The sequence below is a fragment of the Mobula birostris genome, chromosome 15 (assembly GCF_030028105.1).
Source record: "Mobula birostris isolate sMobBir1 chromosome 15, sMobBir1.hap1, whole genome shotgun sequence".
NCBI lineage: Eukaryota > Metazoa > Chordata > Chondrichthyes > Myliobatiformes > Myliobatidae > Mobula > Mobula birostris.
This window is the reverse complement of record NC_092384.1, coordinates 6419290-6560103: the sequence shown is the minus strand read 5'-3', so window position 1 is coordinate 6560103 and position 140814 is coordinate 6419290. Positions and strand designations below refer to the sequence as shown.

Sequence of the window (140814 nt, the reverse complement as noted above, 5' to 3'; positions counted from 1 at the left end):
GGAACACCCTGTCAGGTCCTGGGGATTTATCCACTTTAATTTTCCTCAAGACAGCAAGGACCTCCTCCTTTTCGATCTGTACAGTTTCCATGATCTCACTCCTCCTCAGTACACTTACCAATTTGGTTCACCCAATCTATATGTAGATTGAAGTCACCCATTATAACTGCTGTTCCTTTATTGCACACATTTCTAATTTCCTGTTTAATAGCATCCCCAACCTCACTACTACTGTTAGGTGGCCTGTACACAACTCCCACCAGCGTTTTCTGCCCCTTAGTGTTATGCAGCTCTACCCATATCAATTCCACATCCTCCCGGCTTATGTCTTTCCTTTCTATTGCGTTAATCTCCTCTTTAACCAGCAACGCCACCCCACCTCCCCTTCCTTCATGTCTATCCCTCCTGAATATTGAATATCCCTGAATGTTGAGCTCCCATCTTTGGTCAGCCTGGAGCCATGTCTCTGTGATCCCAACTATATCATAATCATTAATAACAATCTGCACTTTTAATTCATCCACCTTATTACGAATGCTCCTTGCATTGACACAGAAAGCCTTCAGGCGCTCTTTCACAACTCTCTTAGCCCTTATACAATTATGCTGAAAAGTGGCCCCTTTTTGATGCTTGCCCTGGATTTGTCGGCCTGCCACTTTTACTTTTCACCTTACTACTTTTTGTTTCTACCCTCACTTTACACTCCTCTGTCTCTCTGCACTGGTTCCCATCCCCCTGTTGTGAACTAACCTCCTCTCTCCTAGTCTCTTTAATTTGATTCCCACTCCCCAACCATTCTAGTTTAAAGTCATCTCAGTAGCCCTCGCTAGTCTCCCCGCCAGGATATGGGTCCCCCTAGGATTCAAGTGTAACCCGTCCTTTTTGTACAGGTCACACCTGCGCCAAAAGAGGTCCCAATGATCTAAAAACTTGAATCCCTGCCCCCTGCTCCAATCCCTCAGCCACGCATTTATCCTCCACCTCATCGCATTCCTACTCTCACTGTCGCGTGGCACAGGCAGTAATCCCCAGATTACTACCTTTGCAGTCCTTTTTCTCAACTCCCTTCCTAACTCCCTATATTCTCCTTTCAGGACCTCTTCCCTTTTCCTACCTATGTCATTGGTACCTATATGTACCACGACCTCTGGCTCCTCACCCGCCCACTTCAGGATATCTTGGACACGATCAGAAATATCCTGGACCCTGGCACCAGGGAGGCAAACTACCATCCGGGTCTCTGGACTGCGTCCACAGAATTACCTATCTGACCCCCTTACTATTGAGTCCCCTATTACAACTGCCATCCTCTTCCTTTCCCTACCCTTCGCCGCCACCTGTTCACCCCACCCCCCAGGATCAGACCCCCCACCACCCCCAGCTCTGTCCCGTCGCCCTTTCATCCCCCTGCTCTGTCCTGTCACCCCCACCTTCACTCTGCCATCTCCATGATGTTGGACTCCGTTCCATCCCGTCAACCCCAACTTTGCTCTGTCACCTCCACCCGTCATCTCCAACCCACCCCCCCATCTTCCCTGTCATCTCCATCACCCCCCACACGGTCACTGTCATCTCCATCACCCCCCACACCATCACTCTGTCATTTCCATCCCGTCACCCCCACCTTCACTCGCTCGTCACTCACTCCTGTAACCTGCTCTGCATTCACTCAGCCCAGCTGCATGTACAGATCCATATCCTTGGTCTGTGAACTGTGTACCTGCCTCTGATCCCTGGGCCTTCCTGAGTCAGGGGAGGTGGCTGCTCCCTAAATACGTCACGGTTTATGTTTTGCCATACTGAAGTGGCTAAATACACGTTGCTGTTCCAATTGAAAATGATGAATTGTGTGGAGCAGAGAAAATGCTGGAGCAGCGGGGCAGGCGGTATCTGTGGAGGGGAAAAGCAGCTGACGCGTTGGGCCAAGGCCCTTCATCAGGGCTGGAAAGGAAGAATAAAGGTGGGGGAGAGGAAGGAGTACAGGCTGGCAGGAGATAGGTGAGACCTGGTGGGGGGGTGGGGGGAGGGAAATAGGATATGAGAAGCTGCAAGAGGACAGGCCAAAGAGGTACAGGGCTGGAGACGGAATATGATAGAAAAGAAAAGTCAAGAGGGTATGTTGCAACGTTATAAAAGTCTGGTTAGGCCACAGATGGAGTATTGCATACAGGTGTGGGGCAGATGGAGGGATACGGACGTGGAGTAGGTAGGAGAGATTAGTGTTTCATGTTTTTTTGATTTGCTTTTTAGCTGGTTCAGCACAACATTGAGGGCTGAATGGCCTGTTCCTGTTCCTGGCCTGTGCTATACTGTTCTATGTTCTGAAAGAATGGACCACGGGACAAAGGGAAGAAAGGGCACGAGGGAAAGGTGATGGGCAGGCAAGAACAAAAGGGGTACGAGCGTTCGGCTGAAGGGCCTGCATCATGACCGTGAATCTGATCGAAGGGAGAGGAGAGTGGACGGTAAATCTGACCGATAGGAGAGGGGAGTGGACGGTGAATCTGATGGATAGCAGAGGAGAGTGGACGGTGAATCTGATCGACAGGAGAGGAGAGTGGACGGTGAATCTGATCGACAGGAGAGGGGAGTGGACGGTGAATCTGATCGACGGGAGAGTGGAGTGGATGGTGAATCTGATCGATCGGAGAGGATAGTGGACGGTGAATCTGATCGACGATAGAGCAGAGCGGACGGTGAATCTGATCGATGGGACAGGGCAGTGGACAGTGAATTTGATTGATAGGAGAGGAGAGTGGACGGTGAATCTGATCGAGAGGAGAGGAGACTGGAAGGTGAATCTGATCGATAGGAGAGGAGAGTGGACGGTGAATCTCATCCATGAGAGAGGAGAGCGGACGGTGAATCTGATCGACGGGAGAGGGGAGTGGACGGTGAATCTGATCGATGGAAGAGGAGAGTGGACGGTGAATCTGATCGATAGGAGAGGATAGTGGACGGTGAAACTTATCGATGGGAGAGGAGAGTGGACGGTGAAGCTGATCGATGGGAGAGGGCAGTGGACGGTGAATCTGATCGATGAGAGAGGAGAGCGGACGCTGAATCTGATTGATGAGAGAGGAGAGTGGACGGTAGCTCTGGTCGATAGGAGAGATCTGATCCATGGGAGAGCAGAGCGGACGGTAAATCTGATTGATGGGAGAGCACAGCGGACGATGAATCTGATCGAGAGGAGAGGAGAGTGGACGGTGAATCTGATCGATGGGAGTGGAGAGTGGATGGTAAATCTGATCGATGGGAGAGGGGAGTGGACGGTGAATCTGATCGATGAGAGAGATGAGTGGATGGTGAATCTGATCGATGGGACAGGGCAGTGGACGGTGAATCTGATTGATAGGAGAGGAGAGTGGACAGTGAATCTGATCGATGGGAGAGGAGATTGCACGGTAAATCTGATCGACAGGAGAGATCTGATCCATGGGAGAGGAGAGTGGACGGTGAATCTGATCGATGGGAGAGGAGATTGCACGGTAAATCTGATCGATAGGAGAGATCTGATCCATGAGAGAGGAGAGCGGACGGTGAATCTGATCGATGGGAGAGCAGAGCGGACGGTGAAGCTGATTGATAGGAGAGGAGAGTGGACGGTGAATCTGATCGAAGGGAGAGGAGAGTGGACGGTAAATCTGATCGACAGGAGAGGAGACTGGAAGGTGAATCTGATCGATAGCTGAGGAGAGTGGATGGTGAATCTGATCGATGGGAGAGCAGAGCGGACGGTGAAGCTGATCGATGCGAGAGGGGAGTGGACGGTGAATCTGATTGATAGGAGAGGAGAGTGGATGGTGAATCTGATCGAAGGGAGAGGGGAGTGGACGGTGAATCTGATCGACAGGAGAGGAGACTGGAAGGTGAATCTGATCGATAGCTGAGGAGAGTGGACGGTGAATCTGATCGATGTGAGAGGGGAGTGGACGGTGAATCTGATCGATAGGAGAGGAGAGTGGACGGTGAATCTGATCGATAGCAGAGGAGAGTGGACGGTGAATATGATCGATGGGAGAGGGGAGTGGACAGTAAATCTGATCAACGGGAGAGGGGAGCGGACGGTGAATCTGATTGATAGGAGAGGAGAGTGGACGGTGAATCTGATCAATAGGAGAGGAGAGTGGACGGTGAATCTGATCGATGGGAGAGGAGAGTGGACGGTGAATATGATCGATGGGAGAGGGGAGTGGACAGAAAATCTGATCAACGGGAGAGGGAAGTGGACGGTGAATCTGATCGACGGGAGAGGGGAGTAGACGGTGAATCTGATCGACGGGAGAGCTGAGCGGACGGTGAATCTAATCGATGGGAGAGCAGAGCGGATGGTGAATCTGATCGGTGGGAGAGCAGAGCGGATGGTGAATCTGATCGATGGGAGAGGAGAGTGGACGGTGAATCTGATCGATGGGAGAGGGGAGTGGACGGTGAATCTGTTCGATGGGAGAGGAGAGTGGACGGTAACTCTGATCGATAGGAGAGATCTGATCCATGAGAGAGGAGAGCGGACGGTGAATCTGATCGATGGGAGAGCAGAGCGGACGGTGAATCTGATTGATAGGACAGGAGAGTGGATGGTGAATCTGATCGATGAGAGAGGAGTGTGGACGGTGAATCTGATTGATGGGAGAGGGGAGTGGACGGTAAATCGGATCGATGGGAGAGGGGAGTGGACGGTGAATCGGATCGACAGGAGAGGAGACTGGAAGGTGAATCTGATCGATAGGAGAGGAGAGTGGACGGTGAATCTGATCGATAGGAGAGGAGAGTGGACGGTGAATCTGATTGAAGAGAGAGGGGAGTGGACGGTGAATCTGATCGTGAGAGAGAGGGGAGTGGACGGTGAATCTGATCGACAGGACAGGAGAGTGTACGGTGAATCTGATTGCTAGGAGAAGAGAGTGGACGGACAATCTGATCGATAGGAGAGGGGAGTGTACGGTGAACCTAATCGATGGGAGAGAAGAGTGAACAGTGAATCTGATCTATCAGAGAGGGGAGTAGACGGTAATCTGATCGATAGGCGAGGAGACTGGAAGGTGAATCTGTTCGATTGAAGAGGAGACTGGAAGGTGAATCTGATAGATACGAGAGGAGAGTGGATGGTCAATCTGATCGATGGGAGAGAGGAGTGGAATGTGAATCTGATCTATGAGAGAGGAGAGTGGACAGTGAATCTGATCGATAGGAGAGGAGAGTGGACGGTGAATCTGATCGACGGGAGAGGGGAGTGGACGGTGAATCTGATCGACGGGAGAGGGGAGTGGATGGTGAATCTGATCGATGAGAGAGGAGAGTGGACGGTGAATCTGATCGATGATAGAGATGAGTGGACGGTGAATCTGATCGATGATAGAGATGAGTGGACGGTGAATCTGATCGATGGGACAGGGCAGTGGACGGTGAATCTGATTGATAGGAGAGGAGAGTGGACGGTGAATCTGATCGATGGGAGAGGAGATTGCATGGTAAATCTGATCGATAGGAGAGATCTGATCCATGAGAGAGGAGAGCAGACGGTGAATCTGATCGATGGGAGAGCAGAGCGGACGGTGAAGCTGATCGAAGGGAGAGGAGAGTGGACGGTAAATCTGATTGATGGGACAGGGGAGTGGACGGTGAATCTGATCGACAGGAGAGGAGACTGGAAGGTGAATCTGATCGATAGGAGAGGGGAGTGGATGGTGAATCTGATCGATAGGAGAGGGGAGTGGACGGTGAATCTGATCGATAGGAGAGATCTGATCCATGAGAGAGGAGAGCGGACGGTGAATCAGATCGATGGGAGAGCAGAGCGGACGGTGAATCTGATTGATAGGACAGGAGAGTGGACGGTGAATCTGATTGATAGGACAGGAGAGTGGACGGTGAATCTGATCGATAGGAGAGGAGAGTGGACGGTGAATCTGATCGATAGGAGAGGAGAGTGGACGGTGAATCTGATCGATAGGAGAGGAGAGTGGACGGTGAATCTGATCGATGGGAGAGGGGAGTGGACGGTGAATCTGATCGACAGGAAAGGGGAGTGGATGGTGAATCTGATCGACGATTGAGCAGAGCGAACGGTGAATCTGATCGATGGGAGAGGGGAGTGGATGGTGAATCTGATCGATGAGAGAGGAGAGTGGACGGTGAATCTGATCGATGAGAGAGATGAGTGGACGGTGAATCTGATCGATGGGACAGGGCAGTGGACGGTGAATCTGATTGATAGGAGAGGAGAGTGGACGGTGAATCTGATCGATGGGAGAGGAGATTGCACGGTAAATCTGATCGCTAGGAGAGATCTGATCCATGAGAGAGGAGAGCAGACGGTGAATCTGATCGATGGGAGAGCAGAGCGGACGGTGAAGCTGATCGAAGGGAGAGGAGAGTGGACGGTAAATCTGATCGATGGGACAGGGGAGTGGACGGTGAATCTGATCGACAGGAGAGGAGACTGGAAGGTGAATCTAATCGATAGGTGAGGAGAGTGGATGGTGAATCTGATCGATGGGAGAGGGGAGTGGACGGTGAATCTGATCGATGGGAGAGGGGAGTGGACGGTGAATCTGATCGATGGGAGAGGGGAGTGGACAGTGAATCTGATCGATAGGAGAGGAGAGTGGAGTGGATGGTGAATGTGATCGATCGGAGAGGATAGTGGACGGTGAATCTGATCGACGATAGAGCAGAGCGGACGGTGAATCTGATCTATAGGAGAGGATAGTGGATGGTGAATCTGATCGATGAGAGAGGAGAGCGGACGGTGAATCTGATCCATGAGAGAGGGGAGCGGACGATGAATCTGATCGATAGGAGAGGGGAGTGGACGGTGAATCTGATCGATGGGAGAGGGCAGTGGACGGTGAATCTCATCGATGGGAGAGGGCAGTGGACGGTGAATCTTATCGATGAGAGAGGAGAGTGGACGGTAGATCTGATCGATAGGAGAGATCTGATCCATGGGAGAGCAGAGCGGACGGTGAATCGGATCGATGGGAGAGGGGAGTGGACGGTGAATCTGATCGACAGGAGAGGAGACTGGAAGGTGAATCTGATCGATAGGAGAGGAGAGTGGACGGTGAATCTGATCGATAGGAGAGGGGAGTGGACGGTGAATCTGATCGTGAGAGAGAGGGGAGTGGACGGTGAATCTGATCGATAGCAGAGGAGAGTGGACGGTGAATCTGATCGACGGGAGAGGGGAGTGGACGGTGAATCTGATCGACGGGAGAGTGGAGTGGATGGTGAATCTGATCGAACGGAGAGGATAGTGGACGGTGAATCTGATCGACGATAGAGCAGAGCGGACGGTGAATCTGATCGATAGGAGAGGATAGTGGATGGTGAATCTGATCGATGAGAGAGGAGAGCGGACGGTGAATCTGATCCATGAGAGAGGGGAGTGGACGGTGAATCTGATCGATGAGAGAGGAGAGCGGACGGTGAATCTGATCGATGGGAGAGGGCAGTGGACGGTGAATCTGATCGATAGGAGAGATCTGATCCATGGGAGAGCAGAGCGGACGGTGAATCTGATCGATGGGAGAGCAGAGCGGACGGTAAATCTGATCGATGGGAAAGCAGAGAGGACGGTGAATCTGATCGAGAGGAGAGGCAAGTGGACGGTAAATCTGATCGATAGGAGAGATCTGATCCATGAGAGAGGAGAGCGGACGGTGAATCAGATCGATGGGAGAGCAGAGCGGACGGTGAATCTGATTGATAGGACAGGAGAGTGGACGGTGAATCTGATCGATGAGAGAGGAGTGTGGACGGTGAATCTGATTGATGGGAGAGGGGAGTGGACGGTGAATCTTATCGATGGTAGAGGAGAGCGGACGATGAATCTGATCAATCGGAGAAGGGAGTGGACGGTGAATCTGATCGATGGGAGAGCAGAGCGGATGGTGAATCTGATCGATGGGAGAGGAGAGTGGACGGTGAATCTGATCGATAGGAGAGGGAGTGGACGGTGAATCTGATCGATGGGAGAGGGCAGTGGATGGTGAATCTGTTTGATGGGAGAGGAGAGTGGACGGTAAATCTGATCGATAGGAGAGATCTGATCCATGAGAGAGGAGAGCGGACGGTGAATCTGATCGATGAGAGAGGAGTGTGGACGGTGAATCTGATTGATGGGAGAGGGGAGTGGACGGTAAATCGGATCGATGGGAGAGGGGAGTGAACGGTGAATCTGATTGAAGAGAGAAGGGAGTGGACGGTGAATCTGATCGTGAGAGAGAGGGGAGTGGACGGTGAATCTGATCGATAGGACAGGAGAGTGGACGGTGAATCTGATCGCTAGGAGAAGAGAGTAGACGGACAATCTGATCTATAGGAGAGGGGAGTGTACGGTGAATCTAATCGATGGGAGAGAAGAGTGAACAGTGAATCTGATCTATCAGAGAGGGGAGTAGACGGTAATCTGATCGATAGGCGAGGAGACTGGAAGGTAAATCTGTTCGATAGAAGAGGAGACTGGAAGGTGAATCTGATAGATAGGAGAGGAGAGTGGATGGTCAATCTGATCGATGGGAGAGAGGAGTGGAAGGTGAATCTGATCTATGAGAGAGGAGAGTGGACAGTGAATCTGATCGATAGGAGAGGAGAGTGGACGGTGAATCTGATCGATGGGAGAGAGGGGTGGACGGTGAATCTGATCAATGAGAGAGGAGAGCGGACGGTGAATCAGATCGATGGGAGAGCAGAGCGGACGGTGAATCTGATTGATAGGACAGGAGAGTGGACGGTGAATCTGATCGACGGGAGAGGGGAGTGGACGGTGAATCTGTTCGACGGGAGAGGGGAGTGGATGGTGAATCTGTTCGACGGGAGAGGGGAGTGGATGGTGAATCTGATCAACGATAGAGCAGAGCGGACGGTGAATCTGATCGATGGGAGAGGGGAGTGGATGGTGAATCTGATCGATGAGAGAGGAGAGTGGACGGTGAATCTGATCGATGAGAGAGATGAGTGGACGGTGAATCTGATCGATGGGACAGGGCAGTGGACGGTGAATCTGATTGCTAGGAGAGGAGAGTGGACGGTGAATCTGATCGATGGGAGAGGAGATTGCACGGTAAATCTGATCGATAGGAGAGATCTGATCCATGAGAGAGGAGAGCGGACGGTGAATCTGATCGATGGGAGAGCAGAGCGGACGTTGAATCTGATTGATAGGACTGGAGAGTGGACGGTGAATCTGATCGACGATAGAGCAGAGCGGACGGTGAATCTGATCGATAGGAGAGGGGAGTGGACGGTGAATCTGATCGATGGGAGAGATCTGATCCATGAGAGAGGAGAGCGGACGGTGAATCAGATCGATGGGAGAGCAGAGCGGATGGTGAATCTGTTTGATAGGACAGGAGAGTGGACGGTGAATCTGATCGATGAGAGAGGAGTGTGGACGGTGAATCTGATTGATGGGAGAGGAGAGCGGACGATGAATCTGATCAATCGGAGAAGGGAGTGGACGGTGAATCTGATCGATGGAGAGCAGAGCAGATGGTGAATTTGATCGATGGGAGAGGAGAATGGACGGTGAATCTGATCGATAGGAGAGGGCAGTGGACGGTGAATCTGACCGATGGGGGAGGAGAGTGGACGGTGAATCTGACCGATGGGAGAGGAGAGTGGACGGTAAATCTGATCGATAGGAGAGATCTGATACATGAGAGAGGAGAGCGGACAGTGAATCAGATCGATGGGAGAGCAGAGCGGACGGTGAATCTGATTGATAGGACAGGAGAGTGGACGGTGAATCTGATCGACGGGAGAGGGGAGTGGACGGTGAATCTGTTCGACGGGAGAGGGGAGTGGATGGTGAAACTGATCGACGATAGAGCAGAGCGGACGATGAATCTGATTGATGGGAGAGGGGAGTGGATGGTGAATCTGATCGATGAGAGAGGAGAGTGGACGGTGAATCTGATCGATGAGAGAGATGAGTGGACGGTGAATCTGATCGATAGGAGAGGGCAGTGGACGGTGAATCTGATCGATGGGAGAGGGCAGTGGACGGTGAATCTGATCGATGGGAGAGGGCAGTGGACGGTGAATCTGATCGATGGGAGAGGGCAGTGGACGGTGAATCTGATCGATGGGAGAGCAGAGCGGATGGTGAATCTGATTGATAGGACAGGAGTGTGGACGGTGAATCTGATTGATGGGAGAGGGGAGTGGACGGTGAATCTGTTCGACGGGAGAGGGGAGTGGATGGTGAAACTGATCGACGATAGAGCAGAGCGGACGATGAATCTGATTGATGGGAGAGGGGAGTGGATGGTGAATCTGATCGATGAGAGAGGAGAGTGGACGGTGAATCTGATCGATGAGAGAGATGAGTGGACGGTGAATCTGATCGATGGGAGAGGGCAGTGAACGGTGAATCTGATCGATGGGAGAGGGCAGTGGACGGTGAATCTGATCGATGGGAGAGGGCAGTGGACGGTGAATCTGATCGATGGGAGAGCAGAGCGGATGGTGAATCTGATTGATAGGACAGGAGTGTGGACGGTGAATCTGATTGATGGGAGAGGGGAGTGGACGGTGAATCTGATCGACAGGAGAGGAGACTGGAAGGTGAATCTGATCGATAGGAGAGCAGAGTGGACGGTGAATCTGATCGATAGGAGAGGAGAGTGGACGGTGAATCTGATTGAAGAGAGAGGGGAGTGGACGGTGAATCTGATCGTGAGAGAGAGGGCAGTGGACGGTGAATCTGATCGATGGGAGAGGGCTGTGGACGGTGAATCTGATCGATGGGAGAGCAGAGCGGACGGTGAATCTGATCGATAGGAGAGGTGAGTGGACGGTGAATCTGATCGATGGGAGAGGGGAGTGGACGGTAAATCAGATCGATGGGAGAGGGGAGTGGACGGTGAATCGGATCGACAGGAGAGGAGACTGGAAGGTGAATCTGATCGACAGGAGAGGAGAGTGGACGGTGAATCTGATCGATAGGAGAGGAGAGTGGACGGTGAATCTGATTGAAGAGAGAGGGGAGTGGACGGTGAATCTGATTGAAGAGAGAGGGGAGTGGACGGTGAATCTGATCGTGAGAGAGAGGGGAGTGGACAGTGAATCTGATCGATAGGACAGGAGAGTGGACGGTGAATCTGATCGCTAGGAGAAGAGAGTGGACGGACAATCTGATCGATAGGAGAGGGGAGTGTACAGTGAATCTAATCGATGGGAGAGAAGAGTGAACAGTGAATCTGATCTATCAGAGAGGGGAGTAGACGGTAATCTGATCGATAGGCGAGGAGACTGGAAGGTGAATCTGTTCGATAGAAGAGGAGACTGGAAGGTGAATCTGATAGATAGGAGAGGAGAGTGGACGGTGAATATGATCGACGGGAGAGGGGAGTGGACGGTGAATCTGATCGACGGGAGAGGGGAGTGGACGGTGAATCTGATCGATGATAGAGGAGAGTGGACGGTAGATCTGATCGATAGGAGAGATCTGATCCATGGGAGAGCAGAGCGGACGGTGAATCTGATCGATAGGAGAGGATAGTGGATGGTGAATCTGATCGATGAGAGAGGAGAGCGGACAGTGAATCTGATCCATGAGAGAGAGGAGTGGACGGTGAATCTGATCGATGAGAGAGGAGAGCAGACGCTGAATCTGATCGATGAGAGAGGAGAGCGGACGCTGAATCTGATCGATGAGAGAGGAGAGTGGACGGTAGATCTGATCGATAGGAGAGATCTGATCCATGGGAGAGCAGAGCGGACGGTGAATCTGATCGATGGGAGAGCAGAGCGGACGGTAAATCTGATCGATGGGAGAGATCTGATCCATGGGAGAGCAGAGCGGACGGTGAATCTGATCGATGGGAGAGCAGAGCGGACGGTGAATCTGATCGAGAGGAGAGGAGAGTGGACGGTAAATCTGATCGATAGGAGAGATCTGATCCATGAGAGAGGAGAGCGGACGGTGAATCAGATCGATGGGAGAGCAGAGCGGACGGTGAATCTGTTTGATAGGACAGGAGAGTGGACGGTGAATCTGATCGATGAGAGAGGAGTGTGGACGGTGAATCTGATTGATGGGAGAGGGGAGTGGACGGTGAATCTTATCGATGGCAGAGGAGAGCAGACGATGAATCTGATCAATCGGAGAAGGGAGTGGATGGTGAATCTGTTCGATGGGAGAAGGCAGTGGACGGTGAATCTGTTCGATGGGAGAGGAGAGTGGACGGTAAATCTGATCGATAGGAGAGATCTGATCCATGAGAGAGGAGAGCAGACGGTGAATCTGATCGATGGGAGAGCAGAGCGGACGGTGAAGCTGATCGAAGGGAGAGGAGAGTGGACGGTAAATCTGATCAATGGGACAGGGGAGTGGACGGTGAATCTGATCGACAGGAGAGGAGAGTGGATGGTGAATCTGATCGATGGGACAGGGGAGTGGACGGTAAATCTGATCGACGGGAGAGGGGAGTGGACGGTGAATCTGATCGACGGGAGAGGGGAGTGGACGGTGAATCTGATCGACGGGAGAGGGGAGTGGACGGTGAATCTGATCGACGGGAGAGGGGAGTGGACGGTGAATCTGATCGACGGGAGAGGGGAGTGGACGGTGAATCTGATCGATAGGAGAGGATAGAGGACGGTGAATCTGATCGATGGGAGCGCAGAGCGGATGGTGAATCTGATCGATGGGAGAGGGGAGTGGATGGTGAATCTGATCGATGAGAGAGGAGTGTGGACGGTGAATCTGATCGATAGGAGAGGAGAGTGGACGGTGAATCTGATTGAAAAGAGAGGGGAGTGGACGGTGAATCTGATCATGAGAGAGAGGGGAGTGGACGGTGAATCTGATCGATAGGACAGGAGAGTGGACGGTGAATCTGATCGCTAGAAGAGAGTGGACGGACAATCTGATCGATAGGAGAGGGGAGTGTACGGTGAATCTAATCCATGGGAGAGAAGAGTGAACAGTGAATCTGATCTATCAGAGAGGGGAGTAGACGGTAATCTGATCGATAGCCGAGGAGACTAGAAGGTGAATCTGTTCGATAGAAGAGGAGACTGGAAGGTGAATCTGATAGATAGGAGAGGAGAGTGGATGGTCAATCTGATCGATGGGAGAGAGGAGTGGAAGGTGAATCTGATCGATCGGAGAGGATAGTGGATGGTCAATCTGATCGATGAGAGAGGAGAGCGGACGGTGAATCTGATCCATGAGAGAGGGGAGTGGACGGTGAATCTGTTCGATGGAGAGCAGAGCGGATGGTGAATCTGATCGATGGGAGAGCAGAGCGGATGGTGAATCTGATCGATGGGAGAGCAGAGCGGATGGTGAATCTGATCGATGGGAGAGCAGAGTGGACGGTGAATCTGATCGATGGGAGAGGAGAGTGGACGGTGAATCTGATCGATGGGAGAGCAGAGTGGACGGTGAATCTGATCGATGGGAGAGGAGAGTGGACGGTGAATCTGATCGATAGGAGAGGGGAGTGGACGGTGAATCTGATCGATGGGAGAGGGCAGTGGACGGTGAATCTGTTCGATGGGAGAGGAGAGTGGACGGTAAATCTGATCGATGGGAGAGCAGGGCGGACGGTGAATCTGATTGATAGGACAGGAGAGTGGACGGTAAATCGGATCGATGGGAGAGGGGAGTGGACGGTGAATCGGATCGACAGGAGAGGAGACTGGAAGGTGAATCTGATCGATAGGAGAGGAGAGTGGACGGTGAATCTGATCGATAGGAGAGGGGAGTGGACGGTGAATCTGATCGTGAGAGAGAGGGGAGTGGACGGTGAATCTGATCGATAGCAGAGGAGAGTGGACGGTGAATCTGATCGACGGGAGAGGGGAGTGGACGGTGAATCTGATCGACGGGAGAGTGGAGTGGATGGTGAATCTGATCGAACGGAGAGGATAGTGGACGGTGAATCTGATCGACGATAGAGCAGAGCGGACGGTGAATCTGATCGATAGGAGAGGATAGTGGATGGTGAATCTGATCGATGAGAGAGGAGAGCGGACGGTGAATCTGATCCATGAGAGAGGGGAGTGGACGGTGAATCTGATCGATGAGAGAGGAGAGCGGACGGTGAATCTGATCGATGGGAGAGGGCAGTGGACGGTGAATCTGATCGATAGGAGAGATCTGATCCATGGGAGAGCAGAGCGGACGGTGAATCTGATCGATGGGAGAGCAGAGCGGACGGTAAATCTGATCGATGGGAAAGCAGAGAGGACGGTGAATCTGATCGAGAGGAGAGGCGAGTGGACGGTAAATCTGATCGATAGGAGAGATCTGATCCATGAGAGAGGAGAGCGGACGGTGAATCAGATCGATGGGAGAGCAGAGCGGACGGTGAATCTGATTGATAGGACAGGAGAGTGGACGGTGAATCTGATCGATGAGAGAGGAGTGTGGACGGTGAATCTGATTGATGGGAGAGGGGAGTGGACGGTGAATCTGATCGATAGGAGAGGGAGTGGACGGTGAATCTGATCGATGGGAGAGGGCAGTGGATGGTGAATCTGTTTGATGGGAGAGGAGAGTGGACGGTAAATCTGATCGATAGGAGAGATCTGATCCATGAGAGAGGAGAACGGACGGTGAATCTGATCGATGAGAGAGGAGTGTGGACGGTGAATCTGATTGATGGGAGAGGGGAGTGGACGGTAAATCGGATCGATGGGAGAGGGGAGTGAACGGTGAATCTGATTGAAGAGAGAAGGGAGTGGACGGTGAATCTGATCGTGAGAGAGAGGGGAGTGGACGGTGAATCTGATCGATAGGACAGGAGAGTGGACGGTGAATCTGATCGCTAGGAGAAGAGAGTAGACGGACAATCTGATCGATAGGAGAGGGGAGTGTACGGTGAATCTAATCGATGGGAGAGAAGAGTGAACAGTGAATCTGATCTATCAGAGAGGGGAGTAGACGGTAATCTGATCGATAGGCGAGGAGACTGGAAGGTAAATCTGTTCGATAGAAGAGGAGACTGGAAGGTGAATCTGATAGATAGGAGAGGAGAGTGGATGGTCAATCTGATCGATGGGAGAGAGGAGTGGAAGGTGAATCTGATCTATGAGAGAGGAGAGTGGACAGTGAATCTGATCGATAGGAGAGGAGAGTGGACGGTGAATCTGATCGATGGGAGAGAGGGGTGGACGGTGAATCTGATCAATGAGAGAGGAGAGCGGACGGTGAATCAGATCGATGGGAGAGCAGAGCGGACGGTGAATCTGATTGATAGGACAGGAGAGTGGACGGTGAATCTGATCGACGGGAGAGGGGAGTGGACGGTGAATCTGTTCGACGGGAGAGGGGAGTGGATGGTGAATCTGTTCGACGGGAGAGGGGAGTGGATGGTGAATCTGATCAACGATAGAGCAGAGCGGACGGTGAATCTGATCGATGGGAGAGGGGAGTGGATGGTGAATCTGATCGATGAGAGAGGAGAGTGGACGGTGAATCTGATCGATGAGAGAGATGAGTGGACGGTGAATCTGATCGATGGGACAGGGCAGTGGACGGTGAATCTGATTGCTAGGAGAGGAGAGTGGACGGTGAATCTGATCGATGGGAGAGGAGATTGCACGGTAAATCTGATCGATAGGAGAGATCTGATCCATGAGAGAGGAGAGCGGACGGTGAATCTGATCGATGGGAGAGCAGAGCGGACGTTGAATCTGATTGATAGGACTGGAGAGTGGACGGTGAATCTGATCAACGATAGAGCAGAGCGGACGGTGAATCTGATCGATAGGAGAGGGGAGTGGACGGTGAATCTGATCGATGGGAGAGATCTGATCCATGAGAGAGGAGAGCGGACGGTGAATCAGATCGATGGGAGAGCAGAGCGGATGGTGAATCTGTTTGATAGGACAGGAGAGTGGACGGTGAATCTGATCGATGAGAGAGGAGTGTGGACGGTGAATCTGATTGATGGGAGAGGAGAGCGGACGATGAATCTGATCAATCGGAGAAGGGAGTGGACGGTGAATCTGATCGATGGAGAGCAGAGCAGATGGTGAATTTGATCGATGGGAGAGGAGAATGGACGGTGAATCTGATCGATAGGAGAGGGCAGTGGACGGTGAATCTAATCGATGGGAGAGGGCAGTGGACGGTGAATCTGACCGATGGGGGAGGAGAGTGGACGGTGAATCTGACCGATGGGAGAGGAGAGTGGACGGTAAATCTGATCGATAGGAGAGATCTGATACATGAGAGAGGAGAGCGGACGGTGAATCAGATCGATGGGAGAGCAGAGCGGACGGTGAATCTGATTGATAGGACAGGAGAGTGGACGGTGAATCTGATCGACGGGAGAGGGGAGTGGACGGTGAATCTGTTCGACGGGAGAGGGGAGTGGATGGTGAAACTGATCGACGATAGAGCAGAGCGGACGATGAATCTGATTGATGGGAGAGGGGAGTGGATGGTGAATCTGATCGATGAGAGAGGAGAGTGGACGGTGAATCTGATCGATGAGAGAGATGAGTGGACGGTGAATCTGATCGATAGGAGAGGGCAGTGGACGGTGAATCTGATCGATGGGAGAGGGCAGTGGACGGTGAATCTGATCGATGGGAGAGGGCAGTGGACGGTGAATCTGATCGATGGGAGAGGGCAGTGGACGGTGAATCTGATCGATGGGAGAGCAGAGCGGATGGTGAATCTGATTGATAGGACAGGAGTGTGGACGGTGAATCTGATTGATGGGAGAGGGGAGTGGACGGTGAATCTGTTCGACGGGAGAGGGGAGTGGATGGTGAAACTGATCGACGATAGAGCAGAGCGGACGATGAATCTGATTGATGGGAGAGGGGAGTGGATGGTGAATCTGATCGATGAGAGAGGAGAGTGGACGGTGAATCTGATCGATAGGAGAGGTGAGTGGACGGTGAATCTGATCGATGGGAGAGGGGAGTGGACGGTAAATCAGATCGATGGGAGAGGGGAGTGGACGGTGAATCGGATCGACAGGAGAGGAGACTGGAAGGTGAATCTGATCAACAGGAGAGGAGAGTGGACGGTGAATCTGATCGATAGGAGAGGAGAGTGGACGGTGAATCTGATTGAAGAGAGAGGGGAGTGGACGGTGAATCTGATTGAAGAGAGAGGGGAGTGGACGGTGAATCTGATCGTGAGAGAGAGGGGAGTGGACAGTGAATCTGATCGATAGGACAGGAGAGTGGACGGTGAATCTGATCGCTAGGAGAAGAGAGTGGACGGACAATCTGATCGATAGGAGAGGGGAGCGTACAGTGAATCTAATCGATGGGAGAGAAGAGTGAACAGTGAATCTGATCTATCAGAGAGGGGAGTAGACGGTAATCTGATCGATAGGCGAGGAGACTGGAAGGTGAATCTGTTCGATAGAAGAGGAGACTGGAAGGTGAATCTGATAGATAGGAGAGGAGAGTGGACGGTGAATATGATCGACGGGAGAGGGGAGTGGACGGTGAATCTGATCGACGGGAGAGGGGAGTGGACGGTGAATCTGATCGATGATAGAGGAGAGTGGACGGTAGATCTGATCGATAGGAGAGATCTGATCCATGGGAGAGCAGAGCGGACGGTGAATCTGATCGATAGGAGAGGATAGTGGATGGTGAATCTGATCGATGAGAGAGGAGAGCGGACAGTGAATCTGATCCATGAGAGAGGGGAGTGGACGGTGAATCTGATCGATGAGAGAGGAGAGCGGACGCTGAATCTGATCGATGAGAGAGGAGAGCGGACGCTGAATCTGATCGATGAGAGAGGAGAGTGGACGGTAGATCTGATCGATAGGAAAGATCTGATCCATGGGAGAGCAGAGCGGACGGTGAATCTGATCGATGGGAGAGCAGAGCGGACGGTAAATCTGATCGATGGGAGAGATCTGATCCATGGGAGAGCAGAGCGGACGGTGAATCTGATCGATGGGAGAGCAGAGCGGACGGTGAATCTGATCGATGAGAGAGGAGAGTGGACGGTAGATCTGATCGATAGGAGAGATCTGATCCATGAGAGAGGAGAGCAGACGGTGAATCAGATCGATGGGAGAGCAGAGCGGACGGTGAATCTGTTTGATAGGACAGGAGAGTGGACGGTGAATCTGATCGATGAGATGAGTGTGGACGGTGAATCTGATTGATGGGAGAGGGGAGTGGACGGTGAATCTTATCGATGGCAGAGGAGAGCAGACGATGAATCTGATCAATCGGAGAAGGGAGTGGATGGTGAATCTGTTCGATGGGAGAAGGCAGTGGACGGTGAATCTGTTCGATGGGAGAGGAGAGTGGACGGTAAATCTGATCGATAGGAGAGATCTGATCCATGAGAGAGGAGAGCAGACGGTGAATCTGATCGATGGGAGAGCAGAGCGGACGGTGAAGCTGATCGAAGGGAGAGGAGAGTGGACGGTAAATCTGATCAATGGGACAGGGGAGTGGACGGTGAATCTGATCGACAGGAGAGGAGAGTGGATGGTGAATCTGATCGATGGGACAGGGGAGTGGACGGTAAATCTGATCGACGGGAGAGGGGAGTGGACGGTGAATCTGATCGACGGGAGAGGGGAGTGGACGGTGAATCTGATCGACGGGAGAGGGGAGTGGACGGTGAATCTGATCGACGGGAGAGGGGAGTGGACGGTGAATCTGATCGACGGGAGAGGGGAGTGGACGGTGAATCTGATCGATAGGAGAGGATAGCGGACGGTGAATCTGATCGATAGGACAGGAGAGTGGACGGTGAATCTGATCGCTAGAAGAGAGTGGACGGACAATCTGATCGATAGGAGAGGGGAGTGTACGGTGAATCTAATCCATGGGAGAGAAGAGTGAACAGTGAATCTGATCTATCAGAGAGGGGAGTAGACGGTAATCTGATCGATAGCCGAGGAGACTAGAAGGTGAATCTGTTCGATAGAAGAGGAGACTGGAAGGTGAATCTGATAGATAGGAGAGGAGAGTGGATGGTCAATCTGATCGATGGGAGAGAGGAGTGGAAGGTGAATCTGATCGATCGGAGAGGATAGTGGATGGTCAATCTGATCGATGAGAGAGGAGAGCGGACGGTGAATCTGATCCATGAGAGAGGGGAGTGGACGGTGAATCTGTTCGATGGAGAGCAGAGCGGATGGTGAATCTGATCGATGGGAGAGCAGAGCGGATGGTGAATCTGATCGATGGGAGAGCAGAGCGGATGGTGAATCTGATCGATGGGAGAGCAGAGTGGACGGTGAATCTGATCGATGGGAGAGGAGAGTGGACGGTGAATCTGATCGATGGGAGAGCAGAGTGGACGGTGAATCTGATCGATGGGAGAGGAGAGTGGACGGTGAATCTGATCGATAGGAGAGGGGAGTGGACGGTGAATCTGATCGATGGGAGAGGGCAGTGGACGGTGAATCTGTTCGATGGGAGAGGAGAGTGGACGGTAAATCTGATCGATAGGAGAGATCTGATAATTGAGAGAGGAGAGCGGACGGTGAATCTGATCGATGGGAGAGCAGGGCGGACGGTGAATCTGATTGATAGGACAGGAGAGTGGACGGTAAATCGGATCGATGGGAGAGGGGAGTGGACGGTGAATCGGATCGACAGGAGAGGAGACTGGAAGGTGAATCTGATCGATAGGAGAGGAGAGTGGACGGTGAATCTGATCGATGAGAGAGGAGTGTGGACGGTGAATCTGATTGAAGAGAGAGGGGAGTGGACGGTGAATCTGATTGAAGAGAGAGGGGAGTGGACGGTGAATCTGATCGTGAGAGAGAGGGGAGTGGACAGTGAATCTGATCGATAGGACAGGAGAGTGGACGGTGAATCTGATCGCTAGGAGAAGAGAGTGGACGGACAATCTGATCGATAGGAGAGGGGAGTGTACAGTGAATCTAATCGATGGGAGAGAAGAGTGAACAGTGAATCTGATCTATCAGAGAGGGGAGTAGACGGTAATCTGATCGATAGGCGAGGAGACTGGAAGGTGAATCTGTTCGATAGAAGAGGAGACTGGAAGGTGAATCTGATAGATAGGAGAGGAGAGTGGACGGTGAATATGATCGACGGGAGAGGGGAGTGGACGGTGAATCTGATCGACGGGAGAGGGGAGTGGACGGTGAATCTGATCGATGATAGAGGAGAGTGGACGGTAGATCTGATCGATAGGAGAGATCTGATCCATGGGAGAGCAGAGCGGACGGTGAATCTGATCGATAGGAGAGGATAGTGGATGGTGAATCTGATCGATGAGAGAGGAGAGCGGACAGTGAATCTGATCCATGAGAGAGGGGAGTGGACGGTGAATCTGATCGATGAGAGAGGAGAGCGGACGCTGAATCTGATCGATGAGAGAGGAGAGCGGACGCTGAATCTGATCGATGAGAGAGGAGAGCGGACGGTGAATCTGATCGATGAGAGAGATGAGTGGACGGTGAATCTGATCGATGGGACAGGGCAGTGGACGGTGAATCTGATTGATAGGAGAGGAGAGTGGACTGTGAATCTGATCGACGATAGAGCAGAGCGGACGCTGAATCTGATCGATGAGAGAGGAGAGTGGACGGTAGATCTGATCGATAGGAGAGATCTGATCCATGGGAGAGCAGAGCGGACGGTGAATCTGATCGATGGGAGAGCAGAGCGGACGGTAAATCTGATCGATGGGAGAGCAGAGCGGACGGTGAATCTGATCAAGAGGAGAAGAGAGTGGACGGTGAATCTGATCGATGGGACAGGGCAGTGGACGGTGAATCTGATTGATAGGAGAGGAGAGTGGACTGTGAATCTGATCGACGATAGAGCAGAGCGGACGCTGAATCTGATCGATGAGAGAGGAGAGTGGACGGTAGATCTGATCGATAGGAGAGATCTGATCCATGGGAGAGCAGAGCGGACGGTGAATCTGATCGATGGGAGAGCAGAGCGGACGGTAAATCTGATCGATGGGAGAGATCTGATCCATGGGAGAGCAGAGCGGACGGTGAATCTGATCGATGGGAGAGCAGAGCGGACGGTGAATCTGATCGAGAGGAGAGGAGAGTGGACGGTAAATCTGATCGATAGGAGAGATCTGATCCATGAGAGAGGAGAGCGGACGGTGAATCAGATCGATGGGAGAGCAGAGCGGACGGTGAATCTGTTTGATAGGACAGGAGAGTGGACGGTGAATCTGATCGATGAGAGAGGAGTGTGGACGGTGAATCTGATTGATGGGAGAGGGGAGTGGACGGTGAATCTTATCGATGGCAGAGGAGAGCAGACGATGAATCTGATCAATCGGAGAAGGGAGTGGACGGTGAATCTGATCGATGGGAGAGGGCAGTGGACGGTGAATCTGATCGATGGGAGAAGGCAGTGGATGGTGAATCTGTTCGATGGGAGAAGGCAGTGGACGGTGAATCTGTTCGATGGGAGAGGAGAGTGGACGGTAAATCTGATCGATAGGAGAGATCTGATCCATGAGAGAGGAGAGCAGACGGTGAAGCTGATCGAAGGGAGAGGAGAGTGGACGGTAAATCTGATCAATGGGACAGGGGAGTGGACGGTGAATCTGATCGACAGGAGAGGAGAGTGGATGGTGAATCTGATCGATGGGACAGGGGAGTGGACGGTAAATCTGATCGACGGGAGAGGGGAGTGGACGGTGAATCTGATCGACGGGAGAGGGGAGTGGACGGTGAATCTGATCGACGGGAGAGGGGAGTGGACGGTGAATCTGATCGACGGGAGAGGGGAGTGGACGGTGAATCTGATCGATAGGAGAGGATAGCGGACGGTGAATCTGATCGATGGGAGCGCAGAGCGGATGGTGAATCTGATCGATGGGAGAGGGGAGTGGATGGTGAATCTGATCGATGAGAGAGGAGTGTGGACGGTGAATCTGATCGATAGGAGAGGAGAGTGGACGGTGAATCTGATTGAAAAGAGAGGGGAGTGGACGGTGAATCTGATCATGAGAGAGAGGGGAGTGGACGGTGAATCTGATCGATAGGACAGGAGAGTGGACGGTGAATCTGATCGCTAGAAGAGAGTGGACGGACAATCTGATCGATAGGAGAGGGGAGTGTACGGTGAATCTAATCCATGGGAGAGAAGAGTGAACAGTGAATCTGATCTATCAGAGAGGGGAGTAGACGGTAATCTGATCGATAGCCGAGGAGACTAGAAGGTGAATCTGTTCGATAGAAGAGGAGACTGGAAGGTGAATCTGATAGATAGGAGAGGAGAGTGGATGGTCAATCTGATCGATGGGAGAGAGGAGTGGACGGTGAATCTGATCGATCGGAGAGGATAGTGGATGGTCAATCTGATCGATGAGAGAGGAGAGCGGACGGTGAATCTGATCCATGAGAGAGGGGAGTGGACGGTGAATCTGTTCGATGGAGAGCAGAGCGGATGGTGAATCTGATCGATGGGAGAGCAGAGCGGATGGTGAATCTGATCGATGGGAGAGCAGAGTGGACAGTGAATCTGATCGATGGGAGAGGAGAGTGGACAGTTAATCTGATCGATGGGAGAGCAGAGTGGATGGTGAATCTGATCGATGGGAGAGCAGAGTGGACGGTGAATCTGATCGATGGGAGAGGAGAGTGGACGGTGAATCTGATCGATAGGAGAGGGGAGTGGACGGTGAATCTGATCGATGGGAGAGGGCAGTGGACGGTGAATCTGTTCGATGGGAGAGGAGAGTGGACGGTAAATCCGATCGATAGGAGAGATCTGATAATTGAGAGAGGAGAGCGGACGGTGAATCTGATCGATGGGAGAGCAGGGCGGACGGTGAATCTGATTGATAGGACAGGAGAGTGGACGGTAAATCGGATCGATGGGAGAGGGGAGTGGACGGTGAATCGGATCGACAGGAGAGGAGACTGGAAGGTGAATCTGATCGATAGGAGAGGAGAGTGGACGGTGAATCTGATCGATAGGAGAGGGGAGTGGACGGTGAATCTGATCGTGAGAGAGAGGGGAGTGGACGGTGAATCTGATCGATAGCAGAGGAGAGTGGACGGTGAATCTGATCGACGGGAGAGGGGAGTGGACGGTGAATCTGATCGACGGGAGAGTGGAGTGGATGGTGAATCTGATCGAACGGAGAGGATAGTGGACGGTGAATCTGATCGACGATAGAGCAGAGCGGACGGTGAATCTGATCGATAGGAGAGGATAGTGGATGGTGAATCTGATCGATGAGGGAGGAGAGCGGACGGTGAATCTGATCCATGAGAGAGGGGAGTGGACGGTGAATCTGATCGATGAGAGAGGAGAGCGGACGGTGAATCTGATCGATGGGAGAGGGCAGTGGACGGTGAATCTGATCGATAGGAGAGATCTGATCCATGGGAGAGCAGAGCGGACGGTGAATCTGATCGATGGGAGAGCAGAGCGGACGGTAAATCTGATCGATGGGAAAGCAGAGAGGACGGTGAATCTGATCGAGAGGAGAGGCGAGTGGACGGTAAATCTGATCGATAGGAGAGATCTGATCCATGAGAGAGGAGAGCGGACGGTGAATCAGATCGATGGGAGAGCAGAGCGGACGGTGAATCTGATCGATAGGAGAGGAGAGTGGACGGTGAATCTGATCGATGAGAGAGGAGAGCGGACGGTGAATCTGATCCATGAGAGAGGGGAGTGGACGGTGAATCTGATCGATGAGAGAGGAGAGCGGACGGTGAATCTGATCGATGGGAGAGGGCAGTGGACGGTGAATCTGATCGATAGGAGAGATCTGATCCATGGGAGAGCAGAGCGGACAGTGAATCTGATCGATGGGAGAGCAGAGCGGACGGTAAATCTGATCGATGGGAAAGCAGAGAGGACGGTGAATCTGATCGAGAGGAGAGGCGAGTGGACGGTAAATCTGATCGATAGGAGAGATCTGATCCATGAGAGAGGAGAGCGGACGGTGAATCAGATCGATGGGAGAGCAGAGCGGACGGTGAATCTGATTGATAGGACAGGAGAGTGGACGGTGAATCTGATCGATGAGAGAGGAGTGTGGACGGTGAATCTGATTGATGGGAGAGGGGAGTGGACGGTGAATCTTATCGATGGTAGAGGAGAGCAGACGATGAATCTGATCAATCGGAGAAGGGAGTGGACGGTGAATCTGATCGATGGGAGAGCAGAGCGGATGGTGAATCTGATCGATGGGAGAGGAGAGTGGACGGTGAATCTGATCGATAGGAGAGGGAGTGGACGGTGAATCTGATCGATGGGAGAGGGCAGTGGATGGTGAATCTGTTTGATGGGAGAGGAGAGTGGACGGTAAATCTGATCGATAGGAGAGATCTGATCCATGAGAGAGGAGAGCGGACGGTGAATCTGATCGATGAGAGAGGAGTGTGGACGGTGAATCTGATTGATGGGAGAGGGGAGTGGACGGTAAATCGGATCGATGGGAGAGGGGAGTGAACGGTGAATCTGATTGAAGAGAGAAGGGAGTGGACGGTGAATCTGATCGTGAGAGAGAGGGGAGTGGACGGTGAATCTGATCGATGAGAGAGATGAGTGGACGGTGAATCTGATCGATGGGACAGGGCAGTGGACGGTGAATCTGATTGATAGGAGAGGAGAGTGGACTGTGAATCTGATCGACGATAGAGCAGAGCGGACGCTGAATCTGATCGATGAGAGAGGAGAGTGGACGGTAGATCTGATCGATAGGAGAGCTCTGATCCATGGGAGAGCAGAGCGGACGGTGAATCTGATCGATGGGAGAGCAGAGCGGACGGTAAATCTGATCGATGGGAGAGCAGAGCGGACGGTGAATCTGATCGAGAGGAGAAGAGAGTGGACGGTGAATCTGATCGATGGGACAGGGCAGTGGACGGTGAATCTGATTGATAGGAGAGGAGAGTGGACTGTGAATCTGATCGACGATAGAGCAGAGCGGACGCTGAATCTGATCGATGAGAGAGGAGAGTGGACGGCAGATCTGATCGATAGGAGAGATCTGATCCATGGGAGAGCAGAGCGGACGGTGAATCTGATCGATGGGAGAGCAGAGCGGACGGTAAATCTGATCGATGGGAGAGATCTGATCCATGGGAGAGCAGAGCGGACGGTGAATCTGAACGATGGGAGAGCAGAGCGGACGGTGAATCTGATCGAGAGGAGAGGAGAGTGGACGGTAAATCTGATCGATAGGAGAGATCTGATCCATGAGAGAGGAGAGCGGATGGTGAATCAGATCGATGGGAGAGCAGAGCGGACGGTGAATCTGTTTGATAGGACAGGAGAGTGGACGGTGAATCTGATCGATGAGAGAGGAGTGTGGACGGTGAATCTGATTGATGGGAGAGGGGAGTGGACGGTGAATCTTATCGATGGCAGAGGAGAGCAGACGATGAATCTGATCAATCGGAGAAGGGAGTGGACGGTGAATCTGATCGATGGAGAGCAGAGCGGATGGTGAATCTGATCGATGGGAGAGCAGAGCGGATGGTGAATCTGATCGATGGGAGAGGAGAGTGGACGGTGAATCTGATCGATAGGAGAGGGGAGTGGACGGTGAATCTGATCGATAGGAGAGATCTGATCCATGGGAGAGCAGAGCGGACGGTGAATCTGATCGATGGGAGAGCAGAGCGGACGGTAAATCTGATCGATGGGAAAGCAGAGAGGACGGTGAATCTGATCGAGAGGAGAGGCGAGTGGACGGTAAATCTGATCGATAGGAGAGATCTGATCCATGAGAGAGGAGAGCGGACGGTGAATCAGATCGATGGGAGAGCAGAGCGGACGGTGAATCTGATCGATAGGAGAGGAGAGTGGACGGTGAATCTGATCGATGAGAGAGGAGAGCGGACGGTGAATCTGATCCATGAGAGAGGGGAGTGGACGGTGAATCTGATCGATGAGAGAGGAGAGCGGACGGTGAATCTGATCGATGGGAGAGGGCAGTGGACGGTGAATCTGATCGATAGGAGAGATCTGATCCATGGGAGAGCAGAGCGGACGGTGAATCTGATCGATGGGAGAGCAGAGCGGACGGTAAATCTGATCGATGGGAAAGCAGAGAGGACGGTGAATCTGATCGAGAGGAGAGGCGAGTGGACGGTAAATCTGATCGATAGGAGAGATCTGATCCATGAGAGAGGAGAGCGGACGGTGAATCAGATCGATGGGAGAGCAGAGCGGACGGTGAATCTGATTGATAGGACAGGAGAGTGGACGGTGAATCTGATCGATGAGAGAGGAGTGTGGACGGTGAATCTGATTGATGGGAGAGGGGAGTGGACGGTGAATCTTATCGATGGTAGAGGAGAGCAGACGATGAATCTGATCAATCGGAGAAGGGAGTGGACGGTGAATCTGATCGATGGGAGAGCAGAGCGGATGGTGAATCTGATCGATGGGAGAGGAGAGTGGACGGTGAATCTGATCGATAGGAGAGGGAGTGGACGGTGAATCTGATCGATGGGAGAGGGCAGTGGATGGTGAATCTGTTTGATGGGAGAGGAGAGTGGACGGTAAATCTGATCGATAGGAGAGATCTGATCCATGAGAGAGGAGAGCGGACGGTGAATCTGATCGATGAGAGAGGAGTGTGGACGGTGAATCTGATTGATGGGAGAGGGGAGTGGACGGTAAATCGGATCGATGGGAGAGGGGAGTGAACGGTGAATCTGATTGAAGAGAGAAGGGAGTGGACGGTGAATCTGATCGTGAGAGAGAGGGGAGTGGACGGTGAATCTGATCGATGAGAGAGATGAGTGGACGGTGAATCTGATCGATGGGACAGGGCAGTGGACGGTGAATCTGATTGATAGGAGAGGAGAGTGGACTGTGAATCTGATCGACGATAGAGCAGAGCGGACGCTGAATCTGATCGATGAGAGAGGAGAGTGGACGGTAGATCTGATCGATAGGAGAGCTCTGATCCATGGGAGAGCAGAGCGGACGGTGAATCTGATCGATGGGAGAGCAGAGCGGACGGTAAATCTGATCGATGGGAGAGCAGAGCGGACGGTGAATCTGATCGAGAGGAGAAGAGAGTGGACGGTGAATCTGATCGATGGGACAGGGCAGTGGACGGTGAATCTGATTGATAGGAGAGGAGAGTGGACTGTGAATCTGATCGACGATAGAGCAGAGCGGACGCTGAATCTGATCGATGAGAGAGGAGAGTGGACGGCAGATCTGATCGATAGGAGAGATCTGATCCATGGGAGAGCAGAGCGGACGGTGAATCTGATCGATGGGAGAGCAGAGCGGACGGTAAATCTGATCGATGGGAGAGATCTGATCCATGGGAGAGCAGAGCGGACGGTGAATCTGAACGATGGGAGAGCAGAGCGGACGGTGAATCTGATCGAGAGGAGAGGAGAGTGGACGGTAAATCTGATCGATAGGAGAGATCTGATCCATGAGAGAGGAGAGCGGATGGTGAATCAGATCGATGGGAGAGCAGAGCGGACGGTGAATCTGTTTGATAGGACAGGAGAGTGGACGGTGAATCTGATCGATGAGAGAGGAGTGTGGACGGTGAATCTGATTGATGGGAGAGGGGAGTGGACGGTGAATCTTATCGATGGCAGAGGAGAGCAGACGATGAATCTGATCAATCGGAGAAGGGAGTGGACGGTGAATCTGATCGATGGAGAGCAGAGCGGATGGTGAATCTGATCGATGGGAGAGCAGAGCGGATGGTGAATCTGATCGATGGGAGAGGAGAGTGGACGGTGAATCTGATCGATAGGAGAGGGGAGTGGACGGTGAATCTGATCGATGGGAGAGGGCAGTGGACGGTGAATCTGATCGATGGGAGAAGGCAGTGGATGGTGAATCTGTTCGATGGGAGAAGGCAGTGGACGGTGAATCTGTTCGATGGGAGAGGAGAGTGGACGGTAAATCTGATCGATAGGAGAGATCTGATCCATGAGAGAGGAGAGCAGACGGTGAATCTGATCGATGGGAGAGCAGAGCGGACGGTGAAGCTGATCGAAGGGAGAGGAGAGTGGACGGTAAATCTGATCAATGGGACAGGGGAGTGGACGGTGAATCTGATCGACAGGAGAGGAGAGTGGATGGTGAATCTGATCGATGGGACAGGGGAGTGGACGGTAAATCTGATCGACGGGAGAGGGGAGTGGACGGTGAATCTGATCGACGGGAGAGGGGAGTGGACGGTGAATCTGATTGACGGGAGAGGGGAGTGGACGGTGAATCTGATCGATGGGAGCGCAGAGCGGATGGTGAATCTGATCGATGGGAGAGGGGAGTGGATGGTGAATCTGATCGATGAGAGAGGAGTGTGGACGGTGAATCTGATCGATAGGAGAGGAGAGTGGACGGTGAATCTGATTGAAAAGAGAGGGGAGTGGACGGTGAATCTGATCATGAGAGAGAGGGGAGTGGACGGTGAATCTGATCGATAGGACAGGAGAGTGGACGGTGAATCTGATCGCTAGAAGAGAGTGGACGGACAATCTGATCGATAGGAGAGGGGAGTGTACGGTGAATCTAATCCATGGGAGAGAAGAGTGAACAGTGAATCTGATCTATCAGAGAGGGGAGTAGACGGTAATCTGATCGATAGCCGAGGAGACTAGAAGGTGAATCTGTTCGATAGAAGAGGAGACTGGAAGGTGAATCTGATAGATAGGAGAGGAGAGTGGATGGTCAATCTGATCGATGGGAGAGAGGAGTGGAAGGTGAATCTGATCGATCGGAGAGGATAGTGGATGGTCAATCTGATCGATGAGAGAGGAGAGCGGACGGTGAATCTGATCCATGAGAGAGGGGAGTGGACGGTGAATCTGTTCGATGGAGAGCAGAGCGGATGGTGAATCTGATCGATGGAAGAGCAGAGCGGATGGTGAATCTGATCGATGGGAGAGCAGAGTGGACGGTGAATCTGATCGATGGGAGAGGAGAGTGGACAGTTAATCTGATCGATGGGAGAGCAGAGTGGATGGTGAATCTGATCGATGGGAGAGCAGAGTGGACGGTGAATCTGATCGATGGGAGAGGAGAGTGGACGGTGAATCTGATCGATAGGAGAGGGGAGTGGACGGTGAATCTGATCGATGGGAGAGGGCAGTGGACGGTGAATCTGTTCGATGGGAGAGGAGAGTGGACGGTAAATCTGATCGATAGGAGAGATCTGATAATTGAGAGAGGAGAGTGGACGGTGAATCTGATCGATAGGAGAGGGGAGTGGACGGTGAATCTGATCGTGAGAGAGAGGGGAGTGGACGGTGAATCTGATCGATAGCAGAGGAGAGTGGACGGTGAATCTGATCGATGGGAGAGGGGAGTGGACGGTGAATCTGATCGACGGGAGAGTGGAGTGGATGGTGAATCTGATCGAACGGAGAGGATAGTGGACGGTGAATCTGATCGACGATAGAGCAGAGCGGACGGTGAATCTGATCGATAGGAGAGGATAGTGGATGGTGAATCTGATCGATGAGGGAGGAGAGCGGACGGTGAATCTGATCCATGAGAGAGGGGAGTGGACGGTGAATCTGATCGATGAGAGAGGAGAGCGGACGGTGAATCTGATCGATGGGAGAGGGCAGTGGACGGTGAATCTGATCGATAGGAGAGATCTGATCCATGGGAGAGCAGAGCGGACGGTGAATCTGATCGATGGGAGAGCAGAGCGGACGGTAAATCTGATCCATGGGACAGCAGAGAGGACGGTGAATCTGATCGAGAGGAGAGGCGAGTGGACGGTAAATCTGATCGATAGGAGAGATCTGATCCATGAGAGAGGAGAGCGGACGGTGAATCAGATCGATGGGAGAGCAGAGCGGACGGTGAATCTGATCGATAGGAGAGGAGAGTGGACGGTGAATCTGATCGATGAGAGAGGAGAGCGGACGGAGAATCTGATCCATGAGAGAGGGGAGTGGACGGTGAATCTGATCGATGAGAGAGGAGAGCGGACGGTGAATCTGATCGATGGGAGAGGGCAGTGGACGGTGAATCTGATCGATAGGAGAGATCTGATCCATGGGAGAGCAGAGCGGACGGTGAATCTGATCGATGGGAGAGCAGAGCGGACGGTAAATCTGATCGATGGGAAAGCAGAGAGGACGGTGAATCTGATCGAGAGGAGAGGCGAGTGGACGGTAAATCTGATCGATAGGAGAGATCTGATCCATGAGAGAGGAGAGCGGACGGTGAATCAGATCGATGGGAGAGCAGAGCGGACGGTGAATCTGATCGATGAGAGAGGAGTGTGGACGGTGAATCTGATTGATGGGAGAGGGGAGTGGACGGTGAATCTTATCGATGGTAGAGGAGAGCGGACGATGAATCTGATCAATCGGAGAAGGGAGTGGACGGTGAATCTGATCGATGGGAGAGCAGAGCGGATGGTGAATCTGATCGATGGGAGAGGAGAGTGGACGGTGAATCTGATCGATAGGAGAGGGAGTGGACGGTGAATCTGATCGATGGGAGAGGGCAGTGGATGGTGAATCTGTTTGATGGGTGAGGAGAGTGGACGGTAAATCTGATCGATAGGAGAGATCTGATCCATGAGAGAGGAGAGCGGACGGTGAATCTGATCGATGAGAGAGGAGTGTGGACGGTGAATCTGATTGATGGGAGAGGGGAGTGGACGGTAAATCGGATCGAAGAGAGAAGGGAGTGGACGGTGAATCTGATCGTGAGAGAGAGGGGAGTGGACGGTGAATCTGATCGATAGGACAGGAGAGTGGACGGTGAATCTGATCGCTAGGAGAAGAGAGTAGACGGACAATCTGATCGATAGGAGAGGGGAGTGTACGGTGAATCTAATCGATGGGAGAGAAGAGTGAACAGTGAATCTGATCTATCAGAGAGGGGAGTAGACGGTAATCTGATCGATAGGCGAGGAGACTGGAAGGTAAATCTGTTCGATAGAAGAGGAGACTGGAAGGTGAATCTGATCGATAGGAGAGGAGAGTGGATGGTCAATCTGATCGATGGGAGAGAGGGGTGGACGGTGAATCTGATCAATGAGAGAGGAGAGTGGACAGTGAATCTGATCGATAGGAGAGGAGAGTGGACGGTGAATCTGATCGATGGGAGAGAGGGGTGGACGGTGAATCTGATCAATGAGAGAGGAGAGCGGACGGTGAATCAGATCGATGGGAGAGCAGAGCGGACGGTGAATCTGATTGATAGGACAGGAGAGTGGACGGTGAATCTGATCGACGGGAGAGGGGAGTGGACGGTGAATCTGTTCGACGGGAGAGGGGAGTGGATGGTGAATCTGTTCGACGGGAGAGGGGAGTGGATGGTGAATCTGATCAACGATAGAGCAGAGCGGACGGTGAATCTGATCGATGGGAGAGGGGAGTGGATGGTGAATCTGATCGATGAGAGAGGAGAGTGGACGGTGAATCTGATCGATGAGAGAGATGAGTGGACGGTGAATCTGATCGATGGGACAGGGCAGTGGACGGTGAATCTGATTGCTAGGAGAGGAGAGTGGACGGTGAATCTGATCGATGGGAGAGGAGATTGCACGGTAAATCTGATCGATAGGAGAGATCTGATCCATGAGAGAGGAGAGCGGACGGTGAATCTGATCGATGGGAGAGCAGAGCGGACGTTGAATCTGATTGATAGGACTGGAGAGTGGACGGTGAATCTGATCGACGATAGAGCAGAGCGGACGGTGAATCTGATCGATAGGAGAGGGGAGTGGACGGTGAATCTGATCGATGGGAGAGATCTGATCCATGAGAGAGGAGAGCGGACGGTGAATCAGATCGATGGGAGAGCAGAGCGGATGGTGAATCTGTTTGATAGGACAGGAGAGTGGACGGTGAATCTGATCGATGAGAGAGGAGTGTGGACGGTGAATCTGATTGATGGGAGAGGAGAGCGGACGATGAATCTGATCAATCGGAGAAGGGAGTGGACGGTGAATCTGATCGATGGAGAGCAGAGCAGATGGTGAATCTGACCGATGGGGGAGGAGAGTGGACGGTGAATCTGACCGATGGGAGAGGAGAGTGGACGGTAAATCTGATCGATAGGAGAGATCTGATACATGAGAGAGGAGAGCGGACGGTGAATCAGATCGATGGGAGAGCAGAGCGGACGGTGAATCTGATTGATAGGACAGGAGAGTGGACGGTGAATCTGATCGACGGGAGAGGGGAGTGGACGGTGAATCTGTTCGACGGGAGAGGGGAGTGGATGGTGAAACTGATCGACGATAGAGCAGAGCGGACGATGAATCTGATTGATGGGAGAGGGGAGTGGACGGTGAATCTGTTCGACGGGAGAGGGGAGTGGATGGTGAAACTGATCGACGATAGAGCAGAGCGGACGATGAATCTGATTGATGGGAGAGGGCAGTGGACGGTGAATCTGATCGATGGGAGAGGGCAGTGGACGGTGAATCTGATCGATGGGAGAGGGCAGTGGACGGTGAATCTGATCGATGGGAGAGGGCAGTGGACGGTGAATCTGATCGATGGGAGAGGGCAGTGGACGGTGAATCTGATCGATGGGAGAGCAGAGCGGATGGTGAATCTGATTGATAGGACAGGAGTGTGGACTGTGAATCTGATTGATGGGAGAGGGGAGTGGACGGTGAATCTGATCGACAGGAGAGGAGACTGGAAGGTGAATCTGATCGATGGGAGAGGAGAGTGGACGGTGAATCTTATCGATGGTAGAGGAGAGCGGACGATGAATCTGATCAATCGGAGAAGGGAGTGGACGGTGAATCTGATCGATGGGAGAGCAGAGCGGATGGTGAATCTGATCGATGGGAGAGGAGAGTGGACGGTGAATCTGATCGATAGGAGAGGGAGTGGACGGTGAATCTGATCGATGGGAGAGGGCAGTGGATGGTGAATCTGTTTGATGGGTGAGGAGAGTGGACGGTAAATCTGATCGATAGGAGAGATCTGATCCATGAGAGAGGAGAGCGGACGGTGAATCTGATCGATGAGAGAGGAGTGTGGACGGTGAATCTGATTGATGGGAGAGGGGAGTGGACGGTAAATCGGATCGAAGAGAGAAGGGAGTGGACGGTGAATCTGATCGTGAGAGAGAGGGGAGTGGACGGTGAATCTGATCGATAGGACAGGAGAGTGGACGGTGAATCTGATCGCTAGGAGAAGAGAGTAGACGGACAATCTGATCGATAGGAGAGGGGAGTGTACGGTGAATCTAATCGATGGGAGAGAAGAGTGAACAGTGAATCTGATCTATCAGAGAGGGGAGTAGACGGTAATCTGATCGATAGGCGAGGAGACTGGAAGGTAAATCTGTTCGATAGAAGAGGAGACTGGAAGGTGAATCTGATCGATAGGAGAGGAGAGTGGATGGTCAATCTGATCGATGGGAGAGAGGGGTGGACGGTGAATCTGATCAATGAGAGAGGAGAGTGGACAGTGAATCTGATCGATAGGAGAGGAGAGTGGACGGTGAATCTGATCGATGGGAGAGAGGGGTGGACGGTGAATCTGATCAATGAGAGAGGAGAGCGGACGGTGAATCAGATCGATGGGAGAGCAGAGCGGACGGTGAATCTGATTGATAGGACAGGAGAGTGGACGGTGAATCTGATCGACGGGAGAGGGGAGTGGACGGTGAATCTGTTCGACGGGAGAGGGGAGTGGATGGTGAATCTGTTCGACGGGAGAGGGGAGTGGATGGTGAATCTGATCAACGATAGAGCAGAGCGGACGGTGAATCTGATCGATGGGAGAGGGGAGTGGATGGTGAATCTGATCGATGAGAGAGGAGAGTGGACGGTGAATCTGATCGATGAGAGAGATGAGTGGACGGTGAATCTGATCGATGGGACAGGGCAGTGGACGGTGAATCTGATTGCTAGGAGAGGAGAGTGGACGGTGAATCTGATCGATGGGAGAGGAGATTGCACGGTAAATCTGATCGATAGGAGAGATCTGATCCATGAGAGAGGAGAGCGGACGGTGAATCTGATCGATGGGAGAGCAGAGCGGACGTTGAATCTGATTGATAGGACTGGAGAGTGGACGGTGAATCTGATCGACGATAGAGCAGAGCGGACGGTGAATCTGATCGATAGGAGAGGGGAGTGGACGGTGAATCTGATCGATGGGAGAGATCTGATCCATGAGAGAGGAGAGCGGACGGTGAATCAGATCGATGGGAGAGCAGAGCGGATGGTGAATCTGTTTGATAGGACAGGAGAGTGGACGGTGAATCTGATCGATGAGAGAGGAGTGTGGACGGTGAATCTGATTGATGGGAGAGGAGAGCGGACGATGAATCTGATCAATCGGAGAAGGGAGTGGACGGTGAATCTGATCGATGGAGAGCAGAGCAGATGGTGAATCTGACCGATGGGGGAGGAGAGTGGACGGTGAATCTGACCGATGGGAGAGGAGAGTGGACGGTAAATCTGATCGATAGGAGAGATCTGATACATGAGAGAGGAGAGCGGACGGTGAATCAGATCGATGGGAGAGCAGAGCGGACTGTGAATCTGATTGATAGGACAGGAGAGTGGACGGTGAATCTGATCGACGGGAGAGGGGAGTGGACGGTGAATCTGTTCGACGGGAGAGGGGAGTGGATGGTGAAACTGATCGACGATAGAGCAGAGCGGACGATGAATCTGATTGATGGGAGAGGGGAGTGGACGGTGAATCTGTTCGACGGGAGAGGGGAGTGGATGGTGAAACTGATCGACGATAGAGCAGAGCGGACGATGAATCTGATTGATGGGAGAGGGCAGTGGACGGTGAATCTGATCGATGGGAGAGGGCAGTGGACGGTGAATCTGATCGATGGGAGAGGGCAGTGGACGGTGAATCTGATCAATGGGAGAGGGCAGTGGACGGTGAATCTGATCGATGGGAGAGGGCAGTGGACGGTGAATCTGATCGATGGGAGAGCAGAGCGGATGGTGAATCTGATTGATAGGACAGGAGTGTGGACTGTGAATCTGATTGATGGGAGAGGGGAGTGGACGGTGAATCTGATCGACAGGAGAGGAGACTGGAAGGTGAATCTGATCGATAGGAGAGGAGAGTGGACGGTGAATCTGATCGATAGGAGAGGAGAGTGGACGGTGAATCTGATTGAAGAGAGAGGGGAGTGGACGGTGAATCTGATCGATAGGAGAGGTGAGTGGACGGTGAATCTGATCGATGGGAGAGGGCTGTGGACGGTGAATCTGATCGATGGGAGAGGGCAGTGGACAGTGAATCTGATCGATGGGAGAGCAGAGCGGATGGTGAATCTGATTGATAGGACAGGAGAGTGGACGGTGAATCTGATCGATGAGAGAGGAGTGTGGACGGTGAATCTGATTGATGGGAGAGGGGAGTGGACGGTAAATCAGATCGATGGGAGAGGGGAGTGGACGGTGAATCGGATTGACAGGAGAGGAGACTGGAAGGTGAATCTGATCGACAGGAGAGGAGAGTGGACGGTGAATCTGATCGATAGGAGAGGAGAGTGGACGGTGAATCTGATTGAAGAGAGAGGGGAGTGGACGGTGAATCTGATTGAAGAGAGAGGGGAGTGGACGGTGAATCTGATCGTGAGAGAGAGGGGAGTGGACAGTGAATCTGATCGATAGGACAGGAGAGTGGACGGTGAATCTGATCGCTAGGAGAAGAGAGTGGACGGACAATCTGATCGATAGGAGAGGGGAGTGTACAGTGAATCTAATCGATGGGAGAGAAGAGTGAACAGTGAATCTGATCTATCAGAGAGGGGAGTAGACGGTAATCTGATCGATAGGCGAGGAGACTGGAAGGTGAATCTGTTCGATAGAAGAGGAGACTGGAAGGTGAATCTGATAGATAGGAGAGGAGAGTGGACGGTGAATATGATCGACGGGAGAGGGGAGTGGACGGTGAATCTGATCGACGGGAGAGGGGAGTGGACGGTGAATCTGATCGATGAGAGAGGAGAGTGGACAGTAGATCTGATCGATAGGAGAGATCTGATCCATGGGAGAGCAGAGCGGACGGTGAATCGGGTCGATGGGAGAGCAGAGCGGACGGTGAATCTGATCGAGAGGAGAGGGGAGTGGACGGTGAATCGGATCGATGGGAGAGAAGAGTGAACAGTGAATCTGATCTATCAGAGAGGGGAGTAGACGGTAATCTGATCGATAGGCGAGGAGACTGGAAGGTGAATCTGTGCGATAGAAGAGGAGACTGGAAGGTGAATCTGATAGATAGGAGAGGAGAGTGGATGGTGAATCTGATCGATGGGAGAGGAGAGTGGACGGTGAATATGATCGATGGGACAGGGGAGTGGACGGTGAATCTGATCGACGGGAGAGGGGAGTGGGTGGTGAATCTGATCGACGGGAGAGGGGAGTGGACGGTGAATCTGATTGACGGGAGAGGGGAGTGGACGGTGAATCTGATCGATAGGAGAGGATAGCGGACGGTGAATCTGATCGATGGGAGAGCAGAGCGGATGGTGAATCTGATCGATGGGATAGCAGAGCGGATGGTGAATCTGATTGATGGGAGAGGGGAGTGGATGGTGAATCTGATCGATGAGAGAGGAGTGTGGACGGTGAATCTGATCGACGGGAGAGCAGAGCGGACGGTGAATCTGATCGATAGGAGAGGATAGCGGACGGTGAATCTTATCGATGGTAGAGGAGAGCGGACGATGAATCTGATCAATCGGAGAAGGGAGTGGACGGTGAATCTGATCCATGAGAGAGGAGAGCGGACGGTGAATCTGATCGAGAGGAGAGGAGAGTGGACAGTGAAGCTGATCGATGGGAGAGGGGAGTGGATGGTGAATCTGATCGATGGGAGAGGGGAGTGGACGGTGAATCTGATCGATGGGAGAGGGGATTGGACGGTGAATCTGATCGATGGGAGAGGGGATTGGACGGTGAATCTGATCGATGGGAGAGGGGATTGGATGGTGAATCTGATCGATGGGAGAGGGGAGTGGACGGTGGTAGAAAAGAAAGGAGAGGAAAAAGCAGCATCTCCGGAATCTCAATGACCGTCAGCTTTGGTATGACTTAGCTGACTCATAGCTCAGGAAAGCCACAGACCTCACCTCAGATCATGTGAATTAGTAATGATTCAACTATGAAAATGCACCTTTATTGAAAGTTGGAAAGTCAGACAGATTCCCATTTTCCAACACTGAGTCCTGGAACGCACTGACGGTTGATCAAACAGGCCTGAGAAGACACGGAACCTGCTTGGGTGCACTGCAGTCCTGCTCTGATGGCGTACAGTGTTTGCATTGCTGATTGCCTTACTCCATGGGTTATAAAAAGTGCACAGACAGCCCCAAATCAACAACCTTCTCTTTTCAAGTCATCTAAAAAACAGCACCAGATTCAGACAATTCTCAGCACATTCTGGAGAGGAAAGGCCAAGCCGACTTCCCATCTCCTGCTGTGGTAAGAAGCGTTGGCTCTGTCTGGTGCCCAGAACATGCCGTAGGGACACAGGTGAATGGGTTGGGTAGGGGTGGGTAGGTGTGCATCGCCCTAGCAGCACAGGTCAATGGGTTGGCTGGGGGTGGGTCTCTGTGCACGTGGAATAGTGAGACATAGGTAGTGGGCTCCAGGGAAGGCGTTCATCTAATTAGTGTATGAACGACAATTGACTCATTCACTCGTGCATAGTTTTAGTGGTCAGAGCAGTTCTAACAGAATCCCTTCTACTCAAAAGGTGAGTGGGATGCTTCCAGCACCATGGTGAGTTTCAAAGTGCTGGTGATTGAATGAACAAACCCTTCCTCAGCATTCTGGCTTGATCACAAAGTCTCCGACACACCCGGCTGAACTTGCGTTTGACCCCTGGAAATGGTGGTCTCCAAATGGCAGAAACCGGAGGTGCAGAGGAAGCCACAGTGGGGTCATCCACACAGCTCACAGATGCAAAATGAGGAAAAAAACAATCACTGTGTCGAACCATCAGGAAAAGCAAAGCACAACTCTCTCACTTTGAAGGCCAGTTATTGCAGAATCCTTCTACCCCACAGCACAGGCAAATTCAGTCACTCCACAGCTCCCGGAATGCCTGTAAACATTGGACGTGTCCAGCTCGCGTTGGACTACATTGATCTGGCAGCTGGATTTCACGGGGTGTAGTGGAGAGACAAGGTGGAGGAGGAGAGGCAGTCACTGGTGTTGAATCTGGAAGATGGAGCTCATGGTGCTGTGTCCGAAGATGAAAGCTCCCAGGCACACCATGAAGATCCCAAACAGTACCCGAAGCCACCAGCTGGAGGGGAAGGAACAGAGCGAGACCGGTTAGAAAACCAAAACTACAACACCCCGTCACAAAACCATAACATGGAAGAGAACAGCAGAACCGTGAAGATGGTGGTGAAGAGAGGCATTAACACCACCGTCGGCTGCTTTCAGATCTTGAAAGTTGACCAGTTCCTCAGATAAACCATGCCAGTAGTGAGGAGACAAAGAAAACACCCGGACCAGTTGATCTCTGCCACACAAGTGCCAGTCAGAGATTGCTAAAGCATTCAGCTTTAGTGTTACCCCACAAACAGCAATGCCAGCATTTAGAAGCTTAAGACCGTAAGACATTGGAATAGAATTAGGCCATTGGTCCCATCAAGTGTGCTCTGCCATTTGATCATGACTGATTTATTATCCCTCTCAACCTCATTCTCCTGCCTTCACACTATAAGCTTTGATTCCTCGATGACCCATGAACATATCAACTCCATCTTAAATATACCCAATGTCATGGTCTTCACAGTGTCCGTGGCAATGAATTCCATAGATACACCACCCTCTGGCTAATGGAATGCTTCTTCATCTGTTCTAAAAGCATGTCCTTCCATTGTGAGGCTGTGGCCTCTGTTCCTAAACTCCCACCCAACAGGAACATCCTCCCTACGTGCACACTATCTAGACCGTTCAATATCCAAGAGGTTTCAATGAGGTTTCCCCTCATTCTTCGAAGCTCCAGTGAGTACAGCCATCAGAGCTATCGTACATGAAGTCTTTCTTCAAGAGAAGAATCCTGTGAATGTCCTCTGGACCCTCCCCAGTATCAGCACATCCCCTCTTAGATAAGAGGTCCAATACTCCAAGTGCCATCTGGCCAATGCCTTAAAGCCTCAGCATGACACCTTAGCTTTTATATTCTCGTCCTCTGGAAATGAATCCTAGATTCGGGACATCTTCTTACTCTTTGATGCAAGATGGATTACCCTGAACAAGGTTGTATGATGTATTTTTTTAGTAAAGACAAATGAGGGGAGATGGAGAAACTGTTGCCATTAGTTGGAAGAATCAAACTGCAGGAGCAAAGTCGACAAACAACAGCCTGGCCTTTCATACCTGGAGTCGGGAAGTATGTAGAATGTGGCAGGAGTCGTGAAAGATTCAAATGCTATTTGCAGAAGACGCAAGTTCACTGGGCAATAATAAACTGAGCCTGACACTGTTAGGCAATGTTTGGAGGGGGAGTACAAGGGAAGGTAAGGAGAGGAGTGATTGTCACAGATCACCATGACATTGCCAACAGGCTCGAGGGGCAAAGGGCCAACTTGCACTCCCCCACCCTCCCTTCCTTATTCTGGCTTCTGCCCCCTTCCTTTGCAATCCTCATGAAGTGTCTCTGCCCAAAATGTCCCTGCGTAGGTGCTGTCTGACCTGCTGGGTTCCTCCAGCACTGTCTGTTGCACCTGTTCCATGTTCCCATCAGGAAGACAACGAAGGGAGAGGGAATGGTGATGCATGGAGATATTCCACATTTCCCAGCCCCACTGGATACAAAATCAGAAGGCTGAAACCTTCAGAGATAATGTCAAGCTCCATTGTTTCTAGACCAGCCTGATAACCGGTGTTGTGACTGTCTGCAGACTCCTTGCTCACACAGCTCGGGATCTAATCTCAGCAGAACCCGTCTCTTCCAGCTCTTGCAACCAACTCATTCTGCTCAGGTCATGACCACCCCCCCACCCCAACTCTATGCATGACATCTGACACGTAGGCTCATGCACAGCTTTATTGGCCAATGTCTTGGTACATATCAGCACCAATGACATGGGGAGGAGAAGAGAAGAGGTCCTACAGAGAGAACTGAAAGAGCTAGTTAGAAAGCTGGGAAACAGGACCTCCAGGGTAGTAATCTCCGGAATGCTGCTTGTGCCACGCAACAGTGAGAGTATGAACGGGATGATTTGGCAGGTGAATATGTGACTGACAAGCTGGTGCAGGGGGCAGGGTTTCAGATTTAAAGATCACTGGGATCTCTTCTGGGGAAGGCATGAACTTTTCAAAAGGGATGGGCTACACCCAAACCCGAGAGGGACCAATATCCTTGCGGGTTTGCTGGCGTTGTTGGGGAGGGTTTAACTAATCTGGCAGGGAGATGGGAAAATGAGTGATAGGGCTGAGGATAGGGTTGTTGGCTTACAAGCAGAGGCAGCGTGTAGTCAAACCGTCAGGAAAGTCAGGCAGATGACCGGGCAAGACTTCAGTCAGTGGGATGGGCTGCAGTGTAAAAGGGGGACCAACTGGAAGGGGTGACAAATACAGGACTGAAGGTGTTACATTTGAATGCACACAGTATATGGAATAAGGGAGATGAGCTTGTAGTGCAGTTAGAGGCTGGCATATATGACATTGTGGGTATCACGGAGTCATGGCTAAAAAAAGACTATTGTAGTTAGTAGCTTCATATCCAAGGATACACAATCTGTCCAAAGTACAGGCAGGTAGGCATGGGAGCAGTGGCTCTGCTGGTAAAAAAAAAAAAATGAAATCAAATCTTTAGAAAGATGTGACATAGGATCAGAAGATTTAGAATCCTAGTGGGTAGAGTTCAGGAACTGCAAGGATGGGAGTTACTTACAGGCCTGCGACCAATAGCCAGGATGTGGGCTACAAATTACAGCGGGAGATAGGAAAAGCATGTCAAAAACACAATGCTAGTCATAGGGGATTTCAATATGCAGATAGATTGGGATAATCAAGTTGACACCGAACCCCAAGAGAATAGTTGTGGAATGCCTCCGAGATAGCTTTTTGGAGCAGCTTGTGATTGAGCACACTCTGGGATCAGTAATTCTGGATTGGGTGTTGTGTAACGAACAGGATACGATTAGAGAGCTGTTGGAAAGAGTTTTTTTTAATGTTTTTGTTAAGGTATAAGGTAACAGTTGAATTAATGCAAGACTGAATTTGTAGTTCCATAATATACAATTTGTATTTTTGACCTGTATTTTTCACAATGTTAGACTCCAACTATTGGTGACAAAGTGATAACAGTTACGTAACGGTTTATCATCTTTCATTTTTCATTGGCTGAATGTTAAAAAAGCTACTCCTGTGTGGCTTCTAATTGGCCTTTTGTTTCTCTCAGGAATTTGCCTCATCTCCGTATAAGTGTCCATTTCTGCAAAAATCACCATCTCGTCTTTCTTTGTCTTTATCCTTAGTTCTTTTAAGTTTCATGTGTTCTGCGCCTGTTCTTTTGTTTAAAGTTTAAATAAATGAGTGCAAAGCAACAAATTTCAACCCATTCTCGGACTCCTAAAAGAACCTGTGGGTCGAAAACAAGAAACAACAGATGCGACAGAACCAGAGGTAAAGGAACTCTTAGGAAACAGTGATAGAATGTACCCTGCAATTTCAGGAGGAGAAGCTAAAGGCAGATTTATCAATATTTCAGTGGAGTAAGGGAATTACAGAGGCATGAGAGAGGAGCTGGCCAAAGTTGATTGGAAGGGCGCACTAGCAGAGATGACGGCAGAGCAGCAATGGCTGGAGTTTCTGGGAGTAATTCAGAAAGTGCAGGATAGATACATCCTAAAGAAGAGGAAGTATTTTAAAGGCAGGTTGATGCAACCATGGCTGACAAGTCAAAGCCAACATTAAAGCAAAAGAGAGGACATTTAATAGAGCAAAATTAGTGGGAAGTTCAAGGCTTGGGAAATTTTAAAAAACAAACAGAAGGCATCTAAAAAAAACATTAGGGGGAGAAAAGATAAAACAGGAAGGCAAGCTCAGCAATAATATCAAAAATGATACCGAAGTTTTTTTTCCCCAGATATATACAGAGTAAAAGAAAGGGGAGAGAAGACATTGGACTGCTGGAAAGTGACATTAAAGCGATAATAACGAAGGACAAGAAAATGGCGGACGAATTGAATAGGTATTTTGCATCAGTTTTCACTGAGAAAGCTGGAAGTTCAAGGGTGTCCAGGGGCAGAAATGAGTACAGTTGCTATTACTAGGGAGATGGTGCTTGAGAAACTCAAAGGTCTGAAAGTAGATAAGTCAGTTCGACATGATGGACTACACCTCAGAATTCTAAAGGAAGTGGCTGGAGAGGTTGTAGAGGCATTAGTAATGATCTTTCAGGAATCAATAGATTCTGGCATGGAACACACAAGAAATGTTGGAGGAACTCAGCAGGGCAGGCAGCAGTTACATTATATACAGTTGACGTTTCAGGCCGAGATACTTCACCAGGATGGAAGGAGGGTCTTGGCCTGAAACATCGACTGTTTACTCTTTTCCATAGATGCTGCCTGGCCTGCTGAGTTCCTCCAGCATTTTATGTGTGGTCCTTGGATTTCCAGCCTCTGAAGATTTTCTCTTGTTTGAGATTGTGGCACGGTTCTTGAGGACTGGAAAACTTTAAATATCACTCCACTCTTCAAGAAAGGAGGGAGGTAGAAGTAACAAAATTATAGGCCTGCTAGCCTGACCTCAAAGGTTGGGAAGACATTGGAGACGATTTTGGATGTGATTTTGGAATACTTGGAGGCACATGATAAAATAGGCCATGCTTTCCTTATGGGAAAATCTTGCCATACAGGAGGCTGCTGAACTGGGTAAGAGGCCAGGGCATTACAGGGAAGATACCGGCATGGATGGAGCATTGGCTGATTGATAGGAGGCATGCACTTTGGTGGAAGAAATAAGGCACTGATGAGAAGGACTCACTTGGAGCATCATGAGCAGTTTTGGGCCCTTTATTTAAGAAAGGATGTGTTGACACTGGAGAGGGCTCGGAGAAGGTTCATGAGAATGATCTTGTGGATGAAAAGTTTATCTTATGAGGAGCCATTGATGGCGCTGGGAACACTGGAATTTAGAAGAATCAGGGACATCTCATTGACACCTATCAAATGTTGAAAGGCTTTGGTAGAGTGGATGTGGAGAGGATGTTTCCTTTGGAGGGGGAGCCTACAACCGGAGGATACAGTCTCAGAACAAAGGGACGCCCATTTAAAATAGAGATGAGGAGGAATTTCTTTAGCCAGAGAATGGTGAATCTGTGGAATTCATTGTCACAGGCGGCTGTGGAGGCTGAGTCATTGGGCGTATTTAAGACAAAGGTTGATAGGTTCTTGATTAGTCGGGGTGTGAAAGGTTACGGGGAGAAGGCAGGGAAAATGGTACTGAGAGAGAATGAATCAGCCATAATGAAATGGCAGAGCAGACTAGATGGACCGAATGGCCTGTCTTGTGGCCCTAAACTTTCTCTGAAACTTTCACTACAACACCACCCACCCTCAGTACACAACCCCAAGAACACTCTCTCCCCAACAGGCCCTTTCCACTCTTGCCATTAACTCAACAGGCCTCTCCTCCAGCTCTGCTGACTGGCTGGAAACAATGTAAAGGTCACCCCTCCCTCCCCAGGTCAGTAATAACCCCACACCCTTCTCCTCATCTCAGTGTACTGTCCCAAAAGCAGCCCCTCCCCAAGTCATCACTCTGATAAAGTACTCAGAGGTAGCCAAGTAAATGCACCATCAGGTCACTTGTCAGAGCGGATGTGGGAAAAAGATAGTTCAAGACGAAGGAACCAATGCTCAGGGTGCATCCGTTGGTATTTACCTGGCAGAGTTGGATTGCTGGATCTCAGAGAGCTTTGCTTTGATTAGACAGAGGCCTGAGAGCACAGAAAAACACATTAACAATAACCCAACAGACTTGTCCCATGCTCACCCACTCTGACACTCCCCACTCCGGCCAGCTGCCCCACATCCCCTCAATCGCTAACCCAAGCTGGGAACCTACTGCTGGCACCCTTGCAGGCAGGGGATCCCACGTTCCCAGCCAGTTTTATGCCATACGCAGAGCAGTGCACACAGCTCTGGCCTGCCCGCTGCAGGATGAGGAAGGTATGGAAGATGTTTACTGGGACGCTGCCTGGACTAGGGAGTATTAGCTAAAGTGGTTGGACACATACAGGCTGTTTTCCCTGGAGCGCTGGAGGCCCAAGGAGAGACCTGACAGAAATTTATCGGAAGGGTAAAGTCCCAGAATGAAAAATGTCAAACACTAGAGAACATGCATTGAAGGTGAGAGGGGAAAGTTCAAAAGAGATCCAAGAGGCAAGTTTCTTCCCCCAAAAGTTGTGGTGGGTGGCAGAACCAGTCACGGCAGCAGTGTCATTTACGCAGACATGGGATCAGGAAGGCAATCGTGGGCAGGCAGATGGGACGAGGTGAATTTGGCAATAAGGCTAGCATGGGCACGATGGGCTGAAGGGCCTGTGTCTCTACTGTACTGTTCTATTACTGCTGAATCTAGCTGCGCAGGGCTGCAGCCAACGGCCCAGATCACTGCCGTGTAGCAGAGCAGCTCTCCTCCACCCGTGGCTGTTGGGCCGTGCTCTGGAAATCAGTGATCTTACAATGAGGAACGGTTCCATAAACCCCCTCCTCAGCTCTCCTTCTCCACTGTTCCTCTAGTCAGCAGGAAATATGCCGGTTTGAGAGGAGAACCCCTGGGTTGCTCTGCTGCATCCCACTGAAACACAAACCCCTGCTGGGTGCTAGTTCCAAACCCCCCTCCCCCTCAGCATGCCCAAATAGTCTTCTAGCCCACTGTCGTACCAACTTTCACTACAGGAGTCAACATCTCCATTCTCCAAGTGACCATTTACTGCTTGCAGACCCTGCCTGACCTGAGTTTTCCCCGCATGCTTCTGTTTTTATCTCAGATTTCCAGTGTCGACAGCTTTCTTTCGATTTTCACCCCCAGCTGATTGCTGTTCAGATCTCTCCCCAGAGACCACCACAGCCCCACAAGCCCGGTGTGGCCACCCAGATCTGCTCCTAGCTGCATTATACATGACAAAGCTATTGTTGACTCTGCTGGCACACACACAGCCTCCTCTCTACAATGCCCCACGCTCCCCCCCCCACCCCACCCACGTGACCTGTACCTGGGAACAGCAAGATGAAGCAGGCAGCCAATCCCCCGATAACAGAGATCACTTTCCCGATGTCTGGGATGAAGAGGCCCAAAATCAGGGTCAGCACAAACCAGGTCACTGTCTGGAGTATCCGTCGCCGTCCCTCTCGATACCTGTCCACCTCCAGGGCCTCCCCCTTGCAACGGAGCCACAGGCCTTCAATCACAGCCCTGGATGAGAGGAGATGACAGTCAGAGCAAGATACACATTGACACGTGCCTCACCATCTTCCTCCCCGGCTTTCAACTCCACTTCTGCCTCAAATTCACAAATTGGACCATTGTTTCAGAATGCTCTCTGCCCCAAACGTACCACTAGGTCTATTGAGCTAAGAATTTACCTCATTACGACCTTGAACCTTATTGTCTACCTGCACTGCACCTTCTCTGTAGCTTTTACACTTTCTTCCGCATTGTTATCTCCACCTCTGTGTACTCTGCAATGATCTGATCTGCCTGAACAGTATGCGAGACAAGCTTTTCACTGTACCTCAGTAATTGTGACATTAATAAACCAACTCCAACTTCTCCTACCTCGACCCCCATCTTTTCTCCTTGGTCCAGCCACTTCCAAACTGTATTCACGACATCCCCCAACCCTTCTCCCATTCGACAGCTTCCAGTTCCTTTCTTGCCCCTCTATCCCACACCAGACAAGGTCCCGAGCACACTCCACCTCTTTCGGAAGCAAGAGGCCCAACTGGCTCTCCTCCACCAGCACACTCATTCACCTGGCTTCACTCACCTGCTCCAGTTCAAAAGGTAATGCTCTGGACACTCACCTGGGTTCAAGGTGCACCTGCCTTTAGTGGGACAGATGGAGGGGGCAGTGTTTGAATGACTTTGGACTAGGTGATGACAGGACCCTGCAGCTTGAACACTGACTGACTGACCCTTGTGCTTCCAGCTGACAAAGACGTGCGGTGAACTAGGACAGCCCAACAAGCATGGATGCTCATGCCCACGTCCCTTTCCAGTACCGTGGCTTACTGAGTTTCTATTGGGGCCCTCAGCACAGTCTCTATGCATGTACTAACGATGACACTAGCCTGTATCAACAGTCTGCTGAACTCTGCACTGCATTCCTCTCATTTCCTTGCCCCTCATTCAAAGGCAGCAACTTCTGGGTGAGCACAGCCTTGTTTGTCAAAGTGGGTCACTAAGTTTCTTCCACACTTTGAGGGTTAGTGCGATTTCCATTATGACAAGCAATCACCACAGATGACTGCCGTGCATTAGGAAAGGTGAACCTGTCCTTCTTCCTACCCCCAGCTCAATACTCATCCCATTGCCATGGTTATGCTAGTGTAATCATGGCAACCATGTGCACCATCGACAACAGGTTCATCCAGCTATCCACCTGGTTTACTCTGACTGTGCTGCCCAGAGCTGTGGTCTCCTCCACAAAGAGGGGCAGGGCAGGGAAACATCACCACCTCACAAACAAGAGAAAATCTGCGGATGCTGGAAATCCCAGCAACACACACACACAGAATGCTGGAGGAACGCAGCAGGCCAGGCAGCATCTATGGAAATGAACAGTCGGCATTTGGGGCCGAAATGTCAGGGCTGGAGAAAAGAAAGATGAGAAGTCAGAGTAAGAAGGTGGAGCGAGGGAGGAGGAAGTAAAAGGGAGTGAAGTGGTAGGTGAGACCAGGAGGAGGAGGGATAAAGTATAGAGCTGGGAAGTTGATTGGTGAAAGAGACACAGGAGTGGAGAAGGGGGAGCGTGATAGGAGAGGGCAGAAGGCATAGAAGATAGGAAAGGGGAAAGGAGCAACAGAGGGAGGCTACGAGCAGGCAAGGAGATAAGGTGAGAGGGGGAAACGGGACAGAGGGGGTGCTCACTACTGGAGGTTCAAGAAATTGCTGCCATTAGGTTGGAGCAGTATAGAAACATAGAAAATAGGTGCAGGAGAAGGCCATTCAGCCCTTCAAGCCTTCACCGCCATTCAGTATGATCATGGCTGATCATCCAACTCAGAACCCTGTACCTGCCTTCTCTCCATACCCACTGATCCCTTTAGCCACAAGGGCCATATCTAACTCCCTCTTAAATATAGCCAATGAACTGGCCTCAACTGTTTCCTGTAGCAGAGAATTCCACAGATTCACCACTCTCTGTGTGAAGAAGTTTTTCCTAATCTCAGCCCTAAAAGGCTTCCCCTTTATCCTCAAACTGTGACCCCTCGTTCTGGACTTCCCCAACATCGGGAACAATCTTCCTGCATCGAGCCTGTCCAATCCCTTTAGGATTTTATGTTTCAGTCAGATCCCCCCTCAATCTTCTAAATTCCAACGAGTATAAGCCTAGCTGATCAGTCTTTCATCATATGAAAGTCCTGCCATCCCAGGAATCAACCTGGTGAACTTTCTTTGTACTCCCTCTATGGCAAGGATGTCTTTCCTCAGATTAGGGGACCAAAACTGCACACAATACTCCAGGTGTGGTCTCACCAAGGTCTTGTACAACTGCAGTAGTACCTCCCTGCTCCTGTACTCAAATCCTCTTGATATGAGTGCCAGCATACCATTCGCCTTTTTCACCGCCTGCTGTACCTGCATGCCCACTTTCAATGACTGGTGTATAATGACACCCAGGTCTCGTTGCACCTCCCCCTTTCCAAATCCGCCACCATTCAGATAATCTGTTTTCCTGTTTTTGCCTCCAAAGTGGACAACCTCACATTTATCCACATTAAATTGCATCTGCCATGAATTTGCCCACTCACCTAACCTATCTAAGTCACCCTGCATCCTCTTAGCATCCTCCTCACAGCTAACACTGCCGTCCAGCTTCATGTCATCCGCAAACTTGGAGATGCTGCATTTAATTCCCTCATCTAAGTCATTAATATATATTGTAAACAACTGGGGTCCCAGCACTGAGCCTTGCGGTACCCCACTAATCACTGCCTGCCATTCTGAAAAGGTCCCATTTATTCCCACTCTTTGCTTCCTGTCTGCCAACCAGTTCTCTATCCACATCAATACCTTACCCCCAATACCGTGTGCTTTAAGTTTGCACACTAACCTCCTGTGTGCGACCTTGTCAAAAGCCTTCTGAAAATCCAAATATACCACATCCACTGGTTCTCCCCTATCCACTCTACTAGTTACATCCTCAAAAAATTCTATGAGATTCGTCAGACATGATTTTCCTTTCACAAATCCATGCTGACTTTGTCCGATGATTTCACCGCTTTCCAAATGTGCAGTTATCACATCTTTGATAACTGACTCTAGCATTTTCCCCACCACCGATGTTAGGCTAACCGGTCTATAATTCCCTGGTTTCTCTCTCCCTCTTTTTTAAAAAGCGGGGTTACATTAGCCACCCTCCAATCCTCAGGAACTAGTCCAGAATCTAAAGAGTTTTGAAAAATTATCACTAATGCATCCACTATTTCTTGGGCTACTTCCTTAAGCACTCTGGGATGCAGACCATCTGGCCCTGGGGATTTATCTGCCTTTAATCCCTTCAATTAACCTAACACCACTCCCCTACTAACATGTATTTCCCTCAGTTCATCCATCTCACTAGGTCCTCTGTCCTCTACTATTTCCGGAAGATTATTTATGTCCTCCTTAGTGAAGACAGAACCAAAGTAATTATTCAATTGGTCTGCCATGTCCTTGCTCCCCATAATCAATTCACCTGTTTCTGTCTGTAGGGGACCTACATTTGTCTTGACCAATCTTTTTCTTTTCAGATATCTATAAAAGCTTTTACAGTCAATTTTTATGTTCCCTGCCAGTTTTCTCTCATAATCTTTTTTCCCTTTCCTAATTAAGCCTTTTGTTCTCCTCTGCTGGACTCTGAATTTCTCCCAGTCCTCAAGTGAGCCACTTTTTCTGGCTAATTTGTATGCTTCTTCGTTGGAATTGATACTGTCCCTAACTTCCCTTGTCGGCCACGGGTGCACTACCTTCCTTGATTTATTCTTTTGCCAAACTGGGATGAACAATTGTTGTAGTTCATCCATGCGATCTTTAAATGCTTGCCATTGCATATCCACCGTCAACCCTTTAAGTGTCATTTGCCAGTCTATCTTAGCTAATGCACATCTCATACCTTCAAAGTTACCCTTCTTTAAGTTCAGAACCTTTGTTTCTGAATTAACTATGTCACTCTCCATCTTAATGAAGAATTCCACCATATTATGGTCACTGTTACCCAAGGGGCCTCTCACAACAAGATTGCTAATTAACCCTTCCTCATTGCTCAATATTGTCTAGAATGGCCTGCTCTCTAGTTGGTTCCTTGAGATGTTGGTTCAGAAAACCATCCCGCATACATTCCAAGAAATTCTCTTCCTCAGCACCCTTACCAATTTGATTCACCCAATCTATATGTAGATTGAAGTCACCCAGTATAACTGCTGTTCCTTTATTGCACACATTTCTAATTTCCTGTTTAATACCATCCCCAACCTCACTACTACTGTTAGGTTGCCTGTACACAACTCCCACCAGCGCTTTCTGCCCCTTAGTGTTATGCAGCTCTACCCATATCGATTCCACATCCTCCCAGCTAATGTCCTTCCTTTCTATTGCATTAATCTCCTCTCTAACCAGCAATGCTACCCCACCTCCTTTTCTTTCATATCTATCCCTCCTGAATATTGAATATCCCTGAATGTTGAGCTCCCATCCTTGGTCACCCTGGAGCCATGTCTCTGTGATCCCAACTATATCATATTCATTAATAATTATCTGCACTTTTAATTCATCCACCTCGTTACGAATGCTACTTGCATTGACACACAAAGCCTTCAGGCGCGCTTTTACAACACTCTTAGCCCTTATACAATTATGTCGAAAAGTGGCCCTTTCTGATTTTTGCCCTAGATTTGGTGGTAGACCTGAGGAGAGCTAAGGTACTTTCCATCCAAGGGGTCAGTGTGGACATAGTGGAGGATTACAAATACCTGGGGATACGAATTGACAATAAACTGGACTGGTCAAAGAACACTGAGGCTGTCTACAAGAAGGGTCAGAGCCGTCTCTATTTCCTGAGGAGACTGAGGTCCTTTAACATCTGCCGGACGATGCTGAGGATGTTCTACGAGTCTGTGGTGGCCAGTGCTATCATGTTTGCTGTTGTGTGCTGGAGCAGCAGGCTGAGGGTAACAAACACCAATAGAATCAACAAACTCATCCGTAAGGCCAGTGATGTTGTGGGGATGGAACTGGACGCTCTGATGGTGGTGTCTGAAAAGAGGATGCTGTCTAAGTTGCATGCCATCTTGGACAATGTCTCCCGTCCACTACATAATGTACTGGGTGGGCACAGGAGTACATTCAGCCAGAAACTCATTCCACCGAGATTCAGCACAGAGCGTCATAGGAAGTCATTCCTGACTGTGGCCATCAAACTTTACAACTCCTCCCTTGGAGGGTCAGACACCCTGAGCCAATAGGCTGGTCCTGGACTTATTTCATAATTCACTGGCATAATTTACATACTACTATTTAACTATTATGGTTCTATTACTATTTATTATTTATGGTGCAACTGTAACGAAAACCAGTTTCCCCTGGGATCAATAAAGTATGACTATGGATTTGTCGGCCTGCCACTTTTACTTTTCACCTTACTACTTTTTGCCTCTATCCTCATTTTACACCCGTCTCTCTGCACTTGTTCCCATCCCCTTGTTGTGAACTAATCTCCTCTCTCCTAGTCTCTTTAATTTGATTCCCACCCTCCAACCATTCTAGTTTAAAGTCACCTCAGTAGCCCTCGCAAATCTCCCTGCCAGGATATTGGTCCCCCTAGGATTCAAGTGTAACCCGTCCTTTTTGTACAGGTCACACCTGAGCCAAAAGAGGTCCCAATGATCCAAAAACTTGAATCCCTGCCCCCTGCTCCAATCCCTCAGCCACGCATTTATCCTCCACCTCATCGCATTCCTACTCTCACTGTCGCGTGGCACAGGCAGTAATCCCGAGATTACTACCTTTGCGGTCCTTTTTCTCAACTCCCTTCCTAACTCCCTATATTCTCCTTTCAGGACCTCATCCCTTTTCCTATGTATGTCATTGGTACCTATATGTACCACGACCTCTGGCTCCTCACCCTCCCACTTCAGGATATCTTGGACGCGATCAGAAATATCCCAGACCCTGGCACCAGGGAGGCAAACTACCATCCGGGTCTCTGGACTGCGTCCACAGAATCGCCTATCTGACCCCCTTACTATCGAGTCCCCTATTACTACTGCCCTCCTCTTCCTTTCCCTACTCTTCTGAGCTACAGGGCCGGACTCTGTGCCAGAGGCACGGCCACTGTCGCTTCCCCCAGGTAAGCTGTCCCCCCCAACAGTACTCAAACAGGAGTACCTATTGTTAAGGGGCACAGCCACCAGGGTACTCTCTATTACCTGACTCTTCCCCTTCCCCCTCCTAACCGTGACCCACTTGTCTGCCTCCTGTGGCCCCAGTGTGACCACCTGCCTGTAACTCCTCTCTAACAACTCCTCATTCTCCCTGACCAGACGAAGGTCATCGAGCTGCAGCTCCAGTTCCGTAACACGGTCTCTTAGGAGCTGCATCTCGGCGCACCTGGCGCAGATATGGACGTCCGGGAGGCTGGGAGACTCCAGGGCCTCCCACATCTGGCATCGAGAACAACAAACTGCCCTCACACTCATACTGCCCCTCTCCTCAAATAACAACAAAAATGAAAACCAAACCTTCCTCGCCCGTTTCCGCCTAAGCCCGTTGAGCTGAAGCCCTTAAGCCTTCACTCCGCTCCCGGCTCACTCCGCAGCCCGCAAACTACGCTGCCCGCTGTATGAGGCTCTGTTCCTTTTAAATCTGCCGCGCTTCACTGCCCGACGTCACACGCCTGCGCAGTCCCGCCTCTCTAAACGCCGATAGGAGGCAATGGACTGACATGACAGAATGGGAATGGGAAGTGGAATTCAAATGGGCAACCACTGGGAGGTCCCGCTTTTTCTGGCAGACGGAGTATAGGCGCTCGGCAAAACGGTCTCCCAATCTACATCGAGTCTCACCGATATACAGGCCACACCAGGAGCATCGGATACAGATGAACCCAACATGAAGTGCCGCCACACCGGGAAGGACTGTTTGGGGCCCTGGATGGTCGTGAGGGAGGAGGTAATAGGCAATAGGTGCAGGAGTAGGCCATTCGGCCCTTCCAGCCAGCACCGCCATTCACTGTGATCATGGCTGATCATCCACAATCAGTATCCAGTTCCTTCCTTATCCCCATAACCTTTGATTCCGCTATCTTTAAGAGCTCTATCCATCTCTTTCTTGAAAGCATCCAGAGATTTGGCCTTCACTGCCTTCTGGGGCAGAGCATTCCATATATCCACCACTCTCTGGGTGAAAAAGTTTTTCCTCAACTCTGTTCTAAATGGCCCACCCCTTATTCTTAAACTGTGGCCTCACCCATCAGCGGGAACATGCTTCCTGCCTCCAGCGTGTCCAATCCCTTAATAATCTTATATGTTTCAATAAGATCCCCTCTCAGCCTTCTAAATTCCAGAGTATACAAGCCCAGTCGCTCCAATCTTTCGACATATGACAGTCCCGCCATCCTGGGAATTAACCTTGTGAACCTACGCTGCACTCCCTCAATAGCAAGAATGTCCTTCCTCAAATTTGGAGACCAAAACTGCACACAGTACTCCAGGTGTGGTCTCACCAGGGCCCTGTACAGCTGCAAAAGGATTTGTGGGCTCATGCCAAACTTCTTCAGTCGCCTGAGGTGGAAGTGCAGGGGCAGGTGTGGCACTTGCAAGGATAAGTGCCAGTAGGGCGCCTCCGACAGGATCCCACCACAAAGCACGATATTCCCCACCCGTCACTTCCTGCTTTCCACAGGGAACATTCCCTACACAACCCCCCTGTCCATTCATCCCTCCCCACTGACTCTTCCTCCTCTCACCCCATCTTCTCACTAACCTCTTATTTTTTTCTCCAGTCTTGATGAAGTCTCGGCCTGAAACGCCGATGGTTTGTTTACTTCGATAAACAGATGCTGCTCTGCCCGAGTTGCTCCAGCATTTTGTGTGTGTGCTGCTCAGAACATTGCGCTCGCCGCCAAGTCACGCACCAGCCTGGCATTCGTCACCTCTCCTTCAACATCCACCCTCGACCCCACTAACACTGCACAAAACAGACCCTTTGGCCAACTCATCCATGTTGACCAGGGCGCCTTCCTGAGCCAGCCCCCATTTGCTTACATTTCGTCCCCATCACTACAAAGATTTCCTCTCCACTTACCTGTCCAAATGTCTTTTAAAATTTGTAATTGTACCACTTCCTCTGGCAGCTCACGCCATTCACTCACCACCCTCCGCATGAAAATGTGTACCTCACATCCACGTTAAACTTTCCCCTCTCACCTAAACCTGCTCTTCTGCCTCTGCCCCCTCAGGCTGATAATCCCACTCCCAAGGGCAGCAAGGACTGGGGAATAAACATGGACATTACCCACTAAAACCCCACTATACTGGAAAGTAACAGAGATTAAATGCAACACACACAATGCTGGAGGAACTCAGCAGGCCGGGCAGCATCTATGGAAAAGAGACAGTCAGCGTTTTGGGCCGAGATCCTTCATCAGAACTGGAATCCCTCTTCCAGCAAAGATCAATATGGGCAATGATCATCTGGTTTGGATTGAAGGCAAATTAGAATAGTGCCAAAATGACACCAACCCAACTACCCTTGGGAGTAGCATGTGAGGGAGTCAAGAGATTTCAGTACTGATGTCCAAAGCTGGTACACAGGCTTAAGGCATCAGAAAAGTGATCTCCTATGTGACTTGTCCATTTCCTCTGAAAACAAAACCACTCATGCAAACACAGTAGATGCTGCAAATGCAGAACCACAGGTCACAAGATTGGACAAATGTAGTGATGTTGCCTTGCCAGTTAGAAAGGAAAAGATATAGCTCAGGACAAAGGTAGAACTAAATAACAGGTGTGGAAGTGGCAACAGCAGACAATTGCTCCATTGCTTTACCTAGTGAAACCATCTGCGTGTGCAAATAATTCAATATCTGTGGTGAAGCAACACACATCAAAGTTGCTGGTGAACGCAGCAGGCCAGGCAGCATCTCTAGGAAGAGGTACAGTCGACGGTTGCTGGTGACACACATCAAAGCAATCTGCCTGGCCTGCTGCGTTCACCAGCAACTTTGATGTGTGTTGCTTGAATTTCCAGCCTCTGCAGAATTCCTGTTATCTGTGGTGAAGGTTGGTTCGTAGATGCTTTACTATCCTACATCTGGGTTCATTGCACAGAGCCCCAAACACATCCTCCTTTCCCTGGTTAAAAGAGGCACAGATCAAGTGGATAGCCAGGGATATTTTCCTAGAGAGGAAACGGTAATTCATAGGGCACAATGCTAAGGTGATTGGAGGAAAGTATAGGGGGGAATGTCAGAGGTAGCTCCCCCCCCCCACACACAGAGTTCATGAATATGCTGTAGATTACAAGTACCAACACTTGGAAGAGGAGTAGGTAGTGCTGAGGAAGCAATGCGATTGCAGGACTTAGACGAACTGGAAGAATAGGGGAAAACGTGGCAGATGGAATACACTGTTGGAAAATGTATGATAATGCATTTTGGTAAAAGGAACAATAGCGTGGATTATCTAAATGGGGAGAAAATTCAAACATCAGAGGTGCAAAGGGACTTGGGAGTCCTTGTGCAAGACTCCCAGAAGGTTAATTTACAGATTGAGTCTGTGGTAAAGAAGGCAAGTGCAATGTTGGCATTTATTTTAAGGGAATAGAATATAAAAACAAGGAGATAATGCTGAGGCTTTATAAGACACTAGTCAGGCCGCACTTGGAGTATTGCCAACAGTTTTGGGCCCCATGTCTCAGAAAGGTTGTGTTCTCATTAGAGAGAGTCCAGAGGAGGTTCACGAAGATGATTCTGGAATGAAGGGGTTAACATATGAGAAGCATTTGGCAGCTTTGGGCCTGTACTCACTGGAATTTAGAAGAATGCGGGGGCGGGGTGGGGATTGGATCTCATTCAAACCTACCGAATGTTGAAAGGACTAGAAAGGGTAGATAAGGAGAGGATGTTTCCAATGGTGGAGGGTGTCCAGAACTTGAGGGCACAGCCTCTAGTTTCAGAACAAAGGTACGGAGGAATTTTTTTAGCCAGAGTAGTGAATCTGTGGAATGCTCTGCCACAGACTGCGGTGGAGGCCAAGTTGTGGGTATATTTAAAGCAAAAATTGGTAGTTTCCAGACTGGTCAAGACATCGAAGGTTATGGCGAGAAGGCAGGTGTGAGGGGTTGAGTCGGAGCTGGTGACTGTTGGTACCGTCTTGCACCTTGGCCCCAGAGTAACACTGTCTGGTTTGACTGTGTTCATGGTTGAAGGACAATTACTCTCGAATCAAATGTCATGCCACGTCTCAAATTACTAACACACTGTATTTGTCCTTAAACATTAGTCTCAAGAGGGTATCTATCCAATTTGTATTTGAATGAAGATCTACACTCAGCTTTGACTGCCTTCCTACAGCTGTTCCAGAGATTTCCCATCTTATTACAGAACGTACACTTCGAGAGCATATCTTGGCTCTGAAAAGTTTTGTAATGCTCTGTAGCACAAAACAAATGCATGTTTTTCTGTTTCTTATTGATGGCAATCTACCTCAGCAGCAACGCTCCCTCCTCCCACCGCAGGACTCTGCCATGGCAGGTAAAGGTGATGAATCCAATAACTGACCAAGGGCCAGTCCCCTTCCCGGTCCTGCAGTCAGCTGCAAGCCTCACCTGCCACAGAAGTGAAGGATGGGGTAGGAGGTGAGCACACACAGGATGATGGAGGCTCGAGCCACAGCCACAGAGATGTCGGTTGACGGATACGACAGCAAGATATCAACATTCACCCTGGAGCCAAAGGTCAGGAAACCACACACTCCTGCAGAGAGATTTGGACAGCAGTCAAAGGTTTGTGGTGAGTGTGGGTGTGGGTGAGCGTGGGTCAGTCACACAACATACACCCCACACTGACATTAAAGTCCACAACAAGGTGGTCCGTGGCTTCCTACCGGTCACCCCTCACCTCTCCAAATGCTGCCAGCAGGCCATGTGCTGGTTCAACCCGGAGCAAAGGATCAAACTTTCCCAGGATAGGTACAACAGCAGTGAGACAAAGCGACCTCTCTCTATGCCATCGCACATGGACTTCAGCTCCACAAAAACCACCTCACTTTTTCTCTTCCTCAGCACCAGGCAATCTGACAACCAGCACGTTTTTGGGACAGTACCAAGAGTGATGAGAACCAGAGGGAGGGGACTGAGTCCAAGATCCTTGTTTAGTGAAGCTTTCACCCTGAAAATCCAGAGTGGGTGATAAACCAAACCTGCTAGTAATGGAAAAATGGCTCTGCGTTCTACACACTGCTTTCATCGACCCCACCAAAACAAGTCAGATGCCAAGCCCTCCTGCAACCACCTGCTGGGCATGTTCTATCAAAGCTCACACACAGTGGACGGCTTCTTTCATTAGTCCTCACTGTTCCTTCTGCATCCTTTGATCACCAGAGCTTATCCTTGTCATCCCCCACCTGATGGTGACTTAACATGTATAAAAAACTGAGGAGATGGGATGCAACAACAGCAAATGAGAAGAACAGCATCTCACTCCATCTGGCACACAATGAACTTCCAAATTGTCCAATTTCAGATAAACTATCCCTTTTCCCACTCCTTCTGATCTACCCAGCTCTTTCCACAACCTGCCGCTGCCCCCCACCATATTGTCTCTCATCCCTCTACACATTATCTCCACACTCCTCCCACCGGGTGCCCTCCCCTCACCGAACCCCCCCATTCCCATGCTCCAGCGCCCCACTATCATAGTCCACCACCCCCAGCCCTTGGCTGCCTGTCAAAGTTCCCAGTCTCCTCTCCTCTGCTGTCAGCTCTTGTCCCACCCCTCGCCTTCACTGGCTCTCCCTCCTTTCCCTTACTTTCAGTCACAGTGAAGGGCCTCAACCTCAAACGCCCACTGTCCATTCCTTCCCCCACAGATGCTGCCTGACCTGCTTTACACTCCAGATTACAGCATCTGCAGTCCCTCATGTACCCGAGATCTCCACACTCCCCCCAATTCTCTGGTGGACTGGGAACTTGATGTCCCACTACTGAGTGTCTTAGTGTATCGGAGGGGTTGTGACTGTCACAGGACAGCACTGCCCATCTACCTGGTTGAAAGGCACGCCACCTGCCAATCAAGGTTTGACCCCCCCCGCCCCCCCGTGAATCACCTGGGCTTGACTCATCAGCCCTGCTGCACTGTAAAGGAAGCCACGTGTGCTTCACCCTCTCTCTATTTGCTACCTCCGAGGGACCACCCTGCCATTGGAGAGTTCTGCATTGGATAGTGTTAAGGGCGTGGATATTGTCCCTAAGCAGAAGAGTTGTGCCCACACAGAGTCAAGGGTGTCGGGTATTGTATTGACTTTTCCCTTGGGGGTGTGTGTGTGTGTGTGTGTGTGTATATATATATACACACATACTTTGTTCCCACGCGATTTTATTAATTGTCCGCGTGTTTTATTGTTGATCCAACTACTGTAAATTGTGTGCGCGTGCGTGGCTTCTGTTGCCATTTTCACGTTTAACCTTCTGTAAATAAAATACTTTACTACCAAGGCTGTGTCCAGAGTCCTCGTCTTTGAGACCTATCAAATCTGTTTCCTCACTTCCAACACTTAGCACCCCCCCCCCCAACCCACCAAGAGGTTTTGCCTGCTCCAGTGAAGCACTGGGAGGGTGGGGGTGGGATAGAATTGTTATCTTGGTGGTGGGGCAGATGTGCAGCATACCTGTGCCTGTGTACACAAACAGGCAGACCAGGACTGCAGCCGTCACTACCCAGCTCCAGCGTTGCATCGATGGCCTCTCCATGCTGTGGAACACCGGGATACTGCTCACATGGCACTGCCGATGGCCGGGGGCGGGGGCGGGAGAAAGAGACAGGAGAAAGAACGGCTTAGCAACAGGCCCTCTAACCTCCGCTTCACCTCAGGCAAGGACTGTCAGATTTATTATCACCGACATATGTCGTGAAACTTACCTTGTGGCAGTACAGTGCGAGACAAAACACAGAACGTCACTGCACTGTCCAGGCCCTTTGACCCACCATGTTAACCTACTCCAACATCAATCCCACCCTTCCCTCCATTTCCATTTCTCAATCACCCATGTGCTGTCCAAGAGTTAATAGAGGAATTTCTACAAGCTACAAAAAATAAACAGAACCAAGGTGGAATAGCGAGGTGGTCTGCACAGTAGCACAGTGCTCAGCACAATGATTTACAGTACAGGCCACCCGGGTTCAATTCCAGTCACTGCCTGTAAGGAGGTTCCACGTTCTCCCCGTGACTTTCCAGGTGCTCTGGTTTCCTCCCAGAGAACAGAGACGCACATCTCGATCGGGAGGTGAATTGGTCACTGTAAATTGTCCGATTATTAGCACAAAGACGCACGTACCGGTCAGGAGGTGAATCGGTCATTGTAAATTGTCCCATTACGAGCACAGACACACATGTACCGGTTGGGAGGTGACTTGGTCATTGTAAATTGTCCCATTATTAGCACAGAGACACATGTACCGGTCGGGAGGTGATATTAGGCTAGGATTCAATCAGAGGATTGCTGGGTAACAGCTTAAAGGGCCAAAGGGCCTACTACATGCTGTGTCTCAATGAATAAAAACTAAATAAGGTTGAAAGAGTACAGATAACATTTACAAAGATGTTGTTGGGACTGGAGATTTAGGGAGGAGTGGAATAGGTTAGGACTTCATTTCCTGGAGCACAGGAGACTGAGGGGAGATTTGATGGAGGTACATTTATAAAATTATGAGACGGGGTAAATGCAGGCAGGTTTTTTCCACTGTGGTTGGGGGAAGACTAGAACCAGAGGTCATGGGTTAAAGGTGAAAGGTGAAATGCTGAAGGGAACATTCTTTACTCAGAGGGTGGTGAGAGTGTGGAACAAGGTGACGGCAGAAGTGCTGGATGTGGGTTTGGATACACAAGTGGATGAGGTGGGTACGGGCACCGTGGTCCACGTCTGGGTCAACGGAACTAGGTAGAATAAAGTTCAGCAGATGGGATGGGTCATGGGCTTGTTTCTGTGCTGTAGTGCTCTTTGGCTCTATAACTCAGGAACAGAGAATTCAGACCTCTCGTTGCAGAAAAGCATCTGGCCCAAATCTTTTAAAATCCGAACATGCTGAGGACAAGTGAGGGAGGCAGTATTTGTGAAAAGGGAATCAGGGCTGATTCACCAAATGGGGATAGAGTGAGCCCTAGTTTTAGTTTGCAGAGAGTGAGGAGGATGCATCGGGCAAAGGTGAAGCCAAGAGAACTTGATTCCCGAGGAGACATTGGACAGTCCTGGCTGGACTATCAGGATGGCATGCAAACTGTGTGGCTTTCCACTCTACCCCAGTACATCTAACAGTTACAACTCCATCAGTCCAATCCACCATTCTTGGACTGCAGATTATTTCCTCAAGAACCCCACTCCCTTCTGAGAGTTTAGGCTGATGTTTCCATCTTCAATGGCATCCATCTTGAAAGACCCTCACCACCATGGAAATAATGCCCTCTTCTCATTGCTACCATCACGGACAAGGTACAGCAGCCTGGAGACACACACTCTGTCTTAGGAATGACTTTTTCTCCTCTGCCATCAGATTTCTGAAGAAGGCCTGAAGACTAACTTTACTTTCTTCTCTCCTATTCTTGCACTATTTATTTTATATAGTTCTTCAGGTATTGCACTGCGCTGCTGCTTCAAAACAAACTTCACGACGTGTCAGTGATAATGAACCTGACCCTGCGTCACCATACTTCGCATAAAATGTCATTCACTTTCCTCGAGCCATCAGCAAATGAGAACTTCTCTCTTTTAACTTCACACAAGGCCATAAGCTTGTGTCCACACCCTCTCCACAGCCTTAGCGGCAAATGAATGTCTACCTTCTGCAGTCTAACCCCACCACTGCCCTCTCAACCACTCCAGTAAAGCATTCTGACATCCTCCCTAGGGTCCTCACATCCCACCCAAGGGCAAAGACCAGAAATGGATATCCAAGTCCTCTTTTCCTACACACTCAACATTCCCTCCCAGTTTACACACGTTGTGCTATTTATGAAGCCTAGGATATCTAGTAGCATAATAACCCCTCTCCCCGCACACCCAGCAGCACACCGACCCTCTCCCCACACACCCAGTAACACACGAACCCCTCTCCCCACACACCCAGCAGCACACCAACCCCTCTCCCCACACACCCAGCAGCACACCGACCCTTTCCCCGCTCACCCAGTAACACACCAACCCCTCTCCCCACACACCCAGCAGCACACCAACCCCTCTCCCCACACACCCAGCAGCACACCGAACCTTTCCCCGCTCACCCAGCAGCACACCAACCCTCTCCCCGCACACCCAGCAGCACACCGACCCTCTCCCCACACACCCAGTAACACACGAACCCCTCTCCCCACACACCCAGCAGCACACCGACCCTCTCCCCGCTCACCCAGTAACACACGAACCCCTCTCCCCACACACCCAGCAGCACACCAACCCCTCTCCCCACACACCCAGCAGCACACCGAACCTCTCCCCGCTCACCCAGCAGCACACCGACCCTCTCCCCGCTCACCCAGTAACACACGAACCCCTCTCCCCACACACCCAGCAGCACACCAACCCCTCTCCCCACACACCCAGTAACACACGAACCCCTCTCCCCACACACCCAGCAGCACACCAACCCCTCTCCCCACACACCCAGCAGCACACCGAACCTTTCCCCGCTCACCCAGTAACACACCAACCCCTCTCCCCACACACCCAGTAGCACACCGACCCCTCTCCCCACACACCCAGCAGCACACCGACCCTCTCCCCGCACACCCAGCAGCACACCAACCCCTCTCCCCACACACCCAGCAGCACACCAACCCCTCTCCCCACACACTCAGCAGCACACCGACCCCTCTCCCCACACACCCAGCAGCACACCGACCCCTCTCCCCACACACCCAGCAGCACACCAACCCCTCTCCCCGCACACCCAGCAGCACACCGACCCCTCTCCCCACACACCCAGCAGCACACCGACCCTCTCCCCGCACACCCAGCAGCACACCAACCCTCTCCCCGCACACCCAGCAGCACACCAACCCCTCTCCCCGCACACCCAGCAGCACACCAACCCCTCTCCCCGCACACCCAGCAGCACACCGAACCTTTCCCCACTCATCCAGTAACACACCAACCCCTCTCCCCGCACACCCAGCAGCACACCGAACCTCTCCCCACTCATCCAGTAACACACGAACCCCTCTCCCCACACACCCAGCAGCACACCAACCCTTTCCCCGCTCACCAAGTAACACACGAACCCCTCTCCCCACACACCCAGCAGCACACCAACCCCTCTCCCCACACACCCAGCAGCACACCGACCCTCTCCCCACACACCCAGCAGCACACCAACCCCTCTCCCCACACACCCAGATCAACCTCACTCCCCACACACCCAGCAGCACACCAACTCTCTCCCCACACACCCAGCAGCACACCGACCCCTCTCCCCACACACCCAGCAGCACACCGACCCCTCTCCCCACACACCCAGCAGCACACCGACCCCTCTCCCCACACACCCAGCAGCACACCAACCCCTCTCCCCACACACCCAGTAGCACACCGACCCCTCTCCCCACACACCCAGCAGATCAACCCCACTCCCCACACACCCAGTAGCACACCGACCCTCTCCCCACACACCCAGCAGCACACCGACCCTCTCCCCGCTCACCCAGTAACACACGAACCCCTCTCCCCACACACCCAGCAGCACACCAACCCCTCTCCCCACACACCCAGCAGCACACCAACCCCTCTCCCCACACACCCAGCAGCACACCGAACCTTTCCCCACACACCCAGCAGCACACCGACCCTCTCCCCACACACCCAGCAGCACACCAACCCCTCTCCCCACACACCCAGCAGCACACCGAACCTTTCCCCACACACCCAGCAGCACACCAACCCCTCTCCCCGCACACCCAGCAGCACACCGACCCCTCTCCCCACACACCCAGTAACACACGAACCCCTCTCCCCACACACCCAGCAGCACACCGACCCCTCTCCCCACACACCCAGCAGCACACCGAACCTTTCCCCACTCATCCAGTAACACACAAACCCCTCTCCCCGCACACCCAGCAGCACACCGACCCCTCTCCCCGCACACCCAGCAGCACACCAACCCCTCTCCCCACACACCCAGCAGCACACCAACCCCTCTCCCCACACACCCAGCAGCACACCAACCCCTCTCCCCGCCCACCCAGTAGCACACCGACCCCTCTCCCCGCCCACCCAGCAGATCAACCCCACTCCCCACACACCCAGCAGCACACCGACCCTCTCCCCACACACCCAGCAGCACACCGACCCTCTCCCCGCTCACCCAGTAACACACGAACCCCTCTCCCCACACACCCAGCAGCACACCAACCCTTTCCCCGCTCACCCAGTAACACACCAACCCCTCTCCCCACACACCCAGTAGCACACCGACCCCTCTCCCCACACACCCAGCAGCATACTGACCCCTCTCCCCACACACCCAGCGGCATACTGACCCCTCCTCCCACACACCCTTCCCACTACAAACTTTTGCTGCAAAGGTGTGGGCAAAAGCGTGGGAATGAATAACGATGAGTTGTTCGGGTGCACAAGGGGTTGAGGGGAAACAAAGAGGGGGGACACTTGTGGGCTGACTGAGCACGCAGCCTGGCCAAACTACACTCATCTGAATGGATCGAAGACATAGAGAGGAGGCCACCTGCAACAACACCCTATCATAAGACATTACAGTAACAGAATAGGGGCACAAGATTACAAAAGTGCAGCTATACAGCAGGTCAATGCGAGAACTGATTGCTTGTGATCACAGAGCGTCCACAGGGCAAGGAAATGGGAGGACCCTCATTCTAATCGTGGCATCGAGGACTGGGCGTGGTAAAGGTCAATGTCAGGATCACAGGAATCAGCGTGGTGATGGTCAATGTCAGGATCACAGGACTGGGCGTGGTGATGGTCAATGTCGGGATCACAGGACTGGGCGTGGTGATGGTCAATGTCGGGATCACAGGACTGGGAGTGGTGATGGTCAATGTCAGGATCACAGGACTGGGCGTGGTGATGGTCAATGTCAGGATCACAGGACTGGGCGTGGCGATGGTCAATGTCAGGATCACAGGAGTGGGCGTTGTGTTCGTCAATGTCAGGATCACAGGACTGGGCGTGGTGATGGTCAATGTCAGGATCACAGGACTGGGCGTGGCGATGGTCAATGTCAGGATCACAGGACTGGGCGTGGCGATGGTCAATGTCAGGATCACAGGAGTGGGCGTTGTGTTCGTCAATGTCAGGATCACAGGAGTGGGCGTGGTGTTGGTCAATGTCAGGATCACAGGACTGGGCGTGGCGTTGGTCAATGTCAGGATATCAGGAATGGGCGTGCTGATGGTCAATGTCAGGATCACAGGACTGGTTGTGGTGATAGTCAATGTCAGGATCACAGGACTGGTTGTGGTGATGGTCAATGTCAGGATCATAGGACTGGGCGTGGTGATGGTCAATGTCAGGATCAGAGGACTGGGTGTGGTGATGGTCAATGTCAGGATCACAGGACTGGGCGTGGCGTTAGTCAATGTCAGGATTGCACAGCACAGAAACAGGCCCTTCAGCCCACAATGTACATGCTGAACCCTTTGCCCATCTACACGAATCCCATTTGCCTGCATTAGGACCGAATCCTTGTCTGTCTGAAACAGAGTGTCTGTGTGCAAAGGTTCAACCCTTGGACCTTGACTCATTTTTATTGAATCACCACTGAAGCACCTGTCTGAGTGTTGCTGTGTCCACAGTCACTACAAGCCGCAGAGTTGTGGACACAGCTCAGCGCATCAAAGAAACCAACTTCCCCTCCATGGACTCTCACTGACTCAGTAAATCAGCCAGCATAATCAAAACCCTGGCCATTCTCTCCTCCCTGCTTTCCCATCGGGTCGGAGATAGGAAAGCCTGCAAACCCATCCCACCAGGCTCATGGAATCTCTATGCTGCTGTTAGCAGACTTGAGCTGCTCCCGAGCACCACACAACCCAGCTCATTATGGATTTGCACCTCGTTTACCTGCACTGACTGCACTTTCTCTGTGATATAACGTTGTTATTGCTTTCCGTTGTACTGCCTCGATGTGTTGTAACGATACGATGGGTATGGATCTACACATGACAGTAATCAACCAATTTACTTCCTGTGTCAGCATGCTGAAGACATCAACCACTCTGTAAAAATACACTCCTCTCTCCCTTACACCCACACGCTCTTGTCCATGGCTCCCGAGCCAATACGACCCACTCCAGGGTACCCCTTTCCTGCTCTCTGAAGCTCCATTCACTTAGCTCCTGACCATGACTGAGAAAAGGAGAGCTCCCTTCAGATGCCGGCAAAGCTAACGGGGCACCGAAGAACTGTACCTGGAAGCCGAAGCAGATGGTTGGAACAGCATTGAACACCATCATCCAGGAGGAGGGACTGCAGACAGAGAAAATATGGTTAACTTTACTGTCGGTTCAACTCCCTCCCAACACCCAAACCCTATCCCAGTAAAAAGATTGAGAAAAAATTGGCTTTATTGGTCACACGTACAGGTATGCGCCGCTTAACGTCCATTCGGACAACATCTGATTGCACATACAGTGGCATGCAAAAGTTCGGGTACCCCTGGCCAAAATTTCTGTTAGTGAAAAGCTAAGAGAATAGAAGGTGACCTGATTTCCAGAAGGCATAAAAGTTAAAGATGACACATTTTTAAAATATTTTAAGCAAGAAAAATTTTTTATTTCCCTCTTTTACAGTTAAAAAATATCAAAAACGGAGAAGGGCCGGAAGCAAAAGTTTGGGCACCCTGCATGGTCAGTACTTAGTAACAGCCCCATTGGCAAGTATCACAGCTTGTAAACGCTTTCTGTAGCCAGTTAAGGGTCTTTCAATTCTTGTTTGGGGGATTTTCGCCCATTCTTCTTTGCAAAAGGCTTCTAGTTCTGTGAGATTCTTGGGCCGTCTTGCATGCACTGCTCTTTTGAGGTCTATCCACAGATTCTTGATGATGTTTAGGTCAGGGGACTGTGAGGGCCATGGCAAAACCTTCAGCTTGCGCCTCTTGAGGTAGTCCATTGTGGATTTTGAGGTGTGTTTAGGATCATTATCCTGCTGTAGAAGCCATCCTCTTTTCATCTTCAGCTTTTTTACAGATGGTGTGATGTTTGCTTCAAGAATTTGCTGGTATTTAATTGAATTTATTCTTCCCTCTACCAGTGAAATGTTCCCTGTGCCACTGGCTGCAACACAAGCCCAAAGCGTGATCGATCCACCCCCGTGCTTAACAGTTGGAGAGGGGTTCTTTTCATGAAATTCTGCACCCTTTTTTCTCCAAACATACCTTTGCTCATTTCAGCCAAAAAGTTCTATTCAAAAGGTTCAAAGGAACATCTAAACAAGCCTGATGCATTTTGGAAACAAGTCCTGTGGACTTATGATGTCAAAATAGAACTTTCTGGCCACAATGAGCAAAGGTATGTTTGGAGAAAAAAAGTGCAGAATTTCATGAAAAGAACCCCTCTTCAACTGTTAAGCACGGGGGTGGATCGATCATGCTTTGGTCTTGCGTTGCAGCCAGTGGCACGGGGAACTTTTCACTGGTAGAGGGAAGAATGAATTCAATTAAACACCAGCAAATTCTGGAAGCAAACATCACACCATCTGTAAAAAAGCTGAAGATGAAAAGAGGATGGCTTCTACAACAGGATAATGATCCTAAACACACCTCAAAATCCACAATGGACTACCTCAAGAGGCGTAAGCTGAAGGTTTTGCCATGGGCCTCAGAGTCCCCCGACCTAAACATCATCGAAAATCTGTGGATAGACCTCAAAAGAGCAGTGCATGCAAGACGGCCCAAGAATCTCACAGAACTAGAAGCCTTTTGCAAGGAAGAATGGGCGAAAATCCCCTAAACAAGAATTGAAAGACTCTTAAACTGGCTACAGAAAGCGTTTACAAGCTGTGATACTTACCAAAGGGGGTGTTACTAAGTACTGACCATGCAGGGTGCCCAAACTTTTGCTTCCGGCCCTACTCCTTTTTTGTTACTTTGAAACTGAAAAGGATGGAAATAAAAAAAGTTTTCTTGCTTAAAATATTAAAGAAGGGTGTCATCTTTAACTTTTATGCCTTTTGGAAATCAGGTCATCTTTTACTCACTTAGCTATTCACAATAACAGAAATTTTGACCGGGGTGCCCAAATTTTTGCATGCCACTGTACATCCGTAGTCCCGTTCGGAGAACATGACGTAGCAGACGTAACCAATCTCATGATTGCATGCCTCTTGGGTGTAGTAGCGTTATCCCTGTTTAATTTCCTTTTGAAAATATTACCGTAAAGTGCATCATGGCTTCCAAACACAGCAAACCCACTGCTAGTGACAGCAGCAGCAAGAGGTAAAGTACATAATATGGTGCTCGCCCAACGTCCAAATCACATAACGTCCAATTTCACAGAACCTATCATGGACGCTAAGCGACGCATACCTGTACACCGAAACAGTGAAATGCATCAAATGAAATCAGTGAGGATTGTGCTGGGGCTGCTTGCGAGTGTCGCCATGCTTCCAGCTTGCCCACAAATCACTAACCCTGAGCAGCAAGTCTTTGGAATGAGGGAGGAAGGAAGCAGGAGCACTCAGGAGAAAACCACACGGTCACTGGCACACTGCTTATAGCCAGTGCTCACTGGCAGGAATCAAAACCTGATCTTACAGCTGGCTGCTGTAAAGTGTTGCACTGACCACTACGCCACCAGGCTGCCCTTACTGCCCGTGTTCTCTGCTGTACGTCAGCCCCGAAGGTTAGACAACTTTGTCAGATTGTTCTTGCCCAAAGTTGCCACCACAGGCATCCAGAGCAGAAGGTGCAGAGTTTGTTTTGCGCTCCTCAGCCAAAGAGATAAGTGCTTTATGCCGGATGTCTAGCTCTGTTCTAGCAGTAAGCAGAGATCCCTCCAGGCACAGGAAGAGACCATTTGACCCTGTGCCCACCCTACAACATGAACTCCAGAGCAACTCTACAACCCTTCCCTCATACATAGCCCTCCGTTTTCTGTCATCCAGCTCTCTGGGTTTCTAAGAGACCCGAATGTATCCAGCATCCCAGCAGGGTCGTTGCAGGCACCCAACACTCTTTTAAAAAGAAAAAGGAAAAAACCTACCTCTGACATCCCTCTAACCGTCTTAAAATTATGCCTCCTTGCATTCGCCATTTCCACCCTGGGAAAAATTGGCTGTCCACTCAATCTATGCCTGGCCATCTCTATCAACTCACCTCTCATCCTCCTTTGCTCCAGAAAGAAAAGCCCTGGCTCACTCACAAGACTTGCTCTTTACTCCAGGCAGCAATGCCAGCCCGCATCCACTCCCCTCCCGCACGCCAGATCTCGTCACAGCGGCTCAGTAACGGCTTGCTGAAGCCTAACAAACCAGGCAGCAAGGAGACAGCACTTACCGGGTGGGAATATGCCCAGTACTGATGCCTTGGTCTGGCCACACGTACTTGACGATGACTATAACAGTCACGTACCAAGTCCCCAACACACTTAGGGTGCTAGAGTAAAAGAAATAAGCATCAACACTGGCCATAAATATCTACAGCAAATGTGTTAAAAGGCTGACAAATATTTCAGAGGTTTGAGTTCAAAGTTCCTTGACTGCCACGTCAAGTCCTGGCTCAGGTCAATTGCCTCACTCTTTAACAGGGTGGAAGTTCTGGTGAATGGTACACGTGAATTCCAGGTATTAGCGTCAGTATCGACCGCCCCAAGCAAGCAAAGTACGGTTCAATCGGTTCCAAACTTGGACCGTTTTGCAAGGCCTGTTTAATATTATTCATCACAAATACCAGCTGGTGATTTTGGGATCTACTTTCTACTGCAGAGCAGCAGCTCACCAGGAACACAAATCTCACCACAAGCCCTAGTCCGGATTTGTCCCAAGCAAAAGACACTCGTACTGTACTGTCCCCACCATTCCCTGGTTATGTACACCCCTACATGAATGAGCTCCCAAAAATTCCCACAAATAACAGAATGTTTCCACTTTTAGTAATTGTCTTTCTTATTAGTGGAATATGCTATGACGTTATGGTTTACAATATTGTGATGGCATGGCTGGCATATTGGGTGATTTTTGTGCAGTTCGTGACTTACAGACAGAATCAGCTCATGAATACAGGTACAGCCTGTATCAGGTCAGAGTGTCAAAGCTAGCCAGGTTCCCTTGCCAAGCAACACCTTCCCCAGCCATCCCCTCATGGTAACCCCAATCTCAACAACATGCACAGACAACTGACCCATCCTAAGGCTAATGAACAATGTTCTCAACTGTCCATGAAGCACAGATTGGACGTGGGTTCAGGAATTGATGGTGGACAGGGAGAGGAACGGAGCATGCTTCACCAACAACAATATATGGACGGAGGGATCAGACATCCTCGCCTCCAAGCCTTCCCAGCTGAGTGCGTAGCCACGTTTGGCAGGAATTTGGATCAAGGAGAGGCCATATTCAAAGTTCAAAGTAAATTTATTACCAAAGTGCACAAAGTCACCATTGACTACCTTGAGATCCATTTTCCTGCAGGATACAAAGAAATTACATAGAATTTATGTAAAACGATACATAGACAAATCAAGCAAATAAGGACGTAAATAAATAACACTGAATGTGAGTAGGTCTGCAAGTTGTGAAGATTATTTCAGCATTGAGATGAGTGATGTTATCCACACTGGTTCAGGGGTCTGATGGTTGTGTTTGTAACTGTTCCTGAACCTGGTGTGTGGGACCTGATGCTCCTGTACTGCCTGCCTGATGGTTGTAGCGAGTAGGGGGCACGGACTAGATGATGGCATTGGAGAGCAAGGCATCATGGTCAGTACAGGGCAGGCAATAGAAGCACCAAATTATCAAAATCCCACTGAAAGTTTGATTAGAATAGAGAGCTAACAGAACGAGATAATGAAAATGCAATAGGCACACTTGGAAAGACGTAGAGAGAGAGAGACAGGCCAAATGGAGGATAATGGGACCAGCTCCTTGGTCAGAAAGGACAAGATGGGCTGAAAGGCCTCCTTCAGTGCTGTATTGATTCTATAATGACATCCTCACTTACTGAGATGCTCATAAAAGTTGCTGGTGAACACAGCAGGCCAGGCAGCATCTCTAGGAAGAGGTACAGTCGACGTTTCGGGCCGAGACCCTTCGTCAGGACTAACTGAAGGAAGAGCTAGAAAGAGATTTGAAAGTGGGAGGGGGAGGGGGAGATCTGAAATGATAGGAGAAGACAGGAGGAGGAGGCATGGAGCCAAGAGCTGGACAGGTGATTGGCAAAAGGGGATACCAGAGGATCATGGGACAGGAGGCCTAGGGAGAAAGAAAAGGGGGAGGGGAGACCACAGGATGGGCAAGGGGTATAGTGAGAGTGACAGAAGGAGAAAAATGAGAGAGAAAAAATACATTAATGATAATAATAAATAACGGATGGGGTACGAGGGGGAGATGGGGCATTAGCAGAAGTTAGAGAAGTCAATGTTCATGCCATCAGGTTGGAGGCTACCCAGACGGAATATAAGGTGTTGTTCCTCCAACCTGAGTGTGGCTTCATCTTTACAGTAGAGGAGGCCGTGGATAGACATGTCAGAATGGGAATGGGATGTGGAATTAAAATGTGTGGGCACTGGGAGATCCTGCTTTCTCTGGCGGACAGAGCGTAGGTGTTCAGTGAAACGGTCTGTGTCGGGAGCACCAGACGCAGTATATCACCCCAGCCGACTCACAGGTGAAGTGTCATCTCACCTGGAAGGACTGTCTGGGGCCTTGAATTCCCATTCACTAGGGTCCACTCAATATAGCAAGTGAGTCTGGTCAATCTGGTCTGAAGGATTTGCTCTTCACTTCCACATTGTGGCCATATGCTCTGGAATCACAAATGCTCTGACAGAGGAGTCCCCAGGGAGGGCACAGGAGGGGAAGGTCTGAAGTCAGTGGTCAAGGGAGTGTGGCTGACAGCAGTTTTCAGGGGGTTCAGCTATGTGTGGCCGGGTCTGCAGATCTGAATGAGAACAAAGGACCGGCAAGTTGATGGGTCTGTGTGGAAAATCCCAAGCTGGGCAGAGGGGGATTTACAGACAGCACGTCAGAGGTGTTAGAATTACAGAGCCCAAGTTGGGAACTGCAGGGGGGTGGGGATGGAGACCGTCAGGGAATGGTACAATGGAGGAACCAGGGACAGCTCAAACATCAGGGAGAAAGGACGAGAAGAGTCAGAATTTTGGAGGTGAAAGGTTAGACAGCTGGTGAGGTTGCCAAGACTTGGTAAACACCTGAGCGAGCGCCCATGTTCAGTCTGTGATGGTGACCAGGTTTCCCATTAACTCCCCGCCCCTCTCATCGATCAGCCTGTCACTTCATCCAATGGTACACCGAGGGACAACAAAAACACCAGCTTATGGACTCAATGTTGAATTCTACAACTGGTTGCTCTGTCTATATCCGTCATTCACTGGAGACATCAGTTCACTTTGTTTCTTTTCCTCTCTGGGAGTGGAGGATGTGTTCAGCCTGACCTGCCAGGAATGTCCTCCTGTCTGTATTTCACAATTCTCACATTCTTTTGTCTTGCTCTCACTCTCAAATACTCCCATTCACTCACTGACAGAAATCATTGTTTACAGATTATCGCCAGGGTCACCCCAGTTTTACCCAGAGATACCAAACACTGCTTCTTCCCAAAGATGATGACTGACCGCCTGGAATTTTCTGTTTTTACTTTGGATTTCCAGCATCTGTAGTTTTATTTTTTGATTTTCAGACAGGCTTGAGTGATTGGCTCTGGGATTACAAGGCAGGTAGAACAAGAGATGAGGAAGTACTTTGAAACACAATTTCAACACTGCAAACAGTATGGTCAAAGGCCAAGGGTGCAGGAAGGGAAGGTCGGATAGGAAAACTGAGGAGGAATATGAGGCTAAAGTTGGACGGGATGATCATTGACTTATCTCACAGGTTGAGGGAGGTGGTCATGGCAAAGCAAGCGAAAGGGACCCACTGAGGTTCGGAGTCACTGTGCTTTGGGGCACCTGCCAGTTTGGTTTCAATAAGAATCGAAGGGCATGCTTCTCTCCAACAGTGATTAATATGATTGATAATATTGGAATACCCAAGGCAAAAGTCCCAGCTGACTGTTGAACAACAAATGCTGCACACAGAGACATCACACCTCTGACAGACAACAGAGGCTGGAATTGTGGAACTTTGCCAGCAGCACAAGGACCGACTGTTTAACAAACTAACCTGGCGTACTTCTGGAACCCAATCTCTTTGGGAATGGACAGAGGTAGGATGACGAGAATGGAGATGACCGAGATGGTGAATTTGCGGTTACTGTACCAGTGACCTTCCCCTTCATGTGTGTGCAGCAGCGCCTCGAGGACTGCAAAGCAAAACCAACCACTCAAATCACTCCCCACAAACTACCTTCCTTAAAACATTTGTTTACATTCATCTACCCAGGGCTAGAGACCGGGGGACAAACAACTCCCAGAGAAAGATGATTACATCTCTTTAGGCTGGTCTACTGATCGCAGTATGCTCACGTTTGATTAAATACTTCAGTTAAACACCATGAAGTGCATTACATCTTGAGGACTAAAGTACCAGCTTGATCAGTCCAGATTTCATCACCATGTTCATAACGAAAGGTAGAATACAGGGTTAATGGAAGGATCCTTGGCAGTATCGAGGAACAAAGTAATGTTGCAGCTCTATAAAACCCTGGTTAGCTCAAATCTTTAGGAGTATCGTGTTCAGTTCTGGTCCACTCGTTGGAGAAAGGTGTGAAGTTTTAGACAGGGTGCAGAGGGGATTTACCAGGATGCTGTCTGGATTAGAGAGCATCTCTCATGAGGGCAGGTTGAGCAAGCTTGGCCTTTTCTCTTTGGATCAAGGGAGGAAGAGAGGCGACTTGATAAGAGGTGTACAGGATGACAAGAGTGGACAGCCAGAGGGGGTTCCCAGGGCTAAAAGATTAACACAAGTGGGGGTAATTTTAAAATGACTGGAGAAAAGTATAGCAGGGATGTCAGAGGCAGGCTGTTTATTATTTATTTATTCGCACAGAGAGTGGTGGGTGTGGGGAACACCCTGCCGGGGGTGGTGGTAGAGGCAGATATATTCGGGCCATGTAAGGAACTCTGAGGTAGGCACATGGGTGATAGGAAAATGGAGGGCTATGTGGGAGGGAAGGGTAAGATTATCTTGGTGTAGGGCTTTTTCTCTGCTGTAGGGTTTGATCTTCTACAGTTCTCATTTGTGGGGTGTCTGTGAGCACGTGGCCAAGTGGTTAAGGCATTCATCTAGTTACCTCAAGGTCGCTAGTTTGAGCCTCAGCTGTGGCAATGTATTTGTGTCCTTGAGCAAGGCACTTAACCACACATTGCTCTGGTGTCTGTGTGAGGAGTGGCGCCCCACACAGACTTCCAATCTGTGCCTTGTAAGGCATGAAAATGCCCGACACAGGCCTCTCAAGGTCTGAGTCGACGTTCTCTTCCCCTGTGAGCAAACGGGCTTCCACATTCCCTCATCAAACAAAATACAACCTAAATTGGGAAAAAGAATTAGAACCTCTGGAGATTACAGAACCCCTCTCTTACTACAGCAAGTAAAACAATAACAGTGCAAAATCACACCCCCCACCCCCAGACCAGAAATTAGGCAGCATTCCAAGATCACTCTCTACTCTTCCCTTCCCATGACACACTTCCCACCGGCCCCTACAGTACACACCAGCAGTACAGTATGACAAGGTGAAGCCCAGTGTCTCTAAACCACACAGAATATGCGCATTACAACAACAATCATACAAATGATGGCCTATAAAAACTAGCCCGTGTCCAATTCACCACCTGCAGAGTCCTTCACCTCCAGTGCCCAGTAAACGCATGGCAGGGGGGTGGGGGTGGAGAGGTGAACCCACTCATTGCCCATACCATACCATCCCCTGCCCTAAATGCTGCCATCCTCTCCTACCCCTGACCGCGGACACAAGGATCACCGCCCAACCCCACCCCCGCTGACTTACTCTTGTCGAGCTGGTCGCCGATGATGATGAGGAATGCAATGCAGGTGCCGAAGGTATAGACAGCAATCAGGATATCACAGATTATGCCCACCACCTGTCCACACACCGCCCGCACCACCTCCTGGTAGGTGGCTTTGCCACTGACTTGTGAACAGTAGGCCAGAATCACCAGCCCAGCAATTATAAACAGCAGCAAACACTAAGGAAAAAAAATAACAGAACATTCAAAGATCAAAGGGCTGATTGCCACTGGTTTGGGAATTAGAATCAGGTCTAATATCACCAGCAAATGTCATGAAACTTGTTAACTTTGTAGCAGCAGTACAATGCAATAAATAACAGAAAAAAAAAGAATTAAAGTGTATGTACAGTGGCATGCAAAAGTTTGGGCACCCCTCGTCAAAATTTCTGTTACCGTGAATAGCTAAGCGAATAAAAGACGACCTGATTTCCAAAAGGCATAAAGTTAAAGATGACACATTTCTTTAATATTTTAAGCAACATTATTTTTTTTATTTCCATCCTTTACAGTTTCAAAATAACAAAAAAGGAAAAGGACCCGAAGCAAAAGTTTGGGCACCCTGTATGGTCAGTACTTAGTAACACCCCCTTTGGCAAGTATCACAGCTTGTAAACACTTTCTGCAGCAGCTAAGAGTCTTTCAATTCTTGTTTGGGGGATTTTCGCCCATTCTTCCTTGCAAAAGGCTTCTAGTTCTGTGAGATTCCTGGGCCGTCTTGCATGCACTGCTCTTTTGAGGTCTATCCACAGATTCTTGATGATGTTTAGGTCGGGGGTCTGTGAGGCCCATGGCAAAACCTTCAGCTTGCACCTCTTGAGGTAGTCCATTGTGGATTTTGAGGTGTGTTTAGGATCATTATCCTGTTGTAGAAGCCATCCTCTTTTCATCTTCGGCTTTTTTACAGATGGTGTGATGTTTGCTTCAAGAATTTGCTGGTATTTAATTGAATTTATTCTTCCCTCTACCAGTGAAATGTTCCCTGTGCCAATGGCTGCAACACAAGCCCAAAGCATGATCGATCCACCCCCGTGCTTAACAGTTGGAGAGGGGATCTTTTCATGAAATTCTGCACCCTTTTTTCTCCAAACATACTTCGCTTATTGTGGCCAAAAGGTTCTATTTTAACTTCATCAGTACACAGGACTTGTGTCCAAAATGCATCAGGCTTGTTTAGATGTTCCTTTGCAAACTTCTGACACTGAATTTTGTGGTGAGGACACAGGAAAGGTTTTCTTCTGATGACTCTTCCATGAAGGTTGTATTTGTGCAGGTGTCGCTGCACAGTAGAACAGTGCACCACCACTCCAGAGTCTGCTAAATCTTCCTGAAGGTCTTTTGCAGTCAAACGGGGGTTTTGATTTGCCTTTCTAGCAATCCTATGAGCAGTTCTCATGGAAAGTTTTCTTGGTCTTCCAGACCTCAACTTGACCTCCACCGTTCCTGTTATCTGCCATTTCTTAATTACATTACAAACTGAGGAAATGGCTACCTGAAAATGCTTCGCTATCATCTTATAGCCTTCTCCTGCTTTGTGGGCATCATTTATTTTAACTTTCCGAGTGCTAGGCAGCTGCTTAAAGGAGCCCATGACTGCTGATTGTTGGGACAAGGTTTGAGGAGTAAGGGTATTTATAAAGCTTTGAAATTTGCATCACCTGGCCTTTCCTAACGATGACTGTGAACAAGCCAGAGCACTAACAAGCCAATTAAGGTCTGAGACCTTGGTAAAAGTTATCTGAGAGCTCAAATCTCTTGGGGCGCCCAAACTTTTGCATGGTGCTCCTTTCCTTTTTTTCACTCTAAAATTGTACAAAACAAAAATAATACACTAATCTTGCTTAAAATGTTGAAAAGAATGTTTCATCTTTAACTTTATGACTTTTGGAGATCAGTTCATCTTCTACTCACTTAACTATTCACAGTAACAGAAATTTTGACCAGGGTGCCCAAACTTTTGCATGCCACTGTATGCATACATATGCAATAAACAGTTCAGTTAAAATTACTGCAGAAACAGAAATAGCGCTCCTTTAACGTGTCTTGGATACGATGGAGACTAGTACCCATGATGGAGCCGACTAATTCTGCAACTTACTTCAGTTCTGTGATGCCATTTTCACTGGTAGAATAATCAAAAATGAACTCTACCTCATAATGCCCTCGCACTTTTGCCGTACCTGTAATGCCATCGCATATTCTGTATTGTTTTGCCTTTAGTACTTCCTTAATGTAGTTATGGCTGGCAGACCATTAAATAAAAGCTTTTCAATGTACTGTGCATACAAAGGTCCAGTGGAAGTTCATGAGAATGATCTTGGGATGAAAGCATTAAGGTGTGAAGGCTCTTTGATGGCCCTGGACCTGTACTCACTGAAACCTGTTGGATATTGAAAGGCCTGGATAGTGCTGGTGTGGAGAAATTTAACTTTGATGTGTGTTGGCATGGAGAGGATGCTTCCTATAGTGGAGGAATCTAAGACCAGGGAACACAGCCTCAGACTGTAAGGAGAGATGAGGAGGAATTTTTTTTAGCTAGAAGGTGGTGAACCTGTGGAAGCCAATTCATTGGGTACATTTAAAGCAGGCATTGATGTCCTTGATTAGTAAGATGTCAAAGGTTACTGGGAAAAGGCAAGGGGAATGGGACTGTGAGGGATAATAAATGAGCCTTGATCAAATAGCAGAGCAGACTCAATGGGCTGAACAGCCTAATTCTGCTCCTATGCCCTTCTGGTTTTATGTAGCAACAGAAAACCAGTTACCTCTGTTACCTACTTCCACCCCATTACACCAAAGTTTCTGCAAAAGCTTTGGGGGCTGGAGTTGGCATGTGCACAGAGGCCCAACTACACAGCCACTGCCTTAGAGCTGCAGTGGCCTGGGTGAGATCCTCACCCAGGGTGCTGACTGCATAGAGAGTGCACATTCTTCCTGTGTCTGGGCGGGTTTCCCTGCGTGTTCTGGTTTCCTCCCACAAAACCAAAGACGTGCAGGTGCAGTGGGTGGGTTGCCCTTAATATGCGAGTGGGGGAATCCAAGATGATGTTTTATAGGGATAAGGATAATAAATCTGCCGTGATGGAATGGTAGAGCAGACTTGATGGGCTGAATGGCCTAATATTTTATTGTCTTCCCACTGTGCTGAAGGCAGACACTGACACAAGGCCAGGGGACCACTGGCGGCTGGCTGCACTCTTTCCTGAACCACAGGGTTTAAGTTCTAAGACCTAGCCCAGAAAGTACAGCACACAACAGCAGACTGTACATTAATAGTCACAGAGCTATACATTAGAGAAATGAGCCCCTTGGTCCAGCTCACCCAGATACCTAATTAAGTGGGTCCCACTTGCCAGTACTTGTCCCACCTCCCTCGAAACCTCTCCGATCAAAGTACTAGTCTAAATACTTTTAAAACATTGTAGTTCTAAGTAGTCCACCTCCCACTTCTGGCAGCACATCCCATATTTCCCACACCCCCACTCTGTGGGAAACACGTACCTCAGACCCCCTTTCCCCTCTCGCATTAATCCCATCAGGCTCCTGAACCAGCACGGCTAATTTCATTCACAACTACTCTGAACTGATTTTACCACCTATAGAATCACTCTAAAGACTCTTTAGAACACATTCTCAGAATTACTTCTTATTGCACAGTTTGGATTAGTTTGCGCATTGTTTTTGTTAGTCTTTATGCATTTTTTTTATAAAGATAGAATTTATGTCTAAGGAAGTCATTGTATATCAAGCTGTAGTGAATCAAGGCAGCTGGACTTGCTGTTTTGTCGAGACGACATTTCGCCACTCATCTGAAAGGCTTCTTCAGTTCTGATCCATGCTGAGCAGTTTTCCAGTTTATAAACTCTGAGTTGTTGAAAGGAACAGCAATCATTTGAGGGTCATAGAGGTAATGAGAGGGTCATTAGTCCTATCTTTTCCTGAATGGAGGTGTGAACTGTTGTGGAGATGCCAGTGTAGACATGTTGGGTCTGCATTGTAAGTAGCTGATAGGTGGTGTTCTACCCCACCCCCTCTGTCCAGGGATGGGTTTTCCAGTTTGACAAAGATGCCTTCTTTCAGACCACCTGTCCTCCCTGTCCAAAATGTGCACATTGTCATCAAAGGAGTGTCCCTTGCCCTTTAGTTGTAGATACACAGTCAAATCTTAACCGGAGGTGTTAGCCCTCCTGTGCTGGGCCTTCCGTTTGTGAAGTGGTTGCAGTAATAGGAGAGTGCCTGGGGAAGGAAGAGTGAATGAACCAGGTAGCCATGGAGGAGTGATCCCTGTGGAGGGGGGAAACGAAGCTATGCCAGCCAAAGACTTTGGTGGGTGAGAGGGAAGAAGCAATGGGCCTTTTGTTGACTGTCGTTGCTTTATTTCTTGGTCTGTTCTGTTTTGTTGTATTCTGCAAAATCTGGTGGGCATGCTACATTGGCACTGGAATGCGTGGGGGCACTTGTGAGCTTCCCCCAGGCTGCATTGGTTGTTAATGCCAGTGACGCATTTCACTACGTTTTGACGTACATCTAATAAATAAATCTAAATTCAGACTGCCAAGGAGACAGGTGATGGAGTAACATCCAGGGTCAAAAGATCCACGAGGCCACCATGTGTTTAGGGGCATCAACGAAATGGACACAAAAGCCTTCAGCACCACGTACAAGCAGCGGAACCGTAGCTGATGTCATTGTTGCCCTTCCTGGGCGGCAAGTTGCCGTAGCGGTGAGCACCACGCAATTACACCTCAGGGTATCGGAGTTCAGAGTTCGATTCCAACGTCATCTGTTAAGAGGTCTACATTCCCGCCCGGGAATGCGAGGGTTTCCTCTGGGTGGTCATTGTAAAGTGTCCTGTGATTAGGCTAGAGTTGGGGGGGGGGGGGTGGAGGGAAGTGGGTGGAGCACCAGGGAGAGGTGATCAGTAGGTAAGGAGACAAGGTGAGAGGGGAAAAACAGGAATGAGGTGGGGGAAGAGATTAATTACCGGAACTTCATGAAATTGCGTCCACATCTGCAGCTTGCTACCACCCAAACTGGACACCCTACAATTCACCTATCGACACAACCGATCTACAGATGACGCAGTAGCCACTGCTCTACACGCTGTCCTCACACATCTGGAAAAGGAGGATGCTTATGTGAGAATGCTGTTCTTGGACTACAGTTCAGCATTCAACACCATAGTTCCAACCAGGCTCGACAAGAAGCTCAGAGGCCTTGACCTTGACCCTGCCTTATGCAGCTGGATCCTGTGTTCCTGTCAGATTGCCGGCAGGTTGCAAGAGTGGACTCCCTCACTTCCAGCCCTCTGACTCTCACTACAGGAGCCCCTCAGGGCTGTGTACTAAATCCCCTCCATTACTCCGTTTACCCATGACAGTATTGCCGTCCACAGCTCTAATCTGCTAATTAAATTTGCCGACAACACTATCTCAAACAATAACGAGGTGGTCTACAGGGAAGAAATCATCTCTTTGACACAGTGGTGTCAAGAAAACAACCTCTCCCTCAATGTTGCAAAAAACAAAGGAGCTGGTTGTGGATTACAGGAGGAATGGAGACGGGCTAACCCCCATTGACATCAATGGATCTGGGGTTGAGAGGGTAAACAGCTTCAAATTCCTCAGCATCCACATCACCGAGGACCTCATTTGGTCTGTACACAGCAGCTGTGTCGTGAAAAAAGCACAACTGCGCCTCTTTCACCTCAGACAGTTGAGAAAATTTGATATGGGTCCCCAGATCCTAAGAACTTTCTACAGGGGAACAATTGAGAGCATGCTGACTGGCTGCATCACTGCCTGGTATGGGAACTGTACCTCCTCTAATCACAGGACTCTGCAGAGAGTGGTGTGGACAGCCCAGTACATCTGTAGTTATGAACTTCCCATGATTCAGGACATTTACAAGGACAGGTTTGTAAAGAGGGCCCGTGTGATCACTGGGGACCCGAGTCACCCCCAACCACAATCTATTCCAGCTGCTACCATCCAGGAAACGGTACCGCAGCATAAAAGCCAGGACCAACAGGCTCCGGGACAGCTTCTTCCACCAGGCCATCAGACCGATTAACTCACGTTGATTTGAGTGTACTCTACACTACATTGACTGTTATTTTTATTATAAATTACTATAATTGCACATTTAGATGGAGACACAAGGTAAAGATTTTTACTCCTCAGGTATGTGAAGGAGGTAAGAAATAAAGTCAATTCAATTCATGCCATCAGGTTGGAGGTGACCCAGACGGAATGTAAGGTGTTGTTCCTCCAACCTGAGTGTGCCCTTGTTGTGACAGCAGAGACTGACATGATGATTTGCTATTTTTGATTGTTTGCTTGCTACTTTGGATGATTTACACTTTGGCCTCAGAGGAACACTCTCTCATTCAGCTGTACTAATGATAATTAAACTTTTGACATGTCGGAAAGAGAATGGGAAGGAGAATTGAAATGGTTGGCCACCAGGAGATCCCGCTTTTTCTGGCCGATGGAGCGTAGGTGCTCAGTGAAGTATTCTCCCAACCTACGTAGGGTCTCACCAATATACAGTAGACCACACCAGGAGCACCAGACACAGTATATGATGCCAACAGACTCACAGGTGAAGCGTCACCTCACCTGGAAGGACTGTTTGTGGCCCTGAAGGGTAGTGAGGGAGGTGGTGTAGGGGAAGGTGTAGCACTTGTTCCGCTGTTCTGCTTGCAAGGGCAAGTGTCAGGAGGGAGATCAGTGAGGAGGGATAAATGGACAAGGAAGTCGCATAGGGAGCAATCCCTGCAGAAAGCAGAGAGTGGAGGGAGGGAAAGATGTGCTTGGTGGTGGGATCCCACTGGAGATGGAGGATGTTACCAAGAATTATGTGCTGGATGCAGAGGCCAGTGGGGTAGTAGGTGAGGGCAAGAGGAACTCTATCCCAGTTGGGGCGGTCAGAGGATGGGTGAGGGCAAATGTACGTAAAATGGAAGAGATGCGGTTGAGGGCAGCTTTGATAGTGGAAGGAGGAAAGCCATTTCTTTGGAGGAGGAGGACATCACATTACTTCTGGAATGAAAAGTCACATCCGAAGATGAGGTGCGGCTGAGACAGAGGAATTGAGAGGTGGCATTTTTACAAGTGACAAGGTGGGGAGAGGAATAGTCCAAGAAGATGCGAGAATCAGTGGGTTTATTAAAGATATCAGCAGAAAAACTACCTCCAGACCTAGAGACACAGAGATCGAGAAAGGAAAGGGAGGTGTTGGAAGTGGACCAGGTAAATTTGAGGGTAGGGTGGAAGTTGGAGGCAAAGTGGATGAAGTTCAGCATGGGTTCAGGGAACAGCCCCAATGCAGTCATTAATGTAGCATAGGAAAAGCTGGGGAACGATAGAATGTAGGCTTGGAAAAGGGACTGTTCCACGTAGCTGACAAAAAGGCAGGCATAGCTGGGACCCATGCAAGTGCCCATGGCTACACCTTTTGTTTGATAGAACTGGGAGGAGCTGAAGGAGAAATTATAAAGAGTGAGGACCACTAGATGGAGAAGAGTGGTGGTGGCACAGAACAGGTTGGGTCTGTTGTCTACAAAAATTCGAAGAACTTTAAGGCCCCCCTGATGGGGGATGGATGTGTACAGGGACTGGACGTCCATGGTGAAAATGAGACTGCCAGAGAACCATGCTTTGTCCATCCTGCAGAGTGATCCAGTGACATCTGTGGGAGTAGCATGCTCCAGAATCTGTTTGCTAGATATGGTCACCAATTGGAAATGTAATACATGACGTGGCCTCAAGGTATGAGAGCTGTAACTGTATCTTATCATGCCACCCAATTCCCATGGGACCTGTCTGTATCTCAGGTGGGAACACAACACCCAATCCCCATAGGACCTGTTGGTATCTCATCAGGTAGGAACATGACACCCACTCCCCATGAGAACTGTCTGTATCTCAGGTGGGAACACAGCACTCAATCCCCATAGGACCTGTCGGTACCTCATCAGGTAAGAACATGACACCCATTCCCCAGAGGACCTGTCTGTATCCCATCAGCTGAGAACATGCCACCGAATCCCCATGGGACGTGTCTGTATCTCAGGTGGGAACATGGGACCTAATCCCCATAGGACCTGTCTGTATCTCATCAGGTGGGAACATGACACCCAATCCCCATGGGACCTGTCTGTCCCTCAGGTGGGAACATGACACCCAATCCCCATGGGACCTGTCTATATCGTAGGTGGAAACATGACACCCAATCCCCATGGGACCTGTCTGTATCCCATCAGGTAGGAACATGACATCCAATGCCCATGGGACCTGTCCGTATCTCAGGTGGGAACACAACACCCAATCCCATGGGACCTGTCCGTCCCTCAGGTGGGAACATGACACCCAACCCCCACAGGACCTGTCTGTATCCCATCAGGTGGGAACATGACACCCAATCCCCACAGGACCTGTCTGTATCCCATCAGGTGGGAACATGACACCCAATCCCCACAGGACCTGTCTGTATCCCATCAGGTGGGAACATGACACCTAATCCCCATGGGACCTGCCTGTATCCCATCAGGTAGGAACATGACACCTAATCCCCATGGGACCTGCCTGTATCCCATCAGGTAGGAACATGCCACCCAATTCCCATAGGACCTGTCTGTATCGCAGGTGGGAACATGACACCCAATCCCCATGGGACCTGTCTGTATCCCATCAGGTAGGAACATGACATCCAATGCCCATGGGACCTGTCCGTATCTCAGGTGGGAACACAACACCCAATCCCATGGGACCTGTCCGTCCCTCAGGTGGGAACATGACACCCAACCCCCACAGGACCTGTCTGTATCCCATCAGGTGGGAACATGACACCCAATCCCCACAGGACCTGTCTGTATCCCATCAGGTGGGAACATGACACCCAATCCCCACAGGACCTGTCTGTATCCCATCAGGTGGGAACATGACACCTAATCCCCATGGGACCTGCCTGTATCCCATCAGGTAGGAACATGACACCTAATCCCCATGGGACCTGCCTGTATCCCATCAGGTAGGAACATGCCACCCAATTCCCATAGGACCTGTCTGTATCGCAGGTGGGAACATGACACCCAATCCCCATGGGACCTGTCTGTATCCCATCAGGTAGGAACATGACATCCAATGCCCATGGGACCTGTCTGTCCCTCAGGTGGGAACATGACACCCAATCCCCATAGGACCTGTCTGTATCCCATCCGGTAGGAACATGACACCCAATCCCCATAGGACCTGTCTGTATCCCATCAGGTGGGAACATGACACCCAATTCCCATAGGACCTGTCTGTATCTCAGGTGGGAACATGACACCCAATCCCCATGGGACCCATTTGTTTTCCGTAACAGATTCAGGTTTATTATGTATACCGTACATTGAAAAATACGGTGAATGATGTAGATTGTTTTCACAACTAACACACCCAAGGATGTGCTGAGGCAGATTGTAAGTGTCACCATACATTCTGGCACCAACATACCATGTGCGCAATGCTCGGCAGGACAACACAGAAGACAAGAACCAAACAGTCAAACCAGCCCCATTCCTCCCTCCCTCCCACCCATAGATAGCCCTCCAACTCCACGACAGCCTCTGGACCTCCGGGCCACCAGTCTCCAGCCACTGGGCTGTGACTTCCCATCGATACCAAAGTTACCCTGTAATCATGAAAATTTGGTCTGATTTCCCTTGTCATGAGGTGCTGCCCTTGGTAGCAGTGGAACTGTCCTCAACCCAAACTTGTGCAAGTACTGTAACTACACCATAACACCATCGAATAAGTGAGGCTTTAATCTGGTGTAAGGGAGGCAAGTCAATTGGAAGATAGAAACCAAATGCTTAGTCACTTTTGCCTCTGACAGCTATTTCAGGATATCTTCAAAGTTAAGAATGTACAATGTAAAAGGACCTTTCATATTCAATATTGTGCAGTGTGTAGTGAGACTGTCAGCAAGGACAGGCAGGTGATAGCGCAAAATTGCAGTCAGTAGGATGAGTTGCAGTGTAACATAGGGGACAAAATAGAAAAGGGTGACAAATACAGGGCAGAGATGTTATATTTGAATGTGTGCAGTATAAGGAAATAACTTTATAGCACAGTTACAAATTGGCAGGTATGAAATTGTGGGCAGTTATATACAGGCCTCTGAACAGTAGCTAGGATGTGAGCTACAAAATACAACAGGAGACAGAAAAAGGCATGTAAAAAGGGCAATATTACGATAGGCATGAGGATTTCAATAGCCAGGTAAACTGGGAAAATCAGGCTGGTGCTGAATACCAGAAGATGGAATTTGCAGAATCCCTACGAGGACGGCTTTCAGATCAGCTTGTGGGTGGGCCCACCAGGGGAACAGCAATTCTGCTTTGGGTGTTCTCCCATTTGGTTAGGCAGCTTCAGATAAAATAACCGTAAGGAGACAAATTGGTAAAGGTGCTGAGGAAGAGGATTTCTTGGAATGTACGCGGGATGGTTTTTTGAACCAACATGTCGAGGAACCGACTAGAGAGCAGGCTATTCTGGACTGGGTTTTGAGCAATGAGGAAGGGTTAATTAGCAATCTTGTCGTGAGAGGCCCCTTGGGTAAGAGTGACCATAATATGGTGGAATTCTTCATTAAGATGGACAGTGATATAGTTAATTCAGAAACAAAGGTTCTGAACTTAAAGAGGGGTAACTTTGAAGGTTGAGACGTGAATTAGCTAAGATAGACTGGCAAATGACACTTAAAGGATTGACGGTGGATATGCAATGGCAAGCATTTAAAGGTTGCATGGATGAACTACAACAATTGTTCATCCCAGTTTGGCAAAAGAATAAATCAAGGAAGGTAGTGCACCCGTGGCTGACAAGAGAAATTAGGGATAGTATCAATTCCAAAGAAGAAGCATACAAATTAGTCAGAAAAAGTGGCTCACCTGAGGACTGGGAGAAATTCAGAGTTCAGCAGAGGAGGACAAAGGGCTTAATTAGGAAGGGGAAAAAAGATTATGAGAGAAAACTGGCAGGGAACATAAAAACTGACTGTAAAAGCTTTTATAGATATGTGAAGAGGAAAAGACTGGTAAAGACAAATGTAGGTCCCCTACAGACAGAAACAGGTGAATTGATTATGGGGAGCAAGGACATGGCAGACCAATTGAATAATTACTTTGGTTCTGTCTTCACTAAGGAGGACATAAATAATCTTCCAGAAATAGTAGGGGACAGAAGGTCCAGTGAGATGGAGGAACTGAGGGAAATACATGTTAGTAGGGAAGTGGTGTTAGGTAAATTGAAGGGATTGAAGGCAGATAAATCCCCAGGGTCAGATGGTCTGCATCCCAGAGTGCTTAAGGAAGTAGCCCAAGAAATAGTGGATGCATTAGTGATAATTTTTCAAAACTCGTTAGATTCTGGACTAGTTCCTGAGGATTGGAGGGTGGCTAATGTAACCCCACTTTTTAAAAAAGGAGGGAGAGAGAAACCGCGGAATTATAGACCGGTTAGCCTAACGTCAGTGGTGGGGAAACTGCTGGAGTCAGTTATCAAAGATGTGATAATAGCACATTTGGAAAGCGGTGAAATCATCGGACAACGTCAGCATGGATTTGTGAAAGGAAAATCATGTCTGACAAATCTCATAGAATTTTTTGAGGATGTAACTAGTAGAGTGGATAGGGGAGAACCAGTGGATGTGGTATATTTGGATTTTCAAAAGGCTTTTGACAAGGTCCCACACAGGAGATTAGTGTGCAAACTTAAAGCACACGGTATTGGGGGTAAGGTATTGATGTGGATAGAGAATTGGTTAGCAGACAGGAAGCAAAGAGTGGGAATAAACGGGACCTTTTCAGAATGGCAGGCGGTGACTAGTGGGGTACCGCAAGGCTCAGTGCTGGGACCCCAGTTGTTTACAATATATATTAATGACTTGGATGAGGGAATTAAATGCAGCATCTCCAAGTTTGCGGATGACACGAAGCTGGGTGGCAGTGTTAGCTGTGAGGAGGATGCTAAGAGGATGCAGAGTGACTTGGATAGGTTGGGTGAGTGGGCAAATTCATGGCAGATGCAATTTAATGTGGATAAATGTGAAGTTATCCACTTTGGTGGCAAAAATAGGAAAACAAATTATTATGTGAATGGTGGCCGATTAGGAAAAGGGGAGGTGCAACGAGACCTGGGTGTCATTATACACCAGTCATTGAAAGTGGGCATGCAGGTACAGCAGGCGGTGAAAAAGGTGAATGGTATGCTGGCATTTATAGCGAGAGGATTCGAGTACAGGAGCAGGGAGGTACTACTGCAGTTGTACAAGGCCTTGGTGAGACCACACCTGGAGTATTGTGTGCAGTTTTGGTCCCCTAATCTGAGGAAAGACATCCTTGCCATAGAGGGAGTACAAAGAAGGTTCACCAGATTGATTCCTGGGATGGCAGGACTTTCATATGAAGAAAGACTGGATGAACTGGGCTTGTACTCGTTGGAATTTAGAAGATTGAGGGGGGATCTGATTGAAACGTATAAAATCCTAAAGGGATTGGACAGGCTAGACGCAGGAAGATTGTTCCCGATGTTGGGGAAGTCCAGAACGAGGGGTCACAGTTTGAGGATAGCGGGGAAGCCTTTTAGGACCGAGATTAGGAAAAACTTCTTTACACAGAGAGTGGTGAATCTGTGGCATTCTCTGCCACAGGAAACAGTTGAGGCCAGTTCATTGGCTATATTTAAGAAGGAGTTAGATATGGCCCTTGTGGCTACGGGGATCAGGAGGTATGGAGGGAAGGCTGGGGCAGGGTTCTGAGTTGGATGATCAGCCATGATCATAATAAATGGCGATGCAGACTCGAAGGGCCGAATGGCCTACTCCTGCACCTATTTTCTATGTTTTCTATGTTTCTATGACAGTGATCATAATATGATAGAACTCACTCTGCAATTTGAGAGGGGAAGCTAAAGTCCCATGTATCAGTATTACAGTGGAGTAAAGGGATTTAGAGGTCTGAGAGAAGAGCTGGCCGAAGTTGATTGAAAGGGATAACAGCAAAACAGAAATAGTTGGAGCTTCTGGGAGCAATTTGAAAAGTGCATGATAGATAAATCCTGAAGTATTCTAAAGATGAGGCTGACAAGGGAAATCAAAGACAACACAAGAGCAAAAGACAGTGCATATAAAAGAGCAAAAATTAATGGGAAATCAGAGGACAGAGAAGCTTTTAAAAACCAAAAAACAGCAACTAAAGTAAGCCGTAAGGAGAGAAAAAGATGAGATATAAAACTAAGCTAAATGTCGGTAGTGGGTAAGTTTATTGGAGGGAGTACTAAGAGACAGAACCTACAAGCATTTGGATAGACAGGGACTTATTAGGGAGAGTCAACATGGCTTTGTGCGTGGTAGGTCATGTTTGACCAATCTATTGGAGCTCTTCGAGGAGGTTACCAGGAAAGTGGATGAAGGGAAGACGCTGGATATCGTCTACATGGACTTCAGTAAGGCCTTTGACAAGGTCCCGCATGGGAGGTTAGTTAGGAAACTTCAGTCGCTAGGTATACATGGGGAGGTGGTAAATTGGATTAGACATTGGCTCGATGGAAGAAGCCAGAGAGTGGTGGTAGAGAATTGCTTCTCTGAGTGGAGGCCTGTGACTAGTGGTGTGCCACAGGGATCAGTGCTGGGTCCATTGTTATTTGTCATCTATATCAATGATCTGGATGATAATGTGGTAAATTGGATCAGCAAATTTGCTGATGATACAAAGATTGGAGGTGTAGTAGACAGTGAGGAAGTCTTTCAGAGCCTGCAGAGGGATTTGGACCAGCTGGAAAAATGGGCTGAATCATGGCAGATGGAGTTTAATACAGACAAGTGTGAGGTATTGCACATTGGAAGGACAAACCAAGGTAGAACATACAGGGTTAATGGTAAGGCACTGAGGAGTGCAGTGGAACAGGGGGATCTGGGAATACAGATACAAAATTCCCTAAAAGTGGTGTCACAGGTAGATAGGGTCATAAAGAGAGCTTCTGGTACATTGGCCTTTATTAATCAAAGTATTGAGTATAAGAGCTGGAATGTTATGATGAGGTTGTATAAGGCATTGGTGAGGCCGAGTCTGGAGTATTGTGTTCAGTTTTGGTCACCAAATTACAGGAAGGATATAAATAAGGTTGAAAGAGTGCAGAGAAGGTTTACGAGGATGTTGCTGGGACTTGGGAAACTCAGTTACAGAGAAAGGTTGAATAGATTAGGACTTTATTCCCTGGAGCATAGAAGAATGAGGGGAGATTTGATAGAGGTATATAAAATTATGATGGGTATAGATAGAGTGAATGCAAGCAGGCTTTTTCCACTGAGGCAAGGGGAGAAAAAAACCAGAGGACATGGGTTAAGGGTGAAGGGGGAAAAGTTTAAAGGGAACATTAGGGGGGGGCTTCTTCACACAGAGAGTGGTGGGAGTATGGAATGAGCTGCCAGATGAGGTGGTAAATGCGGGTTCTTTTTTAACACTTAAAAATAAATTGGACAGATACATGGATGGGAGGTGTATGGAGGGATATGGTCCATGTGCAGGTCAGTGGGACTAGGTAGAAAATGGTTCGGCACAGCCAAGAAGGGCCAAAAGGCCTGTTTCTGTGCTGTAGTTTCTATGGTTCTAATAATATAAGATAGAAAAAGTTTTTTTCAGAAATATAGAGTAAAAGAGGTGAGAGTGCATTTGGACTACTGGAGAGCTAGTAATGGGGGGCAAACTTAAGTATTTTGCATCAGTCTTCATTGTGGAAGACACTAGCAGTATGCCAAAAATTCGAGTGTTATCGGGGGCAGAGGTGAGAGTAGTTGCTTCACTAAGGACAGGGTGCTTGGGAAGCTGAAAGGGCTGAAGACAGGCAAGTCATCTGGACCAGACGGACTATACCCCAATGTTCTGAGAGAAGTAACTGAAAAAATTGTGAAGGCACTAGTAATGACGTTCCAAGAGTCATTATGTTCTGAGATGGTTCCAGAGGATGGAAGATTGCAAATCTCACTCCATTCCAAATGTCACTGCTACAGAAGTACAGTGGACAGGTCACATCACCAGAGCGCTCAGGGGAAAGCTCATATGATCACAGGGAGAGCATGTAAACTTCCCATCGACAGCACCTGAAGTCAGCATTGAACCTGGCTCTCTGGAGTTAGGAGCAGGTGCCTCTGCTTGCTACACCATTGTGTCACTCTAGCTCGGCATTGGATATCAAGCTAATCCCAAACTTCCCAATGGAAAAGCTTCTTGCTGAATCTCCAGATGAGGTTGAAGGGCAGGCAAAGTGCTGGAGGAGATGGGGAAAGAAAGATCGAAGAGCTATGTCTGTAAAGGTGGACTCACCACAATTGGAACAGCTTACCATCTGCAGGACTATGCCAGCCACCACTCCTCCTGCCATGTAGAAGGCATAGGGGAAGTTGAGCAGACCTGCGCCCAGCGCGGCATTCACCACGATGAAGACAGCTGCGTAGGCTGGTGTCCCTCCTTGCTTCCCGGCGCCCCTTGGCTGGCGGGTGGATGAGCTGGGCAGGAGGAGAGTGTCCTCACTCCAGCCCTGCTGGTCACTGTTCACTGAGACCTGAGAGCAGGCCATCCCTGTGCAAGGCCCACTGGCTCACACAGACAAACGGCCTTGGTTAGCCTGGGTGAGTGTGTCCGACTCCAGAACTCGACCATCCACAGAACCAAAGGTGTTTCACTCAGCATCTGAAAGGAAGGGAGTTGGGAGTGGCAGAGAAAAGAAAACAATAACAAGGAAGACAGTACAACTATCTGCTGTCTCCAGCCAAATCGCTATGTACTTTCATTTAGAATGGAACATACAGCCCGAATGGGTGATGAAAAGAGGTACATTCACTGAATTTAGACAGCAGCTGGAATGACTTGAATTGGCACCAGGCCAGGTGCTAGAAAATGTGCAGATGGGTCAGCATAGATGTGATAGGCCCCAAGGCCGTATACCTGTGCTTTACGGCTCCACTAACTTCTCACGAGATCATGGGTTCAAATAGCAGCCAAGACACTCCAGCACAAACCCTATGCTGAGAGAAGACCTATCTCATTTCCTCTCCCTCCCCCCTGTACAAACATGGCAGCGTAATACAATTGCAGTGCCAGTGACTCGGGTTCATTTCCTGTATGTTCATTCTCCCTGTGACCCTGCGGGTTTCCTCCGGGTGCTCTGGTTTCCTCCCACATTCCAAAGGCCCATAGGCCAGCAGATCGATTGGTCAGGTGGGTTTGAATGTGCGGCACTGGCTCATTGGACCGGAAGGGCCTGTACTGAGCTGTCTCTCTGAATAAATAACACACACTGCCCCCCAGGCTCAAGGGCAGCATTGTTCAGCTGTCAGAACTCTTGAATGGGCCTTTCAAATGCTAGAGGTGAGCACTTGATCTCTCAAACTACCTCATCACGGCTGCTGTACCTGGAAATGTCTGCTTTTGCATTACCCTGATGTGAACGTGCTGTCTGTATGCATCCCCTCCGCCATCACATTTCCCATGAACGCTACCCTGCTATTTTTGCACTCTCTAATGTGATATCCATTTCTTGCTGATTTATAATATAATATAAATCACTATTTCACTGTACTGCTGCCACAGAACAAATCTCACAACAGGTGCAAGTGATAATAAACCTGATTTGCTTTTCAGTGTATCTCAGTACCCGTCGTAGCGGAGACTGGCTCATTGGACCGGAAGGGCCTGTACTGAGCTGTCTCTCTGAATAAATAACACACACTGCCCCCCAGGCTCAAGGGCAGCATTGTTCAGCTGTCAGAACTCTTGAATGGGCCTTTCAAATGCTAGAGGTGAGCACTTGATCTCTCAAACTACCTCATCACGGCTGCTGTACCTGGAAATGTCTGCTTTTGCATTACCCTGATGTGAACGTGCTGTCTGTATGCATCCCCTCCGCCATCACATTTCCCATGAATGCTACCCTGCTATTTTTGCACTCTCTAATGTGATACCCATTTCTTGCTGATTTATAATATAATATAAATCACTATTTCACCGTACTGCTGCCACAGAACAAATCTCACAACAGGTGCAAGTGATAATAAACCTGATTTGCTTTTCAGTGTATCTCAGTACCCGTCGTAGCGGAGACTGTGACAGTATTACAGGCAGAGCACTCCGAGTCGGCGCTCAATCCCGTTGTCATTCTGTAAGGAGTCTGTACAGCCTCCTCGTGGGGAGCGTGGGTTTTCTCTGGGTGTTCTGGTCTCTTCCCCCTCCCCCCACACAGTCCATACCACTAAATAGAAATAACAACCAATAATATACTGATGATCTGACAGAGGTATCATCATCCAGATGAAGCACGACTACAGCCACATAGTAACTTTCCCAGTACCCCGGACAACACTTATCAGCAAATCTGCAGCACAGGTGGACCACAGCAGCAATGCCTGGAATTTCTGGGAGCAATTCGGAACGTGCAGGATACTTTTCCAAAGATATTCTAAAGGCAGGATGACACAACTGTGGCTGACAAGGAAAGTCATCAAAAGCAAAAGAAAGGGCATATAATAAAGTAAAATTTAGTGGGAAGTTTGAGGATTAGAATTTTTTTTAATTCAATGAAGGCAGCTAAAAAAAAAACCATGGGGGGGTGGGGAAGATGAAATATGAACATAAGCTAGCCCATAATATCAAAAATGATACCAAACATTTTTTTCAGATATATAAAGTGTAAAAGAAGGGCAAGAGTAGATATTGGACTGCTGGAAAATGATGCTGGAGAGATAATAATGGGGGGGGGGGGGGAGGACTAGAAAATGGTGGATGAGCTGAATAAGTATTTTGCATCAGTCTTCACTGTGGAAGACACTAGCAGTAGGGTGGAAGTTCAAGGGGCAGAAGTGAATGAAGTTGCTATTACTCAGGAGATGGTGCTTGGGAAACTGAAAGGTGTGAGGGTAGATAAGTCACCATTACCTGACAGATTACACCACAGGGTTCTAAAATAGGTTGCTGATGAGCTTGTGCAGAATCAATAGATTCTAGCATGGTTCTGGAGGACTAGGCAATTACAAATATCACTCTAATCTTCAAGAGAGGCAGCAGAGAAAGGAAATTTTTAGGCCAGTTAGCGTGGCCTCAGTGGTTGGGAAGATGTTGGAGCCCATCGTTAAGGATGCGGTTTTGGGATACTTGGAGGCACATGACAAAATAGGCTAAAGTCAACATGGTTTCCTCAAGGGGAAATTGGTAGATGTTGTGTACTTGGGATTTCCAGAAGGCCTTTGACAAGTTGCTGCACATGAGGCTGCTTAACAAGCTAACAGCTCAGGATATTACAGAAAAGGTACTAGCATGAGTAGAACATTAGCCAATTGACAGGAGTCAGAGTGGGAATAAAGGGATCCTTTTCAGATTGGCTGCCAGTGACTAGTGGCTTTCCATAGGGGTCTGTGCTTGAACCGCTTTTGCATAATGAAGTAGGTGGTTTGTAGGTGATACGAAGATAGGTGGAGGAATCGGGTATTGTTGAGGAATCAGGTCGACAGCAGCAGGACTTACATTAGAAGAATGGGCAACTAAGCACATGGAATGCAGTGTTGGAAAGTGTAAGGTCATGCACTTTGGTAGAAGCAATAAAAGCATAGACTATTTTCTAAACGTTGACAAAAATTCAAAAATCCAAGGTGCAAAGAGATTTGGGAATCCTCGTGCAGGATTCCCTATAAGTTACTTTGCAGGTTGAGTTAGTGGTGAGGAAGGAGAAAGCAATGTTAGCATTCATTTCAAGAGGACTCGAATGTAAAAGGATGTAAAAGGCATTGGTGAGGCCTCACGGAGTACTGGGCCCTTTAAGGAAGGATGTGCTGGCATTCACAAGGGTTCATGAGAATGATTAATTAATGGGCTTTGGTCTTTATTCACTGGAATTTAGAAGAATGAAGGGGTTCTCTTTGAAACCTAGCAAACGTTGAAAGGCCTAGACAGAGTGGATGTGGAGAGAATGTTTCCTTTGGTGGGGAAGTCTTAGACCAACAGGCACGGCCTCAAAATAGAGGGATGCCCATTTAGAACAGAGATGAGGAGGAATTTCTTTAGCTAGAGGTTGGTATATCAGTGGAATTTGTTGCCACAGACAACTGTACAGGCCAAATCACTGGGTGTATTTAAGGAGGAGACTGATAGGTTCTGGATAAGTCAGAGTGTGAAAGGGTGCAGGGAGAAGGCAGAAGAATGGGGTTGAAGGGGAAATGGATCAGCCATGATCAAATGGTGGAATAGACTCGATGGGCCAAATGGCCTAATTCTGCTCCTATGTCTTAAGGACATGAATTTGCCAAAGGGTCTGCGACACAAACTTCAACTGTTTCTCTCTCCACCAATGCTGACTGACCTGCTGAGTATTAGAACATTTTCTGATCCTGTTTCCACAAGCAGTTGCTTTTCTTGTTGAACCTAATTACAGAAACTTGCTGACATGCAGATTGACTGGCATTTCCCAACTTTACAACAGCAATGAGAATACACAGGGGCAAGTCAGGCAGCACACATACAGGCCCCTCCCCCCACTGAACCCACGGCAACCATCCAGCACCCAGTCGCCACACCGTCCTCAACTGCACCAGGCTGTGTCCCTCACCCACACCCCACACTGCAGCCAATTCACCTAGCCACCCGCATGCATTTGAGATTGTGAGAGAAAGCCCGGGCACGGGGTGGTGTTAACCGACACATTCACAGGGAGAACATGCGAACTCCATACACATACAGCACCTGGGGTCAGGGGTCAGGATTTAACCCGGCTCACTGAAGCTTGGAGTACATGCAATTTTTAAAAATCTATCGACATAGTGTGGAAGAGGCAGTTCAGCCCTTCGAACCCCACCACCCAGTAACCCCCAGTATAATCCTAGCCTAATCACAGGACAATGTCGAACCCCAGCACCCAGTAACCCCCAGTATAATCCTAGATTAATCACGGGACAACGTCAAACCCCAGCACCCAGTAACCCCCAGTATAATCCTAGCCTAATCACGGGACAACTTACAATGACCAATTAACCCACCAATCGCTCGGTCTTTGGACTCTGGAAGCAAACCTATGCAGTCACAGGAGTACATACAAACTCCTTACAGGCAATGCTGCGAAATGAACGGGGGGGGGGGGGGCTGGTAGTGTAAAGCATTGTGCGAATCACTATGCTACCTAGAAATGGAATGTTTCTTTTTCATGAACTCAAATTCTTGAATGGTTTTAATATGTTGTTACTGAGTCTGTCTTTTCATTGTCTTGTTTAGAACAAAACAGCAGTCCAGGCCCTTCAGCCCACAATGTTGTGCTAACCTCTTAACCTACATTAAAATCAATCTAACCCTTCCCTCCACAACAACCCTCAAGTTTTCCATCACCCACATACCTAAGAGTTTCTTAAATGCCCCTAAAGTATCTGCCTATACCATCACCCACGACAGGGCATTCCATGCACCCTCCACTGTGTAAAAAATTTACCTGACATCCCCCCCCCATACTGTCCTCTAATCACCTTTAAATTATGCCCCCTCCCCGGTATTAGCCATTTCCACCCTTGGGAAAGTTTTTTTCTATCTCCTCGACGTGCCTGTCGGTTTAATTTGATTGTGCTGTCTCTGCAGTTGGGGGCCGGGGCCCGTGACGCTGCAGCAAGTTCCTCAGCAGAACTGAGCACATGACAACTAGCGGACTCGACTTGAAATCGTGTGATTCAGCATGTGACACCTACAGCCCAGGTTACCATTCTCCGCCCTCTTCTATAATGTTTTTCTTTAAAATATTTTGAGCAATGCTGACAGGAATTCACAAAGATCACAGAAAGGCTGCAGTCCGCAGTGAGGCCATTCTGCCCTCTGAGTCTGTACCAACACTCACTCCCCTGGCTGCGGACCACTGCCCCACCATGACGGCAGCAGACCTAGCCAACGTAACCTCTCCCTGCACGGTAGTCTAATTAATTCATGCTACACCCCCTCTACAGCATGCATATCCTGCTTTGGGAAGCGCTCCAAAACTGTACCCTATTCTCCAGCCTGACCAAGTCTCTATACTACTGCAGCAAGACACCCCTGCTCCCATATCAAAACCTCTTGCAGTGAACACCCATGTACACGTCTCTACAACCGTACGTTTAGCTCCTGTGACTCATGTACCAAGCATCTCCGAACTTGCAACTTTCCCAATTCGCCTTATAAAATATAATGCACCGTTACCTATTTTCCTCGAAAGATTACATTTACACAAGTCATACTGCACGTGCCCTGATTTTTCTTTTGCTAATTTATTTAACTTGTTTCCTTAAGTCCTACTACTCCATGGTCCCCAGTACAGTTGGTAATACTACAGCGGGCTTTCCCAGACAAGTCACTGACATAGTGGTTGGATTGGGAGACGGTGCTCAGGGTAGCCCACCAGTCACCCACTGCGTCCGAGGTTCAGGGAAGAGTCACTCACTCCCCACCCTCGAAGCACACCCCCAATCCAATGCACTCACCCAACGAGACGCCAGCGCTTCGCACACTCTCCCCGAACACCGGCCCTAGATCATGTGATCGCGGAAACCGCTATCACATGACTCTAAAAGGGCGTAGGGAAGGCAGCCGAGTGCATTCTGGAAATTGTAGTCCTCCCGGAAACCGACACGCATGCTCATGGCGCGCGAGTGCATTCTGGGAATTGTAGTCCGAACGAAACCGACAGCGCATGCTCACGGCGCGGGGTAGACGTGTTTTATCATCGTAACATCGATGCTAAACTTAGCTCTTGTAATAACCTTAACGTAGAACTCTACTTCGTCGTGAGGTAATGTTGCAGCTTTATAAAACTGGTTAGACCACACTTGGAATACTGCGTTGTGTTCAGATCTGGTCGCCCCGTCATAGGATGACATTGGAGCTTTAGAGAGGGTGCAGAGGAGATTTACCAGGATGCTACCCGGATTAGAGACCATGTCTTCTAAGTACAGGCTGAGTGAACTCGGGCTTTTCTCTTTGGAGTGAAGGAGAGTGAGAGGAGACGATTGAGGGTACAAGATGATGAGAGGCATAGATAGAGTGGATAGCAACACCTTTTTCTTGGGACGGAAATGGCTATTATAAGAGGCATAATTTTAAGGTGATTGGAGATTGATCTTTGAATAGGTTAAAAGGTTGGTACAGTGCCTGTACAGTGCTGTAGTGTTCTTTTTTCTGTGTTCATGAATTTGGGATGTGGGGAGACACTGGAGCACTACACACTACTGTATGCAAGTCCCACACACACAGCATTCTGGGTCCCTGGACTTGTGAGCTAAGGGGTCCCCAACCTTTTTTGCACCGCGGACCGGTTTAATATTTACATTTTTCTTGTGGACCAGCCGACGGGGGGGGGGAGGGGGTGTTAATCACGACCGGAATATAGGTGCTAAGTCAACCATCAGTCACTTATAAGTGGCTAATACACTCAATTTCGTTTCTAAAAGGGTTTATCTAACGAATTTAATATTAAACACACAGCACATATTTTCCTCGCATGAATATAGTGATAAGTCAATTGTAAGTCACTTAAGTCAATAGTATCATAACATTTTAAGTAACATTTTTGATATTAAACACAGCGCATATTTTCCTCGTATGAACATATAAAATCATTGCAACGCACCAATATCGCTGAATCAGTGGGAGCCCTGGGCTTGTTTCCCTGCAACAAGACAGTGCCATCGAGGGGTGATGGGAGACAGCGATACTCAAAGGGGGTTCCTTGTGTCCAGTCTATTCCGCAGTTTAGTTGCATTCATTGCAGAAAACTCCGCTTCTCAGAGATATGATGTTGGAAATGGAAGCAACGTTTTCAGTGCTTTCGTGGCTATCTCAGGATATTTAGCCTTGACTTTGATCCAGAATGCCGGCAGAGATGTTATGTCAAACATACTTTTCAGCCCGCCGGCATTTGCAAGCTCGAGGGGTTGATCTTCTTCCTGCGCTGACACGGATGACACGCGGGTAATGACCTCGCGTGCGTTCAAGTTCAACAGTGGCCGTGACAGGGAACGAGGAGAGGTGCAGCCGACTCCACCGTTCCTCGCGGCCCGGTAGCACATGCTCTAGTAATATTAACTGCCTGCACAACTGTGAAATATCACCTATCACCCTCAGCTGCATTCAGTGAAAGATTAAGCATTCACGTGCCCAAATCTTTAAAAGCAGCATTACAGTTTTTCCAAACAATTGAAATTTCTAATTGTTTCAGGAGTTATAGAACTGACAAAGAAGCCATGATAAGTTACTTGTAGAGTTCTGGTCAGGCCACATTCTGGATTCCATACCTTCTCTGGAAGAATAGTAGTCATAGTCATAGTCATACTTTATTGATCCCGAGGGAAATTGGTTTTCGTTACAGTTGCACCAACCAAGAATAGAGTATAAATATAGCAATATAAAAACATAAATAATTAAATAGTAATACGTAAATGCCAGGTAATAAGTCCAGAACCAGCCTATTGGCTCAGGATGTCTGACCCTCCAAGGGAGGAGTTGTAAAGTTTGATGGCCACAGGCAGGAATGACTTCCTATGACGCTCAGTGCTACATCTCGGTGGAATGAGTCTCTGGCTGAACATACTCCTGTGCCTAACAGTACATTATGTAGTGGATGGGAGACATTGTCCAAGATAGCATGCAACTTGGACAGCATCCTCTTTTCAGACACCACTGTCAGAGAGTCCAGTTCCATCCCCACAACATATGAATGAGTTTGTTGATTCTGTTGGTGTCTGCTACCCTCAGCCTGCTGCCCCAGCTCACAACAGCAAAACATGATAGCACTGGCCACCACAGACTCGTAGAACATCCTCAGCATCGTCCGACAGATGTTAAAGGACCTCAGTCTCCTCAGGAAAAAGAGACGGCTCTGACCCTTCTTGTAGACAGCCTCAGTGTTCTTTGACCAGTCCAGTTTATTGTCAATTCGTATCCCCAGGTACTTGTAATCCTCCACCATGTCCACATTGACCCCCTGGATGGAAACAGGGGTCACCAGTGCCTTAGCCCTCCTCAGATCTACCACCGGCTCCTTAGTCTTTTTCACATTAAGCTGCAGATAATTCTGCTGACACCATGTGACAAAGTTTCCTACCGTAGCCCTGTACTCAGCCTCATCTCCCTTGCTGATGCATCCAACTACGGCAGAGTCATCAGAAAACTTCTGAAGATGACAAGACTCCGTGCAGTAGTTGAAGTCCGAGGTGTAAATGGTGAAGGGAAAGGGAGACAAGACAAGACAAATGTAATATTTTCAATACAGCACCAGACTTAAGTGCCAGTCAACTTGCATGTCAGAAAACATAAACACATTGGACCCTTTTCAATTCAGACATAAAAAAGAAAATTTAGAGGATTAATGAAGCTTTGTAATTATAAATTGGTAGGGTTGTTGTGTTAAGAATATTCACATTTATATGAAGCCCTTCCAACCATTGATCACATCTACATGAGGCTTTCCTGTAGAAAAGCAGCATCCATCATCAAAGATCCTCACCACCCATTCCATGCTCTTTTCTCACTGCTGCCATCAGTCATAGTCATAGTCATACTTTATTGATCCCGGAGGAAATTGGTTTTCGTTACAGTTGCACCATAAATAATTAAGTAGTAATAAAACCATAAATAGTTAAATAGTAATATGTAAATTATGCCAGGAAATAAGTCCAGGACCAGCCTATTGGCTCAGGGTGTCTGACCTCCAAGGGAGGAGTTGTAAAGTTTGATGGCCACAGGCAGGAATGACTTCCTATGACGCTCTGTGTTGCATCTCGGTGGAATGAGTCTCTGGCTGAATGTACTCCTGTGCCCAACCAGTACATTATGTAGTGGATGGGAGACATTGTCCAAGATGGCATGCAACTTAGACAGCATCCTCTTTTCAGACACCACCATCAGAGAGTCCAGTTCCATCCCCACAACATCACTGGCCTTACGAATGAGTTTGTTGATTCTGCTGGTGTCTGCCACCCTCAGCCTGCTGCACCAGCACACAACAGCAAACATGATAGCACTGGCCACCACAGACTCGTAGAACATCCTCAGCATCGTCCGACAGATGTTAAAGGACCTCAGTCTCCTCAGGAAATAGAGACGGCTCTGACCCTTCTTGTAGACAGCCTCAGTGTTCTTTGACCAGTCCAGTTTATTGTCAATTCGTATCCCCAGGTATTTGTAATCCTCCACCATGTCCACACTGACCCCCTGGATGGAACAGGGGTCACTGGTACTTTAGCTCTCCTCAGGTCTACCACCAGCTCCTTGGTCTTTTTCACATTAAGCTGCAGATAATTCTGCTGACACCATGTGACGAAGTTTCCTACCGTAGACCTGTACTCAGCCTCATCTCCCTTGCTGATGCATCCAACTATGGAAGAGTCATCCGAAAACTTCTGAAGATGACAAGACTCTGTGCAGTAGTTGAAGTCCGAGGTGTAAATGGTGAAGAGAAAGGGAGACAAGACAGTCCCCTGTGGAGCCCCAGTGCTGCTGATCACTCTGTTGGACACACAGTGTTGCAAGCACACGTACTGTGATCTGCCAGTCAGGTAATCAAGAATCCATGACACCAGGAAAGCATCTACATGCATCGTTGTCAGCTAGAAGGTACAGTTGCCTCAGGACTCTCACCACCAGGTTCAAGAACAGTTACTACCCCTCAACCATCAGGCTCTTGAACAAAAGGGGGTAACTACACTCATTCTATTTCTGCTGCTCCCACAACCGTTGGTCTCTTCATCTTGTTATTTCATCCTCATTATTTATTGCTATGTATTTATATCTGCATTTGCACAGTTTGTTATTCATTGATCCTGTTTATAGTTACGGTTCTATAGATTTGCTAAGTACGTCCACAAGAAAAAGAAAAGAATCTCAGGGTTTTATGTGATGACATGTATGTACTCTGACCACACATTTGACTTTGAACTTTGATTTATGGGAGAATCCAAAACTAGTGACCATATATGAAAGACAGTTAACCCTGTACTACCTAGGAAAGAGGAGGTAGCCTCCATTCTGTATGTATACGATGAAATCTTACGTAGCATTTTTACTGCTTCACTGCAGACCTTTGCTCTGTCCGCTGTCAAGCCAAAATCTCCCGATAGCTACCCGCTCCCATTCTGATTTGTCTGTCCATGGCCTCCTCTATTACCATGATGAGGCCACTCTCAGGTTGGAGGAGCAACATCTCATATTCCATCACTGATTTCTCAAACCTCAGGTAATCACTCCTCCTCCACCCTTCTTTCTTTTTCCATTCCCCACTCTGGTTCCCCAGCCTCTCTCCCCTTCTCTTCTTCTCACCTGGCCATCACCTCCTTCTGGTTCACCTCCAAATTCCCTTTATTCCATGGTCTACTGTCCTCTCCTATCAGATTCCTTCTTCTTCAGCCCTTTACCTCTTCCACTTATCACCTCCCAGATTTTTACTTTATCCTCTCTCCCCCACCTACCCACCTTCTCCTTCACCTGGTCTCACCTATCACCTGCCAGTTTATACACTTTCCCCTCCCCACTACCCTCTTATTCTGGCTTCTTTCCCCTTCCTTAGAGTACTGAAGAAGGGTCTCGGCCTGAAACGTCGAGTGTTTATTCCTGTCAATAGATGCTGCTTGAGCTGCTGGCTTCCTCCAGCATGTGGCTGGAGGTTAGGAACAGTAAGGGGGTCAATAACTTTACTGGGTGTTTTTATAGGCCACCCAATAGTAACAAGGACACCGAGGAGCAGATAGGGGGACAGATCCTGGAAAGGTGTAATAATAACAGAGTTGTCGTGATGGGAGATGTTAATTTCCCAAATATCGATTGGCATCTCCCTAGACCGAGAGGTTTAGATGGGGTAGAGTTTGTTAGGTGTGTTTGGGAAGGTTTCTTGACACAATATGCAGATAAGCCTACAAGAGGAGAGGCTGTTCTTGATCTGGTATTGGGAAATGAACCTGGTCAGGTGTCAGATCTCTCAGTGGGAGAGCATTTTGGAGATAGTGACCATAATTCTATCTCCTTTACAATAGCTTTGGAGAGAGATAGGAACAGACAAGTTAGAAAAGTGTTTAATTGGAATAAGGGGAATTATGAGGTTATCAGGCAGAAAATTGGAAGCTTAAATTGGAAACAGATGTTCTCAGGGAAAAGTACGGAAGAAATGTGGCAAATGTTCAGGAGATATTTGTGTGGAGTTCTGCATCGGTACGTTTCAATGAGACAGGGACGTTATGGTAGGGTACAGGAACCATGGTGTACGAAGGCTGTAATAAATCTAGTCAAGAAGAAAAGAAAAGCTTATAAAAGGTTCAGAGAGCTAGGTAATGTTAGAGATTTAGAAGATTATAAGGCTAATAGCAAGGAGCTTAAGAAAGAAATTAGGAGAGCCAGAAGAGGCCATGAGAAGGCCTTGGTGGGCAGGATTAAGGAAAACGCCAAGGCATTCTACAAGTATAGAAACATAGAAACATAGAAAATAGGTGCAGGAGTAGGCCATTCGGTCCTTCGAGCCTGCACCGCCATTTATTATGATCATGGCTGATCATCCAACTCAGAACCCTGCACCAGCCTTCCCTCCATACCCTCTGATCCCCCTAGCCACAAGGGCCATATCTAACTCCCTCTTAAATATAGCCAATGAACTGGCCTCAACTGTTTCCTGTGGCAGAGAATTTCACAGATATGTGAAGAGCAAGAGGGTAAGGCGTGAAAGAGTAGGACCTATCAAGTGTGACAGTGGGAAAGTGTGTATGGAACCAGAGGAAATAGCAGAGGTACTTAATGAGTACTTTACTTCAGTATTCACTATGGGAAAGGATCTTGGTGATTGTAGTGATGACTTGCAGCGGACTGAAAAGCTTGAGTATTAAGAAAGAGGATGTGCTGGAGCTTTTGGAAAGCATCAAGTTGGATAAGTCGCCGAGACCGGATGAGATGTGCCCCAGGCTACTGTGGGAGGCGAGGGAGGAGATTGCTGAGCCTCTGGCAATGATCTTTGCACCATCAATGGGAACGGGAGAAGTTCCAGAGGGTTGGAGGGTTGCGGATGTTGTTCCTTTATTTGAGAAAGGGAGTAGAGAAGCCCAGGAAATTATAGACTAGTGAGCCTTACTTCAGTGGTTGGTAAGTTGATGGAGAAGATCCTGAGAGGCAGGATTTATGAACATTCAGAGAGGCATAACATGATTAGGAATAGTCAGCATGGCTTTGTCAAGGGCAGGTCGTGCCTTACAAGCCTGATTGAATTTTTTGAGGATGTGACTAAACACATCGATGAAGGTAGAGCAGTAGATGTAGTGTATATGGATTTCAGCAAGGCATTTGACAAGGTACCCCATGCAAGGCTTATTGAGAAAGTAAGGAAGCATGAGATCCAAGGGGACATTGCTTTGTGGATCCAGAACTGGCTTGCCCACAGAAGGCAAAGAGTGGTTGTAGACGGGTCATATTCTGCATGGAGGTCAGTCACCAGTGGAGTGCCTCAGGGATCTGTTCTGGGACCCTTACTCTTCATGATTTTTATAAATGACCTGGATGAGGAAGTGGAGAGATGGGTTAGTAAGTTTGCTGATGACACAAATGTTGGGTGTGATGTGGATAATGTGGAGGGCTGTCAGAGGTTACAGCGGGACATTGATAGGATGCAAAACTGGGCTGAGAAGTGGCAGATGGAGTTCAACCCAGATAAGTGTGAAGTGGTTCATTTTGGTAGGTCAAATATGATGACAGAATATAGTATTAATGGTAAGACTCTTGGCAGTGTGGAAGATCAGAGGGATCTAGGGGTCCGAGTCCATAGGACGCTCAAAACTGCTGCACAGGTTGACTCTGTGGTTAAGAAGGCGTACTGTGTATTGGCCTTCATCAATCGTGGAAATGAATTTAGGAGCCGAGAGGTAATGTTGCAGCTATATAGGACCCTGGTCAGACCCCATTTGGAGTACTATGCTCAGTTCTGGTTGCCTCACTACAGGAAGGATGTGGAAACCATAGAAAGGGTGCAGAGGAGATTTACAAGGATGTTGCCTGGATTGGGGAGCATGCCTTATGAGAATAGGTTGAGTAAACTCTGCCTTTTCTCCTTGGAGCGACGGAGGATGAGAGATGACCTGATAGAGATGCATAAGATGATGAGAGGCATTGATCGTGTGGATAGTCAGAGGCTTTTTCCCAGGGCTGAAATGGGTGCCACAAGAGGACACTGGTTTAAGGTGCTGGGGAGTAGGTACAGAGGAGATGTCAGGGGTAAGTTCTTTTTACTCAGAGAGTGGTGAGAGCGTGGAATGGGCTGCCGGCAACAGTGGTGGAGGCGGATACGATGTGGTCTTTTAAGAGACTTTTGGATAGGTACATGGAGCTTAGAAAAATAGAGGGCTATAGGTAACCCTAGGTAATTTCTAAGGTAGGGACATGTTCCGCACAACATTGTGGGCCGAAGGGCCTGTATTGTGCTGTAGGTTTTCTATGTTTCTCCTTGTAGAACTCAGACTTTTACGGGTCTGGCTCTGACATTGTGGTGAGATAATCCCACACTTGATTACATCATGCATACTCTCAAATTTGTTCTTTTGGTAACAATCTTAAATTCATGTATTGAAAGTCTCCATCTGTTCTCGGAGTCTTGAATAGTTAAACGAATCGTTGTGTGAAACAATCCAGTCAGCTTTCTGTCTCTGCCAGTGAGCCAAAGCATTTTTCATGAAAGTCTTTTACACAATTTTTGATCCATGTCTCTTCTTAACCGACTGGCACCACACCTCATCACGTTCATCCATCATCTCCTGACCATTATTCATTTAGATAAGATCTAATAACAATTCCCTGCTTCCATTCTTGTCCATCAGACTGGAGCAAGGGATTTCCACCAGTGGTATCTCTCATTCTGCTGGTCCTGTCGCCTTAAAGTCTGTTGAGGATCTGTGCTTGGTACCCTCCCAATTTCTCATCAACACATTCCCCGTTACAACCTAAAAATGGACTGACAGTTTCCTTGTCTGCTGACAATACCCAGTTCTTTCTCACACACCTTTTGGCTCTTCCACTCTCAGCAGATTGTCAGAGAGCTCTGTTCACCATTGCATACATTTACATGGAGTGCTGTCACAAGAAAGTAACTCCCATTATCAAGGATACCACCTTCCAGGCCATGCACTCTTCTCACTACTACCATTGGGCGAGAGCTACAGAAGCCTTAGGTTCTTGACTTCTGATCAAGATGATGCCTTCATACAACACTCCTTCAGTTGACGTCTTTTGGATAGATCAATTAAACTATATATTTATGTCTTTTACATTTGTTTTATCATCTTGAATGTGATTCTGGAACTGTTCGAGCCTGTGATTTGCAGTTTGGAGATCGTTTGGGTGTTCCAGCGCTCTGTAGTATCTGAGGGGTTTCGGGAAGGTAGAGGCAGTGTGCAGGAACCTCGTTGGTGAGAAGGCTGTGAGCTGATGTTCGACTCCATTTCGCCAATTAAAGCTCCCATTGTTTGCCAATTAAAGTGACAAGGGAGATTGAAATGTCAGTTGCCTGCCTTTGTATTGTTGGTGCCTGACCTGAGTAACTCAGGGAACAATAGAATTCATATTTTAAGTTTTTTATTGTTTTTTTTGTGCAGAGACAATAAAATACAAACTTTGATGAATTAAGAATTGTGTATTGAAGTGCCTAAACTGGACCAGTTGATGGCAGTCAACAGATTTAAGCTTGAAAAAAAAAATCGAGGTCTGGGACCCTATTTTTGAATTGAATCATTTATTAGGTGGGGATATTAAAATGGGTAAAGGAAAGAAGGACAAGATTAATCCAGGGGGTTTGAAAGATGAGAGAGTTTACCTTCATAGTTATATATGGAGAAAATGCTCCCATTATGAAGAGTGGCTAGCAAAGGTTGAGAGTGGATTTTCAGAGACCCTGGGGGATGCATTGTGGAAAGAGGTTAGTGAAAATAAATCAAAGAGGTTACAAGGAATTTTAAAAAGCTGTTATAATGGGACGTGGGCTGGAAGGTCGAATTGAAGAGGTTATGGAGGCAGATGTCGGTAACACCTCAGACAAAGTTAGGAATCAAAAGGTTGAGCATGGTGTGACTAGTGTCCTGAGCTGTGTATATTTCAATACAAGAAGTATCATAAGAAGGGCAGATGATATGCTGAAGGTGAGGTGGCTGGTTTACAAACAGAGGCAATGTGTAGTGTGGAGAGGCTGTTGCAGTCAACAGGATGAGTTGCAGCATAAGAGGCGGACAAGATCATAAAGGATGAATGCAGGACTGAAGGTGTTTTATTTGAATGTTTGAAAAAGGTAGATGAACTTGTATCACAGTTACAGATTGGTAAAAAAGATGTTGTACGCATCACTGAATTATGACTGGAAGAAGATTATAGCTGGGAGCTTAATGTCCAAGCATTCACATTGTATCGAAAACACTGGCAGGAAGGCAGAGGGGGTGGCATTGTTCTGTTGGTAAAAAATGAAATCGAATCAGTAGAAAGAGGTGACATAGAAGGTGTTGAATCATTGTGGATAGAGCTAAGCAACTGCAAGGGTAAAAAGACCCTGATGGAAGTTGTATACAGACCCCCAAACAGTTGTAAGGGTGTGGTCTACAAATTACAGCAGGAGACAGAAATACATGCCAACAGGCAATGTTACAATAGTCCTGGGGGATTTCAGTATGTAGGTAGATGGGAAAGTCAGGTTGGTGCTGGATTCCAGGAGGGGGAATTTCCAGAGTGTCTATGAGATGGCTTTTTAGATCAGCTGGTGGTTGAGCCCACTAGGGGAACAGCCACTCTGGATTGGGCGTTATGCAATCAACCAGAATTGATTAGATAGCTTAAGGTAAAAGAATCCTTAGGGGCAGTTTTCATAATATGATCGAATTCACCCCGAAATTTGAGAAGGAGAAGCTGTGGATGATCAGCCATGATCACAGTGAATAGCGGTGCTGGCTCAAAGGGCCGAATGGCCTACTCCTGCACCTATTGTCTATTGTCTAAAGTCAGATGTATCAGTATTACAGTGGAGTAAAGGGAATTGCAGAGTCATGAGAGAGGAGCTGGCCAGAATTGATTGGAAAAGAACACTGGCAGGGATGATGGCAGAGCAGCAATGACTGGAATTTCTGGAAGCAATTTGGAAGGCGCAGGATATATACGTTTGTACATCCCAAAGAGGAAGAAGTATTCTAAAGGAAAGAATTCTAAAACCGTGGCTAACAAGAATTGAATTTATTTTATTACTTACATTGTTCATATACATGAGTAAAAATCTTTACATTACGTCTCTGTCTAAATGTGCAATTTATAATAAATAGTTTGTACAACAGGATAGTCAGTATAACATAGAAATACAGTTGTGTCAGCATGAATTAATCAGTCTGATGGCCTGGTGGAAGAAGCTGTCCCGGAGCCTGTTGGTCCTGGCTTTTATGCTGCGATACCGTTTCCAGGATGGTAGCAGCTGGAACAGTTTGTGGTTGGGATGGTTTGAGTCCCCAGTGATCCTTCGGGCCCTTTTTACACACCTGTCTTTGTAAACGTCCTGAATCATGGGAAGTTCACATCTACAGATGTGCTGGGCTGTCCGCACCACTCTCTGCAGAGTCCTGCGATTGAGGGAAGTACAGTTCCCATACCAGGCAGTGATGCAGCCAGTCAGGATGCTCTCAATTGTGCCCCTGTAGAAAGTTCTTAGGATTTGAGGGCCCACACCAAACTTCTTCAACCGTCTGAGGTGAAAGAGGCGCCGTTGTGCCTTTTTCAGCACACAGCTGGAATGTACAGACTACATGAGATCCTTGGTGATGTGAATGCCAAGGAACTTAAAGCTCAAAGCCAACATAAAAGCCAAAGAGAGGGTATATAATAGAGCAAAAATCAGTGGGAAGTTAGAAGGTTGGGAAGCTATTAAAAAACCAACAGAAGGCAGCTAAAAAAGTCTTTAGTTGGTAAAGTTGAAACACAAAAGTAAGCTAGCTAATAATATTGAAGAGCACACCAAAAGTATTTTCAGATACACAAAGCGTAAAAGGGAGGCGAGAGTGGATGTTGGACCGCTGGAAAACAATATTGGAGAGGTAGCAATGAGGACAAGTAAATTACGGACGAACTGCATAAGTATTTTGTATCAGTCTCACTGTGAAATACACTAGCAGTATGGTAGAAGTTCTGGGTGTCAGGGGTCATGAAGTATGTGAAGTTGCCGTAACTAGAGAGAAGGTTCTTGTGGAAATGGGTCAGAAGGTAGATAAATCACCTGGATCAGACGGTCTACACCCCAGAGTTCTAAAAGAGGTGGCTGAAGAGATCATGGAGGCATTAGTAATGATTTTTCAAGAATCACTAGTTCTGGAATGGTTCGAGAAGACTGGAAAATTGCAAATGTCACCCCACTTTCCAAGAAGGGAGAGAAGCAGAGGAAAGGAAACTATAGGCCAGTTAGTTTGATGTCAGTGGTTGGGAAGATATTGTAGTCGATTATTAAGGATAAGGTCTCAGAGTACTTGGAGGCAGCATGGTTTCCTTAAGGGAAAATCTTGTCTAACAAATCTGTTGGAATTCTTTGAAGAAATAACAAGCAGAATAGAGAAAGGAGAATCAGTTTATGTTGTGCACTTGGATTTTCAGAAGGCATTTGACAAGGTGCCACATGTGAGGCTGCTTAACAAGTTACAAGCCCATGGTATTACAGGAAAGATTCTAGCAGGGATAAAGCAGTAGCTGATTGGCAGGAAGCAAAGAGTGGGAATAAAGGGAGCCTTTTCTGGTTGGCAGCTGGTGACTAGTGGTGTTCCACAGCGGTCTGTGTTGGGACCACTTCTTTATACGTTATGTGCCAATGACTTGGATGATGGAACTGATGGCTTTGTTGAAAAGTTTGCAGACGATACGAAGATAGGTGGATAGCCAGGTAGTTTGAAGAAGTAGAGAGGCTACAGAAGGACTTAGACAAATTAGGAGAATGGGCAAAGAAATGGCAGAAGGAATATAGTGTTGGGAAGTGTATGGTCATGCACTTTGCTAAAACTACCTCTACCCATTGAAGTGAGGGGATTGAGGTCATTTCTTCGTTTGGTGGAGTATTGTGGAGACCACATCAATGTCTTTGCCATCAAAGTTTACCCACTTATGGAACTCTTGAAGAAAGGTGTTTCATGGGAATGGACACCAGAACACAATGAGATCTTAAATACTTTTTGAGCTGTTCTCTTTAGAAGTCAGTAATACAATATCAGCTGTGTTTCTCCAGGGGAAGCATGGCCGAATGGAGTCAGGGCCCTATGCATCTCGAATGCTTCCTCCAGTAGAACAAGGATATACAACACCTGAATGCCATCTGTTGGCAATGTTTTGGGCACTTAAACATTTCACTTCTGTTGTGGTTCTTAATTCACTAACCACGTTAGCAGGGTCGTAATGTCACCCTCACGAGTGCCCGGTGTCAGCAGTACAAGTAACAGAATGGATTATTCATTCCCATCTTAAAATCCGGAGAGGAAAATAATGTCATGTGACCAGAAAGTTCCTCTTTCAGGATCTTTGCTGACGGGGTGTCATCAGTTCATGATGGCGGCAGCCTTACAGGATGTGGTAGATATGTAGAGGATGTGGAAAGAGTAGAGATCGAAAGTGTTGCCATAAAGTACCTCAAACAGTTAGTGCACAAACAGCAGAGTTTGCTGCGGCTTTTGTTGTCAGCCGTCCAGACAGATAATCCTCAGCAGCAATACTGCACTCAAGACAGTATGTAAGTTTGTGATAGTTTGACAGAATATTTACCATTGTGGGAAGTGAGAGATCATGTTTTCGCAGATGGCAAACCTTTACTGTCAGAACCCTTGTAAAATTATATATTTGAGAAGACAAGAGGAAGCACTTATGGATAAAAAGGGTAAATACAAGAGATTTTGCAGGTGCTGGAAATCCCGAGCAACACATAGAAAATGCTGGAGGAAGTCAGCAGGTCAAGCTGCTTCTAAGGGAATGAATAAACAGTAAGGACATATTGTGGATAAAAAAGGTGAAGGCTCACTTAAGAACATCCCCAGAATGAACAGGAAGAGCAGATGAGTTAGCCAAACTGGGAACAAGGTGTGGGTGAAATGGAATCTGGATAGAGAGGACACAGGAAACAGCAAACAGTATACCTATAGACTTAGTCTAGGTACAGCAATACGATCAGAAGTTAGTAAAAGTTCAGAGGAGAGAATTAGAAACATAGAAAACCTACAGCACAATACAGGCCCTTCGGCCCACAAAGCTGTGCAGAGCATGTCCTTACCTGAGAAATTACCTAGGGTTACTCATAGCCCTCTATTTCTCTAAGCTCCATGTACCTATCCAGGAGTCTCTTAAAAGACCCTATCGTATCCGCCTCCACCACCGTCGCCGGCTGCCCATTCCACCCACTCACCACTCTCTGCATAAAAAAAAAACCTACCCCTGACATCTCCTCTGTACCTACTCCCCAGCACCTTAAAACTATGCCCTCTCGTGTTAGCTATTTCAGCCCTGGGAAAAAGCCTCTGACTATCCACACAATCAATGCCTCTCATTATCTTATACACCTCTATCAGGTCACCTCTCATCCTCCATCGTTCCAAGGAAAAAAGGCCGAGCTCACTCAACCTATTCTCATAAGGCATGCTCCCCAATCCGGGCAACATCCTTGTAAATCTCCTCTGCACCCTTTCTATGGTTTCCACATCCTTCTTATAGTAAGACGACCAGAACTGAGCACAGTCCTCCAAGTGGGGTCTGACCAGGGTCCTATATAGCTGCAACATTACCTCCTCAACTCAATCCCATGATTGATGGAGGCCAATGCACCATATGGCTTCTTAACCAGAGTCAACCTGCGCTGCGGCTTTGAGTGTCCTCTGGACTTGGACCTCAAGATCCCTCTGGTCCTCCACGCTGCCAAGAGTCTTGTCATTCTGCCATCATACTTGACCTATCAAAATGAACTACCTTACGCTTATCTGGGTTGAACTTCATCTGCCACTTCTCAGCCAGTTTTGCATTCTATCAATGTCCCATTGTAACCTCTGACAGCCCTCCACACCATCCACAACACCCCCAACCTTTTTGTTTCATCAGCAAATTTACTAACCCACCCCTCCTCTTCCTTATCCAGGTCACAAAGAGCAGGGGTCCCAGAGCAGATCCCTGAGGCACACCACTGGTCACTGACCTCCATGCAGAATATGACCCATCTACAATCACTCTTTGCCTTCTGTGGGCAAGCCAATTCTGGATCCACAAAGCAATGTCCCCTTGGATCCCATGCCTCCTTACTTTCTCAATAAGCCTTGCATGGGGTACCTTATCAAATGCCTTAACTGAAATCCATATACACTACATCTACTACTCTCCCTCTATCAATGTGTTTAATCAAATCCTCAAAAAAATTCAATCAGGCTCATAAGGCACAACCTGCCTTTGACAAAGCCGTGCTGACTATTCCTAATCATATTATGCATCTCCAAATATTCATAAGTCCTGCCTCTCAGGATCTTTTCCATCAACTTACCAACCACTGAAGTAAGACTCACTGGTCTATAATTTCCTGGGCTATCTCTACTCCATTTCTTCAATAAGGGAACAACATCCGCAACCCTCCAATCCTCTGGAACCTCTCCCGTCCCCAGTGATGATGCAAAGATCATCGCCAGAGGCTCAGCAATCTCCTCCCTCAACTCCCACAGTAGCCTGGGGTACAGCTCGTCCGGTCCCGGTGACTTATCCAACTTGAAGCTTTGCAAAAACTCCAGCACATCCTCTTTCTTAATATCTACATGTTCAAGCTTTTCAGTCTGCTGTAAGTCATCCCTACGATCACCAAGATCCTTTTCCATAGTGAAATTTGAAGAATATGGGAGATATCCAGGACTACAGGTATGTAGTGGGATTGCACTTAATAATGGCATATTCATGCTGCCAGAAGGTGAAAGAAACCATAAGATGTATTGGTACTGGGACATTTTTGGGCACCAAGGGGCAGATAGAACTATGGAACAGTTGAAGAATCTGTGTTGGTGCCTGAAGATGTGAGGAGATGTTGCACATCATTATAAGAATTGTTTGTACTGTGCCCTGTATGGCCTGGGTAAATTGGCTAGAAAAGCAGTTTTAAAAGACACGTGGCCATTAGAAAGACCATGGGTTAACTTGCAGGTTGATTTTGAGGGACCTTTACCGCCATCCCTTGGAGGGTTGGAGTATATCCTCGTGATTGTAGATACTTTCACCAAATGGGTAGAGGCTTTTCTAACTAGAAATAACACTGATAAGATTACAGTTAGGATTTTGTTTGAGAGAGCTTTTACTCATTGGGGATTGCCAAGAAGTTTAGAATCAGATCAAGGTTCTCACTTCACTGCACATCAGCAAAATCTGATGAAGCTGTTTGGGGATTCAGAGATTCCACATCCCTTATCGACCCCAATCCAGTGGATTTTATAAATGCATGAACAAGGCTTTAAAGACAATGTTAGCTAAAATGGCTAAACAACACAGAACCACATGGGTCACTGTCTTACCCTATTCCTTTTGATAATCCATACCACAGAGCTTTCTTCACCTTTTAAGTTGATGATCGGGATAGAAATGAGAGGGCTAGAATTCCTGGTTGGGCTAGATTTATCAGAGCCTGAGTTTGATGGTATTGTCAAGACAAATGGGTACAGCAATTGATCAACACTATTAAGGAATCCCATTACCTTTCAGCTCATAATATAGGATGGAAGAAACAGCAGAGTAAAGCTTATTTTGATGTGCGAATCAAACCTGGAGAGTTGGAAATTGGACAGAAGGTTATGATCTGAGTATGTCAGCCGAGTTCTTTTACATCTCTGAGATTTGTAGAGCCATGTGATGTCATTGATTGAGACAGTTCATCAGTCTATCAAATCCAAACTGCTCCTAGTGTGTTAGGTTGGTATCATATTCATTTGTTCATTATGTGCTATGCTGTATGACGTAGGCGATCATGGTCTTTCCAAGACAATGAACGCTCTTGGCAAATTTTTCTACAGAAGTCCTTCTTCTGGGTAGTGTCTTCTAAAGATGGGTGACCCCAACCATAATCAATACTCTACAGAAATTGTCTGCCCGGCGTCAGACGTCGTATAGCTTGCAATATGAACCAGTTGCTCATACACCATCCTCTACCTACTCCCATGCTCCACGTGAACCTGATCGGGGGGGCTAAGCAGGTCCAACACTTTGCCCAAGGGCGAACTGCAGGCCAGCGGAGGGACGGAGCACCTTACACATCCGTTGGTAGAGATGCATCTCCAATCCACCAGTTATATTAACCAACTTAAACCCCTTGAAGAAAGTGAATGTTTTCTAGTAGCCAAGGTTCATAAGTCACATTGTCAGTGGGATGCTCTGGAAGGAAGTGATGATGCCCTTACAATTACTTTTCAGAGGATGAGGATGAAGGATCAGTGAGTTGGGCAACCACTTCCCGTTTGCACCCTGAGGTTACGGACAGTTCACTTCATACTCAGCATCTGGAAAGGAGGGTTAAGGCAAAGCATTTATTGTAATCACCTAAGCCAAGACAGAGACAATGGAAGAGAGAAACAGATAGGAGACTGTGTGCGTCACCAGGTCTTCTGGAAATAAAACAGGGAATGGAAAAGTAGAATTTAAAGTAAGCATCAGATGATCAGATACGGACAGAAACTCTCTTGATGTTTTTTTCCAGGTATTCAGAAATGACTGATGTTGAAATTTTACTGATGAATGGCCTTATAGTGGTCAACTTCTTTGCTGAAAGTTACATGTTCTACAATAAAGTCTATTATTGGCTAATTAGATAGTCATCTGGACAGTTGCAAGGTATAAAGTTTAGGTTGGTGGCAGATAGACTATTCACAGAAAACTATTTGGATTCTGTCAGATGCCATGATGATACAGCCTTAAGGTTGGATAATGTCTGGATACTTTGATAATAAACTTTGAATAGTAGACTGTGGATGAGGAAGGTGAAATGGTGGTACAAAGTTATGAAGAGCTGAGACAAGAGTAAGACCCATGTCTATTGATAATCGAGGTTGAGTAATGGTGATATGGGGAAAAGATGGGAGTACTAGGATAATGATGGGAAGTCATGTTTTTTGGGCCTGCTTCAGGAAATAAAAGGGCTTATAACTCAAGTACATCTTCATTTTGAAAGTAACTGTACTGTCAGCATGGACACAAATCAGAAATGAGATAATCAGTTAGCATGTGCCCCAGGCAACTCAATCCCAGTTGCACTGGAGCCTCGAGATCTTCCACACAGAGGCCCATAGGGTCCTGATGGGAATTCAGATGAACAGTTGAAGGAATGGTTTGGTATCAATGTAGGTAAAACAACTGAGGCATTTTACGTTTAAGGAAAATCATAACTGCTTTAAAAGGGATAGGGCAGAAAAAGGGGAGGAGGGGTGGCATTACTGGTCAGGGATACTATTACAGCTACAGAAAGGGTGGGTAATGTAGCAGGATCCTCTTTTGAGTCAGTATGGGTGGAAGTCAGGAAGAGGAAGGGAACAGTTACTCTACTGGGGGTATTCTATAGGCCCCCTGGTAGCAGCAGAGATACAGAGGAGCAGATTGGGAAGCAGATTTTGGAAAGGTGCAAAAATAACAGGGTTGTTATCATGGGTGACTTTAACTTCCCTAATATTGATTGGCACCTGATTAGTTCCAAGGGTTTAGATGGGGCAGAGTTTGTTAAGTGTGTCCAGGACGGATTCCTGTCACAATATGTGGACAGGCCGATGAGGGGGAATGCCATACTAGATCTAATACTAGGTAATGAACTGGGTCAGGTCACGGATCTCTCAGTGGGTGAGCATCTGGGAGACAGTAACCACTGCTCCCTAACCTTTAGCGTTATCATGGAAAAGGATAGAATCAGAGAGGACAGGAAAATTTTTAATTGGGGAAGGGCAAATTATGAGGCTATAAGGCTAGAACTTGCGGGTGTGAATTGGGATGATGTTTCTGCAGGGAAATGTACTATGGACATATGGTCAATGTTTAGAGATCTCCTGCAGGATGTTAGGGATAAATTTGTCCCGGTGAGGAAGATAAAGAATGATAGGGTGAAGGAATCATGGGTGCCAAGTGAGGTGGAAAATCTAGTCAGGAGGAAGAAGGCAGCATGCATGAGGTTTAGGTAGCAAGGATCAGATGGGTCTATTGAGGAATATAGGGAAGCAAGAAAGGAGCTTAAGAAGTGGCTGAGAAGAGCAAGAAGGGGGCATGAGAAGGCCTTGGCAAGTAGGGTAAAGGAAAACCCCAAGGCATTCTTCAATTATGTGAAGATAAAAAGGATGACAGGAGTGAAGGTAGGACGGATTAGAGATAAAGGTGGGAAGATGTGCCTGGAGGCTGTGGAAGTGAGCGAGGTCCTCAATGAATACTTCTCTTCGGTATTCACCAATGAGAGGGAACTTGATGATGGTGAGGACAATGAGTGAGGTTGATGTTCTGGAGCATGTTGATATTAAGGGAGAGGTGTTGGAGTTGTTAAAATAGATTAGGACGGATAAGTCCCTGGGGCCTGACGGAATATTCCCCAGGCTGCTCCACGAGGCAAGGGAAGAGATTGCTGAGCCCCTGGCTGGGATCTTTATGTCCTCGTTGTCCACGGGAATGGTACCGGAGGATTGGAGGGAGGCGAATGTTGTCCCCTTGTTCAAAAAAGTTAGTAGGGATTGTTCGGGTAATTATAGACCAGTGAGCCTTACGTCTGTGGTGGGAAAGCTGTTGGAAAAGATTCTTAGAGATAGGATCTATGGGCATTTAGAGAATCATGGTCTGATCAGGGACAGGCAGCATGGCTTTGTGAAGGGCAGATCGTGTCTAACAAGCCTGATAGAGTTCTTTGAGGAGGTGACCAGACATATAGATGAGGGTAGTGCAGTGGATGTGATCTATATGGATTTTACTCAGGCATTTGACAAGGTTCCACACGGTAGGCTTATTCAGAAAGTCAGAAGGCATGGGATCCAGGGAAGTTTGGCCAGATGGATTCAGAATTGGCTTGCCTGCAGAAGGCAGAGGGTCATGGTGAAGGGAGTACACTCAGATTGGAGGATTGTGACTAGTGGTGTCCGACAAGGATCTGTTCCGGGACCTCCACTTTTCGTGATTTTTATTAACGACCTGGATGTGGGGGTAGAAGGGTGGGTTGGCAAGTTTGCAGACGACACAAAGGTTGGTGGTGTTGTAGGTAGTGTAGAGGTTTGTCGAAGATTGCAGAGAGACATTGATAGGATGCAGAAATGGGCTGAGAAGTGGCAGATGGAGTTCAACCCGGAGAAGTGCGAGGTGGTACACTTTGGAAGGACAAACTCCAAGGCAGAGTACAAAGTAAATGGCAGGATACTTGGTAGTGTGGAGGTGCAGAGGGATCTCGGGGTACATGTCCACAGATCCCTGAAAGTTGCCTCACAGGTGGATAGGGTAGTTAAGAAAGCTTATGGAGTGTTAGCTTTCATAAGTCGAGGGATAGAGTTTAAGAGTCGTGATGTAATGATGCAGCTCTATAAAACTGTGGTTAGGCCACACTTGGAGTACTGTGTCCAGTTCTGGTCACCTCACTATAGGAAGGATGTGGAAGCATTGGAAAGGGTACAGAGGAGATTTAACGGGATGCTGCCTGGTTTAGAAAGTATGCATTATGATCAGAGATTAAGGGAGCTAGGGCTTTACTCTTTGGAGAGAAGGAAGATGAGAGGAGACATGATAGAGGTGTACAAGATAATAAGAGGAATAGATAGAGTGGATAGCCAGCACCTCTTCCCCAGGGCACCACTGCTCAATACAAGAGGACATGGCTTTAAGGTAAGGGGTGGGAAGTTCATGGGGGATATTAGAGGAAGGTATATTACTCAGAGAGTGGTTGGTGCGTGGAATGCACTGCCTGAGTCAGTGGTGGAGGCAGATACACTAGTGAAGTTTAAGAGACAACTAGACAGGTATATAGAGGAATCTAAGGTGGGGGGTTATATGGGAGGCAGGGTTTGAGGATCAGCACAACATTGTGGGCCGAAAGGTCTGTACTGTGCTGTACTATTTTATGTTCTATGTAACTCCTTTATTGTCAACCCAACACAGAACATAAAGCGATAAAAATTTCACATCACCACATCAGACCAGCCTCTTAAAATGAACCCCAACTCTATGTCAGTGGTTGTGAATTATGCCTATGTTTCCTCCCATTACGTTACCTTACACAGGCCCCCCTTCCCCCCCAGAATTCGCTAAAGCTGGCATTGTGAGCCCGTGTGGTGCTTGGACGAGCTACCCAGCTCAAGTCTGATGTTCCATGGGTGGAGTAACAGCTGGCGCCTCGGGCTCACCTGGGACTTTGTTGACACACTCATGGTCATGTTGTGATGCCAAGGGCATGGTAGTGGAATCCTTCAAATCTTTGTGGGCCTGTTTAAGGCTATCTACTGAAAGAAATTCAGGTTTGCCCCTCCTATCTATGATAGAAGTCTTTTCTCCCCTTTACAAAATGCAGAACTGGTCATTGTAAGGGGGGAGGATGTTTAAGGGGATGTTGGTGTGCATCATGGTGGACAAAATCAAAGAAGGCAGAATGTGGGTCAACAGGCACCCAGCTGTACGCCATGATGGGAGGTGGGAATAGGTGCAAAGGAATTGAGTTTACTGAGGAGGGAGGAATGCTGCTGAGAGGCTGACCTGGCGGTTGTGGTATCAGGAATGAAATCACCTGGCCCTCCAGGGAAGCCCTTAGAGCAACCTTTAAGGAGCAGTGGAAACCCTTACATAGGCCATTGGACTGTGGGTGATACGCCATGGTGTGATGTAGCCTAACGCTGAGGCCCTGGGCCATCGCAGCCCAGTGGTCTTACAGGAACTGGGGACCACAGTCAGAGATATTCAATGGGGTACCAAATTGAGCAACCCAGGTGCTGATGAATGTCTGAGCCATATCTGTGGCCATTGTTGATGCTAGAGGAACAACCTCTGCCACCTGGTGGTATGGACCACCATGGTAAGAAGGTGTGTGAAACCGCGGAAGAGGACCAAGAAGGTCCATGTGGACATGGTCAAACCATCGCTCAGGGACCTGAAAAGGTGCTAATGGCACCTGAACATGATGGTTAATTTTCACTCACTGGCACTCAATGCACGCTGTGCTCCAATCACACATGTTCTTTCGAAAGCCATACCATACCAACTTCATTTTCTGTGAGGCCTTCCAGCCCAGGTGCAAGAGGCCATGTATGGAGTTGGAAACAATCCATCTGAAGTTTGTGGGCACTATGGGACCAGTTGAGACATCACACAGGAGAGAAATCTCGGCTTCCCCGAACTTAATGTCATCCAACCACAGACCTGTGACTGCTGCTCAGTCTGGCCGCCATTCCGGCATATTCAACCCTTTTGTGTACAGCCTCAACAGCTGGCCATGAGAGGCAATCACCCACAGCATTATTTTTCCCTTGAACGTGTAGCATGCCAGTTGTGAACTCTGATATGTAGGCCAGGTGACGTTGCTGCCTTGCTGGCCATTGTGTGCATGAGGGGTTAGTGATCAATGAGCGCTGTGAAAAGGTGACCCTCTAGTAGGAAACTAAAGTGGCAGACAGCTAGATGGAGATGGAGGAGCTCGCGGAGGTTTGTGCTGAATGTTGGGGGGGGCGCGGACAGAGCTACTGGCTGAAGGCGAGCCACCGCCACGTGCCTCTGACTGACTGTTCATCCACAACATATTCTGAACAGGGCATCGATCGCGGGTGGTGACCTCATTAAGGTCTTCATAACCACCACATAGGCGACAACCACCACCGGGCTTAGGGACCATGTGGAGGGTGAAGCCCAGGGGCTACTTGATTAGTGTACAATGCCAAAGCTTTCCATGTTGGTAAACTCTGCTTTCACAGTTGCCGGCCTTTCTGGGTCCAGTCCATGCATGCGGGCTCGGACTGGCGGGCCATTTGTGGAAGTATGATGCTCAACCCCGTGTGTTGTGACTGTAGTGGAGAAGGTGGGCTTGGTGAGGTCTGGGAATTCACCCAGCAGTTGAGTAAACTCACATGTGGTGGTACATGTGCTTGACAGGGTTGTTGGGGGTAACTTACTGGGGGAGCAGAGTAACGACACGAAGTACTTAACATCCACAAGCTGGCAGTTCCTAAAATCAACCAGCAGGAAATCTGTGATAGGCAGAGGTGTAGCTACTTGAGTCACAGCGTTGCCCACTGAAGCGGAGTGTCGTTTGCCACTGGTGGCCTCCAGCGAGGTTTTGTCACTCTTTGCCTTCTGATCAATAGGCAATGCGGGCAGCACACTCACTTAGCACCCGTGTCACACAGGAAATGTCGCCCTGTAAGACTGTCTGCAATGAACAGTAGACGACCCTGGCAGCCGGAACTCACAGACCTCTGATGTCCTGATGCGCTGGCACTGTCGAAGCGGCAAGGCGGTTGGCACTTCCAGTGTTCGTACCAAAGCGAACGTGGTGAAAACACAGGCCCAGTGTTGTCTGTTTTGCAGCCACAGATGTCCTTATGTTGGGGGCCTTGCTACTGGACTTACTGAGGTGGAGAAAGGAGGAGGAATGATGCATCGCTGCCCAGCTGAGCGTAGGCTATCAGCCATTTTAGCATTCAGACCAAATGATGAACCAGGAGGTACGTCGTCTGCTGTAGGCTAGATCCGTGGCATTCAAGTCTGGCGATCCAGGCCCGTGCCAGAAAACCAGGTATGACTTGCAGAGTCCCACTTTCAAATCTCTTACTAGCTCTTCCTTCAGCTAGTCCTGACGATGGGTCTCGGCCGGAAACGTCAACTGTACCTCTTCCTAGAGATGCTGCCTGGCCTGCTGCGTTCACCAGCAACTTTGATGTGATTTGCATGACTTGCAGAGAGCTATCTCAAAGGCAAAGAGACAACTTGGATTGAGGTTGGAGGTGATGTTGGATGCACGACAACTCTGGCAGGATTTGCAAGACATTACTTCCTACAAAGCGAAACCCAATAGCATGAATGGCAGCGATGCTTCACTACCAGATGAACTCAACGCCTTGTATGCCCGCTTTGAAAGGGAGAAAACTACAGTTGGGAAGATCCCTGCTGCACCTGATGACCCTGTGATCTCTGTCTCAGAGGCCGATGCTAGGCTGTCTTTAAAGAGAGTGAACCTCACAAGGTGGAAGGTCCAGATGGAGTACCTGGGAAAGCTCTGAAAACCAGAGCCAACCAACTGGAGGGAGTATTCAAGGACATTTTCAACTTCTCACTACTACGGGTAGAAGTTCCCACTTGCTTCAAAAAGGCAGTACAGTATCACAAATAAGACACAAGGGGTGCCGCTGATCTGATGAGAATGGAATAAAACCATACTCCAGGTACGTAACGTTGTATTGACGTACTTCCTGTAGTTTCTGTTTCTTAGCAAGTTTAGAATTCAAAACTTCACTGTCTTCAGACTCATGAAGATAGTATTTACCCATTATTACCCATTATTAACAAGGCAGTGAGTTGACATGGATGGAACGATGGCAATGGCATGCAAAGGAACGGGAAGCGAAGATAAAGATGATCCCAACAGTGTAAATTCTGTTTGGAATCTGAATGTTAATCGGGATAGATCTGGTGTTTGGCAAGCTACCTTTATACTATTCTAGTTAGTGTCATTGACCAATCATCTAAGGTCTCACAATCTCCAGAGATGGTTCTTGACCGCACATATGAAGCCATGGTTGGTTTGAACACCTCAAGAGGAATCTTCAGGGATGACAGGTTCAGATTGGCTCTATTTCACCATTTGGTTCCGGCCAGCACTGTATCGTGCAACCTGTTCTACGTAGATCTGTCCAGAAACTTGACTGCAGGTTAAACTTAAAATCAATTCCTCTGAGTAATAACTCTATAGCTTAAACCTGCAGTCATTGAGGAAATGATTTTCAGAAACGATTCAAGGACTTGAGCGATCAAGATATTCCAGACTGGGTAATTAACCCATTTCTTTGCAAGGTGGAAGAACAGAAAGGGAGCTTGCAAGAAGAAATTACCAAAATTCAGAATGATGAACTCAGCCAACATACAATTTATTACATGTTTGACATTTTTAGTTGGTTGAAAGTTTAAATGTTTGTACAACCTTAATTTATCCATGTCATTTTATTGTGCATTTATGTAAAATAATTGTATTATACAAAGTAACACATACAAAATGCTGGAGGAACTCAGTGGGTCAGGCAGCATCTAGAGGCGGGAATAAACACTCGACATTTCAGGCTGAGACCCTTCACCAGATCAGATGCAGTATCTTGCAGAATCTCTTGTATTTATTCTACAGAGTCTGTCTCGTTGCCTGAATCTTGCAGCATGTTCTACTGGCCTGGATTTCAATTGCAGTGGCTTCTATGGGGTCAACAAAAAATGTAATTGTCCTTTTTAAAATGTGCTTTTTTTTTACAATCACAAGCCCCTGCTGAACACTAAGAACTTAAAGTACTGCAAGTCTACCCCATCAGGAAGCTGATCTTTGGTAGAGTAAGTGAAGGATCTGAATTTAGTGTGGATTGTGCATCTGCCTGGGTCAGAGAAGTCGGTGCAGTCTTCGTCACTTTTCAAGTGATCACAAGACCCCGCTGGACAGAGTTGATGTGGAATGCTGCGAGTCTTATTCACTGATTTATTGCCTAACAGTGGGGCAGCTGGCCTCGATTGAGGTGAGGATGAGGCCTCAAGCCATGGTGTCGCCTATTTACAGCCTCTAAGGAGAGGAATGTCAGTGTCAGTGCACTCCACATGACATACAGCTGAAGTTGATGCTGTCCCCTCCCCGCGTTTGCTCGGCAGGATGCTGTCCCCCTCACCGCGTTTGCTCGGCAGGAGACAAGCTGTATTATGGCAGACTGCAGACTTCTGCAACATTCATGGAGTCTTGGACCATATATATATTTTTGTCTGACTGTATTTTACTGATTTGTTATGTGAGCTTGCTATCTTATATGTGCTATATGTGCCTTCTGCTGTGTAACTTTTGGCATTGTGTTTTGTACCTTGGCCTTGGAGGAACACTGTTTTTTGGCTGTATCCATGGGTATTCATGTATGGTTGAATGACAATTGAAGTTGAACTTGAACTTCAGAGGTGTGCAGGATGAGTAACTCTCAAAGATATAAATATTAACAGTGGAATTATGCACCACAACCTTGGGCTGTTCACCTCTCCTTTGTACGCAAGACGAGTTTTTGTTTACTTTTCCTTGGCACATGTGACAATACTGAACTGTTTACTATCCTTATGTGTTGGTGCGTCCTCAAGTGGTTAAGGCGTTCGTCTAGTGATCTGAAGGTTGCTATTTCGAGCCTTGGCTGAGGCAGTGTGTTGCGTCCTTGAGCAAGGCACTTAACCACACGTTGCTCTGCGGTGACACCGGTGCCAAGCTGTATGGGTCCTAATGCCCTTCCCTTGGACAACATTGGTGGCGTGGAGAGGGGAGACTTGCAGCATGGGCAACTGCTAGTCTTCCATACAACCTGCCCAGGCCTGCGCCCTGGAAACCTTCCAAGGCACAAATCCATGGTCTCACGAGACTAACAGATGCCTATCATCATCATCATATCATCACTATTCTCATAAAGTTGCTTCAGAGTTCTTTGCACTGTCCACAGTATTTGAAGTGGAATTTTTTTGAGGAGATTACATGGAAAGCTGCTGAAGGAAATGCAGTGGATGTTTCCAAATGGCCTTTGACAAAGTTCCACATGGGAGTTTGGTGAAGAAGATTCAGTTGCTTGGCATTCAGAAGGAGGTAGTAGATGATAAATTGGATTCGACATCAGCTTCATGAGGGAAGCCAGAGATTGTTGCCTCTCTGACTGGAGGCCTGTGGTTGTTTGTCATCTATATCCACAACCTGGATGATGGTGTGGTAAACTGGGCAGCGTATTTACAGATGACACCAAGACTAGGGATGTAGTGGACAGCATTATGGAACGGGGGATCTTGGATACTGTGATGACAAACCAAGTTATCAGAAGATTGATACTGATGAGAGAGATAAGGGAGACAATGGAGAAGCGTTCAAAATGTTAATGAGAGAGGAGAGAGATAATGGAAAAGAAACGCAATTAAGAGTATTGACAGACTGGTTGCTTTGAACCTGAACTGTTTGAAGTTTAATGGACAGGCGATACCCCAGCAGGGGGATAAAAAGAACAGGTTCGCTAAGGCACGACACACACCACGACACCACGAGATATCGAGACCCTGGAAGAGCGGTGTGCCCCCACAAGTTGGTGCGAGTTTGGAGGTCTGATTGCGGAACCGACCATAGACGCACAGGGTGAAAAGGTACGATCGGTGGGAACCTGGTGTGTGTGTCCGCCTTTGCCTGGGTGTCGGGTTCACCGCGGAAGAACGGTCGTAACCGGAACAGAGGGGTCACAGTCAGTGACCACAGAAGACATTAAAAGGATTCGCCCGAAAGCTAACTGCGAAGAATATCAAAGGTTTGTCTGAATCAGATTTGCATATTAGCTCTCTCTCTCTCTCTCTCCAATGGCACAACAGCGATTACTGCGAACTGTACTAAGCTGAACTGAACTCTGCATCGCTTGAGACTGATCATTTTACCCCTAGACTGCAATAGAGCTTGATTGACCCTATTATCCTAGTTCTGTGTACGTGTGTTTTATCATTGCTAACCTGTTGCATTTATATCCTTACGATTAGAGTACTGTGTTACTTATATCTTTAATAAAACTTTATTAGCTTCCGTTGAACCAGACTCCGACTAAGTGGTCCATTTCTGCTGGTTTGGCAACCCAGTTATGGGGTACGTAACATAAGTGGGGATCTCGTCCGCGATTTTGAATGCCAAATTTGGGACTGGGTAAATTGATTGGGTTAAAATTCCGGAAAGAAAGAAAGGGCAAACAGCAGAAATGGAGATTGAGGAATTTCTAAAGACGCCAACCTTGGAGGCATTAGAGGATGCCAGGAAATCAGAATTGGTGATTGTTGCCAAACGGTTGAATCTTTTTAAGGGGAAGTCGACAATAAGGAGAGCGGAGATGCACAGAGCTATCATTGAGCATTATGTATCTGAAGGTGTGTTTCCCCAAGCGGAGCTGGAGGTGGTATCTATGGGCAAACCTGGTGGAGAAGCAGTACAGCTGCAGATTGAAAAATTGAGACTCGAGCACGAGTTCCGGGTAAGGCAGCTAGAACAAGAAGAGAAGCAGTTAGAACGGCAAGAGAGAGAGAAACAGAGGGAAAGGGAATTTGAGCTGGAGAAGTTAAGGATGATGCTAGCGCAGGGCCCCATGCTGAACCAAAGTGGAGGGTTCAGGGCGACCCAGGAGGTTAGGCTGGTTCCCCCACTTGAGGAGGCCGATGTTGATCGGTACTTTCTACATTTTGAAAAAGTCGCTGCAAGTTAGGACTGGCCAAGAGATAAGTGGGCCAAGAGATGATGCTCCCCTTTCTAGATCTTTCTGTCTCTGTCTCTGGAGACAGCTTATCCACTGATGTCCCCTTTCTAGATCTTTCTGTCTCTGTCTCTGGAGACAGCTTATCCACTGATGTCTCCCCTTTCTAGATCTTTCTGTCTCTGTCTCTGGAGACAGCTTATCCACTGATGTCCCATTTCCGACACCTCCCTCCCCTTTCTAGATCTTTCTGTCTCTGTCTCTGGAGACAGCTTATCCACTGATGTCTACTATAAGCCTACTGACTCTCACAGCTATCTGGACTATTCCTCTTCTCACCCTGTCTCTTGCAAAAACGCCATCCCCTTCTCGCAATTCCTCCGTCTCCGCCGCATCTGCTCTCAGGATGAGGCTTTTCATTCTAGGACGAGGGAGATGTCCTCCTTTTTTAAAGAAAAGGGCTTCCCTTCCTCCACTATCAACTCTGCTCTTAAACGCATCTCTCCCATTTCACGTACATCTGCTCTCACTCCATCCTCCCACCACCCCACTAGGAATAGGGTTCCCCTGGTCCTCACCTACCACCCCATCAGCCTCCGGGTCCAACATATTATTCTCCGTAACTTCCGCCACCTCCAACGGGTTCCCACCACTAAGCACATCTTTCCCTCCCCCCATCTCTCTGCATTCCGCAACTCCCTTGTCCATTCGTCCCCCCCATCCCTCCCCACTGATCTCCCTCCTGGCACTTATCCGTGTAAGCGGAACAAGTGCTACACATGCCCTTACACTTCCTCCCTTACCACCATTCAGCGCCCCAAACAGTCCCTCCAGGTGAGGCAACACTTCACCTGTGAGTCGGCCGGGGTGGTATACTGCGTCCGGTGCTCCGGATGTGGCCTTTTATATATTGGCGAGACCCGACGCAGACTGGGAGACTGCTTTGCTGAACATCTACGCTCTGTCCACCAGAGAAAGCAGGATCTCCCAGTGGCCACACATTTTAATTCCACATCCCATTCCCATTCTGACATGTCTATCCACGGCCTCCTCTACTGTAAAGATGAAGCCACACTCAGGTTGGAGGAACAACACCTTATATTCCGTATGGGTAGCCTCCAACCTGATGGCATGAACATCGACTTCTCTAACTTCCGCTAAGGCTCCACCTCCCCCTCGTACCCCATCTGTTACTTATTTTTATACACACATTCTTTCTGTCACTCTCCTTTTTCTCCCTCTGTCCCTCTGAATATACCTCTTGCCCATCCTCTGGGTGTCCCCCCCGTCTTTCTTCCCGGACCTCCTGTCCCATGATCCTCTCGTATCCCCTTTTGCCTATCACCTGTCCAGCTCTTGGCTCCATCCCTCCCCCTCCTGTCTTCTCCTATCATTTTGGATCTCCCCCTCCCCCTCCAACTTTCAAATCCCTTACTCACTCTTCCTTCAGTTAGTCCTGACGAAGGGTCTCAGCCTGAAACGTCGACTGCACCTCTTCCTACAGATGCTGCCTGGCCTGCTGCGTTCACCAGCAACTTTGATGTGTTTTGCTTGAATTTCCAGCATCTGCAGTATTCCTGTTGTTTGCAGATAAGTGGGCTGTTTTGCCTCAGAGCGTACTTAAAGGAAAAGCCCAGCAAGCTTACTCGGCATTGCCCGCAGAAGGTATGATGTGGTGAAAGAGGCGATACTCAGGATTTATGAGTTGGTCCCGGAGGCATACCGGCAGAGGTTCCGGAATGCGAGGAAGCAGTGGGGCCGCACGTATTTAGAGTTTGCCCGTGAGATGCAGATGTATTGTGAGCGTTGGTGCGCCTCGAAAGGGGTCAATGGAAATTATGACAGACTGCTACAGCTAATACTGATTGAGCATTTAAAAGTTGTGTCCCTGAAGGTATGAGGCCCTATCTAGATGAGAAAGAGGCAGAAACCTTAGCCCCAACTGCTAAGTTAGCAGATGAATACACGTTAACGCACAAAGCGAAGTTTACCACGGATAAAAGCTACCAGAAGGGTAGTTAAGAGGGTGGAGAGAGTCCGCCAGAAAAGTCAGAAAGTAAGCCGGGGACTAGTGAGAAGGATAAGGAAAACAGAGAGCAGTTTGGTAGGAAGTCTCCTGGGGTCGTATGCTATAATTGTGGGAAAGCCGGTTACTTTGTGTCCAGGTGCTTTGCCCCAAAGAAGGAGACGGGGAAAGGAAAAACGACGGTTCTGACTGGCTGTATTGAGCTGGCAAACAAACTGCTAGGGGAGAAGAGGTCTGATAAAGTTCAGGAAGGGCGCGAGAAGTTTATCTCGTCCAGATTGGTGTCGGTGAAGGAGGGGTCAACCCAGTTCCAGTACGGATCTGGAGAGACTGGAGCTTGTCAGTCATTGATCTTAAAGATTGTGTTAGACTTTAGTTCAGAGACCCAGACTGGGGAGGTCAGGGTGATAAGAGGCATTGGGAAAGGGACTGAAGCAGTACCTTTGCACCAGATACACCTAAAAAGCGACTTTGTCTCCAGACCGGTCACGATCAGGGTGAGGCCCGAACTACCGATGGAAGACGTGGAGGTCTTACTCGGTAATGGCCTCGCCGGCGGAGAGGTGTACCCAGCAGTAAAACTGACAAGCCAGCCTGCCAGCATTGAGGCCCCGCCCATGGACTCACAGGTGTATCCCGTTTGCACAGTGACTCGGCGCATGTCCAGAAAGGCTGCCGAAGCGAATGTAGATTTAGCTGAGACGTTTTTACCAGCCTTGTACCGGGGGAGGTAGAAAGTGAAAAGGGGCGTAGTGAAACAGACATTGAGGTAGACTTATCATTAGCAAGGAAGGAATTTATACAGGCACAGGAGCGAGACGAGGAGCTGATGGCTTTGGCAGAGATAGCTCTCTCCGAATCAGAATTAAAAAGGGAGCCAGTGGGCTATTATGTGAAGGAGGAAGTACTAAGGAGGAAATGGAGACCAAGTACCGTGCCCGCAGATGAGGAATGGGGGGTGGTGCACCAGGTAGTGGTGCCGAAAATTTATGGGGATGAGACTTTTAACCTGGCCCACAAGATACCCCTCGGTGGACATTTTGGGGTGAGGAAGACAGTCGATAGAATCATGAAAGAGTTTTACTGGCCACACAGGAGGAAGGATGTTATTGACTATTGTAGACGTGAGCCAACACAACCTATTGATATGCTAACAGCTTGCCACGATAAGCGAGCAGACCTAGTCGGTGTTATCATGAAAATTAATGAGGCTAGGGTGCCACCTGATAAGGGGAAAACCCATTTTGAAAAGGTAAGTATGGTGCCGACCAGATGGGAGAACTCTATTGTTTTGGCCAACTTTGCTGATGAGTTCTCTCACTTAACCCCCGAACAGAGCGAGCCGCTGATAAAGCTAATTAACCGGTACGCACACGTATGTCCGGATGTCCTGAGGCGCTGCAAAGAGCCGGGACATGGTATTGTTGTCACATCAAGTCAGCCTAGTGAGCAACACCCCTAAAGGATGATTAATTCAGTGACAAAAGGGCTAAAGAACGCAGAAGCGTATACTGACGATTTAGTGGTCTGGAGTGACACGTGGGAGGAGCACATTGTGGCAGTAGAGGAACTGTTTAAACGGCTGTCTGAAGCCAGCCTGGCAGTGAACCTCGCAAAAAGTGAGTTCGGCCACGCGAAGGTCACTTATCTGGGATTTGTGGTAGGACGGGGCAGCTGGCACCGATGCAGGCTAAGGTGCGGGCTATCTCTGAAGTCCCCACCCCGACATACAAGAGAGCCCCGAGAAGGTTCTTGGGGATGGTGGGGTACTATTGGAAGTTTTGCAAAAACTTTGCGGATATTACCCTCCCTCTTACTAAGCTCTTGCCAAAGAATGCGAAGTTTGTGCGGGACGACCTCTGTTATGTTTGTCCGGGGCAGAAACTACTGGTAATTTACACTGATCACAACCCATTAGTGTTTTTGGCCACTATGAAGGATAAAAACAAAAGGTTGCTAAATTGGAGCCCGGTCTTGGAGGATATTAAAATAAAACATATAAAAGGAACGGAAAATATGATTGCTGACTGTCTGTCAAGGTGTTGACAACTTAAAGTTCTGTGTATTAGCTGAACAGCTGATGACCCTGTATATTAGTGTGTATCTAATAATGTATTCATGCCTATACTTCTTACCCCGATAAAAATCCTTTGAAAGATAGGGGTGTGACGATAAACCAAGTTATCAGAAGATTGATACTGATGAGAGAGATAAGGGAGACAATGGAGACGCGTTCAAAATGTTAATGAGAGAGAGAGATAACGGAAAAGAAACACAATTAAGAGTATTGACAGACTGGTTGCTTTGAACCGGAACTGTTTGAAGTTTGATGGACAGCGATACCCCAGCAGGGGGATAAAAGGAACAGGTTTGCTAAGGCACGACACACACCATGACACCACGAGATAATGAGACCCTGGAAGAGCGGTGTGCCCCAACAAGTTGGTGCGAGTTTAGAGGTCTGGTCGCAGGACCGACCATAGACGCACAGGGTGAAAAGGTACGATCGGCGGGAACCTGGTGTGTGTGTCCGCCCTTGCCTGGGTGCCGGGTTCACCGCGGAAGAATGGTCGTAACCGGAACAGAGGGGTCACAGTCGGTGACCACAGAAGACATTAAAAGGATTCACCCGAAAGCTAACTGCGAAGAATATCAAAGGTCTGTCTGAATCAGATTTGCATATTAGCTCTCTCTCTCTCCAACGGCACAACAGCGATTACTGCGAACTGTACTAAGCTGAACTGAACTCTGCATCGCTTGAGACTGATCATTTTACCCCTAGACTGCGATAGAGCTTGATTGATCCTATTATCCTAGTTCTGTGTACATGTGTGTTTTATCATTGCTAACCTGTTGCACTTATATCCTTACAATTAGAGTACTGTGTTACTTATTTCTTTAATAAAACTTAATTAGCTTCTGTTGAACCAGACTCCAACTAAGTGGTCCATTTCTGCTGGTTTGGCAACCCAGTTACGGGGTACTTAACAATACAGATCCATAATTCCTTGGAAGTGGTGTCACAGGTAGATAGGGTTGTAAAGGCAGCTTTTGGCACATTGCCTTTCATATGGCATCATGGTAGTGTTGCAGTTATTGTGATGCTATTACAGCTTGGGGCATTGGATTTCAGAGTTCAAGCCCAGCATCCCCTGTAAGGAGTTTGTTCGTCCTCCACGTGGAACGCAAGGGTTTTCTCCAGGTGGTCTAGTTTCCTCCCACAGTCCAAAGACCTACTGGTTAGTAGACTAATTAGTGATTGTAAATTGACCTGTGATTCGGCTAGGGTTAAATCAAAGGCTGCAGGATGCCATGGCGAGAAGAGCCAGAAAGGGCTACTCCACACAGAATCTTTAAATAGAAATAAATTACTAATTCAAAGTATTGAGTACAGGAGCTGGGCTATTGTGTTGAAGTTGTACAGGACATTGGTGAGGCCTAATCTGGAGTATTGTGTGCAGTTGTAGTCAACTACCTACAGGAAAGATGTCTGTAAGAGTAGAGAGAATACTTACAAGGATGTTGCTGGGACTTGAGGACCAACACGAGCAAAGCCAGTGAGAACATTTTCACAGAGTGCTTTCACAGGAAAGTAGCATCCATCATCAGGGACCCCCACCACCCAGGTCACGTTCTCTTCTCACTGCTGCCATCAGGAAGAAGGTACAGGAGCCTCAGGAACCTCACCATCAGGTACAGGAACAGTTACTACCCCTCAACCATCAGGATCTTCAACCAAAGTTGATAACTTTACTTAACTTCACTTGCCCCATCATTGAAATGTTCCCACAACCTATGGACTCTTCATTTCATAGTCTCAATATTTATTATTTATTTGTTTTTGTATTGGCACAGTTTGCTGTCTTTTGCACACTGGTTGAACCCGAGTTGGTGCGGTCTTCATTATTATTCTTCTTTCACTGGATTACTGAGTATGCCTGAAAGAAAATGAATCTCAGGGTTGTATATGGTGACATGTATGTACTCTGATAATAAATTTACTTTGAACTTTAAACTTGAGTTATAGAGAGTGGTTGAGTAGGCTAAGACTTTATTCCCTGCAGCAAAGGAAAATGAGAGGAGATTTGATAGAGGTAGAGAAGATTATGAGGGGTATAGGAGGGGTAAAGGCAAGCAGGCTTTTTCTGCTGAGGTTGGATGAGACTAGAGGACATTGGGTTAGGGTAAAAGGTCAAATATTTAAGGGGAACTTGAGGACGAATTTGTTCACTCAGAGGGTGGTGAGAGTGTGGAATGAGTGAGGATATGGGCTCGATTTTGGGATTTAAGAAACAATAAATGAGTACATGGATGGGAGGGGCATGGAGGGCTGTGGTCCTGGTTCTGGTCGATGGGACTAGGCAGAATAGATAGTTCAGTGTGCGCAAGATGAGCTGAAGGGCTTGATTCTGTATTTTAGTGCTCTGTGACTCTGTCAATCTCAGTACAGGACAAGTCATGCTTTAGTTTGAATTATTGCACAGAGGCTTGCGGGTCAGGGTGTCAATAATTACAGGGAAAGGGTAGGAGAAGGGTTAGGAGAAAAATAAATCAGCCATGATTGAATGGCAGAGCAGACTTGATGGGCTGAATGCCTAATTCTGCTCTTATGTCTTACAGTCTATGGTCTAAAAGTTCTGTGCAATTAATTCCAAAGGAAGAATAGTGTTTAAATATTGTGCTCAGATGGGGAAAATTATAAATATATGGGGTTTTGTGAGTACCAAAGTTATGAGGTACAAGATTTAGGTAGAAACTCCGTGAGGTCGGAGCTGAAGACAGGATTATCAGCCCTGCCACTTTAGCAATCATAGCTGAACTGACAGATGAAGAAACTGAGATTTCACTCCAATTGCTAATTGAAAGTCTTGCATTTATTAACTTTCCTGATCTTTAAGCATCCACAAATGCATATTTGATTTGTCTTAAGGTAGAAAGAGGCAGTAGATCAGCACCAGGCATCTTTCACAACATGGTTTGGGGATTAACATGGGCCAGTGAAATGGTTGCGGAGGGGCTTGGTGGTATTGATAGGGAAAACCTTTTAAATACTATCTTGCAAATCGGTTACTGTGAGGTGACTTTAGTTCTGAAGAAGTGACCTAGCTGAACAGACTCCCATTTGTCCCCAAACTGATTTGACTCCAGCAGGTGACAGCAGTGAGGTGCAGTACTGTAGTGAGAAAGATGAGGCAGAGCACTGGGGGTGATTGTCTCTTTGTGGCACCGATCTGGACTGAGACTGGGCCTGCTCCTTTACATCACTTTGGATGCCAGTATGAAGCAGACGTAAGATGACACTAAGTTCTGCAGGAATCCAAAAACAAGCACACTCCACAGTCCCTCCTCTGCACAGCTTGTTGTCTTGTGCACTTTGGCAAATCTTTCATTGATCCCGTTCTAGTTACTATTCTATAGATTTGCTGAGTATGGCCACAGGATTGTATGTGGTGACATATACTGTATGTTCTCTGATAATAAAAATTACTTTGAACTCCTCATTGGCAAAATCAAGGCTTTAGAGAGATGAAGAGATGATTTGTATTGAGGCTGTTGAAAAAGCTAGATCAATGGAAACAGCAGAGAGTTGCAATTGATAGTTCAAAAAAAAGTAAAGATAGCGTGCAGTCAGACTGTCAGGAAAGGCAGGCAGGTGATGGGACTTAGTTTCAGCCAAAGGCTGAGTATCGAATCACTAGGGATAGCAAATACAGTACTCAAGGTGTTGTATCTAAATGCATGTGGTATAAGAAATAAGGTGGATGATCTTGTTGCAATATTACAGATCGCCAGGTATGATGTTGTGGCCATCACTGAATCGTGGTGAAGGATGATTGTATTTGGGAGCTGAATGTCCAATGTTACACATTATATCAGAGGGATAGGAAGGGAGGCAGAGGGGGTGGTGTGGTTCTACTGGTAAAGAATGGCATCAGATCAGTGGAAAGATGTGACATAGGATCAGAAGATGTTGAATCCTTGTGGGTTGAGTTAAGAAACTGCAAGGGTAAAAGAATTCTGATGGCAGTTATATACAGATTACAACAGTGGCTGGGAGGTGGACCACAGGTTACAACAGGAAGAAGAAAAGGCGAGTCAAAATAGCAATGTTATGGTAGTCATGGGAGATTTTAATATGCGGGTCGATTAGGAAAATCAGGTTGGTCATGGATCTCAAGAGAGTGAGTTTGTTGAATGCATAAGAGATAGCTTTTTAGAGCAGTTTGTCATTGAGCCTACTAGGGAATCAGTTATACTGGATTGGGTGTTATATAATGAACTGGAGGCAATTAGGGAGCTTAAGGTAGAAGAACCCTTAAGAACTAGCGATCACAATATGATTGAGTTCAACTTGAAATTTGATAGGGATAAAGTAAAGTCTGATGTAGCAGAATTTCAGGGAAGTAAGGGAAATTACAGTGGTATGAGAGAGGAGTTGGCCAAAGTAAATTGGAAGGAGCTGCTGGCAGGGATGTCAGCAGAGCAGCACTGGCGTGTGTTTCTGGGAAAATTGAGGAAGGTGCAGGACGTGTTTATTCTGAAAATGAAGAAATACTCAAATGGTAAAATGGTATGTGAGGGGTTTCTTCTTTTATGTTACTGCGTAGGCTAATTAAAATGGCTTCTTTGTTATGTTAACTGCTGGGAAAGTCCTCCTGCTAGTAGTTTGTTTGGATTATGTTATTGATAAGAGGGTGAACGAACCAATTGGGATAGATGTTATTCTTTCTGTGTGACTGTAAGTTATCGTGATGCGCGGGTTTTTGGGGAGAAGGCGCAAGAGAGAGAGGGTGGACAAGGTGCTGTGAGTTGGCTAATGGGGTTGGACCCCGCCCAGGAGTCCACGGACTAGGGTGTCGGTGAGGAGAGGAGATGGAGACGGACTCGTGTGGAGTGTCTGGTCGACCACCATTGTTGGTCCCAGCTGGGCAGGTCGAGGTGGTCCGAGGGGATCACAGGGTGAAGAAGGAGGGTCCCGAACTCCAACTGCTTGTGCACAAAGAGATTGAACTTTGATAAGTGTGGCACCTCTTATTTTCCTTTTATATTTTATCTCTATTAATTATATAGTTCCAGTAATATTTATAAACTGTAAATCATTTAATCGTATCTGGTGTATTGTCTGTTATTTGGTTGGGGTGGGGTATGTCACACAGCATCCACACAAACTATTACCCAGTTTGGCAGGGCCGAGGGCTGTTTCCCTAGATGACAGCAAGCTGAGCGACCCTGAGGCTTACCGGGGGGCTACAGGTACAACCGTGGCTGACAAGGGAAGTCAAAGCTATTGTAAAAGCAAAAGAAAGGGCATACAACAAAGCAAAAATTAGTGGGAAGATAGAGAATTGGGAAGTTTTTAAAAACCTACAGAGAGCAACTGGAAAAACTCATTAGAAGGGAAAAGATGAAATATGAAAGCAAGCTAGCTAATATTAAAGTGGATAGTAAAAGTTTTTTCAAGTATGTTAAAAATAAAAGAGAAATGAGAGTGGATATAGGACCGCTAGAAAATGAGGCAGGAGAAATAATAATGGGGGACAATGAGATGGCTGATGAACAAATGAGTATTTTGCATCAGTCTTCACTGTGGAAGACACCAGCAATATGCCTGATATTGTAGTGTGTGAAGGAAGAGAAGTAGGTGAAGATACTGTTACAAGAGAGAAAGTGCTTAAAAAGCTGAAAGACCTAAAGGTACGTAAGTCACTGGGACCAGATGAACTGCACCCTAGGGTTCTGAAAGAGGTAGCGTTAGAAGTTGTGGTGGCATTAGAAAAATGATCTTTCAAAAATCATTGGACTCTAGCATGGTGCCAGGGGACTGGAAAATTGCAAATGTTACTCTTTAAGAAAGGAGGAAGGCAGCAGAAAGGAAATTATAGACCAGTTAGCCTGACCTCAGTGGTTGAGAAGATGTTGGAGTCAATTGTTAAGGATGAGGTGATGGAGTACTTGGTGACACAGCACAAGATAGTACAAAGTCAGCATGGTTTCCTTCAGGGAAAATCCTGCCTGACGAACCTGTTGGAATTCTTTGAGGAGATTACAAGTGGCATACATGGAGGGGATGCAGAGGATGTTGTATATTTGGACTTTCAGAAGGCCTTTGACAAGGTGCCACACATGAAGCTGCTTACCAAGTTAAGAGCCCATGGTATTACAGGAAAGTTACTAACATGGTTAGAGCATTGGCTGATTGGTAGGAGGCAGCAAGTGGGAATAAAAGGATCCTTTTTTGGTTGGCTGCCAGTGACTAGTGGTGTTCCGCAGGGGTCGGTATTGGGACCACTTCTTATGCTGAATATAAATGATGTAGATGATGGAATAGATGGCTTTGTTGCCAGGTTTGCAAAGGATATGAAGATTGGTGGAGGGGCAGGCAGTATTGAGGAAACAGGTAGGATGCAGAAGGACTTAACAGATTAGGAAAGTGGCAAGAAAGTAGCAAATGAAATACAATGTTGGAAAATGCATGGTCATGCACTTTGGTAGTAGAAATAAATGTGCCAACTATTTTCTAAATGGGAAGCAAATCCAGGAATCTGAGATGCAGAGGGACTTGGGGGTCTTTGTGCAGAACACCCTGAAGGTTAACTTGCAGGTTGAGTTGGTGGTGAGGAGGCAAATGCAATGTTAACATTCATTTCAAGAGGTCTAGAATGCAAGAGCAAGGATGTGATGCTGAGGCTTTATAAGGCACTGGTGAGACCTCACTTGAGTATAATGAACAGTTTTGGGCCCTCATCTTAGAAAATGTTGTGATAGTTATGAGGGATTTCAATATACAGATAGATTAAGAAAATTTGGTTGGTGCTGAATCCCAAGAGAGGGAATTTGTAGAATGCCTGAAATCACGTGTGAGAATAAGTGACTCACAGGTTGACGAGTCAGCATTAAAATGCAATGCTTCACAGGAGTTTTGGGGTTTGAACAGTGGCCAGAGAGTGGGATTCATAAGCAAGTGCAAATTTAAAATAAGGCATAGGCAAGTGGAGTGGCCATTGTTGGAGCGGATCGTGTTAAAGGGGGGAACTTGAGGCTTTAGCTCCTCGAGGCTTGAGTGAGGCAAAAAGCTGAAGGTAATTTTTTTCAGTTTACTAAACAACGGGGTGACCCATTGGGGCACCCTTTGAGAGACGGGTAGTGCAGTCTGATGTGACCAGAATGAACATTAAATTTTCCTGAATGCTATTGGTATTGCTTTGCTTTGGAAACTGAAGTAGAAAACCTCAGTTTATTAAAGAAGAACGACGCATAGCAAAGCAAGTATAGCTGCTCCTCATTTAACGAAGGACACTTTTGATGGCATCATTTCTGGTTTATCTGCCACCCTTGTGCCTCTTGTTGACATTCTGGAGACATGCAGCCCTTTCATCCCCCGTCTCTTCAGCTCTTCTGCTATTTGTTGTTTGTCTCTGATCCTGGAGACATGCATGCCTCTCCTCCTCTGTCTCTTCTTCTCTCATTTTTTTTTTGTCCTGACTCTTTGATCCTGGAGATGTGCGGCCCTGGCCTCATCTGATTCTTGTTCTCTCCCTGCCGCTTCCCAACAAAGTTTGGCGTCATCTCTTGACCACAATGTCCCCCTTCTCTTTCCATGCGGCATAATTAGGCTGACCATTTTTTTTTAACCCTAATGCTGGATAGAAGATACGAAGCACTAACACCAAAGGATGCTGATTATTCTTGATGATGTGGTTGGCGCTCTCCTAAATGGATGTGATATAGTCACCGCTGCCCTTTGACTGCAGCAAAGGATTCACAAGATCACAAGACAAAGGAGCAGAAGTAGGCCATTCGGCCCATCGAGTCTGCTCCACAGCTCCCTCATGAGCTAAACCATTCACCCATCTAGCTCCAATTTCCGGCTTTTTCCCCATATCCCTTGATACCCTGACTAATTAGATACCTGTCAATCTCCTCCTTAGACACCCTCAATGATCGGGCCTCCACAGCCATATGTGGCAACGAATTCCACAAATCCACGACCCTCTGGCTAAAAGAAATTTCTCCTCATCTCTGTTTTAACTGGGTACCCTCTAATTCTAAAACTATGGCCTCTTGTCCTGGACTCACCCACCAAGGGAAACAACCTTTCCACATCTACTCTGTCCAACCCTTTCAACATTCGAAACGTTTCTATGAGATCCCCTCTCATTCTTCTATACTCTAATGAATACAATCCAAGAGCTGACAGACGCTCCTCATATGTTAGCCCCTGCATTCCAGGAATCATCCTCGTAAATCTTCTCTGAACTCTCTCCAACATCAGTACATCCTTTCTAAGATAGGGGGCCCAAAACTGCACACAGTATTTTAAATGAGGTCTCACTAATGCCCCATAGAGCCTCATCAACACCTCCTTACTCTTATACACTATTCCTCTTGAAATGAATGCCAACATAGCATTCGCTTTCCTTACTGCCGATCCAACTTGGTGGTTAACCTTTAGGGTATCCTGCACGAGGGCCCCCAAGTCCCTTTGCACTTCCGATTTTTGAATTTTCTCCCCATCTAAATAATAATCTGCCCGATTATTTCTTCTTCCGAAATGTACAACCGTACATTTGTCAACGTTGTATCTCATCTGCCATTTCTTTGCCCACTCTCCTAAACTGACTAAGTCTCTCTGCAACCTTTCCGTTCCTTCAACATTTCCTGCTCCTCCACCTATCTTGGTGTCATCCGCAAACTTGGCCACAAAACCATTTAATCCATAATCCAAATCATCGATATACATCGTAAAAAGAAGCCGCCCCAACACCGACCCCTGCGGAACACCACTAGTAACCGGCAACCAATCAGAATAGGATCCCTTTATTCCCACCCTTTGCTTTCTGCCTATCAGCCAATGCTCCACCCATTTCAATATTTTTCCTATAATTCCATGGGCTCTCATCTTATTAAGCAGCCTCATATGCGGCACCTTATCGAAGGCCTTCTGAAAATCCAAATATACAACATCCACAGCCTCTCCCTTATCAATCATATTCGAGATCACCTCACAAAATTCCAATAAGTTGGTAAGGCAGGATCTTCCCTTCATGAAACCATGCTGGCTTTGGCCTATCTTGTCATGCACCTCGAGGTATTTCATAACCTCGTCCTTGAGGATTGACTCCAATATCTTTCCAACCACCGATGTCAGACTAATAGGTCTGTAATTTTCTTTTTGCTGCCTCCTTCCTTTCTTAAATAGCGGAACTACATTTGTGACCTTCCAGTCCTCCGGAACCATGCCAGAGTCTATTGATTCCTGGAAGATCATTTCCAATGCTTCCACAATCTCCAAAGCCACCTCCTTCAGAACCCTTGGGTGCACCTCATCCGGGCCGGGAGACTTATCTATTCTTAGTCCACTTAGCTTCCCAAGCACTTTCTCTCTAGTTATCTTGACTGTACCTAATTCTATTCCCTGATACCTCTGGCTATCAGGTATATTGCTCATGTCTTCCACTGTGAAGACTGATGCAAAATACTCATTCAGTTCCTCTGCCATCTCTTTGTTATCCATTATGATTACTCCAGCATCATTTTCAATCGGTCCCATATCTACCCTTGTCACTCTTTTACTCTTCATATATTTAAAAAAAATCTTAGTATCCTTTTTTATGTGAATCACCAACTTCCTTTCATAATTCATCTTTTCTTTCCTAATGACTTTCTTAGTTTCTTTCTTTAAGTTTTTAAAGGTCTTCCAGTCCTCATTTTTCCCACTAATTTTTGTTTCCTTGTACGCCGTTTCTTTTGCTCTTATTTTTGCCTTAACCTCTCTCGTTAGCCACATTTGTGCCATTTTTCCATTCATGATTTTCTTTTTTCTTGGAATATATTTTTCCTGCATTTTCCTTATTTCTTGTAGGAACTTCATCCAATTCTGCTCTGCCGTCTCTCCATTTAGCTTACTTTTCCAATCGACTTGGGCAGTTCCTCTCTCCTACCACTGTAATTTCCCCTGTTCTACTGAAATATCGATACACCTGATACCAGCTTCTCCTTTTCAAATTTGAAACTGAACTCAATCATATTATGATCACTACTTCCAGAGGTTCCTTTACTCCAGCTCCCTAATCACCTCAGGTTCATTACACAGCACCCGATCCAAAACAGCCGGTCCCCTGGTGGGCTTCTGGACAAGTTGTTCCAAAAAGCCATCCTGTAGGCATTCTACAAACTCCCTCTCCTGAGATCCATTACCTTCCTGACTTTCCCAATCCACTTTCATATTAAAATCCCCCATAATTATCTTGACATTTTCCTTCTGACACGTTTTTTCTATTTCCAGCTGCAACTTGTAGTCCACATCCCGACTGCTGTTTGGAGGCCTGTATATAACTGCTATTAGTGTCTTTTTACCCTTGCCATTTCTTAATTCTACCCATAAGGATTCTACCTCTTCTGATCCTATGTCCCTTCTTTCTATTGATTTGATATCGTTACTTACCATCAGGGCCACGCCACCCCCTTTACCTACCTTCCTATCCTTCCTGTACACTGTGTATCCTGGGATATTCAACACCCAGTCACATCCATCATTTAGCCATGACTCGGTGATGGCCACAATGTCATATCTTTTAACCTGCAGCTGTGCAGCAAGGTCATCCACTTTATTTCTAATGCCGCGTGCATTTAAGTACAGTACATTTAGATCAGTATCTGTTGCCACTTGTGCTGTATATCTATTTTGCAGCAAATTATTCTGTATATTCACCAGCCTGTCCTTCTTACCATCTTTGCTGCACAGTATTTTTGACTTATTTCTATTTTCCTCTTCCTCAATCCTAACACCTTGGTTTCCTTCCCTTTGCCAACTTAGTTTAAACCCTCCCTAACAGCTATATTAAACAATCCCGCTAGGATATTAGTACCTTTTGAGTTCAGGTGTAATCCATCTTTTTTGTACAAGTCATACCTTCCCCAAAATAGATCCCAATGATTCAAGGATTTGAAACCCTGCCCCCTTTTATGGTTGTTTCAAAGTACATCATTACAATAAGATTTAATTATCCCTTATTGATGGATGGCAGTTAGATCTGTCCCAATCCTGCACATGCTGATGGTAATTAGCAGAATGTGACCCCTCCAAATAGAGCTGCCCTACCTTTTTGCTCCGGTAGGTGTCGCTGCTGAGGCTGACCAAGTGCATGCATCGGGCGGTCACGTCCCGATTTCCATGATGGCCGATTGGGTCTTGGTTGTAGGCCAGCCTGTTGATTTTTGGTGAATGAGCAATTTTATATGACTATATAACCCTGAACTTTGCCTGCATTCTGTAAGTTAGTGCATTTTAATTCGATTGAGCCAAAAAAAGTGCTGCTGTAATGCACCGTTTGCGCTAATTGGAAGTGACAAACAGAGAATGAGAGTTTTAGTAGTGTATAGATTTATTGTTTCTTTATAATTACAATTAGAGCAGTAGGGATGCCAGGCAGGATAGTTGAAAGCTCACCTTGTAGGATGTGGGAAGACAGGGAGACCTCCAGTGTCCCTGACGACTTCACCTGCAGCTTCTAACACTCCGCGTTGAAGAGTTGGAGCTAGAACTGGATGAACTCTGGATCATTTGAGGAGTGGCTGAGGGGGTGAAAGACAGGACATATAGAGAGGTAGTTACACCCAAGGTGCAGAACATAGGAAACTGGGTGACTGTTGGGAGGGGGAGAGAGTTTAAACAGCCAATGAAGAGTATCGCTGTGGCCAACCTTTTCAACAACAGATATCAACATTTTGGATATTGTTGAGGGTGATTATGTAGCAGAGGAAAGTCACAGTGGTTAGGTCTCTGGCACTGAGTTGGCTCAGAAGGAGCTGGGGGGAAAAAGCAGTGAGCTGTGTGATTGGGGGTTCATTAGTAAGTGAACAAAAATAAGGTTCTGTGGATGAGAATGAGATTCCCAGATGGTATTCCAATCACAAACGAGAAAATCTGCAGATGCTGAAAATCTAAACATACACAAAATGCTGGAGAAACTCAGCAGGCCAAGCAGCATCTGTGGGGATAAAAAAAAAAGAGTACAGTTGATGTTTTTGGCCGAGACCAAAAAGATGGAATAGGTGGAAAAGGTTGTGGAGGGGAGAGAGAAAAACAAGAAACACAAGGTGATAGGTGAAACTGGGAGGGGGGTGGGGAATGAAGTAAAGAGCTGGGAAGTTGATTGGTAAAAGAGATACAGGGCTGGAGAAGGGGAATCTAATAGGAGAGGACAGAAGGCCATGGAAGAAAGAAAGAAAAGGGAGGCAATGGCCAGGCCTGGAGATAAAGGTGTGATAGGGGATGGGGGATGGGAGGCCAGTACTAGAAGTTTGAGAAATCAATGTTCGTGCCATCAGGTTGGAGGCTACCCAGATGGAATATGTGTTGCTCCTCCAGCCTGAGTGTGGCCTCATCGCACCAGGATGGGAATGGGAAGTGGGAGATCCCACTTCTTCTAGCGGACTTGATGATGTGGTCACTCAATCTCTGTTGGGTCTCACCGATATACAGAAGGCCACACCAAGAACACCAGACACAGTATATGACCCCTAGGTGAAGTGTTGCCTCACCTGGAAGGACTGTTTGGGGCCCTGAATGGTAGTGAGGGAGGTGGTGTTGGAGCAGGTGTAGCATTTACAAGGATAAGTGCCAGGAGGGAGATCAGTGGGGAGGGACGAATGGACAAGGGAGTTGCATAGGGAACGATCCTTGTGGAAAGCAGAAAGTTGGAGGGGGTAGGGAAAGGCGTGCTTGGTGGTGGGACCCTGTTGGAGGTGAAGTTCCAGACAAATAATGTGCTGGGTGCAGAGGCTGGTGGGGTGGTAGGCCCTTCTCCAGCCCTGTATGTCTTTCACTAATCAACTTTCCAGCACTTTACTTCATCCCTCCTCATCCCAGTTTCACCTATTGCCTGGCGTTTCTCTCTTCCCTCCTCCCACCTTTCAAATCCTTTTTTCCCCTCGGGTATGCCAAAGGATCTCAGCCTGAAATGTTGACTGTACTTTTTTTCCATTGATGCTGCCTGATCTGCTGAGTTCCTCCAGCATTGTATGTTGTTGCTGAGGTGAAGTAAAGAGCTGAAAAGTTGATTGGTGAAAGAGATACAGGGCTGGAGATGGAGGAATCTAATAGTAGAGGACAGAAGGCCATGGAAGAAAGGAGGAGGAGCTCCAGAGGAAGATGATGAGCAGGTAAGGAGATAAGGTGAAAGTGGTGTCACAGGTAGGTGGCTTCGTTAAGGAAAGTTTTGGTACTTTGACCTTCATAGATCAAAGTACTGAGTACAGGAGTTGGAATGTTATATTGAAGTTGTACATTTGTGAGACCTAATTTAGAGTATTGTGTGCAGTTTTGGACACATACCAACACAAAAGATATACATAAGATTGAATGAATACAGAGAAAGTTTACAAGGATGTTGGCAGCACTGGAAAACCTGAGTTATAAGGAATGACCAACTAGGATAGAACTTTATTTTCTTGAACATGGAAGACTGAGGAGAGATTTGATAGAAGTATACAAAATTATGAGGGATTTTGATAGGGCAAATGCAAGCAGGCTTTCCCCCACCCCCACTGAGGTTGGGTATGACTAAACTAGAGGTCATGGGTTAAGGGTGAAAGGTGAAATGTTTAAGGGGAACATGAGGGGAAACTTCACTCAAGTGGTGAGTGTGGAATGAACCGCCAGCGCAAATGGTAGATGCAATTTTGATTTCAATGTTCCAGAAAAATGTTGATATGTACATGGATGGCAGGGATATTGAGGGCGATGGGACTAGGCAGTTTCAATGGTTGAGCATGAACTGGATAGGCCAAAGGGCCTATTTCTGTGTTAATAGTTTTCTATGACTATGATACTGCTTTTTAGAGCAGCTTGTACTTGAGTCCATTAGGGG

General features: G+C 48.1%; 1 protein-coding gene across 1 annotated transcript; it reads right to left on the bottom strand.

Annotated features, from left to right (window-relative positions):
* Nucleotides 1-36988: 36988 nt before the first annotated feature.
* On the bottom strand, nucleotides 36989-95035 carry slc38a7 (solute carrier family 38 member 7). The gene is made up of 11 exons (XM_072279264.1): nucleotides 94975-95035; nucleotides 88839-89185; nucleotides 73431-73629; nucleotides 71645-71783; nucleotides 67806-67904; nucleotides 64723-64780; nucleotides 57958-58072; nucleotides 55898-56045; nucleotides 45084-45283; nucleotides 43748-43802; nucleotides 36989-38144 (listed from the first exon to the last, which is right to left on the bottom strand). Exons 2-11 carry the CDS (start codon nucleotides 89070-89072, stop codon nucleotides 38042-38044), a joined length of 1350 nt encoding a protein of 449 aa, XP_072135365.1. The 5' UTR covers nucleotides 89073-89185; nucleotides 94975-95035; the 3' UTR covers nucleotides 36989-38041.
* Nucleotides 95036-140814: the final 45779 nt, after the last annotated feature.

What these genes read in the sequence shown, in the direction of transcription:
- slc38a7 (XM_072279264.1), bottom strand. Translation starts at nt 89,072, where the DNA reads ATGGCCTGCTCTCAGGTCTCAGTGAACAGTGACCAGCAGGGCTGGAGT. An exon ending in CTGGCATAGTCCTGCAGATG is followed by an intron (nt 73,630 to 88,838) that starts GTAAGCTGTTCC and finishes TTTTTTCCTTAG; the next exon opens with TGTTTGCTGCTGTTTATAAT. An exon ending in ACTGGGCATATTCCCACCCG is followed by an intron (nt 64,781 to 67,805) that starts GTAAGTGCTGTC and finishes CTCTGTCTGCAG; the next exon opens with TCCCTCCTCCTGGATGATGG.